The 109,175-nt window shown below is 41.6% G+C and overlaps 1 protein-coding gene across 1 annotated transcript; it reads right to left on the reverse strand.

Moving 5' to 3' along the window:
- Positions 1-12,889: 12,889 nt before the first annotated feature.
- TAF4B (TATA-box binding protein associated factor 4b) lies at positions 12,890-70,655 on the reverse strand. The gene is made up of 15 exons (XM_065752611.1): positions 70,642-70,655; positions 68,766-68,914; positions 67,932-68,039; positions 63,766-63,933; positions 63,536-63,661; positions 61,357-61,446; positions 57,000-57,575; positions 51,799-51,934; positions 51,139-51,244; positions 46,297-46,466; positions 43,541-43,671; positions 36,739-36,864; positions 35,753-35,809; positions 24,262-24,381; positions 12,890-14,526 (listed from the first exon to the last, which is right to left on the reverse strand). Exons 2-15 carry the CDS (start codon positions 68,877-68,879, stop codon positions 14,359-14,361), a joined length of 2,196 nt encoding a protein of 731 aa, XP_065608683.1. The 5' UTR covers positions 68,880-68,914; positions 70,642-70,655; the 3' UTR covers positions 12,890-14,358.
- Positions 70,656-109,175: the final 38,520 nt, after the last annotated feature.

Genomic DNA, 109,175 nt, shown 5'->3' on the forward strand with positions numbered 1-109,175 from the left:
CACAGACTGGTGGCCTTGGTAATGCTGGCAGCACCTAGCTGAGATGCAATATCTTGCTGCTGTCATGGGAGCCTGACGAGGGTCCAAGTACTCCAGAAATCAGGAAAATCGGGTTATCACCTGTTGCACTACGAATGACTGCTCTCGCTTTTGAAACTTCTCGTTTTCTCCTGGAGAGCAGGTAACGATGCCAAGTAATTTAAAAGCAGAAGGGGTAGGAATCAATAACTTCAGCAGCAGTACTGCAGACAGCTTGCCCCATCTCCAGCTCAGTTGACGGCTTTCTAGACATTGGTGGCTGAGTTGGTGTGTGCCCAGCACGGAGCACCTCAGAGCAGTCAGACTGTGAGAACAGATGCTGAATGGTTCCTGAAAACCACAGCTCTTCACGGGTTCTCAAACTGAACATCAAAAACTACAAAATGCTTCACGTTTTTTCTTCTTCCTTGGTGTTGCATGCACTCAGAATGGCAAAAGCTTTATAATCTGAAGTCAAAACAATAGCACTGATGTACTAGCATCTATTTGAGCGGGTGTTTTAACAGCCTGCAGTGCTGGAAGGCGGCTTTTCTGCACCGCTTCCAGCAAGTGTGTGCTGATCTGAGCATTTGGTGGCATGGTTTATTTATCAGAACTTCAGTAAAGTTTTTTTTCACCCCTTTGACATGGGATTAAAATTAAACATCCTTAACTGTGGGAGATGAAAGCACAGCATATCTCATTCAGGTACGTCTGAAGTAGATAAGTGTGTAAGTGACTGCTCTTTGCAAGCTTGATCTCACAGTCCTGTATCAACAAACCCACACCCCATCCCCCCAGAAGACACTCAGCTGTGGATGCTTTGATGGCTACATGTCCAGATGTGGTAGTGGTTGGACTGGACAACGGCAAAGTTATGCAGCCTTTGATTTCTTGAAGGCTTCATCGATAGCTGTCATTGATACAAACAGGGCTTCTCTTTAAGGCTGAAGAGATACATGGGGATTGTGGCTCAATGTACCTGCTGAGCACAATGCTGCTCACACCAGACTTATAGAATGTCCTGAGTTGCAAGAGACCCATGAGGATCATAGCATCATAAAATATGACGCTAATATATCCCCCTCTCTGGAAGCACTCAAAGCCAGGCTGGATGGGGCTGTGAGCAGCCTGGTCTAGAGGGAGGTGTCCCTACCTACAGCAGGGGAGTTGGAACCAAATGATCCTAAAGGTCCCTTCCTATCCAAACAATTCTATAATTCTATGATTCCATATCCCAAATGGGAAGGGACCCATAACGACTGAGTGCTGACTCCATGCAGGGCAACCTGAGAGCAACATCTAAAAGCATTATCCAAATGCTTCTTGAAGCCTCAAATTTGATATCTTGCCTCTTATCTAAAGGAGGGGAGCTGTGCCCCAGCAGTGGAAAGCCCTGGGAACACCAGCCCTTGTCTGGGTAGAAGACATCTGCAGGCGCTCAGCTTCCCCTGTTTCCATCAGAGCCCTCCAGCAGCTCCATAGGTCCCTGCATTGCGTGTCACCATATTCGTGCCAGTAGAAAGGAGCTGACCACCGAGGTCTGGGGCCATCCTCAGATGTCCTCCTGCCTCACACCCAAGGCCTCCCCTCCTCCTGTTCAGGCAGCCTCACCTCCTGCCCGCAAGTCTCTGCGGGTAAGAGCCTCATCTTATTTGCGCTACAAAGCCAGCACCCCTTTGTAAATCTGTAATTAAGAGCAGAAGCAATGTAAGAGCAAAGGAGAGTGACTGCTCATGGGAAGGAGCAGGGTAACAGGGGCTCAGTGGCCAAGCTGGCTTTAGTTGGTCTCCTCACCCTGTCTACTTCAACCAGCTGTGCTGTGGTGGCTGTCACAGCTCAGGCACGCTGAGGGGCAGGGCAGCACCACCATTATGGCATTTATTTCTCATTTCCCAGCAGAGTTTGGGCAAGGCCTAGCCTGGGCTGGTAGCTTCAACAGCACTGAGTTCTGCTGCAGGTGCTGCCCTGGCTCAGTGCCTGCTTCTGTGCTGGGGATGCGCGTTTTGAAGTCAGCTCTCACCACTCCTCAGGAATGGATGCACTGCCAGGGGTTATTTGTGCTGCCTCACGTCAGGAGTTTGCTCATCTGGGCTACCATGTCTCAGGCTGATGGAAGCAATTCACCAAGGGTCCCATCCCTTGGTGCCAACTCACTCAAGTTGCTCACTCAACTCACCCCCTTGCCATGGGCAGGGGCAACCTTCGCTAGGCTAGGTTGCTCAAAGCCCCGTCCAACCAACTTTGAACACTTCCAAAGCTGTTATCTAGAATCTAAATGCCTCTCCAGAAAGGATCATTAAGTATTCTTCCTACTGAAAACCTCATTAAAAGTACAACTTTTAACATGAACATTTTAACATGAGATACTTTGAAACACAGCCTCATAGAATCATAGAATTATGAATCATTTGAATTAGAAGGAACTCTTAAATATCACCTACTCCAATTCCCCTGCAATGAACAGGGGCATATACAGCTACATCAGGTTGCTTGGAGCCCCATCCAACCTGACCTTGAGTATCTCCAGCTACCCACCAACTCACTGGGCAACCTGCTCCAGCACCTCACCACCCTTATTGTAAAAATCTCATCAATTTTTCCCTTCAGAACCCCTTATTTCCCTTCTTTTGCAATAACTAGCAGGTTTATTGCTTTGCCTCTTGCCCTATGTGCATACATGAGTGGTGTGATGACGCTGCCCTGTGCTTGGGCACTCAGGACTTGGGGAGGTGGCCTAACGTGAAGCTAATGTCAGAAGGATGTTCACACACAGTCTGGTTGGGTGGTGATTACAGAATGAAAGGGATGAGCTGAAACTGATGGCAGAGCTTGGGTAATTTTATTACAAACACTGTGGTCAAGATCATGCTGTAGGTGCCGAGATGTCCTGATCCACAAAGCTTAAATCAGAAAATACAGGAAGCAACTATGTTAGCAGTGCTTGCAGAAACATAAGGTGTATGAAAATGCTTCCATCTCCCCAGAAGTAAACAGAAATTAAAACGTGTTCTAAGTTAGCACACAGAGAATCATTAACTTTGAATAGTTAGGGACTAGAGGGAGGGAGAGAAGGGGGATTTTTGGTATTTTTTTACTCTTTTTCTGCCCCGGGCAATATTTTCAACATTAACTAATTAATGTTTATAAAGCACTTTGCATATATAGTGCCTTTCATCAGGGGATCTCCAAGTATTAGATTATATTATCTGGAAGGCCTCAGGCCTGTGCATACTAGCCCTATAAAGTATTAGCCTTATAAACTTTAGTAATTCGCTTTGTACTTTTCTGTTTTTGTTTTTTTCCTCTTTTCTTGGTTGGGTTTTTAACCTTCCCCCTTCTGAAAATGTGCCGAGCACTTTGTCTGTGTGTGTAAAGAGGTGGTAAAAATGACCGTATGAGAAATCAAGGGCCCATCATGCATTTCTCCATACTTCTGATTGCTGGAGCTGGGAAGTAGTAACTGTGCCAGACTCAAATTGGTCTACAAATCCCACACGTCACACAGGGTTCAGCAGGAGGCATTGGCACTAGCTGTGGAAGAAGCCCTGATATTTGCTCTGTGCTACACGGTAATGACAGTGGGGAGAGGTAGAGCATGAGCTGGGAGCTGGGACCCACAGAGGGCCATGGGAATGGAGCATCTCTGGGCAGCGGGTGTCCCTATCCTGGCCAAGGCAGGAGGCATACTACCCTACAGCCACACCAACAGTAGTGAATCCTCCATGTGTCAAATCGAAAGAGCCTGCTTGGGTGTGGGCTAGGCCGATGACTCAAACAATTACTTAACAATAGCCTGTTGCGTGAGCTGGCAGGGATGTAGCCAGGTTCACAATGGAAAAAATTTGTGGGCATTTCTGCTGCAGCGAAACACGTGGGGAGCAGACTTGCTGCTGCATGCAGGAACTGCCAGCAGAGAAAGCAAGGCCTTGGGGAGCAGAAACTTGACAGGGACAAAGCAGAGGAGCAGAGGATGCCTTTGCCCTTACTTGCACGTCTTACAGGTGGAATTCCCCCAGCTGAATTTAGCTGGGTAAGGGCTGCAGCTCCAAAGCCAAGAAGAGAGCAGCAAACTCCATCTTTCAAAGAGTCAGCGGTATTCAGAAACGAAGAACAGAGCCATCCCCTCCAAGGCCATCTGGCCTAGACCAAAGCAGCCCTGTGTGGTGCAGGTTAGCAGCGGAGGGTGGGAAATCCCCGTCCTTCAAAGGAGTTGAGGCTGATGGCACAAGTAGCAAAACCAGACAGGCATTGCTTTGCTTCACATAAACTACTCTTCCAGAGCCTGCACACACTGAAGAACTTGATGGAGAGCTTGATATGAGTAAAGTTATTCACTCACCACTCATCAACTGACATTTTGAGTCCCAAAAGGACCGCCGTGGGTGGGCAACTCCAGGGGAGAAGCAGCTGGGAGAAGTGTGCATGCAAGGGGAGAGGGGAATGGTTTGCCAGCTGGAGCACAGGCAGCAGCAAGAAGAGGAAATCCATATCCAGGAGCTGGGCAGGTGGGGATGGCTTTGCCACGGGGTACGGCGGTCCTCACCCTTGGAGCCAATGCCATGCCCAGAGCCCAGGAGGCTACATGTCCTACAAGGGCCACACTGTGGTAGAAAGCAGCAGAGGGCCAGCTATGGATTGAGCATGAAGAGTAAGCTAAACTTCCCTCTCTGGAGACACCACACCGAAGCCGAAGGTTTCATCACCTTGATTCAACCAAAAGCACAGGCTGAGATACTGTGCACGATCCCAGTGAGCACTGAAAAAGGCTCCGCTGGCCTCTCTCCCCTAAGGTAGGTGTGGCATGTGAGGGACCGGGAGGAGCAGAGGGAGAGCTTCTCTGGGTGTGGTTGGGGCTGCCCCCCAGGGCTGTGGCTGAGCACATTTCCTTGGATCTTTGCACGCCCTAGGCTCACCGTGCAAGCTGCTTCTGTGCTATGCGCACGGTGTGTCTCCTGCTAGGGATTGTGGAAGCAGAGCTGTGTATTCACACGGGTAAATGAGACCATCTACCATATACAGCACGCCGCTCAGCTTTGATGGAGAAAGCCCAGCGAGGTTTTACCCATGGCAGCTCCACCCTCCAGTGCAGCAGGTGCACAGTGGCTGCAGTCAGTCTCAGCAGGGCTGGGAGAGCTGGAACTCTGTGGCTGCTCTGCCCATTTGCATGCAATTCCTTCTAGCAGAATGCTGTCCCAGTGACGGGTAATTTGCCTGCCTGGGGAGCACAGGAGGAGCCGCGTAGCTGGGGATTTCCCCACGCTTCGCACCAGTGAGGCCCTGTGGGGTTTCTCGTGTGCTGGGACATGAGTGACAGGGGAGCAGTGCCGCAGGGTGAGAGTGGCTGAAGCAGAATATGTTGGTGCAGTGCCGGGAGGTAACGCTGGCACGCGTTGACTTGGGAAGAAGGCCCCATGGTGCTGCACAGGGAGTCATTTCCCAAGAGGTCACCCTGTCTGTCCTGCGGTGTGGACAGCTGGAGTTGAGCAGCCAAAGTGTGACCAGAAAACCTGTGAGGACCAACCGTGGACTTGGCAGTGGCTGAGAGACTCCAGAGGGGTGGACAAGAAAGGACCTGCAGCAAAGCTGACTCTGCAAGGCTGAGTTGGGCAACAGCAGTTTAGATCAGCGATAGATCTGGAGGCCCTCAAGTGCAGCAGAGAGAGGAAAGCTGCCGCCTCCTGGCAGCGCAGCCATATTTGGAGGTGTGGGTGAGGGTTGCTTGCCACCTGGGGGCTTGGGCTCCAGCAGATGGGGAGATCCCAGCCTAGCACTAGAGTAGTTTGTAACAGTGCTCCTTTTCAGGATGACTTTAGGGGAAGAGGTGTTAATGTGTTTTCCTAGACAAAATACCTTTAGCAGTGTCTTAAGTTGCACTCTCACAAGAGCAGAAGGCAGCAGGACAGACAAAGCATGTGATTATGGTGGATTTTCGGGAAACCCAAAGGATGGCTGGGGTGAGATGAAACATTTGGCCAAAAGCTGCCATAATCCAGAAACAAGGCTGTGGCGTTCCCTTGTTCTCGAGGAGGAGGAAGAGGCTGTCACAGCCTGCAGCTGGGCACATTAATCTTGGCATAAGGCTTCCCAGGGTGATTTCTGGTCACTGGTGCACTTCCAAAATGTTAGCAGCTCTTCGTACCTTGAGGAGTGCTGCTTTGGTTGTAAGGCCCAACCTGTGCAAGCGTTCGAATTACTCCGAGAGATGGCTCTATCTCATTCAGCTCCATAGGTCTGAACTAGAGACCTGGGTTCCCCATCACTCATCTACTAGGGCTCAGCCTGCAGACAGAGGTAGGACAAGCCAGGGGGCAGGGTGGCCATGCAGGCTGGGGGCACTGGGAGGTGGGGACGAGCATCTGGTGCCAGGGAGGACGGGTTCCTGCGAGCCTTGCCGCCAGCTCCTGGAGCAAGGGCACACACTAACCCCAGAGCACTGAAAACAAGGAGGGAAATACCCTTCAGAAACTGCCCAGATTTCACAGCTGAAATTTAGACCACCAGTCTTGTGATTCCTGGAGATCTGATTCATGCTTTTTGATCGTGTGGGTTTGGCAATCCTGTGCTTGCATTTCGAGCCGTTTCCCAACCCCCCCTTTTTTTTTTTTTCCCACTGGTGTTCTTACTTTTTCCCTTTTTTGCTCCCGCATTCAGGAAACAAACAAACTTACTTTAAGGCTGAAGGATTTGGGGTTGCTCTGGGGAGACTTTAAAGGAATCTTCATAAAGAGGACTCCAGGAAAGATGGGGAGGGAGCTTTTATCAGAGAGTGTAGCGATAGGACAAGGGATAATGCCTTAAAACTACAAGAAGGTGGGTTCAGGTTAAACATGAGGAAGAAATGATTTACTTAGAGGGCAGTGAGGCACTGGCACAGAGAAGCTGTTGCCCCATCTCTGGAGGTGCTCAAGGCCAGCTTGGATGGGGCCCTGGGCAGCTGAGCTGCTGAGGGGCAGCCCTGCCTAGGGCATGGGGTGGGACTGGGTGGGCTTTAAGGTCCCTTCCAATCCAAGCCATTCTGTGATTCCTCTTGAATCTTTTCTCATCCAGTTGTTGGAACTATATATTTATCAGCACAGATATCAATCAGGGAATAAGTGCTACCTTCATGCAGAGAAACAACATTAATTACACAGAGCCTGTGCAGTGTGCCACTTGGCTTCCCATGGGCAGCCTGCCGCAGGCAGAGTGCAAGGAGAGCCCCACGCCCTGGGGAGTGGAGGCTGTTTTCAGTTCCCTGTGAGAGATGTCCCTGCCTGCTTGGAATGAGAAGTGCAGTCAGAGAGCAAAGGGAGCCCCTCTGTGACACCCAGGGCTTGTAGGCAAGGGCAGCACCGAATCAGCACCAGCCCCAAGGGTGTGGGATGTGTTGGAGGGCTTGGGACTCAACTATGTGCCAAGGAGATCCCCAAAGTGTGGCACGGTGGGAGGGGGAATTACCCAAACTACCTGTGGGGAAATCCCAGATGCAAGGATGTAGGTTGTTGGGCTGCTGAGAAGCGCTTCCTTCTGGCGGCGTTCGTTGCAGTGCTGCAGAAGCCTAACGATAGCAAGTTTTTGTTGGCAGTACAGCAAAGCACATCTTGAAGGAGATATCCAAGAGAGAACAGCTTAATAGCTTAAAATAGCTACAGCTGTGTGGGACAGCCCTCCTCCTCCTTTTTGCTTTTGATCCCAAGAGGGGTCTAGGAAAGGAAAAGTGCTCCATAGATGTTGTCCTCTGAGGAAAAGTGGGTCCTTGTCCCTGACGCCTCAGGAGGGCTGAAGGGTGAGGGCACTGCAGACTATGGTAGCCAGCACTCCCAATGCTCTCCAGACATCCCATCTCTGTAAGCTCTCAAGAGAGAAAGTGTGACACTGCCTAACAGTTAACAAAGATCACCAGAAGAGGAAGTAACTGAACCCTGTTTTAGTTGTATTGAACCATTTCAACACACACAGAGGATATCCAAGTGCTCACTATTTCTGTTTGCATGGAGGACAACAGGTCTGCCCCAGGGACCCGTGACCCAGCAATCCAGGCGTGTGACAACTGACGAGTTGTTTGTGCGTGTGTACCCTTCTATGAAAGGAAATCAAGGCATCCAGCCTAGATGTGCCTGTGAAGCTGTGCAAGAGGAGGCTGGGAACACCCACTCTGGCCACTGTGAGGCCATGGGAGCCTCACTCAGGTCACTGCACCCCGACTTCAGATAGACAGATTTAGGGCTCTTAGCTCAAAAAGCTAAGGAGTATTTGTGCCATATCCCCAAGTCCTCAAGTCCTGTGTGTGTGGTACAGTGCCCTCGAGGGAACCTGGAAACCTCAGCATGCATCAACAAGCTCTGGAGAGTGGAGGGGCAGGGCAGTCCCCTGGCCCTGGGCAGGCCTGGCTGTCATCAGAAACTCAGCTTTCACTCAGAACTGCAAAAACTTCAGCAAACTTTACAAAGCCTGAAAGAGCAGTCATGTACCCTGGGAGCTGAAGGAGCCTCACCCATGTATAGCGAGGCCTAGGAGAATTGGATCCAGGCAAACTCTTCTTAAAAGTTTTGTCTTTATCGAGCATATAGAGACATTAAAAAATAAATAAATAAAAGCAGCTTCCTGACTCACTCTCTTCCCAAGACTGCCCTAGCCCAGGGCATTTTCCCTGCCTTGGGAAGTGTTGCAAAATTGGAGCTTGCCCTGGAGGTATCTCTCACTAATTACTGGATATCCTGGTTTTGTGTAAGGACAGAGCCAGAACCTTCCCACAGGTTCTTCTTTATGGCATGGGAAAAAAAACTAGAAACACAGATTTCTGTTTCGGCATCCTACAGCAGACAACTGAGAAGGGCTGATTAAACACTCAAGGGGATCTCTTTCTGGAGCCATCCTCTCCAGCTCCAGGGCATCACTCACCAGCAGTCTCTAAGAAGAGAGGAATTTCAAAGGCAAAACCCACTTCACTTTTAATATTCGCCTTTTGTACCTGAAGCTTGGGTCACTTTCAATTTTTTTTCCTCTCTGTAATAAAGAAGGTCAAAACTTTCAAGTGAGAAGCAAAGGTTCTGAGAGCTCTCTGAGACGAGGGCCCGTTCGAGTTTGCACCACCTTCCAGCCATGTTGCAAAGGGCTAATGAGCCAGCTGGCGAAAGGCAGGGTGCAGAAAATTACAGCCCCAGCCCTGACTTAAGGTAGTGCAACCCGATGACTGCGTCAGCTTGATGCTCAGCAGATGGGCTGTAAGCCTCCTTCCGTGCTTTGCTTTCACATCAGTACAGACAAACTGCTCCAGCTTTGAGATATTGAACAGATCATGCCATATCTGCTCATCCCAGCCTCTCCCTCAGCATCAGCCAGGCCACTGATTCCCATGGAAACAACACTTATCCCTCACTTCTGGCGGCATTCCAGCTGCGTGCCTGGAGTACAGCACTGGGTTGAAGCTGATCACCTTTCGTGCTATTCCTTCAAAATGTAATGATAAAATTTGGAGACATCCCCTGTAAGCCTGAGAAACGTGAAGAGTGAAAACTGCATTGAACGGGAAGTCAAAACTTAAGGATTTCTTGCCAAGTAGTAATTATCCAATAAGTCTGCTTCATTAAAAATACAGCCTGCATATGCCTAACCCACTTACCTCGATGGATCTTTTTTTCTTCTAGAGGGACTATTTTCCATAATTTCTGTTAAAAAAAATCAAAAGAAATAAAAAATCCTCTGCCAGAAAGTATATGGATATATTGACAGAGTTGTTGAGGGAGAAGAGAGCACAGTCCTCAATCACATTCTCCTTTTCCAATCTTCCTTCTTGAGTACTCCAACTCATCAGCTCTTTGAGGGAGTCTATTCTCTGTAGTTTTGCACAGAAGCATCTCATTATTTTAATGCACTGACACTTGCAACTTCTTCAGGAATTTCTCACTCCTTGTTGCTGGAGTTTCACATCCAGAAGCTGTTACAACTCGAACTCTAAAGGAAGCAGCGTATTTCTCTTAAATTTTCACCCCCAAATTGATTTTAGAATAATATTCTCTGTGATCTGTCAGAGAGAATAAATTGTTTACTGATAACTGCAGTTCCTAAGGACAACCTACACTGAGCTGCTGAGTGTGACTTCGTAGTGTTGGCGCTACCCTCCGAGACCAGCTCTGTGGTATGGGAAAAAGAATGGATGAGTGCCAGGTACCCTTGAGTAGGGTCATAGGTGGGACCTTTAGGTGACCCTGAAGAAAGACACCTGCCAAGGAAATGTTTTCTAAAAGGTCAGGAAGACCTCTGAAACAGAGGAACTTGAGATGGGACAGGGTGGCAAAGTTAGCAACTAACTTGCAAGGTTAGAGATAGCAGGAAAGGAGTGATCGGTTCATGCCTATGGTAGAAAAGGCACTAGGAATGACAACTACTCTACCTTGGAAGGAAAATTCTGAGTTGCTTGCCTGTGCCTTCAAAATAAGAGAGAAGCTGCAGATGGGTGCTTGGCTAGCTTGCAAAGGCCTACACCAAGTGAAACACAGGACTTGTGACTTGCAGGCATGCAAGGCAGCCTTCCTGCCAGGTTGGGTGGGACAAACCACTGACTAGTGACAACGAGCCAGTGCTAGCAATGGCAAAAGGTCAGGTGCGATCAGTTTTTTGGGCCCTGTGCTAATTTTGCACCCATCTGAGTGAAGCCTTCACTGTGGATTCCACTTAGCTCCAGAGCTGCAGACTCCAGCCCTGAGTGCACGGATAATGTGCAGACATCAGGTGTAGTACATGCAGAGTAAACATGTACAGCACTTGGCCTCAGAAACTCAGCAGCCCTTGTTTGAAAAGTTACTGAGAGCAAGTCCAATCACTTGGGAAGTCTTACCCCTTTAGGACATCCTCATTTGCTTTTGTCTCTCCTTTTTAATCCCAGTGATCACAAACAAAGAGAACACAGCAAACAGATGAACCTGGAGAGCAGCTGACAGCATTTTTTCCAAGCAAAGTGCACTCACATGGCAGGACACAGGTGCCTACAAGAGAGCAGGCCTAGAACAACTGGATGCAAACACTAGCCTTAAGCTACTTGTGTCAGTGTCCAAGAGAGCACGATGGCTTCGAGGAATCATCTAGCAGTCTCTCGGGCCCCTGCTACCTTCCTCATTAAACCTAGAACAAGGCTGCAGGGTGTGTTTGTGTGCTTCAGCTAGTCCTTCCCAGGGCGAGAGCTGGAGTCAAAGACGGTGCAAAGAGCTGGCAAATGGATTCAGCATTAAGACTCAAAAATGGCAATAAAGGAAAAAGAGCAGCAGCAGGAGAAAGAGTGCAAGGCTCATTTTGTCCCCACGTAACTTTGAAAATCCAGTGTAATACGGTGTTGTTAAAGTGGTATTAATCAAGAGCCAGCAACAACAGCTTTCCTCTATACAACTGGATATACTGTTTGTCTGAAGGCAAAATACTTGAATGCCATGGATAGTTCCCTGGACAGCTCGGTGCATCAGAAAAAGGCACTAGACTAATAGACCATCTGGACAGCAAGAAGTGCCTGGAGTAAGCTTTAGACCCACTGCAGCATCCATGCATAAATGGCTGTGCTGCTAAGTGCTGAGGCTGGAACACAAGCATCCCAGCAACCAAGAAGCACAGGAGAGCTATGCCAGGGTTCGTCTTCATTATCTCGTAACTGAGTGTTTATTATTTGTGTAAAGAACAGTTCACCTTCCCCTAAACGATGGTGAGTCTGGGAAAAAGAGAAAGGTAATTCCACGGTCATCCCTCCTTTAAATCCTGGTTTGGTTGAGCAGAGAGGTCTCCTGCTCTTCTGAGAAGCAAAGGCTGAACCCTTGGGAAGAAGACAAGTAGTTTTAGCCTTTGCACCTTCACCAAGGCCTTGGCTCCTTCTGCCTGAAGTCAGGCCTAAAACTGCTGAAAAACTTTTGGAAAACACCTGCTCTTCCTCCTAAAGTTCTGAGAATGAGAAGGGAAGGTAGAACTACTGAACGGAGACAGCTTGCTGTGACAGCAGTAATGAAAGCACGTAGTCTGCGTTGCAAGCAGGCAATAAAAACATCCAATTATCTGGTAAAGTTTATTATGTATATCTTTTTATCGTGTGATTTATTTTCTCTAATACCTTTTGTTTTAAATGTCTCATTGGTTTAGAGAACAAGGCAGGCCCATATGCAGATGTTCATCTGTGTTCTCCTACCTGCACTTAATTAGTTGTGAGTAGCTTCAAAAACAATTTAGGACAACGCTTCCACTGCACGTTGCTGAGGTCTGAGAAGCTTCCTGTGTTTCTTCTTCCCAGAATATGTGCAAAGTACCTCTGTTCAGCTGATAAAAAAATAAAAAACCCTCTGTGCTGACTGACGGGGAAGTTGGACAAATGAGGGGCTGCTTTGACTCTCTGTCCCCCTCCCCATCTACTTGCCTTCAAGTAATCTTTTGCTCTGTCACTCACTTCTGTTTAAAAACCTTAGAAAACAGATGCTTATCATTAACACTTGAAGTTGGGCAACCGTGCCAGTCACTGTGATGGGCAGATAGCTGGGGCTCGCTCTCAGAACCACGCCATTAGTCATGGTGATGACAGCTCGCTTCAGATGCTGAGTTTTTCATGCTAGGAAATAGACAAAGGTAGCTATTTATTATTTTTAATAAAATAATTGCTTTAATGCAGTATTTAAAATAATTTTAAACATCTGATCAATAAGATACAGTACACAAATATGGAAAATGCTGCACTTTACATAAAAAGTAAAGCTAAGCATTTAATTATACAAAACAATTTTGCCTGATGCTATCAATATCTCACAAACTATAGCTTAGTCAAATTACTGCTTTTCTTATATATATATATATATGCCATATATACATATATAAATAATTTACAGCATTCATTTGCTAGATTTGTCTACTACAGTTTCAACACCAAAAAAAAACTGACTCAAAACTTACTGAATTTGGTAACTATATGCAGTGGTTCTGATGGTAGAGGGCATTTAAGTTATCACTTTAAGTTCTAAAGTAGCATGCCAAATAACCACAGGAAGCTTGTTCCTTGAAAGTAAATAACTTTTAGCAGGAAGCCATTCCATATATCAGTGCCTTTCCCACCGGTCCTGGGAAGCAGCCATGCCATGCAGCACTGTGTCATGGGAGGCAAAGTGTCTGAAGGTTGGGGAGAAGGGTGACCCGGAGCTTTTCCCTTCTACCACAAGGCAAGCTTTACCAGCAGAGCAGAAAATCTTTGAATCTATTCTAGCAGTCTGAATAGTCTGGAGTCATCCTCCTCACTGAATGGAAACGAGGCAACTGACTAACTACTTTCTACTTGAAATGTTTCCCCTCTTATACCACATTAAGGTATGATAAACATTAAGCTGACAACTAAATGAATATCCTCAATAAAGCAGTGAATTCTGTGCTTTGCAAACACTATGCTTCTCCTTAAAAGTTTCTAGCTATAAAGTTTCAGAATATTTACTGTATCTCAAGATTTCCCTTTCTTGCAGTAAGCACAAGTTTTGGTTCATTTCTTCCCTAATTTCTTAATCTATGCTTAAATTCATTGCTATTTTTGTTGTTATCTACGTAAAGAAAAACGTAAGATATCAGCGTGTTCTTTTTACCTTTCTTTTTTAGGCTTTTTCACTCCCTGTATTCAAGTTCAGTAACACCAGATTTTCCCAAACATCAAAGTATGCCCTACCTACACTGCTTGGTGTACCTTAACCACAAGAATGACCGATTAGTTCATCTTCCCTCAATCACTTTTTTCAGCAGAAAGGGGAAGGAGACAGTTGAAGTGATGTGGAGAAGAGGAAGTTTCTTTCCCTCGCTCCTTTTGTTTGCTAATTTGCTCCACAAAGTAGCATTCAGTAGTAATTCTAAGCCCAGAAAATTTAAGGACATCTGATTTAAGGAGATTTGTTGAGTCAAACAGGCAATACATTAGCATGTTGACTGACTGCTGGTTCATGAATAAGTACAGGTGTCATGCTGTGCAGTGCCTTTAAAGTGTTATTTGTCCCCTAGATAAGGTTGGATTAGAAGAAGGCACTACAAACAGATGTTGCAGATTCTGGAGTACTGAAGCAAGTAACATACATAAACTAAGTACACATATCAAGCCCTCAGAGCCTGCAAGACACAAATGCAATGTAGTCAGGGGCCTGTGTGTGCAGCTCAGTGTTTTCACTGGTTTACAGACTTGTTTAAGCCAAACATTATTAAAAACCCTACCGGTGCTAAGTTAGGTATTTAATAAAAATGTTTATCTGTAAACAAGAGTTATCCTTACAACGGATCATCTTCCAGAAATTGGAATTTCAAGACAGTGCAACAACGCTTCAGTGTTTTCTTTGGCAGTAGACAGCAAGTTGAGATGTGAAATTCAAATCACTTCAGAAGAGCACGGTACAAGGTTAGAGAATGCTTCATCTCCCTCTCTTGTTCCATGCAGAATATCAAGTCCCTGAGACAGACACGAGTTATTCTTGGACGAAGAAGCTGTTTTGTAAGGCTAAAATGTGACGATCCAGGAACAATTCCATTGCCATTCAAACCCTAAGAGTGGAAGGAGAGAGAGAAAAACGTTAACATTTCATGTTGATAAAAGTTTTTAAATCAAACTGGTTGGGCTGTACTGCCTACTTGCGTAGAAGTAACCTGCTGATGCTCAGCTTTACTTGCTAGAAAACAGAAATCCAGATGCTCTTGATGCATTAGATTCTTCTAAAGACAAAGCACACATCTGCCAGTTAATGGTTCACACCAGTCAAAGCAATGAAAAACATTCTTACTAAAAATTTCCTTTTTTTTCCATAAACTGTATTACTGTAAGATTAGTAACTGCTGTTTCACTGAAGTAATACTAAACAGTGGTGCTTTCTCACTACAAAGGTGGTGCTACCCATTTCTGTGTAGAGCCCTGTGTTGTGCTCACAGTTCCAGGAGCTCCAGATGTTTACATCTCTTCTGGAAGAAATGTATCACCACAATGGGTACAAGCTGTGAAACATGGCCAGGACAGACTCTTACCCTAGCCATCACCTGTCAAATGTCCTTTACAAAAGCAAGACATACACACAGTCATAGATACATTAGGTTGAAAAGGACCTACAAGATCATCTAGCCCAACCGTTCTCCTATCGCTATCCCTACCCAACTACTAAATCAAATCCCTTAGCACCTCATCTAAACGCTTCTTGAACAGCGCTAGGGATGGTGCCTCAACCACCTCCCTAGGCAGGCCAAAGCATCTGTGCATTCAGGGTGCTGTATCCAAGCCTTTCCATCTCAGACAGAAGCCTCACTTGGTTATGAAAGCACAACTGGTGTGGAGATGATGATGTTTAGTAGTTACAAATTCAGGCTATTGGAATGAGCAACCCCCATGCATTCCAAAATGCCCCAAGATTTATTATTAGGGGTGGAGAAGAAGATTACCATGAGCTGCAGAATAGACTGGCTACTTATCTTGGAGCCAATCTACGCTACGCAGCCAGTCTCTTATCACTACTGGAGGGTTCCTGGTAATGAATGCAATTTGTACAAATACGAGCGCTCAGTCTCTGTAACTTCAGCAAGGCAATGCCTGCCAGCATCAACACCACTTGGAGATGGTGCTGCTTGGATGCTGTGCTAACTATATCAATTCTTACCCTAACACTCTCTGTAAGACTTCAGCAAAATGACTTTGCCCACTTTGCTTAGGGAAATCCAGTTAAAAAACTCATATATTAGATACAAATACCAGTGCTGGACTATCTATAGCAGTGAATGCTACTGCTGTTAGGAGGAAATAACTGAAATTTATTTAAAAAAATAAATAAATAAAGGATTCACCAGAGAGCACACACTAGCCACAGAAAACCCAGGGCACGTTGCAGAAATGGAAGCCGTATTTCTTACTAGCAGCATGCAGGGTATTCAGCACCATTTCATTTGCTTTACAGTCGATACTATTAAACACTATGAAATACCACTGTTTGAAACTTTCAGTTTGTTAAATGGCTCGGAACAAATGCGTGCGTGGGGAAGACTGCTGGCCACACAGCACAGAGAGGGCACCGCTGTCCTGGTAAGACACAAGGGGGTCACAGTTCAAGTTTGTCATATGACAGCCCCGAAGGATCCAGGGAAAAGATAGCTCTGCAATGCAGCTGCCAGCACGGGTTGAAAAGGAGGTCAGTCCAACAGGATGCAGCAGAAGGCCTGAGGCAACGTCATAAATGAAATAAACCCCAAGGGTTTTCAGGAACCCAACAGTAATGTCCTTTGTAATTCAAAGAACTTTACGGAGGGGAAAGTATTTTCTCTCTAAATAGTCATTAGTCGGGGAGACTTACCTTTAGAAAGATGCAAACCAAAGCCACCTCAATCCAGTTTCCCCCTTACAAAAGTAGAAGGCAGACATCACAGATCTCTGAGTCTGCTGTGGAAGCTATCAGAGCAGCACGCTGTTAAAACAGAGAAGCTCAAAGCTGCCCATGCTTGGGACAGAAGTATGCATTTGTTTTTTCTTAAATTCTTACCCATCGTGCCCAATGCAGGGATGTAGAATGATGTTTTCCAAGGCCAAAGCTTACAATGGACTTCTGTTTGCTAAGATAGACAGTTCATACTTTTAAATTTCACAGAGCATCAGACAGGCCTATCAGAGCTGAGTACAGCATTGCAGAGACTCTTCAGCTTGCAACTGAACATATCTAAAGCATTGGCTGCCACATCCAAGTCAAAAGAAAAGGCCCCTCTGTCAAAATTCAAGATGGTTTAAAATCAAAGGAGTCAGGCAGCATAGTCATTCCAGCCCAGACTGGACTGCAGACAGGCTCTGTATGGTCAGGGAACTCACCCTACACAACACCTCCTGCATGCTTCTGAACAGTTTACGTGGGGATCAGCACTAACTGGTTGCCATCCACAGCTGCATGGAAGCACTGGTCTTTCATGGATTTTGAACACTGGAACAAACAACATACGGTGATATAGCACCTGTCTGTAATAAGACATTTAAGGAACCAGAAGTAAAAACACTCCAAGTTACGTTGTCATCTGCATACCACAACGAACCATCACACACATGCCTCAATGTCAAAGAGATTAATGAGTGCCTAACTCTGAGCTCTCTGGCTGACACAGAGGATACTTCATGGAAGGGCCCTCTGTTGCTCCGTTTTCTGAGGAGAACTGAAAAATAAAGCTTTTAATTGTCAGTACCTCAGTGAGCCAACAAGCAGGGGAATTACCCAGCACAGGTACCGCCTGCCCAACAGGGTATCAGCAGCAGTGCTGCAGCTTTAGCATAGCTTACAGACCCCATCTGTAAGTTAAGTAAGGTATTGCAGCAATTGGGCTCTGCACCACTGGAAACCACCTCTCACGGCATGTGGAGCAGCTGCCTTAAAGCCAGCATCACAAGGCTACACAGGCTGCAGTTCTGTGCTTCACATACCCTCAGAGTTTGGTCAAATCAGCAGCACTGTCAGAACAACACGCCTTCGTGATCCTCATAGCATTTTGTACATTCCTAACAGAGATCAGTTACTCTTAGTGACTGTGGCAACAAAAAATACTGTGGAGCTCCTGCAGCAGTTCCATACCTGTTTTGCAGCTACTGTCGTCAGGAGGCTGCTCCTGGAAACACAACTTTAAGATCTCTAGAGCTCTCTCCAGTGGCCAGATGAAGAATTAAATATTGATTCTCTTTTCAAAGGCGAGAGCAAATTTGATACAGAGCCACGACTGTCACAACAGTAAGGCTGCGAGACGAGACCCTTCCTTTACCTGAGCTACCATACTCCTAATTCCTCGTCTCCAGTGTACTTGTGGCACACAGTCTAGAAATCTGCAATCTTAAGCACTGTCAGAAATACCAGAGCAGTTCAGAGCTATTACACGGGACCTGAAATTCAGAGGTCAGCAGAACCCTGCCTTCCACCAACCTGCATCAGGATCAGCGAGCTCACCTGGCACAGAACACATTCCCTTCCCAAATTTATTGGCTTCACATCAACTGCATTCAGACCTTTCAGCTCTCACTGCGGTTTCACAGAGGGGTACTTTAAGGCAGCAAACTTCAGCCAGATCTTTAGAGCAGAGTCAAGAGCTCTAATTTTAATTTTTGGTGAGGCATAAGTACTTGTAAGCCTCAAAGCTAAGATGCTAAGAGAGTAAGCTGCCATTGTAGCTCTGCTGTTCATTACAAAAATATCACCAAAAAAAAAAAAAGGGAAACAGTTTTCAATGCCATTTGTAAACACTGAGAAGTTGCAGCTGTTTGTAGCAGATACGCTGTTGGAAGGTGGTACAAACACCAGTCAGAGCAACTACTCTAATTCAGGTTCAATAATCCCCAGTTCTGTCATCTGTGGCCACACTGAAGTCTGTGACGGCCAGCAGCACATCCTGCGCATCACTCTCCCATCTCACAGAAGGGAAAAGAAGGTTAAAAAAAAAATAATTGTGGAAATGTTGCTTTTGCAAATAAGCACATAATTTAGGCTAGAGAAAACAAAATGAAAGAAGTTAATACTTCAGTGGCAAACCAACGTGCTCATTCTGCCTATTCTGTCAAGCCTCACAATCTACTAGAAATTCTCCCCACACTCACAATGCTAAAATACTACATTACTCAACATTTACAAAAAATACGGTTTCTTTTTTATTTGAGAAGTTGGTTTTGCTGTTGTTTTTCATGTGTTGATGTTTAAATCTCACAGAACATTAGGACAGATCAAGCTGATGTCTGAAAGGCTTAGATCTCCGTTTCCAGACTGTTTCGCATACAGCTGAAAACAAACATGTATATTTATGATGTTATCTGTAGTGTATGAAGTCTCACCAAGCTGTCAGATCTACACAACAGAGAATGCTATCCAACTAAACATTTTCCTCAGATTTCATTGCAACATTTCTACAAGTCCTTTCATATGTAGGCAACAACATGCTTTACATATTGAAACAAATTACTGTGAATGCAACGTCAGTTTATTCACTATTAATGCCCAAGATTCATGTACGCGTGTCACTTCGTGTGGCTCCATCAGATGCTTAATCTGTACCTGGAGGTAACGAATACTATACAAATATGTCATGTTAGTTAATAGACAATTATTAAGCTGAAATTTTCTGGCTCTTTGCCACATCTTTTTAAGCAATGTATTGTCAACTAAATTATAAATCTCTTGACCCTTCACATGTCATCAACATTTCTGCGTTACCAATATGTTCAGCCTAAAGCTACAATGCAATTAGTCATTTAAATTGCAGATATCTTTCACACATAAGAAGAATTAAGTTCCTATCTAGCAGAGAGAAAGCACAATGCGGGCCGATGAACTGCGCTTCTGAAGTGTATGAATGGCAGTCAGGAATATTTTGGCCTATTTACAGGGGGAAAAATTCACATCAAGTGTATGTACAGCCTAGACTGACAGCAGCCAGGAAATTCAGAACTCAAAGTGAAACTCCGTTGCTGACAGGGGCTTGCACACATATCTGCTGCAAGATCTAAGTAAGATGCTGAAGCTACACTTTATAATACCTTCCCCAAAGGTATGACTACTCTGTAGACTCCTCAGTTGTCCAATAGCTTGAATTAAGAACTAGAAACCAAAATCAAAAGTCCACATATGTTATGCATGCGCAAAGTAGAAAAAAAAGAAAAACTCTCCTGTATCACTTTAGACCTAAGTCTCAAACTGGGTTAGGACACAAAGAGACACTCACAGAGAGAAAACAGAGAACTCCTCAAGTGTAGAAAGAGATTTTGTAGCCTGGCTCTGAGGACCAACTTACATGCAAGTAGTCTAATTTAAGGTGATCGATTTTCAATTCATTTTCTGTAGTTTTTAAGAAAATACCTTAGCAGATAATCATGTACCAATACCAAACAGCCAGAAGCCTCCCTGTACCCCCACAGGTACAGACAGGGCAGCAAAACCCATCCTCCTTCACTGCAGAGGAAAGTTTAATTCACATTCAGACACAGTCACATCCTGAACACAAGTACTGAAGTAGATGAGTTACGCTAGTGTGTTCTCTCAGAGGTCAGAAAGGTGGAAGTAATTTCTAAAGCTATCACTTCTAATGGTGTAAAGCCACATGCCCCTCCCCAACTACCGCACATTCCTTTATTAAACACACACACACACAAAAAAAAACCAACACAGTGATTTGATTGCCACACTGTGGGAAAACAAAATCTCTCTTCCTCAATCATCTGCTTTCCGTTCATTTCGCAGGAAAGGACTTGTTGCTCAATGGCTTAGTTCTTCCTAGATCAGCCCAAAGAGTATCTCCAAAGCTTAAACACGCACCATTTACAGAATATGTTTGATCCACATGCATACTGGCATCCTAATCTGTAAAACAAGCAGGGTAAATTTAAGTTCTGCTAACAGTGATCGGATGTGGCACAGAGCTTGCCCTGAAAGAGGAGATGACAAGCTTGCTTTCTCCACACACATTCAATATTAAAAGTGGAACAATGACCAGCACTGAATATATATTTCTTCTGTTTATTTTTGCTAAATTTCTTTCCAGAAAGAAAACGCCAACTTATTTGTGGACTGCAGTACTGAAAGATGTGTATCACCTCCAGAAGTACATTGTTTCATGTTGTTTACGAAAGCTGGGTATTTTACAGTGAATGCATCTGAACAGCTATACATTGACCCCAGGTTTTCAGCTGCACCATTTGCTTCTGCAGCAGTACCCCAGCACTAAGGACCAGAAGGCCTGAAGATTCGCCAAGTGCAGCATTTTGAGCAGTGCCTGCAAATTTGCCCTCCCAGCTATGAACTCCCTGCATCTGGAGGGAGAGCTGGCGTACAGACACAGCTGCCCAATGCTCCTCTGCTTCCCATCCCTTCCCCTGCTTCCCATCCCTTCCCCTGCACCACCAAGCAACTCAGCACATCCATACTTACCCCAAGGAAACCTCTGAGATCCCTCAAGAAGGGCTAAGAGACCATTAGTAAAATTTTACAGCAGCCATCAGATCAGACAGAAAGTAAGGAAATATAGAAGATTCACCTGTGAGTTAGTCAGTGTGACCAGCCCACAGGAGAAGACAACTGAAGGATGTGACAGAACAGCACTCTGGGGCAAGGCAGACCTCAATACTTCCAGAAGATAATCTTGACTATTTCTCAATATTTAAAGCATTACAGAGTGTGTTACTAACCAATAGAAAGCAACGAAACAAAACTTAAAATCAGGAAAATAAATCTGTGGCTTCAAGTTTACTTTTGCTGACTTGGTTTTACAAGAAGTTGTCTCCTTTTCTTCAAGAACAGTTTTATGTCTCAAGTCTTCCTACTCTTTTATTCATTAGCATTCCCCACATGTCCCCAAGATGGGAAAGGATAAAGAGGTGAGTAACAAATACACAAACCTCAAAACACACAAATCTGAATGACTCTCCCACACTTTTGTATCCAAGTGTCCAGAAAGACCAGAACGAGAGATGAAGATATTACCACTTCTGAAATGCAGGCAGCACCAATTACCACAATAGATGGATTTTCTTACCAGGATCTTCTGAAATCGTTATTTCTGAACAATACCATTCAAGTGTCAAGTTGTAATGAAATCAACGTGCAAAATAAAATCAATATGCAAAACTACTCCAACTAGTGTTTAAAACTCTTCCAGTATCCATTGCATTTTGGTACAGGAAAAAGGTATATATATGAAATTTGCTTACAGTATTTTACTTCTTCCAGTAGTATAACTGGTTATTTCTTCCCGGTCTTTCCAAATACCTCAGGGCTTCAGTTTACATCAATAACAGCTTGAAAGAATTCATTTCCTTTAATTATTACAGTAGGTAATGATAAAAAAGCTGAATGCACAACTTTGCTGTAACAGACCTAAGAGATACAGACACCGTACAAAGAACATCAGGCAAGTTGAAGAAGTCTCTGTTAGAAACATCAGTGACTTCATTCAACACTACCAAAGGATCACTCATACTCAGGAATAATTCCTTCCATCATGCCTGTCTGCCAAGATATTAGGCTTAAAAAATGGTCACAGGAGTATTATGCACAGATTTACTTTTTGACATTGCACAGTCGGGAAGTTCTGACATTTAATATTATTTGTGAGTGAAGCTGTCTGTATTTGCAATTTGAAATGAGAAAGTACATCCTGCCTGTTTAAATTATTCTCAGACAGGTTGCCCGAAAAGATGATTTTAAAGATGCCCAAATGTGTATCAGCCTAAGGCCATACTGTACTTGCTTTCAGTTTCAAAGACCTCCTTTCATCTCTGAAGAATGGAATGTTGTTTACGGCTCAGAATGTTTTGCCATGTTATCATGAATGTATTACAAATGTTCTGCTTCTTGAAATATAGCATTCATCTAAACCATTTTTTATTCTACAAGAGAAGTCTTGAGCCTTTTATAAATCTTGTTTGGATATACTGAGACACTTAAATGCTTAAGTATAAAGAGCCTTCACAGGTTTGTCATCCTGCATAATCTCACACACACACACAAAAAGAAAGGTCTGCAGAGAATCAGAGAATGGCTTTCTGATAGCATGAAGCTCAAATGCTATGCACTGGAAATCATGTGAGAACAAAAGTAGCTTCATTAGTGGAATTACTTTCCTCTTCTTCCTTACTCAGTAACTACCTAAGGCAACCTATGAGAGAAACACCTTAAAAATACACAATCAATGTTTGTGGTGAGTTTCAGGCTCAGTCTACACGTTCTTTTTAAAAATGACAACGTAAATAATGGATTACCACCTTATTACCAACACTTTTCCACCTCATTTTGGCACAATTGTGTAAAGCTTTTAATAAAATAGATACATTGCAGGTGATGAGAAATAACTGAAAAGCACCCAATAGGCAGACCTGTTAAATATTCAGAAACAAATCTTGCAATAATTGTAGGAAACCACTATGAAGAAGAATAGTTATTTGATAGAAAAGGAAGGGGAAAAGTTCTCATGTTGAACTCCTCTCTTCAAACTTTTCCAGGAGTATTATAAAAAAAAAAAATCTGTGCTTCCAGCTTCAAGGGAAAGTGCCTTAAAAAACGTGAAAGTGAAGAGTAGCTACTCAAAAGCTTGGCATGCTGCTTTCTATTGCTTGTTTAAATACCAGTTCCTTCACTTTAGTGCAGTAAATAGTGAGCCATTAAAGACTTATGTGTCTGTCTCCATAACAGAACAACATGGAAAAAAAATCAAAGAAAAAAGTTAAGCCCACATCATTCAAGTGGTCTTTTGTCAGGTTGAGAGGAAACCTACAGGTCAGATACCACTACCATCTCAAGTTATGTTGCAAATATTAGTTGAGCTTTATACGAGGTCTTCTCAGATTCCAGCACGCAAAAAAGCGAGAGTATATTTATTCAAGCATGTATTTAAGCTTCTGAGGACACAAGTCAAGTTTTATCAGACAGGAAAAGCACCATTTCCACCATGAGTTACTTCTGGGGCTTCTGCTCATTGCGCTTAGGTCACAGGCCAAGCAGCCATTCTCTCATGCAGCAATGAGGCTTCATGAGAAGGAATGGCAAATCTGTCAACACTTGCATCGCAGCTGGCAATACCCTTCTCCCATTCCCAGCCAAGATGAAGATTTCTAACAGTAGCAGGGTGTCAGTCTTCTTGGAAAGAACTTCAGCAGCCTCATTAACTGTTTCCAGGTTTTGGAAACAGTTAATCTCCAGCAGAACATTAAGAGAGATGTTCAAACCAAGATCTGTTAAAAGCACCTTCAAGGCATTTTTTAAGTGCTAGATGAGACAGAAAAAGAGCTCTGACTCACTGCAGGAAGAGAATGGCCTAGCTTTATGCATTTATTCATTTCTGGTGGCTTTTTTCGGTGATCCAGCCAAGGCAAACTCAAAGAATAGTTAAAAAGAGTGCCTATGCATTGCACAGAGAAAGAAGTGCACAATCAAATGCCAGGTTCGTTTCAAAAAGCCATCCAAAACCACAAGTTCGACTGCTGGGACATGACAACTGGCTGCCATAGCAGAATACTACAGCAGCATTACCCTCCAGAAGCTTCTCTGAGCCACTACTTGATTCAGGCAACACACAGCATCCTTCATAGTTCTTCATATAACGCATAAACATCCCTGTTAAATTTACCAGAAGTAATCCTTGCAAGTATCTAACTCAAGGACTGGTTTTCTTACTGTAGGTAACCATTTTGTAAAAAGAAAACTCTTTTTCCCCATAGGAATTTCTTCCTACAGTGAATAATGAATATGGTTCCATATGAAGATACACCACCACGCAAGCCATTGCAAACCATTTCAGTACCTCCATGCCAGATCCAGCATTTGATGAATCCAATGGTCTCTTCTTTCTTGGTCCAATGGCTGCCAAAGCTGTGAGGTTAGCTTCTCTTTGTTGCATTTGTGCTAATTCCAACTGTTGCATCTAATTAAAAAAGAAGACACTTACATTAAACACAGTACACAGTATCCTAAAAAGCTAGCAGTTTTTTGTTGTTTTCTTTAATCACAGTTTCAGAAAGTTCTGTAATGCTTACTGCAACATCAGATTTGACAGCATAATTTCCTGTCTTTCTGGACACTCTTGACAAATTCCAGAAAAGTTATTCTTGAAATGTTAACAGTCCTACAGGCAGCACTGCATAAATCATGCTTTTTATGGAGACTGCACAGTGGTATCAATGCAGTCACAACAGGAGCCTCTCTGCTTGTTTCTTACATCAGGAACCACTGCTGATTAGCAGAGAACATTTCATCAGAAGTGATATATGTGACTGCAGAAGTATTATGAGCTGAAGTTACTGAGCTCTATGAATTAAGAATAAGCCTAGCTCCCAAGACGCAAACATTCTTCAAGCTGTTTTACCCCAACCATAAACTTGATATAACCACTCTGAAACATCTCATTATCCAGCTAAACAGGATGCTCTCCGTTCACTGTTTTCCCCTGTGCTGCCCTGAACACATCTGAATCTCCAAACATATCTGAAAACAAGTTAGAGATATAGATGTGTTGGCATATATTTGGTTTTCACTCACCTCCAAGATCCTTCAATGCACAGACATTCTTAGACACAACCTCTGCCTGAGTCAGGGAGACTCAGGATGCAGTTGCTTATTTAAAGCCAAATCAAGTAGCCAGCAAATCTCTTCAACAATCTTTTTATGAGTCTCAAGTAGCAAGTTAAGACTTCACTTTCTTTTACATGTTTGGGGATAGGAAAATGCCTCTAGAACAGAGAAGGAAGGAGAGAAGGAAGAAGAAAGGCGTATGTCTGTGCTTTGAGATGCATACTATTTCACTCTGTTCAGTAGATGCCAGCTGCTCTGGAGCTCAACCCAGGCAAGACCGTTGACAGACTTGCTAGTTTGGATTGCCCCCTCACTACACTGCTTCCAGTTGCTTCAGCTGTGTAGCTGGAAGCACAGGCAGAAAGAAGCACTCTCCCTGAAGAAAAAACACAACTTCTCTACTTTATCAGGTTCGTTCAACATAAATCTCTGAGTTTGATGTCAGTCTTCAGATGATCTGATGCAAAACTGCAATAGTTCCTCAGCCAGCACTCTCCCTGCTCTCAGAACTTAGAAAATCTCTTTGGACCAGAGTTCTCTGCATGCATGTGCATGCACATGTTTTTAGACAAGAACACAGAGCCACAGCATGGCAGCAAATTATCCAGTTCTCCTCCCTTCCTCCCCCCAGTCATTAAAAAATTATTTTGAATTCCTCATTCAGTCAGTACAGTTATTTCACTTATTAAGCCTCAAATACACTCATTGCTTTTTATTTTTGTTTGCTTCAGAGCTGAGATTTCACTTAAAGAAAAATCAATCTTGAAAGACCACCTGAGCTTCTCACTCCTACATTACGTCCTCCACTTGCAGCTACTACTTAAATCAGAATCTGTAACAGAGAAGTACTGTTGCTGTTGTTTGTTTGTTGCAGGGGTTAGAGGAGGGCTTTTTTTCCCTTAAAAATTTTGCTAACTTCATTTTTTCTACCATTATACTTCAGATAGGTAGAGTTGTTCTTACTTTACTGATGCTGGCAGCTTCACATCAAGCATTGCATCAGCTAGGCTATTAAAAAGGAAAACTAAAAAGGGAAAAGGTATTTCAGTGAATGTTTCCTAGATGGACATCTTTCAATTCAAGACTCAAAAAACACACATGCTCAAGATTTTTTTTTGACAGAAATCAGGGAATGAAGACTTTGCTATGAGTAGTTGCCTTTTTTCTTTGGTGAGGATGAGACAAATGATTTAGTTATGTGAACAGCGCAGCTTACAAGTCAGCATTGATCACACTATTTAGGTTTTTGCTTACAGAAAAGTAGTGCTACTTCTGCAACACTAGATACCATCATTCACTTACTAGATGCTACTCTTGCTCTTCTGCTTAGTGTAAATATTTACAACTTTATTCATTGGAACTGATGTAGTTCTGTGTGCTTAATATCTTCCCCTCAAAGCCTTTTTTTTCTTCAAGTTATACCGCTCCATTTGCAAGAACGTTTTCAGATACTGTAAGATTTTATGCATCCCTTAAACTTGAGAAGTGTTAGTGCTCCACAGTTGTCCAAGGCTACCTCCAGCTGACCTAATCGTATAAAGTGTTGCAGAGCTAATGGATCTTTCACCAAGCAATTCTCAAAGCGATGCTGGAAACTCCTCATAACTATAATCTACTCCTGCCAGCATCTTCACCCCATACACAGGCAGATTTTTCACATCAGACAATGGCTTCAGAGCAAAAGAAACAAAAAAAGGAAAAGGCAGTCTTGTTGCATTCTAGACATCTTGGGGTTCTTCTTGAGATCATAATTAAGACAAATAAATTTTAACATTCAATTCCATAATGTGCTCAACAGATTCCCATTCAGAGAAGCAGGCAATCATCCAAACTTCAGCAAAGTCATCGTTTCAACAAGTTTTGTTCCCCTTAAAAGCGCAGTATTAATGACCAAGCAAGCAGACAGGGATAAGGAAACAGGGAAGATAACTTGAAGGGACAGCTAAGGATACTGACTGGCTAGCTACTGTTGCATTTTCCTAAACAAAATTAGGGAAAAGCAAGAGGCAACTAGGCTGAGACAAATCTTTTTTTAACCAGCGTATTTTGTAGCATACAAATTAGGGCAGAATGATCATAGCCATATGCAAAAGGCATTAAGACTAGTCTATACAGCGTAATGAAATACAAAGCAGAGAAAATACAGCCAGCATTGTTTCCCATCTTGAGGCTGCTTTTTCAGTATTGGTATCTGAATAAAATAGGATATAAATAGAAACTGTCACATTCAGACTTCCATCTTGAAAACATATATATGTATTCTTTTTTCTTCAAGACAGAAGTGTAATAATGGCAATTCAAGTGTGGCAGGGTGAACCTGTCACACACTGACCCACAACTAGCAAGTTTCCCTCTCAGTCTGACCTACTTCATCTACTGAAAGATGCTGCTGTTCTGCCACGACATGGAGTCAAATGCATGTTCCATCCCAAATTCATTCCTTGGGTTCAGCATGAAGAGGGGACAAGCTCCAGGCAAGAGGCAGATGAGTGCTTCTGCTCCCCCTTTTCCAATTTTTACATACACAAAGAATTACAGTACAAAGAGTTCTAAAAACCTGTGTATAAAGATCAAATTGCTATGAAAACGTCTCAGAACTTGTAAAATAGTCTTTGTTGCTGCTGGCCTTTTTAATAATAAAAATAGGGTTTAAAGTCTGGTCTTGCAGCAAGCAGGAATCTCTAGGGTGACACAATAACCATTTTAGCTAATCTGACCTGCAGCACAAATCAAGAAGTAAGGTATGTTTTAAAGGCCTCCCTTATACCAAAAAGGCATTTGCAGCATGGCTGTAATCACACAGAATGAAAGGTTTTCAAATTGACCTCTCTGTTCTTCACTCAATCCTCTACTGAGGAAAATATTTCTTTTTTCTGCTCACAGAAATTGTAGTCACGATGCCTCATATCCACATTTCAGAAAATATGCAACATCTATTTTTACTGTTTCATCAGTGATATTTTTGGCGGCATTTTAATGTTGACAATTATATTTTAAGGTGACAACAAGAAGCACTTGAGATGAAGCACTGAGGCTTTTTAAAGTACATGTGCTTTTAAGCTTTTTGAGCTAAAGAGTATACAACATGATTGTTTCTGTTACCAAAGCTCCAATAATTCCAGCCATGCAAATCTACCAAAGTTTTCCCTAAACCTTCAAGAAAGAATCCCTTAAGCACAACAGAACAAAGGAGAAGGTATAATCTACTAGAAATAAATTAAACTCATTGACACCAACTAATCCATGAAGCAAATGGCACCAGGTGATCAACATCAAGGAAGAAGGAGAGCTGCCTTGCCAAATGCATCTTCACTTTTGAAAAGGAGTAACAAAAGCGCTCATGTTCAGTCACAAAGCAGAACATGATTCCAGTATTTGGTATAAGCCTTCACAGAAGAAAAAGTGCATGAAACCTTTACTCTCCAGAATGTCAGTAACAGGTCTGAGGTTAAAGAGGAGCCAAACAGCACGCATCCAGCACAATGCTGGCAGATGACGCGCCATCTCAAGAAATTCACACCACTGCCCATGTCTGCAGGAGTTCCAATACACAAAATATCTGGATAAACACAGAGTAAAATCTGAGAAGTGGAGGGAAAAAAAAATCTATGCACTAGGAAGTTATGTGTAGGGGAAAGAAAAAAAGCAGTCTCGGCAATTCAGTAAACAAGTAGAGACATACAGATGGAAATGAGCTCAGAAGAAATGGTGCTAAGACAGATGGGAAGCTGAACACCGCAATTCTGGATTTGATTTTAACTGATATAAAGGGAGAAACTAAAAAGGGCACCCAGAAGATACTGATTTTAATATCAAGAAAAGAGCAGGGATCAGGATGTCTCCACATACAATGTTGTAGGCTGACAGAGTATGGGACAGATTAAATAAAATATTTAAAGTAACAGAAGAACTGGCAGGAAAGGAAAGCAGGGAAGGCTGAAGACAACTTAATGTATGCCTAAGGGTTATGTGTGCTACCCAGCAATAAGTACATCAGGAGTAATAAAAGCACTAAAGCAGATGAACAAGAATTTGTATAAGACTTGCAGGGGGGAAAAAAGGTAAGGGCTACAGGCATACAGAAGAGGTATAAGACCAAATTCTTCCAGCTGTCACAGTCAAGAAATTAAACAATAAGTAGATTAATATTAAAATATTACAGGTAAGTCAAAGCAACTGTCACCAAAAGACAACATTCCTTCTAACTAGCTTGCAGCCTAACACCTGCCTGGGAGTATACACTATTGTCCCTTACTATACATTTCAAGTACCTTAACATTTAGTTCTTTAAAGTGGGGCACATAACACACTGAAATGAATTCTTGTCTTTATATCCATTCTTTTTTCCAACCACCCTTCTCAACTGAAGTTTTGTTGTGTTTCACTTCGTCCTCCATCAAATGTTCTAAAATCTTCCTGTTCTCAGTTGCTTCTCCCCTTCATTGTCTTTGGAAGAAAGCTTTCCAATTTTTTGCACTCCCTTTAAGCATTTTAGGAAACTTGTGACAAAAATGAAAAATAAACCTTAAAAATCTGTTTTTGGTTCTAAGCCTCTCACACTGGTTGTCATAAAGCTCAATGAGCATTACTGCCTCCAGCCTCTACCTTTTCTATACAAAATGTTCTGCCCTACAGGTTGAATGCTGCTGAATAGAGGAGTTCTCATATGGGGGACATTCTCTAAAGAAAACTGACATTTGAAGGCAGCATATTTAAACATTTACCATTCTCTTTTCTTCCAATTTCTCTTCTTGCAATTGCTTCCTTTCAAACTGTTTTAATTAGCCATACAATCAGTTTGTACTGACTTTTCCCTCTGTTGTAATTTAAAAGTAGTGCATGCTATTCTGCCTTTCTGAGTTGGTATGCAGCCCAACTTACAGAGTAGTACCCAATACTATAGATTTCTTTCAAGTTAATATTCCACATAGATGCTTCAGTGGCTAAACAGGCCTGAAAGTGGCTGCATCCTCCTAAACCAGGTGCCTTAAATATTTATACCTTAAGGCTGCAATAAGATGTTTTGGAAAATAACAGCAAATTTTATCAACACAACCATGCAGCAATCTACTATAGGTTAAAAAAAAAAAAAACCTGAAAAGTTTTGTTTTGTTTCTCCTTCAGTTGATACTTGACATTTTCTGATATATAAATAACTAGGTACCTACAGATTTAAATAAAGATCTAAAGAAAAAAATCCAGGAGTCAAGAAGCTACCGGACCCTAATTTTGCCAATTCTTGCTAAGAATTTCTCAGGTTTGGATTACATATTCCATGTTACCAACTTTTTAACAAATACTGATCTATTTCTGTGCTCTCTAGAACAAGTGGAGTATCCCATCAGTTTGCCTTACTTAAGAGGCCCAGAGAAGTTCACGTGTGTCAAGCATCCAGCAACAAGAGAGCATCAAGTTCTCTTTATGCATATTGTTGGACACAGCTGATGATACTTTTATTGTGAGGCCAAGAATAGGTTACAGCACCCTACCCCATAATTTTCATTGTTTCTGATGCTACGTGTGAGAAGACTGCTCATTATTGCCAGTGAGTTGGCATTACCACGAAAGAAGAACTGGACTTGCGGTTGTCGGTCAATGCTCCGCTGAACACAAGCAAGCAGTACGCCCAGGTGACCAAGAAGGCCAATGGCAACACTATTGCTCATACAAGCCAGGATGCCAACAGGAGCAGGAGAATGATCATCCCCATGTACTCAGCCCTGGTGAGGCTGTGCCTTGAGTACTGTGCTCAATTTTGGGCCTTCCCCTCACTACAAGAAAGACATTGAGGCTCTCGAACATGTCCAGAGAAGGGCAGTGAAGCTATGAGGGGTCTGGAGCACGAGCCTTATGGGGAGCAGCTGAGGGAAATGGGATTGTTCAGCCTGAGGGAGGCTCAGGGGAGACCTTATTGCTCTCTACAACTGACTCAAAAAAAACTTTGGCAAGGTGAGAGTCAGCATCTTCTCCTATATAACTAGCAATAGGATGAGAGAGAATGGTCTCAAGTTATGCCAGATGAGATTCATATTGGATATTAGAAAAAATTTCTTCTCCAAAAGAATGGTCAGGCTTTGGAATGGGCTGCCTAGGGAGGTGATAGACTAGGGGAGGTGTTCAAGAAATGGTCAGATGTCATACTAAGGGATGTAGCTTAGGGGGGAAAATACTGGTGGTCAGTGAGCAGCTGGACTGGATGATCTTGGAGGTCTTTTCCAACCTTAGTGATTCTGTGATTCTACAACAGCACTATAGCCAGCCCTTGCAAGACATTAAAACCAATCACAGTCCTTGCAGACCCACAACATCTTGAATGATTTTCAGCCTGTGTAACACTGTGTGTTGGCTCACTCCTGGGGTCTCAAAACTAAAGGATGCCCAAGACATCTTCCATGTACAGATTTCTCTGTCTCACCGTGCACTCCACCAAATGTCTGCCCTTGGCAGAGAAATATCTGTCTCACTGTTACCATATTTTTGTTATTTGTAGTCCTAACATTTCTTCTGTTTCTAAATCTAACCCATACTTGTAGACAATTACATATCCATTACAATCTCTCAAAGAAACTATGAAAAGGATATTTAACTCCAAAACATATTTAATGGAGTGATGGGGTGGGGCTTTTATTTTTCAGAACATAAAAATACTTGCTATTATCTTGCAGACAACTGGTTTTAAAATATTCTTAATAGTACCTCAGCTGCTCTTTTCTTATCCTTCTTCAGAATACTAGGATGACAACCACATAAATAGGGATTTGGTTCACTTTTCAGTTCATTTACTAATCTAACAATCTGAAGGACTTCCATTTCTAACATTCTAGAATTCACACACTCATCACACACTACTTCTCAGATGACGGCCCTTTCTTATTTGTGGGACTACGCTGCAGGGCAGAAGAAAGAACACAAGAAAGAAACACTACAGAAAAAAAAGGCAATATAAATCAGATAATTAAGCAGAAGCTCTCAGGTCACTGAAAACTCACAAGAAGCTTATTTATGGCAATGAGATCTTTAGATCCAGAAGACTAAATATAGAAGAAGCAGAAGAGTTGTGGGTAGGAAACAATTCAATAGTTTGAAAATTGAGAGTTGGAGATGGCAAGGAAAAGAATCAAGTTAGATTTATCTGAGATTGTGAGCAGAAAAAGAGTTGGGATGTACACATGAAATAGAAAAAAAAGTGAGATGATTTTTGAAAAAGATAATAGAGAACAGCAGTATTTCACCCATTAGATAACACCCAGGAATACACTGGAATCATGCTGACTTCAGCATTTTCTGTGGGGTCTACTTTGTCTTTACAGAAAAGTAGTGCTCAATCTTCCCCTCCAGAACAGTTAATGAAAAAGGCATTGAATTTTCTCAGTATCTTAACTGCTGCCATCATTCAAAATCTGCATCAAAGTCATAATAAAACAATCTGTAGGAACAAAGAACTAGAAAGACTTCTGTAGTCACTAGAACACCAAGTTGCCAGAACAGCAAGGAAGAGAGCAGACAAGTTTGCTGTTTATCAGGTACTCCTGTAGGTACTCCACATGCTCTTCCCTTGTTTGAGATGCAGCTGCTCACCTTTTTCACTGCGGGGTGCATCAAGGTAAGAACAGAGGTAATCTCAGAAAAAGAAAGGAGGCTAGAGATAAGCTACAAATACAGCTACAAGAATTGTGTCAATTGAATACTGTTTATAACTAGAAGTATAGTTGGAAATACAACATGAAGTAGCAGAAGGCACCTGAAAAAATTGAAGTTTAAAAGTAAAGGCAGCAGGGACAGCACAAGGACTGAATCCTTCTCATTTTGAAGTGACAGCAAAGGGTGAATGAAAAGCAGGGATAATTTATCCACACTTTGGAAATGTTGTTATACAAAGAGCTGGCCTATGAGGTGAGCAAGAACAAAATTCTTGAGTGGATAAAGGAGCAGCTTCAGGCAAGCCTAGCAGCTGTCTCAGAAAGAATGTGCATTTTCCATAGCTATTAAAATTTGCTGAAACAGGTGAAAGGGGGAAGTCAAAGACTTAATTCATAGCCAGCTACACAGACTAAGAATATAGCAAAACAAATGACTTAGCATAAGGGAAGTTTTAGGTAATAGGTCATGCGAAAAGGGACAAGAAGGTCACTGCAATTATGTATAGTCTTTTAGATAAAAGAATCCAGCGCCAAGTCTCTGGAAAGGCTTCCAGCAATTTCAAGAAGCTGCCCCAAGCAACTGGATGACAGCATATCCTGGATTTAAAGGTATTCTTTGTTACAATATATGCCCTACTTTTGGGGAAATGCTGCTTTAGAAAACACTGGATGTCCAGTACTGTTACCCCACATCCTGTCCCCCTCCTCCCAGCAGGTCACCATTAACATACAGAAGACAGCTTTGAGGAAGGAAGACCCATATTCACTCTTTAAGACCTACAAGGGGACAATTAGATTAGCCTTTCTAGTGGATACTCAACCAGAACTGCCTGGAAGGGATTTCATTCCAGCTGACAAAGGAATTGCAGTTCCCACCTTTGGTTTGCTAGGAGCAGGCTACACTCACAGCTTGACCAGTAAGAATGACAATGGTGAGCCTTTTCAGGCTTTCATCCCAGCACACACTACACCAGTTTCAGCTTTAGGGTGCTCATTAATTTCAATTTTGCTCTTATTCCAGACCTAATTGCGCTTGCATTTTTATACAGAAGTGAGCTGACCACGCATCTCCAAACATCAATAAAGTTTCAAGACTGAACAGCTTCACGTGGGCTCTTTACAACTTAACTTTGAAACAGACAAAAGGAAGCACTTAGGGCACAGGAGGTGGGACTCCTGCACTGCTCATGAAATCTGGTGAAGTTCTGGCTGCCCCACACTCAGGAGAGCAGAGGCAATACCTACAAAATGATCCTCAATGTTCAAAGTGGCATATCTGCCTGCTTTTCTTCTGATTAAACAGTCGAGCAGCAAAGCACAGACCAAAATGCAGGACAAGCATGATTAAGGCTGTGTTAAACTAGCACCAGATAAGATGTAGAAAAGGATATGGACTAGAAAACTTAATACAAACTCAAGCAGTCTTCTCCACTCTGTTGGCTACCTTTTTTGTATACATACAAGAACCAAGTTAGTCTTAAATTCCTTCTATTCTAAATATCTGAGTCATGGAATATTTTTCAAGACCCTCTATGCTATTGTTCAGTGGAAAACAAAAGTTGTTGCATAAACTAATCCCTTAAATGCAGGTTTGCAGTGGTTCAATAAAAAACCTCTAAAAACAATCAGATGATGTTGAAACTAAGGCCACCTACAAGATGAGACAAATCAGCATTTACCCACTGACTGCTGAACCTGGTGGCAGTGAGGCAAACTGGAAAGGGCTTTAAGGCAACTTCTGTACTTGCAGATTATTCTGTGAGCATGAAGAAAGAGTTGTAAGGAAGAAAAAGGAATTAAAAGATGGATAGTAAAAGCAAGTTTTCTCTCCTCTCATTTTACAGACAACTTCTACTTTGGTGCAAATCCAGAGCATTGATTCTAATACTATTTTACTGGATTTCCATTTGTTTTGCCTCAGCTCCTACATTAATCCAAACAGTAAGGGCCTTTAAAGCATTCATAAATAACCTGCTGCTGCTCCTGGCACCTAGGAACCAAGTGCAGCAATGTTAAGCAACAACAAATTTCATAGTTCAAGAGGCACAGTTAAGGAAAAAGGTTGCTCAGAAAATCACACTCATTTAGCACAAAGATCCTTAAAAATTGCATGAAATCAGTCAAGTAACTATAGAAACCAATTTCTTCAGCTCTGTATCACACGTCTCACACCTCAATTGTCTTTATTATCATCTGCTGTCAGATCCTTAATCAGAAATGTGAACAGGCTTGATGATTTATTCAGCAGGGAAAAGAATCTGTAGGTCAAGTGAAAAATTTCACACACACATACACACATCTTCAACCTTAGGTACTTTCATTTCATTCTGTTCCCAGTAGCTCTGGGGGCAACTCCAGTGAGATCCAATATTAAGGCTCAATTAAAATAAGCTCCAATTAGTGGAGCTTTTTTCTCTCAGGCTAGAAAAGTCAGGAAATGGATATTGGGAAATGTAAAAAGTCAGCTACTGAGAGGAGGCTGCAGACATAAATGAACTTATTTGTTGATTTCTACAGTTGCTATGCAGAGGCCTCTGGGAGTAAAAGCTTAACCAGTCTAAGCTATAAACTAAAACCCCTGCAGCTAAACATGAACTGTGTGAAACAAGGGCTCCATTCCAGAACAGAAAACTGCTGGGCCCAGAAAATTAAAAGCCAGAGGCGTTTTCCATTTAAAACTAAATCCCAGTACCGCCTCCCAGCCAAAGAATTATAAGCAGTATCAGATTTACAAAACGAACAATTACCCTGGAAAAATGTAGCCTATTGTACAGTCCCAGATGCTAAATCTCAAAGTTTCTTTTTTTTTTCTAATCCCACATTATATTCCTACCAAGTGTACCGCTGTAGTTTACAAAGAGCCATTTCTAAACAAGACTAGAACTATGAAAATGTTAAAAAGAGAGCTCATAACTCATTGACCTCATTTAAAGCACTGCCCTTGCCTGTAGCAGTTCCTGTCCTTCCCCAAGGCCTCTGCAAATGGTATGCAACAGCAAAATAAACCCTGACCTAATTGCCAGGACAGGGCTGCCAACCTTCTCTCAGCACACAAAAGCAAGCATGGTAACTTGAAAGTCCTACCTCTTTCACTTTCTGCTTTAAACGCAGATGCTCTGGATCTTCTTTATTGGAACGGCTCTACCAAAGGAACAGGAAAGATTGAACAGGAATTACTAGCATCCAAACACCACAGCATACGTTAAATATTTAATAAATGACAATTTTCTCCTGTGATTGAAGATTTTGCTCCAGGGGCGAATGCCTCAATCCAGACTGGTTCCCCTCCCCCTCCGCACACATACACCCCCCTCATCTGGGCTCGCTGCCTCTGCTCTAGCCTGAAGCAAGATTAAACTGAAAATGATGCTAACACTGTCAGTCAGGTCCAGTCTAGGCATGATGCTGTTCATGTCAGCAGCAGACACTTACAAAGGACAGGAAGTGCAGGAAAGAAAAGGAGTCATAATTTTGTACTTCTGCAAGTACAACTCGATTCTTTCCAGTCTGGATTACATTTCCACCCAAGGGGATCCAGAATTCAGATCAAGGGGATCCAGAATTCAGCTTGAAAACAAAACAACAAAACAGGAGAGGATCGAGTCTCATCTGACTGTGAAACATCTACCTATTTGCTGGTTTTGTTTTTTAATTTTTTGCTCTTAAGGGAAGGAGGAAGGATACTTAACTCTGTTCTGATTCTCAGATATAAGGGTACCACATCAAAGATGAACCCACTGATCTGACTACAGAAAAGAAACATATCTGGCAGGGCAGCAGATCTCACCAAACTCCAGATATGAAGAAAGACATGGCAGTTTTTGAACCAGAAACTGAGTCATAAATTAAGTTTACAACTATGTGAATTCTAATTTTATTGCTTTCTGACCGTAAGAACAATCAAAAGAACAGGTCACACCTACCACTTCTATGAAATAACTGCTATGATTTTTAGAACATAAAAGCCTAAAAACCATTTTTGTACGGACTGAGCTATCCTAAACACTAAAAATATCTAGTTATGAGGACACGGTGCTACAGTCCTGAAAAGCAAAAAATGATGTTCTTACCTTGGCTGCTCGTAGTAACATTTCACGTTCCTCTTCATCCTTTCTTTGCTTCTCTAGATGATCAAGCTTTTCAAGAAATTTTAGCTGTGCTCTGGTGTCACTAGATACAATGTATGTATCACTTCCCTGGAAAGAGAATTTTGTTAGACAGGGCTTTTTATACACCACTAGAGCTAATAAATGGAAACAGTCCCAAAAAAACACTGCTTTCTCAAGCTGAGAAATGAAAGATGTTTTAGGAAGACTTCAGGTGGTAGGTAGCCATTTACGTATCTCCTCTCCACTGAAGCATGTTTCTTTGGATCTGTGACTAGCAAGAGATTATGGAGCAATTGACAAAATCAACACCTCATTCTACTGTCTGTAACAATATTAGAATTATAGTATAGTATATCAGAATTACAAAAGATTATTATAAATTTCAAAACCAGTTAAAAACCAAGATTGTCTTCTGAACAGATTACTAAGAGGAAAAAGAACAGAATTGAGAAGTAAGAGATCATCATATCCTTTTTTCCTTTAAAGGCAACAGATGAAGAAAAACACAAGATCCAAAATTTTGAAGTTTTTGCCATTTAATCTAGAATTTGAAATAAGCTTCATCTGGTAAGGAACAGAATAGTTACATGAATTTTGTGGGTAAGGAATGTGAGGTATATCATTGTAGCTCCAGAAATACATACTTCTGCATCAAGGGATGCTTTCAAATCACAGTATAGTTTTTCATAGAAAAGTGATCTGTGGAAGCCATCTGGTCCAACGCCCAGCACAAAGCTGGGCCAGTGAATACTCCTGACTGGTTCTAACACAAACTAGACATGTATGCATTGCATGAAGACTACAGTAATTTTAGAATCTACATAAACAAAAAGGCAGCAATCAGTAGTTTGTTTTTCTTACTTATGCCCTCTTTGAAGAGACTGAGTGACTTATAGTTTTAGTTTGTCAAGATAGGAAAGACTACAAAAGAAAAGATCTAAAACATCAGCTGGCCAAGCAAATCTCGTTTTCACTGCTTCTACTCTTCCACATAGGCTATTGAAATGTACACACTGGACAGAGGGCATCATGCAAAACAAGATACTTATTTGAAGCGCTCTTTCTAGTGTACATCCTGGAGTCTTCTCTTTTCCTGATAAATTTATATTCAGTCTTTTACCAGCCAAACACTGTACATTTTCAATGGCCTTTCCTCATACACCATCCAATCTCACACTCAAATGAAACAACCCTGACACGCAATTATTATGGCACAAGCACAGGATGTTTTACAGCTATATTTTAAGGAAGGGAATATTTCACATATATCACAGTGGCTTCAATTTCCAAATACTTTATTTTCAGACACGGTACACTCTGATCTTTCTTCCCACTCATATACTTTTAAAAGTTGGAAGAAAAGTAAAAGTCACATTGTGAGGCACTGTTGTCTTCCAAGTTTTATTCTCACAATTCAGACAAAGCATGAAATCAATCCCTCTTCTTCTATTCAGTTTAGTCTTTTCAATGAGCCACCACATTGTCACGTATCACCAATTGTAGCTCAGACCACACCATGTGTTGCAACTAAGGAGACTTTGTCCTTCTCAAGAAGAGTTTGTGGTTCTGCAAAACAGTCTGACAAGCCTTTCTCTCCCCCTCTTGTTACTGCTCTCATCTTTTTACTGCTCCCCACAAAACACACACTTCATGAGTCAGCCTCAGCACAAGTACAATTTGTTTTGGAGCAGCAGTTTGTAATCCACCACCACGCTGCAATCCTTTTAACAGGACAAAGAAGAAAGCCATATTACCAGAAGATTATTTTTCAAAGTTTAGAAATGCTTCATTCTGGAATGCTGAAAGTCAGGGTTAGATAATTACATTTTTAAAGTCAAATCAAAGACTGAATGCCAATTAGCAATGCAAGCCACCCAACAAGAAGCACACCAGAGCAGCATCATGAACCAGTACAGGACAAAAACTGGGAGAATTATTATTATGGTGGGTTGTTGTTTCATTTTGTAAACAATTTTCAGGGATGTTTAAGATGCCTGAGCTGAACAACATAAATCATGTTGAAAAGCCTTGCTGAGGATAGAGTACAGATGCAAGAGGTCATAGAGGATCAGCTACTCTGTGCGAGTCTATTGAGCTTAAGCTTTTTATAATCAACTCCTAAACCAAATTAAAAGCAGAAGAGCCTCTTAGCCTCTCAAAAGTTATGTCTGTTCTCTGCAGCTTGATGGTGGGCGGGGGGCAAAGGGAAAGAAGAAAGGGGATGTTGACATTTAACATCTAGGAGCATTTGAAGCAGAGTTTTCATAAGTTCATAAGTTCATAAGTTCATAAGGTTGGAAAGGACCTATAAGATCATCTAGTCCAACCATCCTCCTATCACTATCTCTACCCAACTACTAAATTAAGTCCTTAAGCACCTCATCTAAACGCTTCTTGAACAGCGCTAGGGATGGTGCCTCAACCACCTCCCTAGGCAGGCCATTCCAGTGCCTGACCACTCTTTCAGAAAAGAAATGCTTCCTGAGGTCTAATCTAAATCTTCCCTGGCGCAACTTGTGGCCATTCCCTCTCGTCCTGTCATTACTTATCAGGGAGAAGAGGCCTACCCCCTCCTCACCACAACCCCCCTTCAGGAAGTGGTAGAGTGCTATAAGGTCTCCTCTGAGCCTCCTCTTCTCCAGACTAAACAATCCCAGCTCCCTCAGCCGCTCCTCATAAGACTTGTGCTCCAGGCCCCTCACCAGTTTTGTTGCCCTTCTCTGAACACGCTCCAGGGCCTCAATGTCCTTCTTGTAGTGAGGGGCCCAAAACTGAACACAGTACTCGAGGTGCGGCCGCACCAGAGCTGAGTACAGGGGGATGATCACCTCCCTGCTCCTGCTGGCTACACTATTTCTAATACAGGCCAGGATGCTGTTGGCCTTCTTAGCCACCTGTGCACACTGCCGGCTCATGTTGAGCCGAGCATCAACCAACACCCCCAGGTCCTTTTCCTCTCTACATTCTTCAAGCCATTCTGCCCCAAGCCTATAGCATTGCATGGGGTTATTGTGGCCAAAGTGCAGGACCCGGCACTTGGTCTTATTGAACCTCATCCCATTTTGCTCAGCCCAGCTGTTCAGCCTATCCAAATCCCTCTGAAGGGCCTCCCTACCCTCAGGCAGATTGACACATCCTCCCAACTTGGTGTCATCTGCAAACTTACTGAGGGTACACTCAATTCCCTCATCTAGGTCATCAATAAAGATATTAAACAAGATGGGCCCCAAAACTGACCCTTGGGGGACACCACTCGTTACAGGACGCCAGCTGGACTTAACTCCATTAACCACTACCCTCTGGGCACGGCCCTCCAGCCAGTTCTCCACCCAGAGAAGAGTGAACCTGTCCACACCACGGGCTGCCAGTTTCCTTAGGAGAATACTGTGGGAGACCGTGTCAAAGGCCTTGCTGAAGTCCAGGTAGACTACATCAACAGCCTTTCCCTCATCTACCTGTCTGGTCACCCAGTCATAGAAGGAGATGAGGTTGGACAAGCACGACCTGCCCCTGGTGAACCCGTGCTGGCTGGGTCTGATCCCTTTATTGCCATGCACGTGTCGTGTGATCTCCCTCAATATCATCTGTTCCATAACTTTCCCTGATACCGAGGTCAGGCTGACAGGCCTGTAGTTCCCCGGGTCTTCCTTACGGCCTTTCTTGAAGATGGGAGTCACATCGGCAAGCCTCCAATCTTGTGGGACCTCTCCAGATAACCAGGAATGCTGATAGATGGCAGAAAGTGGCTCGGCAATCACCTCTGCTAGCTCCCTCAGCACCCTTGGGTGGATCCCATCAGGCCCCATGGACTTGTGGCAGTTCAGATGGAGGAGAAGATCTCTGACCGTCTCTGCTTGAATCACAGGGGGTGCATTATGCACCCCGTCCCGGACTTCCAGGTCAGGGCAAGTACCATTTGGATAACTGTCCTGTCTATTAAAGACAGATGTGAAGAAGGCATTGAGAACCTCAGCCTTTTCCTTATCATCTGTGGTTATATTGCCTGCCTCGTTGAGTAAAGGAGGGAAATTTTCCTTAGTTTTTCTCCTGCTGTTAATATATTTGTAAAAGGGTTTCCTGTTCTCCTTTACAGCAGTAGCCAGCCTAATTTCAAGCTGGGCTTTAGCATTTCTAATTTTCTGCCTGCAGATCTTGGCCAGTTCTCTGTAGTCACCCCAAGTAGCCTGACCCATCTTCCAGAGGACATAGACTCTCCTTTTCTCTCGGAGTCTCAACAAAAGATCCCGGTTCATCCACACTGGTCTTTTGCTCCTCCGGCTTGACTTACAGGACTCCGGGACTGCCTGCTCCTGTGCCTTTAAGATTTCCATCTTGAAGAGCATCCAGGCTTCCTGGACCCCTTTACCCTTCAGGAGCAAGTCCCAAGGGACCCTTGCAACAAGTGTCCTGAACAGGTCAAAGTCTGCCCTCCGGAAGTCCAAGGTAAGTCCAAGGTTTCCCTTTTAACTACATCATCATACTGCTGTACTGATAGGACAGTCTAGGCTGCCATACTTCATTGATACTGCACGCTAGGAAAACCACAATGTTGTCATTAAACCATGTTTACAACAGCACACAACTCTCAAAGTCAGGAGTTCAAAACTCAAAATACAGGAAACATAGAACAGTTGACTCATACTGTGCTAAATCCAATCTACAACAAAAACATTTTTTATCACTGCATAGGTTAGCTGTCACTGTTAATTCTGGTCTTAGCTATCACATGACATCACAGGAACACTCACACCTCAGCAGCTCTCCAGATTAGGAGAGAAGCAGCTGAGGAATGGAACCAGTTGGCCGACTGTCTTTATCATCTTACCAGAAAAAGGCACTGCAATAAGAGCTGCAGAACATCAGCTTACAGCAGTTTAAAAGGCTATTCCCTGCTTTGGATAGAGAGATCACCATGACAGTTCAATACTCATTAAATTAGTAACTTCCAATTACATTTGAGTGTGTCACTTTTCTTTTACATCTTTCTTTTTTTTTCTTTTTTTTTTTTTTAAGCAAAAACGTCAAAAGTGGGAAAGTCTACATAGTAGTAAGCTGTGATTCAAAGCTTTTAACCTGCCAAATCCCTTTGAAGGGCTACCCATCAGATGGAAGCTGCTAGGCATGAGCCTAACACAATAGGAAAGGTCTCCTCAGTATTAAACAGTGAGTTACTAACTTTTGCAATGGCATCTACCCTAGTATAGTTACATTGATTTCACCACATCTGTCACGATACTCTCTTTTTCTAAAGAAGATATGCCAATAAAAAGCCTTGTGGGGCAACTATCCAACCCTCACTTAAAGTATCTGGATAATTTTCTGGAGTCCACATCACAGCCTATAGCCTAGGACAAAAGACAGCAATGGCAAGCACTGAGGGAGGTAGAATACAGGCCTATATAAACACAAAGCAGTGCTCTAAGACTCTGAAGTATTCTGCTCTTGAATGTAGATTTCTAAAAGCCTGTCAGCATACTTTGCAATATTATTCACGTGAGAATAATCACAACTGCAATCTTCCAGGGCATTCACCTGTGGTGTAATAACATCTTCCTTCCTATTGAAAAAGGGCACCTGTGTCTCTAAGATTATTATGAGGAGTACAGCTTTTTCTTTTTTCTTCTTTCTTTTCCTCTTTTTGAGAAGAAAAGTTTATTGCAATCTTACAATCATATCTTTGTTTCTGGCAATTCAGTCAGACCAAAACCTACCAGTTTTCCCCATTGTTTTTGTTAAGGAAAGCCAGCTTCCCCCTAAGCCCACTGTCCAAAAACACCCTCTTGCCACCTTTGGCGTTTGCAAGGTGCTGAGTCCTACCAGAGTCCCTCAAGACTTCAGCTTCCACTCACATCAGCTCACAAATCTACTAGATGGCCTGCTTTGGGGACAACACAGAACAAAGTCTTATAAAAACTGTACACATCTTCTGCATTGAGTTTAAAAAAAAACTTCTGACAAGGAATGGTATGCTCCAGCTGCTCTAGACATCACTACAAATACTTTAAAGTTTCCAAATCGTTCCTGCTCTTTAGTATTTCTTCTCCATTTAGAAGCCTATAAAAAGCATTCCATTCAAAAATAGCTCCTACTGCATCAGCTGATTGCTTTTCCTACATTGAAATAAAGTTCCTGGTTGATACTAAAAAAAAGATTCATACCTTTGTTTAGAAAGAAAAGTCGCAAAGTTCTCATTTGGTCACTACTAAGTTATTGCTTCCTATTCATACCACACAAACACCACAAAAACTTGCTCAATTATATCTGACCTCTCCATGAAGCTAATACCATAGAAGGAGGTTTTAAGTAGCACTGGAAGGACAACAATTCTGGAAACTAATATCAAAAGGTCTCTACTTTCATGTGAAACACTGTCTGAAAATAAAATGTTTGATTCAGCTTCTCAAGGCCTTTTGCTGAGACACAGTACCATGGTTCCACCAACAGCAAATACAAGCCCCTAAATCAAACCAATGACCAATACGTTTATGTTTAGCATGCAAAAAGGAGATTTGTACATGACAGACACCATTTCTATGGAATGAGAAATGCATTTACACTGGGTTTTAAGAGTGCTTCTCTAGCAAGTTAAATGGAAAGTGTAAGGAACAGGTAGATGCTCTAAACAGATAAAATAAAATCAGCCTTTGGTAGACACTGAAAAAAAATCGCATATTGCTTACGACATACCTAGGCTTGGAAGAAGTTTAGCTTCAAAGCTGTAAAGCAAACTTTGGCACAAAACTTGCTTAATGATTTCCTTTACCTTATGGGTTGATACTCTGTGCTGTGCAATTACAGTTAGTTTTTCCAAAAGCCCTCGTAATCTCTCCTGTGTAGCACGGGAGATCAAGTTCACAACATCAGAGTTAAGTTCCATAATGTCATGCCTTTTACCTGTGGAAGCAGAGAAAATCCATTACGTGTTTTAGTAGTAGCTGATAATTGAAATAATTAGCACAGCAGGTATTCTGTTCCCCCTGGAAGTCATACCCATTATGAATAAAGGTTTGGAGATTATGATTTCCCTGGTAAAGTCACAACTTCAAAGATCTTAGACACTACATTAATAAAACTTAGCCTGGAGCTTCAGAAAATATAGACATTGTTTCACTTAGCCTCTAGAATCACTCTCCTTGCAAGGTCATTTATAGGACAAAGTTAATAAGAACACAAATCAAGCTTCATGTTCAGGGATGGGGAGATGTGGTAGCTGTAGAAATTAGTGCCATATTCTGTTAATTTCAGTAATTAAAAAAATAGAGAATTACATTTTGCCCTGCTTGACACTGTGCTTGTTAACAACTCATCACATTTATTCAATGAACAGGGGAAGTTTTTGTAGCATTCTCTTAGCATAGGAGACTCAGGTTTCCTCTCCCCTACCTAGACCAACCAGTCCATAGCAGACTGACCCAACTATCCCAAGGTTGGAGTTTTGAAAACAAAGATCTAGTCCAACTGGGGTCATCGTGCCTTTGACCCATTCTCTCTGGCTGCCACCACTCTCCCTGCTTGCTGACAAGTACTCTGTTCCTCTTTATTCCAGCAGCTGCTTTTGAGGCTGCCTGGACCCCATGCTCAGGATAATGTGCCACTTCCACGCCTTCCTGCATTTGCAGACTGCAATGGAGCAGCATGCCTGTGGTTGATACAATGCAGCTCCATCAGGATACCTGGAAAGCACTGCCTTGTGGGTGAGGCTGACACTGGTTTCACACACTTTCTACACAGTACCTACCAGAAAGTCTTTTTCTTGCCCCTCACAGCATTTACAGTAGCTGTAAGACTTTATGATGCAATGCATAGTATGCATTCAAAATCCATTTTGGTATTTATTGCCAAGTAGAGTGTTAAGAATGGATAAACAGTACACTGTAAAAAAAAAAACTGATCACCTATTTCTTCTGTCTCTATTATACATTTTCAGTTAGAGCAGCAATCTCACCAGACAGGGAGAATCTACAACGTTTTCCAGACTATGATCAAAATGTTCTCCCTGTTTGAATTCAGATGGTAAATATTAGACTGCACTTCAGTTGAGTGCAAAGCTCATTTTGCTCAAGCATCTTCAAACACTTCCTCCATAATTTACCACTAGACAATCAGGATACATGAAACATCAATTAAAGGAAAAAATTAAATTCCCCCAAATCTCTAAGCCACCCTCCACACTTAAGGAACAGAAGCATTTATTTTCTAAGTTGTTTAGCTCCCTTAACAGTATTCCTTTCCCCACCACCAAACGTTTTTCATTAATAATAGTTCATGTCATAAACATTAAACAGCTACAAGTTTTGAAAGTCATGATTGTGTTTTCCATCTTTAAATAAGTTGTCTGAACACCACAAAATAGTTGTTGTACGAGTTATTTTTTTTTTTTAGAGCTCTACTTTTCCTTATATGTACTTCATGGATAACTAGCTAACCTTCCACTAAACTATGAGAAAAGTTTCTGTGCTCATTCCAACTCATACTTCCCACTTTTGATTAATAACACAGCACTGCCTTCACTGAACCATACCCTGTATAGTTCAAATGGCATATACTCAACACTATTTAGCCAGATATGAAGGTAGCATACAGAATTTGTAAGATACATGCTTTTCATAGGCTAGTTGCATTGCTTGGACTGGGAATGAGTTGTATGTAGAAAAAGTAAGACTTTATGATTATGCAGCAAGACCAACAGAATTACTGCTGCACATATGAACTGGGGGCTTTATTGATGCTGAACTGCAAAACTCACTGTTAAAGAATGGCAAGCTACCAAGCAGAGAACAGGAGCAAGGCATTACAAAATATCCAGCACACTGTAAACAGCAACGTGGTGCTATACAAATGCATACTCCACTCCCTGCTTTGACATATCTTGCCAAGCAATAGTTAGTTTTGCTGAAACTAACAGCTGAAGTGATAAAAAAATTATTATATTTTAGACATACATTCCACAGTATTATTCACTGACACAGACAGATAATTAACATCTCTCTTTGTATAAAATCAATGAAAGAGTTTTCCATAGAAGAAGTCATAAACAAAGGTCTGCCTGTGCATACTGGCAGCATGAAATTTCTTCCTAACCACAGGGAAAGGATCTGCCACCTTGGTCAACAGAATATATGCACCCCAACAGGCTATGGAACACAAACATTTTTAGAGAAGTCAATGTAATGCATCCAATTAGGAGTTGTGGGAATACAAAAGCATACTTCAGCATTTGAAATGAACATCTGTGTGTTTTTTATGTGCTCCATTACATTTAAGAGTAGTAGTAGCTAGCTTCTTACATGTAAAAGTGGCACCAGTTTCTCTTTCCCCTTGTTGCACTTCAACCTACTTCTACATTAAAAAAAAAAAAAACTGAAGTATTATTTATTTACTAGAAGGGGTCGATATAGTTCAGTAGGAACACATCAATGAAGTTGACAGAGTTCCAACTCCTTCAAAGATGAGAGGCCGGCTAATGAAAGAGGCAAGGACACACAACACCAACACATCAGTTATATGTTTTGTTCTCACCGATGTTCAAAATCTTCTTCTGAAGTGCTTCTGAAAACAGAAAAGGTTCATCTGCACAAGAGTGGATCACAGTACCAACGAGCTCTGAATTTGTTGCTAGAATGCATGCACTCTCTTCATTAATGTTGACTCCAGCCATGGAAGCCACATCATTTATGTCATCTTCATCTCTACTAGAGAAAAACAACATTTTATGCTTCATTCAAAATGGATACAAAGAAAAGGCCTCTTCTAACAACAAATACGTTCACATATCTTGAAGGCTACCTCTATACTGTAAGTTTCTGGTGTGGGATTGAACAGGTAAAGAAGCCTCCACAATTCAAGTATCTCAAACATTAGTTTGACTAGTGACTCAGTTGCTAGGTATTCAAATTCTTTAGAAGAAACTCAAATTTTAAACAATCTTGAAAACAAAGGGCTGAGATAAACCAGTGTTTAAAATTCCCATGACCCTCCCCTAACTCCCCCCCTGATCTTACAGCAGTAGCATTTATTAGCAGTGGTATGCAGAAGTCAACGTTCCTCTTGGAGTTACGAAGTCACAAGTTAATTGAAACTTGTTATAAAAATACAATTCACTGGACAGCAACAACTGTAGAATAAAGCTAAATTCTTCAAACTCCCTACCAAAAGCTCACATTAAAACTATTTGCTTAAGATTGATCTTTAAAGCTAAAATACTTAATAAATCTCATACATGAAGTCTTTGGAGAAGTTTTGCAATGAAACAATCCAGATTATTTTCAGAAAGCTTTAGATCACAGAGAGAAAGCCTTTTTGCTTCATAAAGTGACAAAGGCTGTAATGTTGGCTTCAAGGGTTTAGGACCAACCCAGAATAGAAGCCTGCAGTATTAATTCAGATAAGGAAACACAATTTGAAAGCCTTTTGATCTGGGAAAATGGGGTCTTCGCAAAGGTGCTCTCTGACAAAGCTCACCTTCAGAAAGCACTGTATGGGCTAAAATAACTCTTGAACAAGGAAGCAGGTCAGAAACTTCCTATTCCTGGATGAAATGGGGACTCTTGGAGGCTGTACTCCAATTAGCAATAGGTAGAAGTTGAATTTACAGGAAAATGGATTGTGTTTGAGTGATGCTCAAAAAATATAAGGAAAAATAAACAGCAGCACTTCCTTGAACTATAGATTTCTCTTTTTCGGGCTTTAATACAGTTCTATGGTTCAAGACTTCTCCCATAATGTTATGAAAAGGAGCCTGGCTAGGAAAGGAATCCAGCCTTCTCCTATTCTTCCTGCCTTTCCTCTGTGTACTCTCATGCTTCTATATATTTTGATTAGGAAAAAGGAGACCAACAGATTCTCAAATCAGTTTTATTCATTAAGTCTTAACTAGACATAGCTTCCTGACTAGGCTTGTGCCTCAGATTCATCACACTGTGAAAAGGATCCCTGTTTATGTAATCTAAGTTAAGATGCTTGTAGTGCAGGTAAACTATCATACCATCTCAGCTTTCAATCTGTCTACACATTCCAAATACTTAAGAAAGCAACAGGTAAACTCTAGGCTATGCATCTAGCCACAATTCTATGTTTCAGCTCACATTATCAAGTTAATATTTTCTTCTGTTTCCAATCACAGTCCCTCTTATGAGTGCACACATTTGAGAACTCATGCACAAGTAGCCATCTCTACCTGTATTGGTTTTGAAGATCAGATCTGCTTTCTTCACTGCCAGACATAAGACTGCACAAAATCACTAACTTTGATAAAAGATTATTCTGCATTAAAAAAAAACAAAAAAACTGCTGCTCTTGCTTTACTTCAAAGTATCACAACATTTCCCTAGCAACAGTGCTCACTAGCAAGTTTCAGAAGCCAAGTGAAGTCTGCACTCTTCACTGTTCATTACTCCTTGTTATTTAAACAAACCTCAATCATTTTAAGCATAGTATCATGTATTTAGCATAAATTATTAAAATCGTTTTGTTAAAGTCATAAAAGAAAAATATTCTGGAACATACATGGAGGTGTTTGGTTAGATGCTGACCTGCTTTCATTTTCAGCAAACCCTCCACGAAGTCCCTTATCTTCACTACAGCCATTAATGCTTTTTTGTATTTGATTATATCACATCCAAAAATGAACATGAAACACTATTCTAGCTGTTACAAATCTCCAGTGATTAAAGTCATCAGGACAAACAGTAAAACTGAATGCACTGTTCCCAATATTACCCTGTATGGGATCATATTTGACATTCAAATTGAATACTCAACTGGAAAAAGATGCTCAAGCAATGCAGATGTACCTCCTTGTTTACAAATTTGGCCGTAGTGGCTGAAAAATGAGTCTGTGGCCCCCTCTGGTGTTTGAACAATGCAACTGTTTTCTTTACAACCCATCTTCTGTTTACTCTTTTTTTTTAAATAGTAAAAATGAAAACTACAGAAGTATACTTAACCCACGTTTCCATGCACTACCACAGACAGCTACAAGGGACAGAACAATTCCAGCAAAACAAAAATCACCAGTGCTCCTGATCACCCATGATGCAGGAGGAACAGCTGCCCAGATTTTTCCACTCCACTGTTTCTCACTCCTGTTTGGCAAGCAGTTCTGATTTCTGGAACCTCCCAGTTTAAATGCTTAAATCAGCTGTATCCGTTTTTGAAAATAACAAATACAACAGATGCAGGAAATACGCACTTTAAGAAGTGAGTATGCGCCTTATTCTTTTCTCCAAGGTGTTCTGGTACATATATGCTTTGTTAAACAACTAAGTAAAGTACAAGGCTTTGCACTTGGGTTGATGTAATCCCAGATATGCTTACAAACTGGGATTAAAGATGCTTGGGAGTAGCCCTGATGAGGATTTAGGTGTTCAGGTTGACAAAAACTTAACATGAGTCAGCAGTGTGCGCTTGCAGCCTGGATGTCCAATGCTATCATCCTGGATTCTACCAGAAGGGTGGCTGGAAGGATGAAGAAGGGGACTGGTGCCCTCTATTCTGCCCTCATGAAGCCCCAGTTGGAGTACTGTGTCCAATTCTGGGGCCTCCAATACAGGAGAGATATGAAGCTTTTGAAGAGTGTCCATAAAGAGGGCTATGAAGGTGATCAAAGTGCTGGAGCACCTTTCCACCTTTCTATGAAGATAGGCTGCAGTATTTAAAGGGAGTTTATAAGCATGCAGGAAATCCACTTTTTACATGGTTAGATAGTGATAAGACATGGGGAAATGTTTTTAAAATAAGAGAGGGGAGATTTAGATGAGATGTCAGGGGGAAGTTTTTGTTTGTTTGTTTTACTGAGAGTGGTAAGGTGCTAGAACAGGTTGCCCAGGGAGGATGTGGATGCCCCATCCCTGGAGGTGTTTAAGGCCAGGTTGAATGGGGCCCTGCACAATCTGATCTAATACTTCATTGAGCAGTTGGCAACCCAGTGTGTGGCAAAAGGGTTGGAACTTGATGTCCCTTGAGGCTCCTTCCAACCCAAGCCATTCCACGATTCTGTGATACTTTACTGGAGAAAGTAAAACAGTTTACAAAAACTTTGCAAGGAATACTAAAAGACGGGACAGAAGAAAGAAAACTACTTCAGGGCTTAATGGTGAAAGTCTATTGCCAAGGCTAGAATAACACCATGTGGTACTACACCTGCCTAGTTGCACTGGTGGGTACAAGCATCAGGAATGTACCCAAAGAGATAAATTCTTCAGTGAATAGAAATCTACTAGAAAAGAGTAAGGTAAGCTAGACATTTCAGATCTGAGCTTTCATGGACTTCAGCTACTTAAAAAGTCCAGCAGAGCAGAAATCCATCTTGAATCACACTGTAGAAGCACAATCTTTCCTAAATAAATACTCTAAAAACCTGACAAGTCAAGGAAAGAACTTCAAGAAACTCAGTTCAAACTTTTTCATCCCAGAAAATTAATGTATTTTCACTGGAAGAGCACAGAAAAATCTAATTCCTAGAGAAGTCTGGTTTTGTTTTTTGAAATATTTATTAAGTGTTTTGTTTGGTTTTGTTTTTATTTCTTTTTGTTTGAGTTTGCATCAGCACACACAAAGCCATAGCTTTCAAACAATGAGAAGTCATCTGGTCAAAAGCACGAAGGTATCATATCTGCTTTTACTTCTGGAAGACTAACTTCAAGTTTGCCTTAAGGTCTTAAAACTAATAATGCATAATTACGGCAGCCTGCACTTCTACTTCAACATTAGATTATAGAGCTACAAAAAAAAAATCATCTCTCCTTTTTAAAAGTTAATCAGTTATCAGAACTAGAAGCTTTAAGTATTCTTCAAATCTGAAAGCCTAGAGAACATGCCAGAAGCCACAATTAGAGGTGTAGTCAAAGAGTTTCACCTCTACATATAGGAACAAGCTTGTAAGAGGAGCTAATAAAAGATATTGTAATATCAGCACACAGCTTTAAACAGGTTGCAAGCCACACCAAATTACAGCTCAATGCTACCTGGCTGCCTGTAAAATGTAGTGGTTATATTTGACTTAATACTATAGAGAGCTTTTAATACAGAGTAACTTTAGATTACTTAGGAGTACTCACAGGATCAAGATCAATATGCCTCCTCTACAAATGAAAAACTGGTACATATGCACATCGTTTGTGTAATTACATTCTTGAAGTAACAATGAAAAACCTAACTCATTGAGACAGTTTTCCTATATTAGAAATAAGATCTACTATGAAGTCTGAGTTTTTATATTCCTCTTTGGCAATTTTATTATAAGATAAAAACACCAATCATAAGTCTCTAAAGAAAGCTGCTTCAATCTGGGCTCTGTTCCTTCCTCTATACGTGCTGTTTCTTTTGTTCCTTCCTATAGTAAACTATACTGTTTATTTTTACCTGAAGGATGTTGTTCCATTCTCTTTTATTTTAGTTTTCTGAACAGGAGATGCTTGAAGCGACAGAATTTTATTTCCTGGTAGGGTAACTTGCTTCAGAACAGAGCCTAAAACAAAACAAAGAACACACCACAGTAGTAACCAAAATGCTTTTTAATGCTGTTTAATCAGTTAATACTTCTAAAAAAGGCTACTGCAGACTCAGTAACAATTAGGAAACCGGATACTCTAAAGTGCCACATTCTGCATGTTCTGTAAGGCCAAAAATCCTACACACTCAAACACCCTCCTCTGCGCTGATTAGTGAGGTTTAAGAGAAAACTGGTTGGCTGGGAGAAAAACTTGTATTATGCATCAACCTGGATGTGCTGAAGGAAATAAAAGTCCTCTCGAAGCGATTCTCAAAATTATGACAGTTCAAAGAAAGTTTACTTCAAGGACTTTACTGACAGTATTTTAAGAATTAAATTACTATTGAGTGACATGTTCTTAACAGGAGACAGAAGCGGACATGGTGCCAAGCTTCTCATCAGGATTCCTAAAACAGAACCTATTGCTCCAACAGACATTTTCTTACTTCCCTGTAACCTACCAACAGCCTATACTTATTTTTACACCTCAGCAGTGTTCTCCCTTCTCCATTACAGAGGTTTCTCCATACCGGCAGGAAATTGGTTTGTTTGAACAAGCGTATTCAGTGGCATCCTCTTCTCAGCAGGTGTCTGAAGAGTCAGCGTTGAGGACTGTGGAAGTGTGGATACCTGCTTTACAATGGCTCCTGATGGCTGCTGGACAACCTGCAAGTGGAACATCCAATATGAAGAGTGAGAAGAGTGACATAAACATACAGAGAACTAGATAGTATCAACATGTTCATTCAGCCAGAAGTGCTGCCGGGCATGCACACATGTCTAACTTTCAGTTTATAACAAACAGCATGCTCAAAGAAAAACTACTTTCAACTTAATGTCAAGAAACAAAACCTTAATGACTGGTATTAAGCTTAAAGCTTACTCAGCAAGCTCTAACAGGTGTTTCACCCCTACTCTCCATAGCTATATCAGGAAAATTTCACAGAATTCTACACAATCAGCTACACTAAAAGGCCTTCCTAGGTCTTTCTTAACAGACAACTGAATATCGAGACTCTGCCAACAAGTTCAAAATGGCAGGTAGCACATACATCCAGTTTAAGAAAAAATAAAACTCATCAAAACAAACAGAAGCTTTGCATGAAATTCTTTTCCTTTAGTGAAGAGTACTAGTGAAGTTATTAATGCATTTTTCGAGCTGCAAGGTCAACTGTAAATTGAGATGCAAGTTTTGAAGTGTTAAAAGTACATGGAACATACCAGTTGGATGGAACATGAAGTACTAACTAGCAACTCCTGTACTGAGTAGAGCCTCTGCATAAAAACAACAGTACATTGCTGAAGGGTAGAAAGGGCTGACAGTGTTGTTTAAACAGGCTCTTGAAAGAAACAACTAGACAGCAGGATGTCATCACAACACAGACCTAAAGGTGCAGCCTGAAAATACTAATTCTTCCTTTTCAGGGGTAACCATTAAAATGCAAGAAAGTAATAGCAATATTGCCAAGGCTTTATTTCTAAGCCTCCTAGCTAGCTGAATGTGCACTGCAGCTTTTGATGCATCTTCTGCAAAAGTTCTTAATTACAAGTTGCAGAAATACCCTTTTACCAAGGACTAAAAGTTATCAAAATTCCCAACATCTTCAGATTGAATCCTAGCTGGTTAGAGGAAAGAGGCCAATAGAAAGGAATTTTAAATGGTTGAGAAAATATATTCTCTGCTTTTTAATTCTAACTTCTGAAAGTCTAAAGAATGCTAGAATAGTGCTCGTATTTAAATAAACTATACAAGATTAGAGTTAAATGTAAAGAATTGACATTTATTCCACTTAGAAATTAGGCTGTCTCCTTGTGCCATCTAACTTCAAATTAAATCAGTGAACATCATCAGCACAAGAACCACAGGTTCACAAGAAGATGTGCTCTGCATCTGAAGACATCAAGGTACACTCCCCCCTACTCCTCCAATTACTGTGCTGCTTACAGCATCATGGTTTGACAAAACAGTAGCAATGTTGAACAGCTGAGTTGAAGGTGGTGAAAAAACACTCTTCTCTAGGGAAAAATACAAGATGCATAACTCTATGTTTTTACGCAGATGAAACAACCATAGGAATACAGGCAATGATTGTGGACAAAGTCTCACACACAGAGCACTTCACCACAAACAAATACAGACACTGACGTTTGCTTCTACTTGTTTTAACCAAGACACAATCTGATCTTTTCAAAAAGATCCAGCTTCCATATGCTGGAAGTCAAAAACGTTAAGAGCACAATTTATATGTTCAGGTAATTACTGAACAACCAAGCAGCTTGGACAGACTACTCACAGGATCTGCCAGCATCCATACTGACAGGCACCTAGAGATCTTCCCCTACCATCAGTGAGCATGGTGCTTCATCTTCAGCATACAAAAAACTGAAACAGCGCAGGAGGAAGCATAAGCATTCGAGATTAAGGTGTGGCAGACAAAAGAACGGATGGGCAACGTTAAATCAATAGCCTAGGTGAAGATTGGAAAAATAAATCAAGTAACTGAGGAGACTAGATCAACCAGAAAGGATGTACTGGCAGTAAAGCTGCTTTTGTCTGCCATTCTAGCTACTAGCCTAGCAAAAGCTGAAAGTCCTTGGAACCAGCAAAAGGCAACAACCCTAGAAATTTCAATAAGGATCTAATGCCGGAAAATAAAATTCTACAAAAAGAAGCATCTCTAAGAAAAGTATTTACTGTCTCCTTTCTTCAGGTTAGTATCTCTTAAATTGACAGAGACACCAGAATAAAGAGCAGCAACACAAAGTGCAATGCAACATCCATCTGACAGCCCACAAACAGCTGCCTGAGACCTAAGAAACTTCAGCCACCAGCACAGCGCAGCGAGCACACCTCACTGGTGGCTGCAGGGACCATATCACAAAGCTCTTGCTCTGGATGCTTTAAGTTGTAGTTTCATAGGAGCATTCTTATTAGAAGACAGCAGCTGGTAACAAACTTTGATTTATCATGTTTTACCAAGACAAAGCAATGCTACAGCAAGACAGGTTTTATTTCTAAGGTGAACATCTTTGCAAGCAAATGCTCTTAAATGAATTCACATTAAGGAAGTCACAGGGATGGCATCCTGCAGAGTGTGCAGCTGCTGGGAAGCCAGAAGCAACGCTTGCAGCTCAGACACACAATCTGGTCCCAGCAGCATCCTGTAAGAGCAGAACCCTCGGTGTCCACCATACACACACCGAGTTGTGATCCTCCTCCTCCAGAAAAGAAACAGCTGCATGCTGCATCACTCCCATCACAGTTTTTATAGGAAAACACTGCAGTGTTGAAGCATCAATGATGTTGCAATAGAGCTGGTACATGAAAACACAGTAGATGCTTCCTTAACATTCCTTGAGCACAAAAAAGACAAATTAGAAATGGACATGCAGAGAGAAGGTATGGCATCAGACAACCCCAAGGGCCAGAAAGAGAAAACTGCTGGCAGTATTGTATAGACAGATTTGCACAGCTGGCACGTGCTTCCTTTCAGTTGGTGGCAGGATCTTTCTCTTTAGGGAGGCAAGATCCTCATTTTTTTTCTTGTGGGAGTAGGCAGGCCCTCTGTCCTTTTAAAAGAGAATGCATCAGGGAAGCCCTAGAACATGCAGCTACTTCCACCAACTTGCCCCTTGTGCTAACTGGTTGCCTGAACAAACACCAACATCCTGATATGGCTGAGCTGCCAGTGGTCAACTAAGCCCTTCAACTACATTTAAGACCAAAATTAAACAGCAATTTTGAAGAGGTAGTATTTCAATTCCTATGCTTAAGATCTACCCAAGTTAGAATAGAATACGTTTTGTATGTAAGTCAATGTTAGTAACACAGAATAAAGAAAAACAATTGCATTAAGGATGCCACACTGCAGTACTGAAGGAGGCAAAAGTCACTTCATGAGTTCAACAAAATCACATTTACAAAGCACCTCGACTCCCCAGTGTAGAGTTATGTTTCCTCATCTATTTGTACAGATGGTCAGTCTTTCCCCTGAATTACATGGCTTGCCATGGAGCCAACAAATGCTCTCCAGCATTTGTACAGCTGAAGAAGCCCTCATTTTCTTCTGGCTGGAATTTCAAATTTAGTCCTTGAAGACAATAAAGGTACCAATCCTTTTTCCAATTTGGCTCTAACTACTACTATCCAAATCTGTTAGTGCATACATCATAAAAAGGATCCTCCCCTATATAGTTCAATGCTCTGTTCTTAGGTCTGAAGAGGTGAAAAACCTGGTAGAATAAGCTCTTTACTTAGATTGATTCCTGTATTATATTCACCTTACACACTTGTAAAGTAAGAAAACATACAAAACACTTTAGTGAATCTAAATACTGTTAAATAAATATATACAATAACCAAGCTACAGTGGAAATTCACACACTACTGTACTACTACACCTGTGGTAAGGTAAACCTAGCTTCAGAGGAAGCATATTTTCCCTTTGTTTGAAGAAACATTTTTACAAGAAACATTTTTGCACTCTACCACTTCCTGAAGGGGGGTTGTGGTGAGGAGGGGGTGGGCCTCTTCTCCCTGATAAATAATGACAGGACGAGAGGGAATGGCCACAAGTTGCACCGGGGAAGATTTAGATTAGACCTGAGGAAGCATTTCTTTTCTGAAAGAGTGGTCAGGCACTGGAATGGCCTGCCTAGGGAGGTGGTCGAGGCACCATCCCTAGCGCTGTTCAAGAAGCATTTAGATGAGGTGCTAAGGGATTTGATTTAGTAGTTGGGTAGGGATAGTGATAGGAGGATGGTTGGACTAGATGATCTTGTAGGTCCTTTCCAACCTTATGAACCTATGAACAAGGAAGTCCTAGACACTAGTTATTTATCTTTCAAAAGAAGACAATTCTGATATTACATGCAGGTAGACCACTTATACAACACATTCCTCATTATCTCAAATATTCATAAACCAAACCTAACATTTCACAACATTGCTCTGTTGGATATATACTGGTGGATCCACATTTTCTGGTATTTAATATTAGCATTCATTAGAAGTTAATCCATGCTAACACTGCTTTACAGAGTATCGTTTTAATACCATATTTATTCCTCCTGGAATTTGTTACCTATTGAGGCCTAATAGAAAAAAAAACAAATTCAGATGACTTCATGATTAACATATCTTAATAAATCGAGGTCAAAATTCTCGTCCAAGAAGCTCCCTGAGATAGTTGGTAGCTTTCAGTTAGTATATCACTACATATCATCAAGTCACCTATTCCTGCAAAATGCACAGAGCAGGGTCTGTAAAAGTAGGGAGACGAAATCCTTGGGGTTAGCTGAGACACAGCTCACACAGGGCATCTGACAGGAATTAATGTAAGGACCCCATCATCAATTTCTTTTTCTGACACAAGCATTTCCTGCCTTTTCCTTCAGATACCAAGCTAGCACAGCTGCAAGCACACTAGGAGTCTGAACACATGTTCTCTCACATTTCAATCTGGATGTTCATTCTGGTGGAACAGTGGTCAGTATGTATCTTGCAAAAGAACTCGCTTACAGTCTGGTTTTAGACTGACCTTTCAGCAACTGCACAACATCCCCAACTATCACAGAACTGGTTAACTCAGGACAGGCTAGCTTCGTATGACAGAAGAACACCTCTAAGATGCAAACTGGTATCACCAGTTGATTGAATGTATCACCACTTGACCAAATGTTAAGAGTCAAAGCAAAGAAGCCCGGCTACAATGAGAGAAATTAATCTTACCAACTGTTTCACTTTAACCACTTGCTGAGTACCCACTGGCTGTGCAACAATGGAGTTGGGCTGTGAGATTTTAATACTGATGGGGGTGCCAATAACAGGTTTCAAAGGCTGGAGAGGGGTTGTTGCTGAGGATGCCACTGTAGAGACGAGCACTGGCTTCACAGACTGGAGAGATGATGTTGCTACTGCAGAGGTGAAGACTGGCTTTACAGTTTGAATAGCAGTGAGCCCCGATGTTGATATTGTTGTGGTAAGGACAGAGGGTGAAGGCCTAAGAGAAGCTGTCACCACTGCAGAGGCAGAAACAGTCTTCACAGCCTGCACAGAGGCTGTCACTGATGCACTGGAAAGGACTGGTTTTATAACAGGAGTGGCTGTGACTGTTGTGGTGGCAGCCACTGGCTTTATAACTGGAAGAGAATTGGTTGCTACAGCTGAGGTTGCCACTGCTGTGGGAGGAGTTAGTGCAGAGGTACAAGTTGAAACAGCTTCTTGGGTCGGAGCAGGCTGCTGCATACACTGCTGGATAAAGCTCTGAGCATTTGGCATTAGCTGCCGTAAGGCAAGCATGCTTTTCTAGAAGAAAAACAGAAAAAAAAACAGTAATAACAACAGAAGAGTCTTCAACAGTGCTAAACAGTACACTAGCAATGGAGCCCTCTCCATCACATTTCAATTTAATTTTTAACCATCAGGAAATAATCTGGTTATTCCAAGCAAAATATTTTGCTAGAATTCATAGAAGAAATGCTAGTGCTTTTAAAATGATGGAGATTTAAGCCACGAATCACCAACATAGGCTGAACAAAGGCAGCAGTCACTGTGTCTTCAGTACCTGGAGCAAACAGTACCTATGGAGCCATTTGTCCCTATGTTCCATTCATTTATAATGCTTCAATGTGGAATTTAAGCTTCAGAATAAGACCAGCTGAACTGTGCTACTACCTCAACATTTCTCGTTTTGACAAAAAAAAAAGGCTGCTATATCATAACAGCTGTGTTTATTGCATTTAGTTTCTCCAACAGAGAGCTACAAATTATCCAAGAAGATCAGAAGCAAGCCCTGAAGATGCAAGCACTTCTATACCAATACAGCTGTATCTACACTAGGGGGGGATACCACTTTACTAATGTCTGAATAGCTGCAGCAGCACAGCTTAAGCCAGCTAAGCTTTCTGCAACAGGAGAACATTAGTAAAGATATCTGGCAACATCTCATTTTTAGTACAGCTATGTTTGAGAAGGTTAATGGACAGAATAATCTTCATGCCCTCCATAGATTCTCTCCTTGACTATTTACAATCTGTTATGGCTCAGAATCAGGGGAAATCATTTCTGCAGCTACCAGTATATTCTCACAAAAACTTTTTTTCCCCTGACAGTTTTTGAAGTTTCTATGTCTCCAGCATAGTGCTGTTGCTCTGGGCTTCATACAACAGGAACGTGATGTCTTGCTAATATACTGTGTGAGCACACTGTTTGTACATCTGGGCTTTCTCCAACACTTCTATCTTTAACACTTGCTTCCTCATCTTTTAAAGAACTGCTTATCTGTCCTTGTGTTCCTGATACAGCTTATTCACCAAAAGCATTCAGCACAGATATGAACATCGAGGCAGCTTCACAGCCAAAGTCAGTGCATTTTTCAACCTACTGCAACAAGCAAAACAAAATACATGCAACAACTGCATCAAAAGGTGCAGCTCAAAAGTTAAGGGACAACTCTACAGAAAACCTTCCCTATAATTCCACTTTGCTAGCTAAAGTGAGTTGGCAACAACCCTTATCAAATTTCTCCCCAGACTTGAGACACAAGTGTTTCCCCCCAAACAAGGCCAGCAGTGAAGTGCCTGTGAAGTCAGCTGCCATTTGGCACTCAGCCCCGTAGCAGCTGCCCACAGTATGTGCCAAGCAAGCCTGGTCTGTGCTGGCTACACAGCCTTAAGGTGTATCAGAAAAAAGCAACCAACGTGCAAGATGCTTTAAGGGATGGGTAATGCTATGAAGCCAGATAAATTCAAACTCAATAGTGCTGTTCAAGTCATAGTATTTCATTGTTAACATTGTATACAACTGGGAGAGGGTACCTCATTAAGGATTACAGGAGTGTGGATAAGGCCCAAAGCAGAAAAGCCTATGTGATACCTGACAGCACGCAGCAGCTCTGCATGACACCAGCCTAGGCCTGACACAGGCCAATCTAAGTCCCATGGAACTACCCTGAGGTCCTTACACAAAACTGAACTGCTCCCCACATGGTGAAACAGCTTATTAACACAGGATAAGCATTTACATCAACACATGAAGACAGGGCTATGCATAAACTAACAAAATCCTGAGGAACTTAAAGGGTTGTAGAAGTGTTAGCAAATGTTAACCAGTAATTCCCTGGTTCCCAGGCATGAGCTAGTCAAGGGAGCCTGCCACCTCCAGGTTGAGTTCTGGCTGTGCCAGATGCAGGCTGGAGTTGCACAGTGATACTGAGATTCCTCCACATTGCTCTAGGAACACAGCTAGTGTCCAGCAGGGATTCTTCGCCAGGTCCCTGCAGAAGGCAGACACATTACTTATGAAGCCAGACTTGTCCTGGCAGCTACCAGAGCCCAAAGAAAAGCTTTGTCAGTTGTGCTGACCCTGCATGCGCAGTCTGGTCATTCTGCAGCCAGGATAAAGCTGTCCAAAAGTAACAGAGCGCCCTGTGCTGCAGTTGTTGCACACGTTATCTACAAAGTAACATGGAAAAACTCTGAAACACACATATCATAATAATGCAAACAGGGTGCAGGAATACCTGCCTTCCCCCCATCTAGATTTATTTGAAAGGGCATTTGAAAAACACCAGCAATTTAAACAAAATTGAAAAAAAAAGCCAAATAGCAATGATTTGTATCAAATCTAGCAGAGAATCAAGATTGACTTAGGTTGGAAGGGACTTTAAAGCCCAACCAGTTCCCCCACCTTGCTGTGGGCAGGGCTGCCACACAGCAGCTCAGCTGCCCAGTGCCCCATCCAACCTGGCCATGAGTACCTCCAGGGATAGGGGCACCACAGCTTCTCTGGGCAGCTGTGCCAGCACCTCTCTGCTCTCTGAGAAAAGCATTTCTGTCTAAAATCTAATCTGAATGTCCCCTCTTTTAATTAAAGCAATCCCCCCCTTTTCCTGTCACCATCTACCTATATAATAAGTCAGTCTTCTTCCTGTTCATAAACTCTCTTTCAGTACTGGAAGGCCATAAAGAGGCCTTCCAGGAGCCCTCTCTTCTCCAGAATGAACAAACCCAGCTCCATCAGCCTTTCTTCCAAGGAGTGGTGCTCCAGCTCTGATAATATTCACAGCCTTTTTCTGAACTCCTTCCAACAGCTCTACTAGCTTCCACAGCTCCTACTTGGAGACTGTAGTCTTATAGTCTAGCAAACTTACTAGCAAAGCATTTGAAGGCTGCCATTGTAACAGAAACATTCATCCCATATCTGAACAGATCAGCACTAGATACCTGAAGCAACATTACCTGATCATTGTTTAATGTACTGTCAAATATAAAGAAAGGAGGCAAAGTTCAGCAAACCTCTCTCCCATCTTTACTACCAAACTATTCTTCCTTGATTCTCCATTGTGTCTACACTGAATGTCAAGGAAGTACAGATCTGGCAGTTCTGAGAATACTGTGTACACTGCCATTAAGTAAATATAAACAAGTTTTTCAAGTTTGCTGGGAATTAGTGGTTATTATATGACAAAGATGTTCATTTTTGTTTTGTCAATAAATTCTACCATATGATTAAAAGTACAGTAGGCACATAGTAGTAGAAAGCATTTTCTTATTTATGCAATTATTTGCTTGAATGGAGACAGAGAAATGAACTGGGGATAACCTAAGTTGCAGCAGCCCTATCTGAAACTTTCTGGAGAAAGGAGAACTTTTTTTGTTAAAAACAAAAACAAAACCTGCCTGCAGTCAAACACAAGCCAGCAGACAAGAAGTGTTATGCAGGTTGTTTAAGCTTGTTACTACAAAACAACTTCTGTTGTCACTCTTCTATATTAGAATTCAAAACAGCTACAGCTTTGCTGAGAAAGTAAAAGGTTATCTTAGTGTAACTGCTCTACTGTAGCTGTAGCAGCTTCCAAAAGATTTGTCTCCAGTAGTTACTGGAGAGTAATTACTCTCCAGTCTGAGAATACAGCCGAACTCTGAAATCCCCCACACAAACCTCTGTCTTTCCAAATGCAGCAGTCACACAGCATTAGCCAGGCTAAACACCATTTCCTCAATTGATTGGAGGAAATAATGAAAACTATCTTTTCTGCTCTTCCCCTCCCCCCCAGTAAATACCTTATCCACAATCATGCACTTACCTTGAGAAAAGGTACTAAATACGGCTGTGGAGAAGACTTGAGCTCTATGTACAGTTTCTTTGTAAATTCTTCTGGTTCAATTTTTGCTTCCTAGAAGGAAAATATAATTACAACAGTAATTCACACATATGAATCTTTTTTTTTCCTTTTCAGGTGTATTACATTATCATGATGTTGTTCAATTTCAGTACTCAAATGCTTTTTTCCTTCTGTATGTTTAAAGGACATATAATTTAGAATAGAATGACATTACAATCTAGATACAAGTATTAAGTTGTATAATTACAAGAAAATTAAGTTCTCTTGTTCACCTACAGACACTGTATCTGTTAATACACATGAGGATATCTGTTCAAACATTCACTAAAGTGAACAAAAAGAAACAAACTTATAAGTAACATCAATCCTTTTGAGTGCATCTTTTATGCAGAAATATGTAAAACCCATCAGGGGTACTTATTACTATTAAGGGAGTTTATCTGCATAAGGATCAAAATTTATATAGAACGGAGACAAAAGACAACTCAATAGCTTCTGTAAAATGATTCCAGTCTAATGCTCACTAAAGCAGAATGCTTAATGCTTTCTTTCTGAAGAAAGAGAAACATCAGAACATCACTTCTGCATTCTGTTAGGGCAATAGTCCTCTGGCTCAGTGTTCTTGGCTACTCCCCACCATGAACACCTATTTCAGTGGCTTCAGAAGGTTAGGAAGCTGCAGCAGACACCTGAGATCCCCTTATACATCAGTGCCCCAGCAACCCAGACGAAGTGGTATGCAGCCTCAGACAGGTGGCTACTGCTCACCCTGCCAGGTGAGACCCTTCCCTCCTTTCAGGAGGGTACAGAAGACAGAGAGGCCCTTGTGCCAACCTCTTGATCAGCACATAAGTTATGCCTTTCACCTCTATCCTCCCACAGAACAACTTTTTCAAGGAGCTATGTGATCAGAGCAGAGGGCTTAAGGACCACATATTCAAAGAACAGAACTTCAAGCACCTCACTTTTTGCCACTGGATCTGCTGCCTGTCTGGCTGTGGATACAGGTCACTGAGGTCCCATTGATACAATTTCAAGGATCTGGTACACCATGTCTCACTGTATATTAAGGTGCTTGACACTCATTCCATGAAATGCTGCCTTAAGGACCACTTTACTTCACAGCTGCTGCTTATGTGTTTCCCTCATGCATATGAAACATTAATTTATTTTGCATTCACACCATATACGTCCTGAGTAACAGAAAAACAGCATTTAAAAATACTGCAAAAAGCAAACAAATGCACAGTTGAACAATTTATTAATGGCTGGTAATTACTGTTCTTTTAAAAAAGCACTGTAAGCACAACAAGGATTAATTCTGGTACGCTCCAATGGAAACATAGTGTACAGTCCAGCAGGGACAAAAAAAATGCAGCGGGAGAAGGGAAACCAAAGATTTTTGCAAGGCTGCATCTTAAAGCAATCTGTTCTTTGAAATTGCATCTCTTTCTACACCATGTTTTTCTAGACTAAGAAATTCCTTCTGTGTGACTAGTAAAGCCATCTCACTCTACCAGCACGTATCCTTCTGCTAAAGTGGAACAACAAAACAGCAGCAGCAAGAAACAGAAGACAAGAAAAGGAGTAGGAAAAGAAACCATTACCAAGAAAGTCCAGTTATGCTGGAGTACAGCACAAGACAAGGAGATAGGCTGGCAAGCCATCAGATTATTTTCTCCATCTCACTATCTTAAAGACATAGGTAATTTCACTCATTTCAATAGAGCTTCACCATCAACGTGCAACTCAGTTCAGTCCCAGAGTAAAACAGGAATACAGACTCAGCATTGCACTACAACCACCATAGTATAACTCATGCTACCAAGGACTTAAAACTACACTAACATAGAACAGCTCTGACACAAAAACTACATAAAAACAAACTTCCTGTTGTCACAGTTACCTACGTGCATAAAATGAAACAGGAATGAGAGGAGAAATTACCATATGGAATCCAATTAAAATGCATTTATAATGTAATACTTTGAAGGATATGATATATTCTGATGCAAATCCAACTCTTGATCTGTTTAAAAAACAACACACCAATACAAGTAGAAAGAGAAGGAACAAAAGTATAAAGTCAACATTAAAATCAATATACAAATGACAGACTTTGCTTAAAAAATAGTCCTACCAATAGATTTTGCACCAGATTCTTCACATTCTGCCCCATCTCAGTGGCTTGAGGTCCACTACTAGATGCCAATTTTATTAGCGTAGCAAGGAAATTCTTGCATTTCTTCACATTCTCTAGCATCTCCTATGGTGGAAATAAAGAGAAGACTGTTAGATGTCAAGTTGGCTCTCCAACCTCTGCTGAATGTAGAGAATGTTAATTTTTAATTAAAAACTTTTTTTCCTTACTGAAGAAGTGCTGGTCTGTGCTACTGTTGTGCCCTCTGCTTTCACAGAGACTGCCTTTTGGGAGATGGATTGTGCAGGTGGTCCTGTAACTGGAAGTTTTACAGGTGTTCCAGTACTCAAAGGCTTTACAGCAGTAACTGCTGTAACACTAGCTGCTGCAGCTGCTGGCTGAAAAGAAAAAAAATTAACACTTTTTAAACCAAAGACTAACACAACAAACACTAGCTATACTCTGCTAGCATATTAAGTAGTATCCTTCCTCCTCGACTCAAGATTACTATTTAAAACATAAATGAACAAAACCTATCTTTGTTTTTACAAGTTTGGATTTTTTTCCTTTCAGAATCTATTTAAGTCACAGAACCTTCATAGCTATCCTGTCTTTAAGTCAGCGGGGTGGTAGAGAAGCACAAAAGCTTACCAATATTAAAGGAACTGCCTGTAACTTCAAGTGAAAGAAAAGGTAAAGCAGTCGTGAAAAAACACGTAGTTCAAAACCAAAATTCAATCTTTGCCAGGCTCCTACAGTCTAAGACTAATAAATGTAATACTAAGCTAAGTGATAAGACTGTGAATATAAAGAAGACTTCAGTTGATAATTTGTATTCCTCTCATCCTAGGCAGCTCCTCCCCATTTGGGACATCCCTTAGGTTTCATATCACACAGGCACCAGATGAAAAATGGCCGTTTTGAAAGGATGCACCAGCAAAAAGCAGCTGCACAAAAGCACCTAAGAAGTTCTTCCTGTTTTTTCCTCATGGACACCCATGTCAATCTGTCTCAAGTTCATCCAGACACACAAAGCCCTGTCAAAACTCATGTATGAGACTTCGATCTCTTTTTCAAATCTCCTTATCTATCAACAGATTCAGAAGCTCCATCAGCATGAGAGTTATGAAGGTTTAGGAAACAAAACACAAATGCCTTTCTCCTTTGCAAACTAGGCTGAAAAATAGTGTTGCCAAAGAAAACCTAGTAAACAAGAACATTTCTATTTCGGGTTTAATTTGAAAAATAAAAATAAAAACAAACAACCACATTGTTCTGATACAACAGAGCACAAGTAACATTTTGTCCATAAAAACCCACGCTGTCCAACACAATTGCTTTCACTGACTCTTAACACATTTAAGCATCAATTTCATTCAGCAATTATATTGCTAATTAACAGTAAGTCATAAAATGGTAATGCAAGAGCCCAACTTACCTCATCACCAATTTAAAAAAAACCTAAAGAAACTGACAGAACTAGACAGAGCACGTGTAGAATATCAAAATGTTTTTAAATCTTTCAGGATGGGAAGATTAGTGAGCAAATGCTAAAAGCTAGAGCAAAACACTGGCACTTTTGTTAAATTTTCCCCACAAAATGCTGCCAGCTTGATATGAAAGAAACAGGCAGCTACCAGAAAGCTTTCCAGCCTCTGCTCCCACCGTTGGTAACACTTTAATAGCTCTCTGCAGGATCTTTGCCACCACCACTGCCTCTTCCAAGGATGAAGCTCAACAGCTCTAAGACCACAGGGAGGCAAACTGGGCATGAGAATCCCACAAACAGATGGAAGGGAGGAAGACAGAAGGGGACAAAGTACAGAACTGTCAAGCTGCAATGCCCTGGGCTTTTAAAAACTGAAAACATGAGGTTTGCTGGAGCTGCTCTCTTGCAAATTCCAGTGTGTTTACACATCAGGTTCAGAACAGTATTTTATCAGCTGAGGGAGGGAACAACAGGAAATCTGCTGGACCCTTTTCCCAGGAAGACAAGTACATGGGAATTCTGTCATCTGCCCTCAACCTTTTTTCACTACTGACAATTCTCATTCTCACTTTGAGCAACAGAGAAACAATCTCACACACACATACACAAAAAAAATGGCATTAATCCTGCATATTTTGAAGTCATTTCAAGAGAAGTGCTCTGCATGTAAATGAAAGTGCCCCAGCATGATGCTAATTAGATACTTTGCAACTATGTTATTCCATCTGGGAAGAAGGGGAAAAAAATGTTTAAAAGTGCAGGTATTTTGTACAACCTCTGAGCTCAAACATTCAGGAGTCAAAACAAAGTATTATCTTTGTAGATGAGGAGAATAGTCCTGGAGTCAGCAACCAAGAGTTTTGTGAACAGCAGTGTATACCAGGTTATACTTAGCACAGGATAAGAGACACAATGAAGCCAAGTATCATGTCATCTCCACTGTCACCCACTTTTTGTGAGGGTATACTTGTACACCAACGTTCACCTTTCTGCAACTCAAAAATCATTCAATGCTAACACCAGCAAGTTCTTTTAGGACTGCTGAACAACACTGCCACCAAGGAAGCCAGACTCAAGGGCTCTTCATCTTTCCTTCCCCAAGGCAGTTCCTGCAAACTTATATACAGGCTCCTGTGTCAGACCTTTACCTTTGGGCAAACACTGAAGTAGCCCCATGACAGCGTTTATCCATACTGCACTTATTTACAGTACTGTAAAAGGGACTCATATTGAGGTTTTTCCAACACTCCACAAAACAGACTCTGAGAAAGCTATTCCAAACAAAACAGCAATATTAGCTTTTTCTAGTCATCCCTCCTGCTGCCTAAATCAAGTCCTATGCTCACTAGTTTCTAGAAATTCAAGTTCCTAGAAACTTTCTTGCCAAAAATACTGTCTACCTCTATAAACACTTCACAAGACCTGAAGTTGAACTGATTACACTAAAGATGAACCAAGAAAGTACAGAAGAATCTTTTCAAAGACAAATGCAAATGAAAATTAGTTAATAGCGTGATGACCTTCAACATTTATTCACATTAAATGGTGAGGATGTATGCAACTTCACCCATCTAATGGAAGAAATCTTTTACCTCTCTTTCTTCCCTGCAGTGTAAGGGTAGTACAGCACATGACTGCTGCTTTTACATTCTAAAGACCTCCATATAGAGATCACAAACACATGGTTTGCAAGCAAGTATTACAAAATAAAAATGGGTCAGGAATACCCACTATTATTCTTGACAGACACAAAGCATACGTTGGTTCCATTCTAAGTAAAACAGAAAATGTATTACAGGAGGTCTCTGGGTTTCACCTCCAATTCCAATATTATCCACCTGTGGTGAGAAGGAAGAGAGAAAAGATCACAGACAGAGCTGTGGGTAGTTTTCAGCTGCTAATACAGAAGAACAGCAGGAGGACAAATCTGTAAGTCAGACTGTTAGCTACTGCTGTCAGCAAACTTATCACTCCATCTTTCACACACTCAAGGTCAAGAACATATATCCAGCTTAGATTTCTTTTCCTTGTTTTCTGAACGCCTGGTCAACTACCACAGTTCAGTCAGCTCAAAGCTCTTGGTCACGAAAATAAAATTCCAAAAAAAGAGCCAAGTAAAAGCAAAATCTCTCTGATTTCTGCTCCAGCCTACAGGAAGAACAGAACAGAAAGAAGCAGCTTTCTTTTCATCATACATGCACACACGCAGATCCAGAGCCATGGTCCCCTGGAATAGAGGAAGAACTGGATCTGTAAGTCTCATACTCTAAAAGTACCAATGGTCTCATCAGAGCAGTCCTACAGCATTTCTCTCCACTGAAGAGAAACAAGACAAAAAACACTGTATAAAAACAGTAAAACATTCCCCAATGATTGTATATCTACAGTCATATCTTTGAAATCTGTCTACTAAATTCACTTATTTCCCTCAGAGAACAGAGGTCTTCGGCTATGACCTTTGGTCAGCCTATAATGAGAAAAAGGAAAAAAAAACCTTAAACTTGAAAAAAAAAAACTTGACTGGTACAGACAGCTCATTTTCCCCTCACCATCATCTTAAGTATACTTTTTCCCCCTTAAGTAATCAGAGAACCCAAGCATAAAAGCATTAGGAAGTCTCCATTCCCCGTAAAAGCTTCAGCTGGAGCTTGGAGGAGCTCAGCCACAGCACACTGGAAATGGTCCTTCAGACTATTTATTTTACACATTGTTCACTGCCATTGTGCAAGTGCTTTCTACTGCAGTGAGGGAAGATGATCTGACACATGCTGGCAGAAACATAATTAAATTAACAGCAAAAGTTATCAGGTTAGGGAAAACCAGATTGGAGTTAGAAATAACAAGAATGCACCTACAGTTTCTTCAGTTATCTCCATCTTTCATTGTACAGTGAAGCTTGCCACCTACCTGTATAACAGCAGGTGACTGAACAGTAGAAGTCACAGCATTTGTCGTTTGAGACAGTGTTTTCAAGGGAGTAGGTACTGCTTTCTTTATTAACTGGGTGCCAGAGTTCTTAAGAAAAAAAAAATAGTATTCATACATATGCAGAGAACAGTTGTCAGACAAGCCAGTGACAAAACAGATCCTGAAGTCGGTATTTATTCTTATTTGATATAAACCAACATATCTGCTCATAAAATAGCAAGACAAGTAATATTCACACAGCCCATATTCTTGGAACACTTTTCAACAAAGCAATCAGCCTACCAGCTTTGTATGTGAGAACATATTCAGGGACAGTTGGCCACAATACCTAATCAAAATAAAATGGTTAAAGGATGAAGATGTTGGGAGTATTAAGTAATGTCACTTCTTTAGATCAACTCTCACTTTCCATTTCAAAAATTGTAAGCAAAATGTCAACAGGGTTTAGGGAATGTGAAAGAACATATCCTGGGAACAAGAGAAAGGTTCTCAGTTCCCTTTTGTTTCAGAGAAGTATCCCATCAGAAGACCAAAAAGTTGCAGTTATACTAGCAGTAACCATTTAGGTAGCAGCTGGTTTAAAAAATAAGAAAAACACCACAAAACATCTTTCTTGTCAGAGAGTTTAGTTGTACTACACCAAATGTAACAACTAGCAGCTAGAAAAAGATAGGGACAGTGATGTTTATGTACAAAACACACCAACCATGCTGCTCAGAAAACATTCACATGCTTAGTTAACCCTTAACAGCTTATTAGCAAACACTGTTATGACCACATTAACATACAAATTAAACCTGTGAGGGAAGTTACCTGTACAGCACATATTCTGACTGCAGGTGTGCTGGTAGGTACGGACAGTTGTACACTTGTGTTATTTTGTGGTTGAGGCTGTGCTCGTGCTATTGCTTGTTGAGATACTAGCATCAGTTGGCCATTACTGCTTCTGATAAGAACAGTTCCTGTTGGAAAAAAACATCCAGGCTGTTAGAAATTAAAGGATATTGTAACTTTGCTATGCTTCTGTGTAAGAAATAGCTAGACAGCACTGATAAGAAAATGTAATATTTTTTTTACTCCAAGGAGCAGCTGCCCAATAAGTAAGAGCTGAAAGCTTTTAGTAGTTTTACTCTTTGTTTTATGACAGAAAACAACTCCTAAAGTCAAGTGACAAACTTGACTGGATGGTCATATCAAAATTTTACATGACAAATTGCAAATCAATCCATCATTAGAGTCACAAGACATTTGGGATTAAAAAAAAGACGACATTCCTCCACCCCCACAGCACAGACACTTTTTAATAGTAAACACCCTTCGAACAGTTTTTCAGCCTGCAAAACACATCATCACTATCAGAATTCACTGCTTCTACACATTTTGACTTTCTGAACGCTTAGGTGAACGCTTACAGGTAAAGACACACATTAGAGGAAGCCTGTACTGGAAACTGGAGCATGAATAATACCTGTTCACCTGCCTACATCAAGACCATCCCCTTAAACAGAAGGCAGTGGTCCCCACTGAAAGCTAAGGCTATTTGAAGATGTCCCTCTGACAAGGATCTGTCCAAAAACGTTCAGATTTATGGATTCAGTCAAGGTTGCTTACAGCCAAAAAGGAAGATTCCAGTGAAAAAGTAGACTTTCCTACTTTTTTTTTGGTGTTTACTCTTCCTTTTAAGTCTACAGCAACGTCAGCAGAGCATGACTGAGTCTACCACCTTTCTCTCAGCCTGTCAGCAATAATGACCAACAATTAAACAAACAGAAGTATTTTTTACTAAAGCTTTCAATTATAAGTACTCTAGGGAGAATCATACACCATAACACAGTGCCATCCACTCTGCATTTGGAAGCCATTCAGCTACCAATGCCTCCCCTTCTCCCTGTCAGTCCTTACCAGGGTTGGACTCTTGAAAATCCAAACCTCCTGTCAGGGTCACAACTACAAAAAGCCAGATGGACTCCTGACCTCGACTGCTGCAGATCCTTCATAGGAGCTACAGAGCAGCTTGTTTTTGCTGGCACATCAATTCCTTCTACCATCAACAGCAGCTACCACCATTGCCCCACAGTAGTTGCTCACACACCCCAGCACATGAGGGCATTTCACGTAAAAGGAGGAAATGGAGACATGAATGCTAGATAAACAAATAAGAGTATTTAAACTTCTTTTTTTTTAATTTGAGGATTACATAGAACTCCAGGGAACCTGCTTTAGCAGGGTGGAGGTTGATCCCATCCCTTCCATCTCCCACAGCTCTGTAATTCTGAGAATTTTCTTGCAGGTTGGCCAATATCTAAAGAATCCCATATATTCTATCGCACTTATATTTCCTGGTTTATAGTAATCCTGTATCATTATAGAATGGTCTTTTCACTACCTGTTGAAAGAAGTCAAAATACACCATGCAATACAACCTAAAACATTGCTTTTGTCTGAGTTAAAATAAACAGCACGGTTAAAGCAGCAAGCACAAAAACAAAAAGCCAATAAACATGAAGCTACAACCACATGCTTGGAAACAGCTTTTCATCCTCCATATCCAAATGCATAGGATGAAACTGCGAGGCAACAAAAAACTTTGCATCTAATTCTGTAAAGTCAATATATTGCTACTTAAATGGCACATAAACTAAGACTGCAAGAGCAGCATCTAGAACGATTCCCCCCATTCTCAACCAACCTTGCCAGGGCAGGTTCACAAGACAGTTGCATATCCAGACAAACACTTGCTTCATCTGACAACTCAGCTTTCTCCCGCTCCACTGAAATCTTGACTATAGTTACATTTCGGTACAGATGGATGTTTTAATTTAATCCATGAATGCCTGGAATCACAGAAGACATACCTGATTTTCAATTTTCTTTTCACACTATCTTATTTAAACAGTGATTCATAGCATGCAATTTCTCATCAGTTAGAAAAGTGCATTTCTCCTTGTTCACATCACATGTTTACGCAGATTCCAGGGGAAGAGAGAAAGCTGATGATGCACACATTTTGACAGCAAGAGCATTTCTCTCTGCACTAGGTCAGAAGTATTATTTCTATTAGTTTTAGGTTCTCCCTTTCTCAGCTTACTTAATAACATGAGTGCTAGCTCTCCTTTTCGAGATTTTGAACGTATTATGATCTTTGTTTTGATGTATTTTATCATTTTGTTTTTTTAAGCAAAACTGACAAGACGCACAGATCCTACATCTCTGAATCATACTACATACACTAGAATAATTACCAGTTAGCTCAGTTATTTGGGTGTTTCTGACACAACTGTTGTGAAGCTTCAGTTAAGCTCCACCAGAAATGAAAATCATGCCTGAAGAGTATTCCTTCCTCCAGTCACCTCAATGGGGAGTGCTCCCAGCAGCACTTGACAAGAAATTAACACAAAAGCAATGACAGCAAGCTTATGCAAATATAATACAGTTTATAAGCAAATTCTTGAGCAATTAAAAAAAAGAGCACACAAAAAGCAATACCAACACTCCGCACCGTAAATACTGACAGCTCCTAGTAACTTATTTCATCATGACAATCAAGTATTCCAACAGGATCATGCACTGAAACACAAGGCAGCTTTCTACCTAGTAGCAGAATTAGTATAAAAAAAGGATATCTGTGTTTCATCAAAACAATTAAAAACACCTTTAAGCTCATTCTGGGTGAGAGCATCCATAGAAGCAGTTACCCAAGGCCACTACAGTGTAGTCACTTAGGCCTCTGTGGCATAACAGGAACCTCTGCACTTAAAACAAACTTAAATTCTGCTCTATTTGTACAATTCAGCAGAATTTCTATATACTGGACAAATTCACACTGTAGTTTTTTGCAACAACAACTATCAAAATTAGAACCCTAAAACCAGTACAGCAAACATGATGATAACCTGCTACAACTGTTCTTACAGGTGTAGTACCATAAATGGTTTGCACAAGAAAATAAATGAAGACAAATTTGAAACTGCCATTACTACAATCTGTGTTATGAAAAGTAACAAGACATCACTTTAAAGCCTCAAACACACTGTTCAGACAATTACAACCCAATGTTGAGAAGTGACAGCAAACCAATGAATGGATCATCTGAAACAATTTGAAAGCCGTTGAGAAGAGTTTCCATTTGTGGCTGTGGCAAATTATGCTTTTCCATGGCTTCAAACGAACACACAAAAGAGACCCACAACCTTTGGATACTTCCCTTCCACCTTGAAACAGAAGAATCAACCTAATGCTGAAGTTAACAACAAAGGTTCCAAGAAGTGACTGAAGACATATCTTCTCCCAGAGGAAAACTGCACAGAACTCAAAGTCTCACGCACTGCATGTAGCTGTAGAAACAGAAAGCTCACTATAGACCTATGCAGACACCAAGGTGTTAACTATCAGAACTAGCAAAGAGATAAGTGCATGAATCCAGTCTTCGCACTCAAGAAATAAAAGCAGAGAGAGAGAAAAAGAACACTGCTTAATCAGGAGCTTTTTTCACATTCACAAGTAACCAATTTTTGCTAAACCACACAGACCAGGTCTTGCAGTCACTCAGTACACTGCAACCCCACATGAACAACAGGGAATAAATCTCTTAAGAGTTGAAAACAAAGTTTCAGACAACAGCACTCAGCACATTCAACATTTTTTTAAAAGTTAGACATAACCTCTCAGCAAAATATCAAACATAGTTACAGAACCCTGCCAGGTATCCTCCTAACACCAAAGGTGCCCTCTTTTGGGCAGCACTCACATGTTTACAGGACACATACACTGATACTTTTACAGAAGTAGCTTCAGAGAAGAGGGAAGGAAGACATTCTTCTCATGCATTTTGATGACCAGCCCAAGGCACAATCCCTTCAGGGTTGCAAGCCTGTTCCTATTTTCAGAACACAGGCAGAACAGGTAAGTGAGCAGTTACCAGAGTTGTTTGTGCGTTTTATGGGAAGGCTCTGATGTCTCCCAAATTAGCAGACCGTTTTACAATTAATTATAACTGTTTCAATAGGAATTCACCAGTAACATCATTTGAAATACTACTTATTTACCCTGATTGTGAGGCCATTTAAAATAAAACTAGTTACTTTAAGTAATTCTTTTTCTCCCTACATACACACTTCCAGCTGCAGTACAGAAGGAAATCCAAGTGGGAAGGAACTGACAATCAAGACCCAGCTCAGCTTCCTTTGAAGCTAACCAGAAGGAGCCATGCTATAGGTTCTCAAATTGAATTCTGAGTGCTCTGCCCGGTCTCCTCAGTGACCTGTATACTCCTATAGATACTTTAGGAGCTCAGCCTTCAGAAAGGGTGCACAGCTCCACTCAACCCAGGCTGGGCAGTCACTACCCACAGCACCTCTTACCTGGGCACAAGTGCAGTCTGTGCCATGGAAAACCAAAGATCATCTGTTAAATTCCCATTGTTGCTTCAAATATGAGACAATTCAGCTGTAAGTTTATGCTTTCCCAATTCTACCAGCCAAGGAAATCTAAACTGCTTTAGAATCCAATTCAAGTTTTCTAAGCCATGTCTGTGCTTATCATCCAAGCTGGGAATCAGAAAAAACACAGGTTAGTGGAAAGAGCAGCTTCCAGATACTGAGGGAGTTACGAGACAAGTATCTCTTCATTATAACCAGAGATATCAGAGGCAAAACACTACCAAAGATGTAAACAACACAGTGTGAAGACTAAGGCAGAAATCTGTTTATATCACTAATACTGTCTGCACAGGCTTCACTGTGTTCAGGGAACAATGCCAAAAAAAATGCACTACTTTAAGTAAATGTTAAGTTGTGCCACCAAGCAAAGCTCAGTGCTTCCACAACAGTACTGCACAGCAATGAATGCTAAAAGCATCCCTCCACAAGGGCAACTTTCACCATTAAATTTCTGTGAAGGCCACTTCGGAAGGAGAACAGCCAAAAGGAGTTTGCACATACCTGAGATGCACTAGCTAGCAAGTGTGCTCCTGTGGAGATGCACCATATGTTGTTACATTTGAAGCTTGAACTGTCATGTTGAATTGCCACTTGGATTACATGATTTCCAACAGAATTGCTTAGCACAACAGCTCTTTAGAACTGCTTTGCAACAGTAGACTACAGCGCAAGGTAAGAAAGTGAAAAACAGTCTCCTACTTAGGAAATCATACCTTTCACACCTGCTTCCTAAACAAAACACACTTGAGAACAAACCAAATCCTGCCCTAGTGGTTTAAGAGAATACAAGGTACCATAGCTGCTTTCAAACAATGGTTGTTTATTTTGAAACAAGGGGTTTGGGCACCAGATATGCTCACAATTCTAATAAAATTTACTTTAGGGATGCATTGAAATACAGGTAAAATAACAATAATTATAAATACAGCGTTAAATGAGACCTCCATATCCCAAAACAATGAGTGAACACTTTAAAAATTACTGTAGTAACATTTTTGTTAAGTGCTTTCAATTCCTAAAAAAAAAAAAACAAATGAAACCTCCTATTTTTACCAAACTACTCAAAACAAAGGAACAGTTTTTAAAACATTACAAGGTAAGAGCAAGTTTTAAAGAGAACGTTTTAGTAGGAACTGAATGTCAACTTGAAAGGAACACTGGTTTTAAGTTTCTTAGCCTGGCTACTTAGGATGAATTGAAATTCAAAAAACAAAGGGCTAAATACCATTCATCCACACAACAGATTTGAAGACAATTTTTCTCTCTGAAGGCACTCTTAAAAAAAAAAAGCAATTTTTTTTGAGTCATTTAAAAGTTAAATATTTCAGGAATTAGACAGATCTAAAACACTCATTCTTCAAGATTGACTACTTAAACAGCGACCACAGCAAGGTGTATTGTGTTGTAGAACAGGCTGTAAAAGGTCACCAGAGATGAAGAAAGTTCTTCTAAAATATCATGAAAGACAGGATATGTAAAGTTGGATACTGATGTGACCCAACTTTGCCTTGACTAATATGCTGGGCCCTATTTTTTCTGATTAAGTATGGACTCTATGGCATGCATGGTAACTACTTGTTTCTCACAGCCCCACGAGTTAGTACTTGAGTCTTCCTAGACGTCTACTACTGTACTGAATATGAAGAAAGAAAGACAGCCCAATCTGGAGCCACCAATGACAAATGCAACTTCTCACCGTCCTAAAACGATGCAACCCCAGAGGTTTTGCTGCTAGGTTTAACACCTAGCCTCCTGAGATGAGTGCTGTCTCTACTCTAAATTGAATACAACTGTACTTGGACATCTGATCTTCTGGAGGAGCCACAGATGTTTCTCGCTTGGGGATTTCTTGTGATATGTCTTAAGGGTTTCCATACAAGCAGGACAGAGGGCTTGTGTACACTACATGGTCCAAAACTGACTTGCTCAGCTTGCAGTAGACTGCATTCATAAAGCACTTCACTGCATATGACAATCATTACCAACCCGTGGAAGATGATGTTAGCAGATGCAAGAGGAATTCAACCATGATCAACTCATAATCAGCACCTGTATGGCAGCAACCAGAATCACCACATACACAAACCCTAAAGAAGTTGAATCTCTTTATGCATCATTTCACAAATTCAATAATTATATATCTCAAAAGATATCCTTTGCATGGTTTCCCTGTTACAGGGATGTTTGTATACTAACGGATCTTTGTGCCACTGACTCAGAAACTGTGATTAGAGTGCCTGGATTCTGCAGTACCACCATCAGATGCTCAACTTTTACTTCTAATTCGAGGCACCTTGTCTTGCACAGAGGTGCATGAATCTCCATGTCAAGAAAAGCATTCAAAGGGAATAATCCTAATTTGCGCTTATGCTACAAGACAACAGAGATAGGCTTGATAAAACACAAGCGTGCAGGGAAATACCATACATATACCACATAAAGGGTACTTTAAATGAACTGATTGCACCTTTGCAAATTGTACAACCACAGTGTGAACTTGTGAGCTGTGTCTTCATTACAGCTGTGACAGAATTGGTTTCTTCAGAGTGACTGATACAATACTGTTTTTGTTCTAGGAGAAAAACAACATTGATAACACAGATGTTTACAATTGCCTGCTAAACAGTGTTGTAAGGCACAGTGAAGGGCCCAAGGAGTTGGGAGGGAACAGAATTGGGCCAGCTGACTTAAACTGGCCAAAAGGATATTCCACATGCCACTGAGCAGAAAAAGCTTTGAAGGGGGTGGGAGTTCATCTTTCTTGCTTCCACAGCTCGGGGGCTAGCTGAGCAACAGCTGGGAGAAGGTGAGGAGTTTCTTGTGTATCACTTGTACACATTCACATATATATATATATATAGTCATAAAACTATTTACTAAGTTAGAGAAAAGGAAAAGTTATCTCAGTCCATGAGTTCTACTTCGGTGTTTGTCTTTTTTTCATTCTCTCCCTTGTTCCTCTGGGAAGGAGGGGGGAATGAGCAAACGAACACATGTTGCTGAGCCACCTGCTGGGTTAAACCACAACACTCTGGCCTATAACTTCTAACATAACAAAAGGCTAAAAACTCAAATATCTGAAGCCAAGTTTCAGACACAGCTTAATCAGTAAGTCTTAACCAACCGATGGATGCTAGCTGCTCACTAATGCATTTTTTGTGCCTAGACAGATATCTCTCTCTCACAGACTAGCAGTCCAGCCCTCTCCCCTGCCAGCATTTATGCCTCTTCACAGAGTACAGGCCCATGCTCCCATTAAGAGTTTTCCTACACTGCTCACACAGTTAAAACTTCATTATTTGAAAATATATGAATACCCATGCAACTTTCCAGAGTTACAGTAAAACTCCTATATAAAAACATTACCACCCCATCTGCAATGTAGAACGCCTTTTATTTAAAGCAAACAAGAGATGTCCAAACATTGAAGGAAACCTGGACACTGTGTTGAATCTTGGAGGGACTGTAAATAATTGACAGATCATAGATGTTTTCTGGGCCTAGTTCCAAGATGGCACTACTGTTTCTATTCAAAATTCAAAGTGTATTTATTACACTAGAATCCCAAGAGTTTCTGGTTTTATTACGGGCAAGCATATGAGATTCCAAGCCAGCTCTGCATTATATGAGGCACAGGCTTATCTGATATCGTGAGAACATTTAGCTCGTGTCCTTGAGCCATGTCTTTCAGCTCCTGGGATTGTTCTACAGTTCTGTGATTTCCCATCAGCATTTCTCCATCTTATCTTCGTGGCTTGCAACTTTACTACACGAGGCTTGGTTTCTTGCCTGTCTAAGGAATCAAACAGTTCTAGGATTGTCTATAGATAAAATAATCTGACTCTGAGTCCTAATGGACCCAAGTTACTTCATGAAGGAGTTTTGTGTATTTGCAGAGGACTCAGCTGACAGCAATGAAATAATACCTCAAAGGAGACCAAGTGGTACCTCCTTGCTTTCAAGAGAACTGCTGCTGCAAAAAAGTACTGAATCCATACACCACACTCTCTTCTAGCTTACCCTGAAGTCTTAGTATTTACTGAAGTTAAATTATTTAAATACTGAGTTTGAAGTCTGACACGTTGCAGCACATGCTTCATAAGAACCAGTACCCTGCACTTAGCATTTCCAGAGCACTCTTATAGAGAAGCTGTAACAAAGAACCAAGAAACTTATACAGCATTTAATTAAAAAGAATTTTATATCACGAGATAGTATAAAAAAATAAAACAAACCTGGCACCGTGACAGAGTTCTAATGCAAGGCAGTATCATCCCCCTTTAGATCTCTGTCTCCTTTAACTAAGAGGAGAATTAACTCAATCCAGATTAGTTCCACAATGAGATGCTTGTTTTCTTGGAGTTCACACAGAGAACAGCAGCAGCAGGTTGAATTCCACTTGATTTCCTCTCCGAGTACAAATTCACCCTTCTTTAGAATGGGTTCTCATATATTTCAATAAGGCAACCAAGGGGCTTAACACTGAGTTTTAACACTGATTATCCCCCTTCTCCTAAACAGTAGCAAACAAAAATTCATGTAGAAGACAGCAAAATTTTCATAGAAGTATTAACTCCTCTCTACATAGATACTGTTGAAACTGTAACCATCAGCATGATATTCCAACAGTGATGAGAAGTTATAAAATTGTGTTCTGAAGAAGGGCAATGGAGATGTGAAGGGTCTGGAGCACCAATCTTACAGGGAGCAACTGAGGAAACTAGGGTGGTTCAGTCTGGAGAAGAGGAGGAGGCACAGGGGAGATGTTATTGCTACAACTTCCTGAAAAGAAGTTCTATAGTGAGGTGGGAGTCTGCTCAGCTATAGGATGAGAAGTAATGGCTTTAAGTTGTGCCAGGGGAGGTTCAGATTGGACATTAAGACAAATTTCTTCCCAGAAAGAGTGGTGAGGTATTGGCACAGACTGCCCAGGGAGGTGGTGGTGTCACCGTCCCTGTAGTTTTCAAGAAAAACATAGATGTTGCAATAAGTGACATGGGCTAGAGCAGTAACAGACATGAGTTGATGGTTGGATGAGATGATCTTGATGGTCTTTTCCAACCTTCATGATTCCGTGAGTACATTTAACTCCTGCAGCACAGAGTCCCTTGCAGTACACCAGCAGTCAGATGGATCTGGCTTCCTGAGGACTCCAACTATCTGTCATCTGCCACTTGGCAAGCTGCAGGCAAAAGCCTTCAGGTGGTGTGCAAACCAGAGGATAGTGCATCACCCACTTTCCAATTCTTCCTGAAACACAAGAAACTTTCCTAGGAGCAGCTAATACTAACAAACCCATCTCTTCTGCCTCTGACAAACTGGGACTGTGCACTAAAGACACCTGCAAACATGAGCTATGAAAACCAAGTGCCAGCATAACATCCATCTGCTCCACTGAGTTACCTAGCAAGAACACTGAGCTTCATGAGTTCTTCAAGCTTAAAAGAAACTAGGCTTGCTCATTAGTAACAAGGATTTTCTATCTACTATCATGTTTTCCCTACTTCAGTCTTGATTGAAGAGTATTTTCCAGAGATACTGGTAGAAAAGATCTGCCAGAGGACTCCATTCTTAAGGCGACAGTAATGGCAGGACAGACCTTAACCATCACAATTTGAGTAACAATTAGATTACCTGCCTCTATTATGGTACTTCCTTCTTTGCAAATTAAACACCTTTTTCTTGTGAAATGCCCACAATTATCAGAGAAGTAGCTTTAAGCAAAAAACTTCAGATGACAAAAGACAAACCGTAGGACAACAGAAAATATTTGTTCTTTACACTCCTCAAAAGCTTTGCAACTTATAGCAAGACTTGTGTAAGTAACTGTAAGACGAAGTTCTACTCAATAAACATACCAGATTTCCACCACGTGGCACAGCAAGTATTTGGTTCTGTAAGAGAACTTAAAGAACGCTGTTATTTCAAACTGCTCAATATAAACAACTCAAAAAATCAAAAATCAAAACTCAAAACTGCTCATATAAACAACTATCAGTCTTTGAGAAAACAACACTGAAATATCTTCAGTATTTTTTCCTGCATTTGTGCATGAATGATGCTATTTTTACTGCTGTAACCTAAAGGGTCCTTTAAATACCGCAAAAGCAATAGAGGTCAGGCTCATATTTTCTAAGGATTAAAAAAAGTTAAACATTCACCAATCAGCAGGTGTAATTCTGTGCAATACAGCCCCAACTGACTGTGAGACTGGAACAGCCTAAAACACTAATTTTACTGAGCATCGTACTTCAGTGCTTCAGTATTCAGAGTGCATCTGCTATTATGTGAAAACCATAAATCTAGAAATTAGTTTTATAGATACTGCCAAGATTTAAATCATAATTCCCATAGGGCAGTGTGTTAAATGATATGAAGGCATTGTTTTGCTAAACACATTCAGTTGTGAAAGTCAAATCAAATCCTACAGAGCAGCTGAAATTTCTACTGGTTGCAGCGGAAGACTTTTACTCACTATCTGGTAAATCTGAATTGGTTCCTCAGGTCTGCCACAACTTTGCTGATCCCTCCTCAGGAAGAGTTGACTGGCATTGGCTCTTTTGAAGAGAGAAGTTTCCAATCAACCCAGGTAAGCCTGCTAAACAGAGGGCACTATTGGGATATTTAAGATGGAAAGAATGCATCACTAAGCACATAGTTTTATGCTCAGACTTCAAGAAATTGTCCACAGCCAGAAACTACAGACTCTGAAGCACAGTCTTTAGTTTCCCAATGTGTTTTATGAACACTGTGGGTAACTACCTCCTAAACAATCAAAACGTAAAATAAGTTAAAAATAAGCCCTTTCTTTCATTCCAAAACAAAGGACTGATGAACTATGAAAACACTGAATCCCTCATGCAGCTTTACAATCGAGAAACAATGAAAAGGAGAGACTGAGTGCACTTCTGGAAAGCCACTACTCCGGCTGCAGAGGTGCAGATGCCGATGTTTGCCTGCCTTCACCTGCAGAAACAACCTTAGAGCCCACACAATTAGGAGAAAGGGACATCATTCAGCTCCCTCCTCCTTTGCGCAGGTGCCTGCTGCTCACTGTCCTCCCGCCTCCAGCCACCTGCTACAACACTCAGTTGTGCCTTCTCAACAGCTACCCACTATCAGCCCAGATAAGCTGCAGGCAGCAGAAAGCTCGCCAAGGACAGGCCAAAATACACAAGTGAAGACAACTGAGCTGCAAATAGGAGCCAAGGACCTGTACCTGTCGCTGTTTTGCCTCCAAGGAAGATGGAGAGGAGCCTTGGTGCAGCAGCCGAGCCTCACACCAGCATGCTAGCCTAAAGGCAGAGACGGAACACAAGCCCAGATGCGTGAAGTACACACCTCCAGCAGTACTGGCTCATCAGCAACACAAACCACAGCCAGCCAGATCAGCTCTCTCCCAGAGAAAGTCTGCCACAGTAAGCAGATCCAAAGGTAACAACAGCCAGATGAGCTTTGCAATTTGTTGTCCCTTCAGGAGAGAAGCAGATATGTCTGACTGTCCCTTCCAACACCTGCATGCAATTTGAGGGACAGGGACAGTGTAAAATCTACACAGAGATCTGTATTTAAGAAAAGATAAAAGAAAATCAAAGGATGATGCCCTCCTCATTTTCACACTACTCTGCTTTCCAAAGGCCCAAAGACACTAAGCTAAGCTAGGAACATTTCCCATGGCCTCTTCAAAATATTCATATCGCTTAGAACAACGTATCTGCACAACTCAACAATAATGAAAGAGAATCAGAAATGCATTACTAGAAACCTCACTATTCCTTCTCCTCCCCACGCCTTTACCCATTTCCTCCTTTTAACAGCACAGCCCAACAATTTCCTCCTGTAGTAGGAAGCTTAAGTTAACCAAGGGTGCAATTCCCTGTTAAGAATGTGGTCTATGACATAACACACTTGCAGTTTTGGGAGGAGTAGCACAGACCACAAAGACCCCAGACCTGAGGTCAGAGGCAATGCTTGCCTAGTCTCCTCCAGACATACAGACTAGTTCATCAAGTACAAGATGTTCAAATGCTGCAAACATGTTTTGTTTTTGTGCTTTTTTTTTTTAACAAAAGAGGGTACTGATGATCACAGAAATTCCCTCAGTTTGGGAAGAGACAGACCCACCATCCACTCAGCTAGCAGTATTTAGGGGAAAAACACAACAACCAAAGCTTCAGAGTAGAATCTGTCCTGTTGAAGGTGTGTGAAAGAGTCCCCAGCAGATGTGGTCTCCCACCTCACGGCTGCTGGTACAGGAGATACTCTTAACGACAAAAAAGGAACACAGCACTAGCCTGGCTATTCAGCCTCAAACTTGCATTTTGTAGAACAAAACAATGAAAAACTCTTTTTAGTCACAAACAAGTCTGGTTTCTGTGTGCACTGCAGAACTTGTGAAGCTCAGAAGTCTCCCATGGGACACTTAGTGAAGTAGCACTTGGTAGAAGCACAATCCAAGTTCAGAGCAGTAAAGTACCTGGTCATCAGACATTAACTTCCTTTACCACTTGACTTTACTCTGTGCACCGGAAGAAAAAGAAGCTGAAAAAGAAAAAGTCTAAATCCACAACTTTCAAGGAGATTTTCTGCCTCCCAAACAACGGAGTTCTACTGTCCTGGATGCCCTTCTTTTCCACAGACAGCAACTATCTATAGGAGCAAAACCTGCTCTGTACTGCAAGTTCACAAGTACTGCAAAATTACTGATAAGAGTGCTGCTGTCATCCACCTTTTCTTAAAAGGAGCCATTCCCAACACCTCCAACTGGAGCTCAAAGAGAGCATACTTTCTGCATGTACTTTTCTTACCAGCTTTCACAGGTTCTGCAGGTTGAATGCCACAGTTCTAAAGCCAGGTGCACCGTCCCCAGCTCATTTCAGTCCATATGGCTAGATTTTATCTTTTCTTTGGAATAAACTCTGCAAGCTTAAGGATTCAGTATTTTATTCCACAGTCCTTTCTAAGTAGTCCAACACTTGTAGCTTTAATGCTATACCACTGAGCAGTTAAGCACCTGGATTAATTTTATATGGATTCAATTTTTAATGAGTAATAAAGGCAGAGGTAGAATATTAGCACTTTATCAAGCAAGGATTAATTTTTAAAATTGTCCTTATGATGAAACATTTCCTGGAGACACTCACTGATTCATGTGAAATCCAACATCTTCAGTGCTCTTTTTGAAGCATTATATTCCAGTTAAAATGCTGTAGGAGTACTGGCACCTCTGAACTTCCAACACTAAGTCATCTTTCTTAGTTTTGTCCCAAGAGTAAGGAAATCAAGATGATGCAACAGAAGGGTAACACCACTTTTGTTACAACTGCCTACAGCCACAGCACGCATCAGTTTACATCCAGCTCTATGCCTTCCCATATCCAAACCAAGCTATAATAGAGAAAAAAATAATATAAAGTATAACTAAGTTGCACTTCCCAAAATATAGGATATTCATACATGCCTCCACTGGCATGGAAAGATGTTTAACTGAATGTTAGTACACTCCAGAGAGTCAAAATATTAGATAAAAAGCCTGGAAGATTTGGGGGCCTCCACTATTAAATAATAAAGAAACAAAAAACGATTTTCACTGTATTTCCTTTCAGAGGAAAGTTAGCAAGGAGTTAGACTCATTCCTCACTTCTGACTACCCAGACATTACAGCACGATGCGAGTGCTGGGAAACCCAAAGCAAAACTTAAATATTAAACACATTCTTTCCCCTTATATTAAGAATTCCCAAAGAGGTGTGTGTCTTTGAAAAGGAAGCGGATAAAATAAAGAAAATGAAAGAGAAACAAAAAAAGAGGAAATGCAAACATGCAGCAGCAGCACGGGACTGAACACGCAACCAGACCTCCTTTTAGGCAGCATCCTACCTGCAAGTAGGTAAGAAAGACGCTCCAACAAGGAGCTGTCCTGGCAAAAAATAATTACAGCATCAACAGCACTGAGGCGAATGAATCAGGAGAGGTAAGAGTAGTGGCATCAGTCACTGTAGTGCAGGTAGGAACACCTGGGCAGCCCCTGGTAACATCCCAAGCACTAAGTCACTGCTACCATTGGTGTACGGGTACTGCAACAGCACTCTCCTTGCTGCTCCATGAAGTACATCCACAGATTTCCCACGTAGATGTTACAGAAAGAAACGAACTTCAAGCGTTCTCACTGCACACCTTACGCCGTGATGCTTTGCTCCACGAAGGGCTCGCAGGGGCCTGCTTAGCCAGCACAGCAAAAAGAACTCCTCCGTAACAGCTCGCGGGGAACGCGAAAAGTTGCTTCCACACCCACCCTGCGCCCACCACAGGTGGATGCGAGCACCATTACTCAAGCCGCCTGTGATCTCCACGTCTCGCCCCAGAGGCAGAAAATCAACCCTCTCTCAACTGCTGGGGCGCTCCGTTGCCAACTTTCCCCATCTCACCCGCGGAGGACACGCGTGGGGCCCCGCGGCACGGACTCACCCGGGGGCAGCTGGAAGTTGGCCGGCAGCTGGATGGTGGCGGTGGGCGGCCCCTTGGGGACCACCAGCGGCCGCGGGCCCCCCGCAGCGACCGCCCGCACCGCCGCGGGCCCCGCGGAGGGAGCGGAGGACGCCGTACAGCCGGGCACCTTGGCGGCGGGGCTGCCGCACGCAGGAGCCGGGCCCCCGGCGGGAGAGCCGGCGGGAGGCTGCTCCGGGTGCCCGCCGGGCATCAGCCTGACGGGGGCCGCCGCCGGAGCGCTCATGGAGAAGGAGAAAGGGAAGGCGATGGGGGCGGCCGGCTCGCGTAGGGCCCCGCACCGCCCCGCAGCATCGCTCGGCGCTCAGGCGCTGCCCCGGCCGGCGGCACACATGGTCACCCCGCCGCTCAGCGGCCCCACGTGGGCCCGGCCTCCCTTGCCGGCGGGAGGGAGAGAGGGCGGGCGGAAGGCGGGCCCGGGCCGCCGGCTCGTCCTACTGCGGCGGCGCCCAGCCCAGCCCAGCTCAGCCCTGCCCCGCGCCTCGCAGGGCCCGCGCCCGGCCGCCGCCCGCCGTGTTTATAGCGCCATGCGGAGGACGCGCAGGCGCCCGGGATCCGCGCCGGGCCGCGTCACGGGGCGGGGCTGGAGGCGCCCCGCGGCGCTGCGGGCGTTTGGGGCGCTGCTGAGAGTGCTACTGCGTGGGGGTCCCGGAGCGAGCTGGGAGGCGGCGGGGGACCGGCGCACGGCTGCACTTGGGAAACAAGAGCGGCCCTTACTGGCACTTCCCGCCACACGCTGAAAGTTGTTTCAGAAAGGCGGGTTGTGCTGCTCTGCTAGGGATGGCGGCGCGACCTTCAGCTATTTTGGGGCTGCGGCTCGCTGGGTTCTGAAGCTGAAGGAACGCTGCTCTCCTGCCCAAGGTGAGCGCAGCGCGACTGCAAAAGTCAGAGCTCAGTGTGCCATTCGTTGCGGTGGTACAAAAAGCGCAACGTGCAGCAGAGAGCGAGGAAGGTGAAAAGAAAGTTTCATTTCAACCCACTTAGATTACTCTTCAACATTTCTCAGGTACAAACGTACAGAAGAAATACAACCCTTCACAGAATCACAGTGGATGGAAATCACCTAGTCCAACTCCTCTGCTAGAGAGTGTTGTCCGGATGTATTCCTTGAGAATGCAACGAAAATCATGCAAAATGTAAATAGGATGCAAAAAATAAAAATACAACTGTCCTCTGTGCCCTCTCCATGCACAGCTGCTTGCGGTTCATCCCGCTGCAGGAAGGAGACAAACCTCAACCATTTCTGCTCACAACTTAGTTCAGTTTCACAGTGTAACTGCTTTAAAACGCTGCCAGCAGAAACAAACAGAACAGAGCACTGCAGAGTGCTCAGAAAACTGTAAGCACGTGGCCACAGCTTCACATTTAGCAAGGTCAAGCCATACTCTCCCAAACTGCTACAGGCAGCAGCAGCACAAAGACACACTACAGGGACTCGGGGAGGAAATGCCTCAGTATTTACACACTCAAGCTCATCCTACCCTACTTGCACCGCAGTTATACTGGTAGCTGTAACAGATTGCAGAAAGCTCTGCTGTCCCACCTTCATTTGCAACGTTCCTGGTCAGGCAGACATTGCCAGAGATATATATTCCTACATGCAGGATCATAACTAGGATCTAAGCACAGTGCTTGCTCTCTTGCACAGCATCTCCTTGCCCTCACCACCACAGCTCTCCTTCCCCTTGTCTCAGCCATTCTCCTGCTCTTCAAGAAGAAACTCAATGCCAAAATCCCACAGAGGGAGCAGAAACAGAGCAGCTTCTGGAGAAGGCTCAGGGAATATCTTATTGCTCTCTACAACCGCCTGAAATGAGGTTGTAGCAAGGCAGGGGTCAGCCTCTTCTCCCAGGTAACAGCAAGAGAATGAGAGCTAATGCCAACCTTATGAACTTATGAACTTACAGTATGCCAGAAAAGGTACAGGTTGAATATTAGGAAAAATTTCTTCTCAGAAAGAGTGGTGTGTTATTGAAACAGGATGCCCAGGGTGGTGGAGTCACTGTCCCTGGAAGCATTCAGGAATGGGATAGATGTGGCACTGAGAGAGATGGGTTAGTGGGCATGGTGGTGGTGGGTTCATGGTTAGACTAGATGATCTTGGTGGTCTTTTCCAACCTTAATGATTCTATGAATGGTCACAGTTTCAAAGCACAAGAGTGGATGAAGAAGACCCTGGAAGAGGAGATGTGGTACAGCAGGGAGGAGGCAGTCTCCACACCCCTTACAGATCTGCCAAGTCTGAGCAAATTAAAATCACATTTACTTATGTGTATGAGCCTATGTTCCATGCCTAAGGTAACAACCAGGGCATGAGTTACCTCCCACATGCTGAAGGATGCTCAGAGAAGATGGAGAAATTTCTGTTCCAGTAATCAAAACCAGTAGTAACTGGTGACAGAAGGAATATGATGCACAGAAAGGTGTGCTTTGCACGGAACAAATTAGATAGTGGTATGGCAGTATAGATTGAAACTTCCTTCCAGTATTCCATCACATGTTGTTGCTGTGTCACAGATGGCAGCAGAGGGGCAGTCTGACAGAATGGCATCTGACATGCAAGTGTGTATGAAGCAAAGATGTCACTGAATTCCTCCATACAGAAAAAATTGCTCCCACTGACATTCATTGACGCTGAACATTTATGAAGACCAAACAGTGGATGCGAACACAGTGAAGGGTGGATGGTGCATTTCAGCAGAAGTGACAGTGGGTCACCTCTACTGCTGTAGATTTTTACAAGTGTGGCATGCAGGCTCTTTTTCATCACTGGCAAAAACACATAGCTAATGGTGGTAACAATGTTTAAAAACAGTGTTATATAGCTAAGAATTTGCTCTATCCAACAGTGTTACTGTGCTCTTTGTATCTGGTGTAGTTTCTATGAAAATAAATACGAGGCATTACATACAGCTCTTAAAAATGATAAAAAATATTGGGCTAAGTTGAAATGCCGTAAGTACCTTCTCCAAACCAAACAGATGCATCTATTATTCTATGAAACTGCACATGAAATAAAAGGAAGTGTTCTTTCTCTACAATGGAAAAATGTGCTGTGATAAAGGACTGAATACCACAAAATTCCTGTCCAGACAGCAGGCTTTAACTCTTCAAACAGACTTTTATAAACTCCTTAAACTGGAAGGCAGTTTTGCATCAAACACCTTGTTATAGTTTCATAAAATTCATAGTATTGCTCAGGTTGGAAAAGACCTTCAAGATCAAGTCCCACCACAACCAAACCCTACTACCCTACTTCTAACAACCCACCACTAAATCATATCCCTGAGCACCACATCCAGATGGATTTTAAACGCACTCAGGGATGGTGACTCAACCACCTCCCTGTGGAGCCTATTTCAGTGCTTAACAACTCTTTCTGTAAAGAAGTTTTTCCTTACATCTGACCCAAACCTTCTGTGGTGCAACTTGAGGCCATTTCCCCTTGTTCTGTCACCTGTCACCAGCAAGAAGAGACCAACCCTGCTTTCACTGCAATCACCTTTCCAGTATTTGAAGAGAGCAATAAGGTCTCCCTCAGCCTCCTCTTCCCCAGACTAAACAGCCCCAGTTCCTTCAGTCTCTCCTCATAGGGCATATTCTCCAAGCACTTCACAAGCCTTGCTGCCCTTCTGTGGACCTGCTTCAGCACCTCATGTCCTTTCTGTACTGAGGTGCCCAAAACTGAACACAGTTCTCAAGGTGGGACCTCATCAGTGCCAAGTACAGGGACAGGATTACTTCCCTAGTCCTTCACACCACACCATTCCTGATACAGGCCAGGATGCCATTGGCCTTCTTGGCCACTTGTGCACACTGCTGACTCATACTCAGCTGACTGTCCCTCATCACACCAAGGTCTCTTTCCATCAGGCAGCTTTCCAGACACTTCCCCATGCCTGTAGTGTTGTCTGGGATTGTTGTGACCAAAGTGCAGGACCCAACACTTAGCCCTGTTGAAACTCATACCGTATACCTTGGCCCATCAATCCAATCTATCCAGATCCTACTGGAGCCTTCCTACCCTCCAGCAGGTCAATACTCCCTTCCAACTTGATGTCATATGCAAGCTTACTGAGGGTGCACTTGATCCCTTCATCACGTTCATTGATGAAGATGTTGAATAGGAGTGGCCCCAGCACTGAGCCCTGGGGGACATCACTTGAGACCAGCTGCCAACTGGATTTAGTTCCATTCACCACCACTCTTTGGGCCCGGCCATCCAGCCAGTGTTTCACCCAGCAGGGCGTTTGCCCATCCAAACCATGGGCAGCCAGCTTCTCCTCAAAGAAAGCTTCACGTAGTTTCCTACAACCCTATAAAATCCAACTAACATGCTTCAGTGTTTTTAATCTGTCAGTAATCCTCTTTACAAAAGTTTTATTTTTTCTCTGATTGATAAATCATCAATTACGTACAAGCAGTGAATTAGCTGGAATAAGAAACTTCTAATATTTGCCTTAAGCTTTTCTAAAATGATGGACTCGGCAGCATTACAGAATTAACTTAAGCATGTAAATGCAAAACGAAGGAAAGAAATACTTGTGACCATTTAATCTTATTTGTTAAAGTAGATGATTTTAATGGGAAAAAATGAAAAGGTCACATCTAGGTTTACCATGAAACATGTTTAATATTAACAAAGAAGATGAGCTCTTCAGGAAAAGATGCAGAAAGAAATGAAATACTGCAGATAAGACTAATAAAAATCAGAGAAGAGAAGATTTCACACCAAATAAAAAAAGGGAAAGAATGAGAATGAGTTAGCTGGAAATTAATGAGTAGAAGGTAGGACTATAAAGGTTAAGTAATGGAATAACAAATGTTAATTTATTTACTAATGAAAATGGCCAAGTAAAGCTATGACTAGCTGTTTGATAGTCTCAAATAACCATGACTTTACATTAGTGATTTGAGTGGATTTTTTTAAATTTATAGTGGTGCCACAATCTGTCCTATTTTTTCTTGACTGATAATCTTTTACAGAGATGTCTTTTTCTTTCTGAACCTCCAGGCTGACAGATGCCAAAGCAAATATTGCAATTACATAAGTCAAACTCTTTGTTCCGTGAGGTACTGTGCGCTGCAGCTTTAAATCTCATGAAACATTCAAAAGTACAGCAGGAAGGTAGAATAAAAGAATTAGAACAATATACAAGTATATGCCTAATATATGCTGTGTTATAAAGTGTTGCTGTCTAATAAAGTTTGTTTGGCTATACTAGCAGTCAGTGAGCTTACTGAACACAGAGCTTAGGCACAAGATGAGCTACATGAAACAGAAGTAAGCCTTACCTGCACACTTGTTGGCTGATCTGGGGAACCCAAAGCAGGGTCAGGGAAGCACATGCATCTCACAAGCTCAGTTTCAAACAGGAAAACAGATGAGGAAACTGAAGAAACAGAGGGGTGGAATAAACACAAGCAGTTGCAATAGGTACCTGAAAATATGCAGTTGCAAGAAATAGGAACTATTAAAATGCCTCTGAAAAAGATTCACAGTATTCAGGGCATAGTTATAGGCAGAAGTACATACTTAATGGAAGACTGAGATAAATCAATGTTACTTTTCTTTTACCTTAGATTTAACATTTTAAGTATTATATAGCTGTATTAAAAGGTCATAAAGGGTACCACTTGCTTTCTGCTGGAATTCACTAAAGGAAAGTGATTTCCATTAGCTCCTGGAAAGCACGTTAATAAATTTTTGAGACAAATAATACGTGCAAGAAAAAAAAAAAGCCTCTTCACAGCACAGGGTGAACAAGCGTGTCAGGTTTAGCATAACTGCAGCTCCCCTAGGTTTCAGGAAAACTACGCAGCTCAGCTTAGGAAAAAAACAGTTCATTTAGCAACTATATACACTGCAGGCAATTACTGCCCGTTAAAATTTCAAAAACATTATAACAGCCATCACAATTGTTTTGGGACTCAGGTATTTTTTTTTCCTCTTCAGATTCTTTTTCCCTCTACTTCTGAAACTCGCATTTCAACATCTCTTACATGAAAAATAGGGGTAAGAGAAAAAAAAATCCTGATTTCCATATGCAGAGCTGTAATCTATTTACGTTCCTTCGCAAAAACAATGTATTTGTGAAGTATTTCAAAATGATACCAACCGTCAGAATCACATTTTCTCGTTTCTGATATGAGAATCAGTTGATGGTACATTAAGATACTGCCTGCAACCAACAGAAGAGTTACCAGAGGGACTAAATGGGACAACATCTCCTTCCCATCATTAACACCGTGCAGCAAGCATAGTCTTGTGCAAACCAGTAGCTATTTCACTGAGGAGCATGCTAGCACTGATAAGTTTGAACAAAAGCTAATATGACTCTGCTACTATCTGAACTCCAGGCGCAGAGAAGTCAAAATTGCATTGGTGTTCTCCTAAATACTTAAGCAGAGATGGAATTCTGTTGCTGAAGATGAAAACAGCATGAACATTCCTAAGTTCAGGTGTCAGTTGGTACTATGTGCCCATTCCAAAATTTATCTACATCTGTTTATCTGCACTTAATTGTGTCAATAATCATTTTATTCTTTTTTACATAGGTAGTTATGCCAGGTATTAGAAATTTTATTCTTAAAAATAAAAAGAATTTTAAGAATTAATATTCTGGTGAGTGTTCCAGCTTTGCTGGGAAAATAAACCTACAGCAAAATGTTATTTTCTCCATGTGAAAAAAAAGGAAACAAAGCAAACAAACAAACAAAAAACCCAAAGAATAATAATAAAAAAAACTTCAAAATCCACTACTGATTAGGAACATAGCAAATCAGTTTTATCAGGGTAAATGATGAATTCTTCAAAAAGCAAGTTTATGTCTGTATTTTCCTCAGAAGCATTATGCTGCAGGAGACTGTTGGTGGTGTGGTGCACTCATTTAACTTCCACTTTCCTGTGTTTGTATGTTGGCTTGCATTAAGCAGATACATGTTTTTTGGCTGAACTGCTGGCAATTCAGAATATGTTTCACCCTTAATGCATAATGAATAAAACCATGGAAATATCCAATTTCTGAATCTGAACTGTGATCTTGTTTCCTCCTTTTAGACTCATGGATGTTTAACATAAGCAAAATTATTTGATAAAATAAAAAAGAACACCTGGTCTTAATTTTTTATTCTTTTCGTGAGGAAGAAAAAAATCTATTATGTCTCTTCACCTAATCCTTCACCATTTTTCATACTTGAAGGAACAGAGGTCTCATTTTAAACCTCAGGCAAATGAGAAAAGTAAAAAATCAGTCTAATGTCAAAAAACTCAAGGTGAAAGTAGAGGCAGTTAATAGGAAGCCCCGTGTATCTGTATTTAAGCTGGTTAGATTCAGATGTACCCCTTCTCTCCTGGGAGCTGCTAATCCACACCTAAGACTTGCTGGAGAAAGAAGTGTGATGAACTGGAACAATTAATACAGTTTTGAAGAGGTTCTTACTTCTTCCACTACTATCACAGAATCTCAGGCTGAATTTGGAAGGGCTCTTTGGAGATCCTGTTCAAGCAGAGCCACTCAGAGCAGTGTGCCCAGGTCCATGTCCAGGCAGCTTCCAAAGATCTTCGAGGAGGAGACTCCACAGCCTCTGCACAACCTTTGCCAGTGCTCCATCATCCCCACAAAAGTGCTTTCAGGTGTTCAGAACAAACCTACTGCATTCCAGTTTGTAACTACTGATTCTTGTTCTGTCACTGGGCATGAATAGTGGCTCTGTCCCCATTAGATCCTTTCTTCATGCGTCTAGACACACTGATGAGAATCCCCCTCTGAACACCCTCAGCTTTCTAAGCCTCTCATCACAGGATAGATGCTCCAGATCCTTCAGGACTTCTGTGGCATACATACATGACCATCTCTCTCTTGTGGGGAGCCCAGAACTGGATCCAGCAGTCCACATATGGCCTCACCAATGCTGTTAGCAGTACTTGGCCCGAGGTACCATTAGGTTTCTTTGCTGCAAGGACACATTACTAGCCATTATGCATTTCTCTTAAACAGTCAAAATATTTTGTTTATCATGTCTTATGTCTAGAGTGGGACTTCTTCAAGACACAGCAGAAATAATCACAAGCTAAAACAACTTTCTTGTGATTATTTATTATATTATTATTGCCATGATGTGGATTATTACAGGATAAAACATTCCTAGTACTTCCATCATTTTCAAAAGTAATGAAAATGTCTTCTTATAACCAATGCAAATGTGTGCCTACACCTTCCTACACTGCTTCCTGTGTGAAACGTTCCCAACAGTGTCTTACCCTATTATAAATTAGCAGCAAACACTATAGCTCCTAGCACTATCAATCTGCAGAGACGCTGTAAAAGTCACCTAACATTGTACCACCAGATGTTAGGAAAGATTTCATATTTCAGACTGAATGCACAGGTGTCACCTGGAATAACTGCCAAGATAAGGTTTTGTATAAAGTTTTATACGTGTTTCCTATAAAGTCATTAACACATACCTGTATGTGGCTGGTTTCTCCTTATTATAGGAAGCTCAATGTCATTTTCTGCCAGATTTCACAGCACAGTACAATGAAATCATTAAACCAAGTTATGTTTACCAAGCGTTTCACATTTTCGTAATGGAAATAAAACCAAGCGTTTCTTCAAGCATTTACCACGTGCGCTGTACTACATTACTTACACTCCTTATTTCTACCTTTGGTGGTGTCCTTCTGAGCTTTTCTCTTCCAAAAACTTTGTACCATTTAGCATCACTGTCCTTTCTGTATTCCACAGGCCAATGTATCTCACCACGAACAAAATTTACCTGCTGTAATCAATCTCAGAAAGACTTCTATACATTTCACAATGGAATTCTCCCAACATCATCATGCAATATGTAGTTCAGAAATTGCCTCTGCCTGATATTTCCCCTCTCTACTACTACTTTCACGATTTCATCTTATATTTATGTTCCCAGATAATCTATCAGAACAACAGTTCTCTACTTTTTATGCCACACACATTTTTATTTTTTTAATAGACTACACAAGCTATTCTGTGTTTGCTGAAACTTCTGATATAGATCTAGGAGAAGGACAGACATTTTGAAACTCTTTAACACAGTCCCATGAACAACAGTTGAAGAAACTCAAATTCTGTTTATGAGAGAAGCATTCTGAGTAAGCAGGATCTAGAATACTTTACTAACCAATGCAGACCTACATTCAGGATTTTACAAATGCCATGGTTGATTTCTTTACATCTGGTTTTAAAAGTGTTAATTAGGTTTTCCTCAAAATGAATTCAAAACTTGTTTCAGTTTCACCAACATCTAAATTATTATTGGAGCTCTTGCTGAATTGGAGTGTCTGTGCAGTTTGATGTGCAAAGCTGGTTTCTAATGTTCAAACCATTATCTTTTCTTGCAATACCTCATAAATAATTATTTGTAGTGATTCAAGGATTACTTTCCCTTCTCTAAAGTTTAATAAAACCAAATAATTAAAATAAAATAGCATAAGAACAGTAAAAAACTAGTATTGATTCTTTTGCAAGGAAATCAAATAGTAGGCAGAAGTTTCATCTGAGTTTACAGAGGAGCTGATTACAGACATCTCCACCCATACCATTACTTCATTGATCGACTTTTGCTCAACTGCCAACACACCACTACCAGTCCTGTGGTCAAGGTTCCATCAACATTTTTGCAAGTCACAAGGAGATGGCAGGAATGGTGCCTTGAACTGTTTACAGTGAAACAAGTGCATGGATCGTTTTCATATTTACAACACTGTGATTAGTAAAACGGTTGTCAGATTCTGTAAATCCTCAGCTTTTCTGGGGCTCATTCCTTGATCTATTTAATGTCTGTCTCTATGTCCCAAAATTCTTGTCCAGCCAGCTCAAATACTCCTTTGAAGTATTATGGTAGCTCATGAGAGCAGTGCTCCGTGTTTTAGTCTGAGTTCATTAGAGATGAAAGAAATCCACAGGACAGGGGAGAAGCAGATGGTGGCTAGAACTTCCCTACTCTCTTGCTCCTGGGAATCAAGCAGAGAACATGAACTGTAATCCAATTAACTACACCCCTGATGCAAAAAATAGAGAATAAAAAGAAACTACAGGCTGCTCCCAGCAGGATAGAATACCAAAAACAAGGCACGATGGGCACATCACTGTATAAGACAATAGAAGATTATAAAACAAAAATGCTACCACTCGCATCAGTAAGTTAGCTCTGCTACTCTACACTTACTTTGGGGAAAAAAAATAAATAAAAACAACCACGCAATAAGTAAGAAAGGAAGAAAGGAGTTAGTACTTCTGCTTACCTTTTGTCTGTATCTGCCAAGAAGATAACAATAACGTCAAGAATAGCTGCTACCTGACCTGTGAAAGCTATTGATGTAAAAGCTAACTTCTTCCACAGTTTCATCAGTGAAGACAACTTGAAGTACCTATTTACTTGCCAACACTAGCAGCTATGTTAAAGCCATCAGCGGCTTTAAGATGTGTTGGAAAAGGATAAAAAAAATCACACTGAAAAACTAATATCAAGGAGAAAAACTTATGGATTAAAACCATCCACTTGGAAACAAAGACAGGCCAATACAGATGTGAGAGTCACTGTTTAACTTTCTGTTTTGATTTTTTATTTCACTGGTGGCCAAAGATAGCAAGAAATTCACAAAGTACATAGAAACAAAAATACAACTTGTATAAGACTTTAAAGGATTGTTATGCCCTTCAGTCCTTTGCCTCAAAGTGTATGTGACCTTTGATTTTGCACATACGCTTTTAGGTTTGGAGAGTTTTAATCCATTTTACAGAATTTTTTTCCTGATTTACACATAACAAAGGACAGACAATATTAAAATATGTTGGCTTACTGTCTTTCTCCCATCTCCTACTAAGAGCAAAAGATACCTGTATCATACTGTTAAAGACAATTAAGGCAAGATATTCTGAATGGGTGGACACTGCTTATGTCTGTGGTTGAGAGATCAACCTGCTGCAGCAGCTTTCAGTCACCTCTGCCAGAAAAGAAAAGTTTTAAGTGTATGAGTCCAAACAGTAAGGCTGAATTATCTCTGTTGCTACAGTAGTCAGTGGCATCCTCTCATTCAGCATAAGTAGTCTTCCCCCAGATAATGCTTCAGCCATAGTCAGACAGAATACAGATGGTCTGTTCCAGAGACGAGGAGAGCCTGGTACAAAAGCATGGTCTTGAGTTCAGAAATTGACCTTTGGCAGTCTTTTTTGCTAATGAAGACGATCCCCACGAGCTCATTGCATGAACCTTCAGCAGCCAGTAGACACAAAGCCAGCTATGAAGTTACTCTAGTAAATTAAAGTGGTAAATAATCTGAGCACAAGATACAGACTGTAGCCAGGTGTGACCACTTCTTCAGACAGAGTACTTCCTTAACCCAATCTCAGTCTGCCTGCCTTTAATAATAAATAAAATACACACTATTAGACCTTACTACCATGAGTAGTCAACACACGTAAGAATTTCCCTGTAGTTGGTCTAGAAGCCTAAGTATAGTCACCCATATTCGTTTTCTCACTGTTCTTTCCAGTGGCACAGCTGCACCTCACCCAAAGGGAGATCTTTTAGTTCACTCTCTGTACACAAGGGAGCCTGCAACACGTGTCCCAGCCCTGCTCGAGTCAGTTGTGATGAAACCCATGATCCAAGGTATGACTCAAAATCCACTAGCACAAAACCTCTTGCAGCCTTAATTAGCATTCACGTCTTTTCAGATGCAGTTTGCATACAAATTTTCAGTATCCAAAAGAGAAGTTTCTATAAAAAGCAACAAGTGAACAAAAGAGACACAAAGAAACAAATTTCAGATGGAATCTACTTATTGTTTGCTGTATGAAAGGCCGCCATTTCTTGAGGAAAGAATCAAGCTTTGTGAAGCCTTTACAACTATTCATGCATCTTCGCTGTAGCTTATTATAAAATTATTTCCAAACCCAAATGCACTTCCCTAGCTCACTTTAATTTTCTAATCCTGCTGGTATTTCATTCAGAATTCAACACCCACCTTTTGAGAAATGCATTGACTATCCAAACACTTTCATTGCACAAAAGAGATTGTCTATACAGTCCATATATGCATGTACACACACACACAAACGAATATATAATTGACACTTACCTTCCAAAACTGTTAGGTACTGGATAAATCTGTCCAGTACAGTCCAGGACTCCCACTACTATCAAAACCCACAATCAAGACAGACATACTAAAAAGTCTACAGCCAGTTCGCCGTGAAGAGTTTGACCAGTATTGGCACCCCATAAAATTAAGATGCTGTCCTAATATATAAGAAAAACTCAGAATTTAAAAGGCTAGATATGGATGTTCACCACAGAACTATTAATTTCCCATATATCAACAGATTATTTTTGATAATCAGAAGCCAGATCGTAGTTAGAATCCCAGTTGTGCAAATCTGCTCAAGTCACACAGAAATAACAGGTAGAATTGGTAAGCATTCCCTGTTAAAATCACAGAGGCTACAGAAATTCAGGCTTAATCAGGTTGTCCTTTAGCAGGACCTGCAGTGCAGGTGTGAACAGATTCAAAGGAGTATCTCAGATGGCTGCAATCAATCAGCCCACAACAGGTGTTGCAGTGGTCTTCAACATTAGAAATTAAGAATGTATCTACTGGTTTTCCTTTCAGTTTGGCTGTTCACGCTATTCTCTTCTGAAAGAGATTTTATTGTTGTTTTTAAGTTTACAGTTTCAGCTCAACTTTTTTATATAGTAATATTTTTTGGTCCCTCTCTCTGCATTACCATTTCCAAATTACAAAGGAAGGCTCTCCACTAGATCTATACACAAGGAAATATGTTTGCTGATGCTCTTTAAAATAAAAAAGCTGATAACAGCTGGTATTTTCTTGTGAAAAACAGTTTTATTCTTGAAGGATACTCACATTTTTTAAAGAAGTCATGTAAAGACAATTTAACCTGACTTCCTCTTTTTTTGATGAATCAGTGAATTTTCATGAATGAGTTTTCTTCAGTAGCAGTTTGCGTGTACGGTATTAAAATTTGCTCTGCAGTCTCAGTGAGTGATACTAATGGTTTCACCACCAAAAATGAGTGTTCCAAATTTCTTCCTTCACTCTCACTGACCCTCACTCACAGAGTTAGGAGGATTTCAGTCAACTCACAAGCAATCAGTGAAGCATTAGAGGCAGTACCAGGGAAGAAATGTAAGTACCTAGCTTGGAGCTGACACAGGAGGAAAAAGTGGCACCCAAGAACACACTGGGTGTGCAAGAGTTTAGGCTGACCTAAGTCAGTCCTAGTTAAGTTCCCTTTGTCTGACCTGTCTCTTGCCCAGCCTGGGTGAGACCCTGCTGGAAACCTTTCCTTCCTGGCTTATCTTTCTACCAGTCTGGCTTCCAGCCTGATTTACCATGCCTCATCCAGGAAGCAAAGCCACCTCAATTATGACAGTGGAAGAGCATAACCTTTGTCTTGCAATGGCAACTAGCCACAACCAGGCAGTTTAGAGGTCCCACAAAGCTGTTCATTAAGATGAGATGCACGCTCCAGGCAGCTTTGCTAAATCAATTTACTGAGGTTCCGTGCAGTCTTCCCTTCATTCAGTCCTCATCTGAAGGAAGCTAATATCCGGGGAAGCAAATGTTCACAAGAGTTACTTCATGTATTGTGCAGGTGTCTAATTTATAAATGACAGTGACATACCAAGAAGTAGTTCCAAGGGCAGAGGAGGAGGAAGACAACCACACAGATTCAAGCCCAAACTTATCTTCAGATTCTCAAGGGATATTTCCAGTATCATCCCAATTTGCTCCACTGAATTCATTCTCTGGGTTTGCCTTTCTCCACCCCTCCAGTCTGCTTATTGCAGTTGCAGCCAGTCCAGAGCTGCTTCTGTTCTTTACAGGCTTGTTCCTGCTGATGAGATGCAAGCACACCTGTCTAAGATGGTTTAAAATAATAACAAAGGATCAACAAGTTTTAAAAATCAAAATATTTTTGCACATAAGAATTCTTCTGCTATATTTAGATCGCTTATGTAGGAACTGAAGCACTCATCTCCGAGTGCCAAGCTCCCAAACCACTGTGTCCATCTCCACAATGCTTTTCACAAGAGCAGTCTTTAAAGGCATTTTTCATACTCCAAACCTGCAACAGAACATACAGTAATAAAACTAGGAAAAATACCTGCAGAGGCCAAACAGATGTTCATCAAGTGTATGCATTTTCCTTATAATTCTTTCCTCCTGAAGGATCACAGAATCACAGAATCATAGGGGTTTGAAGGGACCTCAAGAGATCATTGAGTCCAACCCCCCTGCCAAAGCAGGTTCCCTACACCAGGTCGCACAGATAGGCGTCCAGGTGGGTCTTGCATATCTCCAGAGAAGGAGACCCCACAACCCCCCTGTGCAGCCTGTGCCAGTGCTCCGTCACCCTCACCGTAAAGAAGTTCTGATGCACATTCGTGCGGAACCTCCTGTGCTGCAGTTTCTGTCCGTTCCCCCTTGTCCTGTCTCCACACACCGCTGAAAAGACTCTAGCCTCGCCACTTTGTCCCCCACTCCTCAGTTATTTATAAGCCTGGATCAGGTCCCCTCTCAGTCTTCTTTTCTCAAGGCCAGACCAGTTCACTTAGCCTTTCTTCATAGGGGAGATCCTCCAGGCCCTTCACCATCTTTGCGGCCCTCCGCTGGACTCTTTCCAGGAGATGCCTGTCTTTTTTATACTGGGGAGCCCAGAACTGGACATAGTACTACAGGTGAGGCCTCACCAGGGCACAGGAGAGGGGGAGGATCATCTCCCTTGAGCTGCTGGCCACACTCTTTTTAATGCATCCCAGAATGCCATTGGCCCTCTTGGCCATGAGAGCACACTGCTGGCTCGTGGTCAACCTGTCATCCACCAGGACACCCAGGTCCCTCTCTACAGAGCTCCTCTCCAGCAGCTCATCCCCCAGCCTGTACTGGTGCATGCAATTATTCCTCCCTAGGTGCAAGACTCTACACTTGCTTTTATTAAATTTCATCCTGTTTCTGACTGCCCAGCTCTCCAGCCTGTCCAGGTCTTGCTGAATGGCAGCACAGCCTTCAGGCGTGTCAGCCAATCCTCCCAAATTTGTATCATCAGCAAACTTGATGAGGGTGGCCACTATCCCCTAATCAAGGTCACTGATGAAGACGTTGAACAGGACTGGACCCAGCATGGACCCCTGGGGGACACTGCTGGTTACAGGCCTCCAACCGGATTCTACACCACCAATGACAACCCTCTGCACTCTGCCAGTCAGCCAGTTCTCAGCCCACTTCACTGTCCTCTCATCTATTCTGTACTTCCTCAACTTTATTATAAGAACAATGTGGCAGACAGTATCAAATGCCTTGCTGAAATCAAGGCAGACTACATTCACCACCCTACCCCTATCCACCCAGCCAGTGACAAAATCATAGAAGGCCACCAGGTTGGTCGAGCATGACCTCCCCTTGGTGAACCCATGCTGGCTACAGATGGATGTTGATAGATAATGTGTGCATCCAACACAGCTGTATCCAGCAGTAAAATTCCAAACTATTATATATCAGAATAAAGACATTGGTCTTAATTTCAATATTAACTTTACTTATATTATGCTGAAATGTTATAATACTAAGCCTTTTCGCAATGATCTAGACATATAGTTCTTGTGAAAGCCATGTCATCCTCACCAAGCAATAAATAATAATGTCTAGCATCTGTTAGGAAGGAAAAAAGATACACTGTGATAAACACCACAGCAAAATATTGCAAAGTTGCAAAAGCTGCAGTTTACAAAGTCAATACAGATGCAGTCCCTGAACAAAACACTTAAAAACAAAGCAGAAGATAAAGGAAATAAGGTGGTTACAGACACACAGGTGCAGAGAGATAGCAAGACAACACAGATCAATGTGATAACCAGTATTTGTGGTATACTAGGTGTTTATAGATAGAATCACAGCTAAGCTGATCTAAAAGTTAATTGCTGACAAAGAAGGGCAATTCTGCTCAACTCTTCTGCCCCAGTAGTAGTCTACCCTTGCTTTGACACTGAAACTTATCTGCTCCCAGTTCATGGAATAGAGTAGGCATAAAACTACTCATATAAAAATGTAATTGTTTATCTTTTAGCTTCTTTAACCATCTCACTACAAGATCAGATGAGTAACAGTGATGATGCAGGATGCAAAGTGGGAACGTGTGGCAACAAGTGAGTGTAGAATGGCTGCAGGAAAAAGAATGGCTTTTGAGAATGGCTAGCTGTGAGATTTACTTTGCTATAGAATAATACCAAATGGCGACTTAAGTGCTATCCCTGGTTTCATAGGTATTTCAGAGGGGAAAAGTTTTGCGGGTAGACAGTGATGCACTGCAGGCATTTATGAGAAGCGCCTTGCACACATGTTGGTAGAAAAAAAAACAACATGTACTGCAGCTTTGAAAACTTCTAAGAAGGACTAAAGGAGAGGATGCTAGAGTCAACATCTCAACAGCCGATAAGAAGATAAAGTTGATAAAGAACATAAAGCTTTTTTTGGTGGTTAATTTGAACCATGGTATTTCCCCTCATAAAAGACTTTTCTTAGAAGATATAAATCTATAAATTTTGGAAAGGAAATTGAGCGGTGCTTTGCCAGATCTGACAATGGGCTGAAAAAAATAAACGAATGACATCAGTGATCAGTGGTTAACTAGGATTTTGAGCTGCTAGTCTCAAGCATGATTGAAATAGCGTAAGTGCCCCTTCCGTTGCTTTCTCTAAATCTATTTATGTGTGCTACCTGCTTTTCATAGAGCTGACCCTTCCCAGCACTTTTTGGTGGGCCTGCTCCTGTGAGCACACAAGCATGCAGGAGGATGCACACCAGGGCAATACTAAAATGTTTTTTTCTCACTGGGATGTGAGGAAACGGCCTCAAGTTGCCCCAGGGAGGTTTAGATTAGACTAGAAATAACCATTTGTACCTGCACAGTCTGTGTTAACAATTTAGACTAGGTAAAGGAAACATTTCAAAATATCTTAGCCTTTTTTGATTCTTGAAAATGCATACCTGCTTTGTTTCCACTGGAACTACTCAGGACAGAAAGGTATAAATGAGTAAGCTTTCAAAGGAAACAAGTTTTGGCCTTCAGTGAGTCTTGTGCCTTACACAGTCCTAAACTGTGTGACTAAATCACCTAACAGGTGACTAAATTACTATGCACATATGAAATACAGAAATGGGGCCAAAGGGAAATGGAGCCCCTTCTGGAAAGATAAATACCATGGTACAAACAATGACGCAATATATCTTCAACATCATTATATCTTGGTTTCTTCTAAAATACTACAAAATCTGAATATTCTGTATCTCTTATTTCAAGCTAAGAGTGAAATATATATGCAGTGTGTGTAAGAAGTGTTAAAGACCTTCACCTTGCAACTGGATCAACAGTCATAATAATTTTATCCTTGTAAATACTTGGAAAATGGAAAAAAGCAAGCAGCAAGAATACCAGACGTTAAGAATAGAGAACAATAAATGTACATTCAATACAACAAGATTTCTGTTAGTGTATATTTTCCCAAATTGGTTTCAAGCACAGTAATACAAATATTATTTACAGGAATCTAAGTATATTGTTTCTTTGCTGTGTTTTGTTGTCACTGAGGTGCTGTATAAGAGAAATTACATTGTTGGTTATTAAAAGTGACAAGATTTTCTCTGTAATCTATTTTTGGACAAATAGAACTGTATTCCCTGATTTGTATTACATTGTATAATTTATTGTTTTTTATTTACCAGAAGAATTAATCTTGAAGAGTTTCTGATAAAAAAATACGGTGACTTTGAGAAATCTTAAATATAGAAAGTTAAAAGAACACAGCTTCAAATGGCAATGTTATTTTTCGTCCAGAATTTAAAGAGAGATACGGAGTATATAAAAAATGAACAGAAAGAACAAAAACAAATGCTGTTTACGTGAGGCCGCAGCAGAAATGGAGTATGGAGCTCTGCCTTGGGATGGATTAGGAGTCAACTCAATTATATTTGTCCAAAACTAGATTAGAGACAGTCTTGTCACTGTTAATAAACAGTGGTGCCATTTCTCTTATACAGCACCTCAGTGACAACAAGAGGTGCAGTGCAACACTGGTGAACTTGTTCTGGGTGTCTGTAGTTGATCAGGGAGAAGAACAACCAGTGCTCTACTACGCACCAGCGCAGCCTCACCTTGAACACTGTGTGAAGTTTTAGACATCACAATATAGGAAAGATATAAAACTATCAGTATCCAAAGGAGGGCTACACAGATGGTGAAGGGTTTAGAGGGCAAGGTGCATAAGGAGCAGCTGAAGTCCCTGCATTTGTTTGACCCCAAGCAGAGGAGGCTGAGGGCAGGCCACACAGTGGCCCCGCCTCCCCACTCACCATGCCTTCATCCTCATGGAGGACTTTAACCCCTTCTGCTATCTGTGGTGCAACACAGCAAGGCACAAACCATGCAAAAGGCTTGGGGAGTGCACTGACAACAAATCTCTAAAGAAGATGATTAAAGAGCCAACAAGGAGAGGTGCTTAGCTGAACCTCACATGTAAAAACAAGGAAGGATTTGTCAGGAATGGGAAGATTTTGGACACCTTCGGCTGCATTGACCATGAGATATTGGAACTCTGGGAGAATAGAACAAAGCAAAAAGGAGGATTACACCTGAGATTTCAGGAGTGCAGTATCTGGGCTGATCAGGGACCTGCTTGAAAGAGTCCCTTGGGATATGGCCCTTGAGAGAGGAAGGATCCATGAGAGATGGCCAGTTTTCAAAGGTCAGCTCCTCCAAACTCAATAATGACCCACCTTGACAAGCAGGAAACTGAGCAAGGAGACCTGCAGAAATAAACAAGGAATTCCTAACAGAACCCGAATATAAAAATATTTGAAGCAAGAACAGAGAAGGAATCCTGGAGGAATATACACACTGTCTGAGTATGCAGGGAATGAGTTAGGAAAGCCAAAGTCAATCTGGAGTTGAACCTGGTGAGGGATGTGAAACATAAGAAAGACTTCATGGGTTTATCAGCAGCAAAAGGATGACTCGGGAAAATGTGTGCCCAGTGATGAATGGGGCAGGGGCCTTGTGACAATGGACACCATAAAAACTGAAGTATTCAATATGTTCTCTGTCTCCATCTTTAAGACCAGCTTTCAGAAACCACCACTCCTAGAGACACATGGAATATTCTGGAGCAAGGACAACTTGGTGGAAGAAGATTAGATTAGGGAATATGTAAACGAAATGAACTTACATAGGTCCATGGGACCTGATGGGATACACCCATCATCAAGACTGGAAAGAAGGAGGATCCAGGGGACTACAGGCAGTTCAGCCTCACCTCGATCCCTGCGGAAATGATTGAACAAATAACACTGGAAAGCATTTCTAAGTATATTATGGTCAGTAAGGTGATGGGGAATAGTCAGCATGGATTTATGAAGAGTAAATTGCACAATAACCTACACAATAGCCTTCTGTGAAAAGACAACAGGTTTGGTGGAAGAGGGAAGAGTACTGTATTTTTTAATCCCAAACTTTATGACACTTCAGACAGTATCTCCCATAATGTTCTCATAGACAAATGGATAAAATACAGATTAGGTAAGTGTAGAGTGTCATGTACTGAAAACAAACTGAACAATTGTGCTCATAAGGTTGTTATCAGTGGTATGTCAGTAGTGATATACCTCCGGGGTCAGTAATGAGGGCCAATACTGTTTAACTGGGATGAGTGATTGCTGCCATTCAGAGGGATTTCAACAGGTTGAAGAATTGGGCAGATACAAACCTCATTAAGTTCAGTAAAAAGAAGTGCAAAGTGCTGCACCCCAGAAAGAATAACCACACGTATCAGTACGTGCTAGGGGCCAACCAGCTAGAAAGCAGCCCAGCAGAAAAGGATGTGGGGATCCAGGCGGACAAAGTGAATGTGAGTCAAAGAACAAAAGCATCCTGGGCAATATTGGAAAAACACCGACAGAGGAATGAGGGAGGTCTTAATTAGGTAACAGAATCAGTCTTTCCTCAGAGAAAAAAACTACACATGATATCTTTCTGTATTCCTTCATGTTGACTAAAATTCCGATGACAAGGCAGAAGTACTATCCTGTAGCTCCTCAGTCACTTCCTCTGTCCTTTATGTTAATGAGACTTCAAAAGGCTGAGGATGATGCAGACGTTAAAGTTCCCAGAAGCATCTCCAGAAAAGCACACATATTCATTGCAAACTGTCAAAATTGCCTTAAAGAGACAAGAAAATTATTAAGTTATATTCAAGAACACTGATATCCTTTCTTCAGCACAGCTTGGCAGTGCTTTCTCAGGTTTTATCATTTCTGCTTTGCTTTTGACATTAGAAAAATAAAGAAAGCAGGAACTACAGTACTTTGCTTCTATGTTCTAAAATAAAATATTAACCTCTAAGAATTCTTGAAGAATTTTCAGCTCCAATGAGGCTTAGATTAGATGTTCTGCTATTCTTTATTCCTACTAGCTAGAGATTCCCTTTTGAAGAATAAAATCAGGACACAAAAAGATTTTCTCTATTGAGCTGCTGCACTTAGTCCCATTAGTGCAAACTGCTGAACATGATGTGAGTGCCCTTAATCTAAATATTTATATTTTCAGGCTAAAATGACAGATACTAGAATAAAAATTTAGCATCACATTGATTTTTTTCTGGTTTTGTTACTGCCCCACTGCAATGCTGTTAGAGTACTTCACTTTATATCAAAAGGTAGAGGCTTGCACTTCAGGTGCTACTTCTTATTAATATTTTATACAATAGCCAGTGAAAAACATAAATGGCAAAATTGAAAGTATCAGAAAAGCTGAAAGAATAAATTCAAGACAAATTTATCCTGTTAGTGCAATCCCTTTTAGAAAGCAAGAAAACCATAATTTACCCTCACATTAATACTGCTGTGTATTTTGATAACAAATTACTGCTTATCAAATAGAATCTAAATCATTTTTGAGACTCGGCCATTTAAACAGCCAGATGCTAGCTCCATTTTGCAGAAACGTAAATGCCCTTGGATACTCAGTGTATGGGAACTGTTGAATGATGGCCTGAACCACTGATTGATCACCTGAGGTGAGCACTGAGTCAGCCATGGGAGCACAGGTGAAAGCAATTCACCTGTGTGACCAGAAGGGGTGGAGTCTGACTTCACCTCTCCCAGACCCCATTTAAGGGCTGACCACCACTGAGGAAGGATGCTTCTGGAGATTGCTCCTTTGGAATTTTCTATTGTGAGCCTAGGACATAGGTGAGTGTTTTTTCCCCCATTGTTTCTTTTCTGTCACAGTAATCTGTCTAGCTATATCATCTACAAAATATCTTGGTTATAATACCATTTGGTATTATTCATTCTGTTAACCTTACACTCAGCATGCAGGAAATCCCACCAAAGTAATGAGGTGACACCAAGTTCAGTTGGTAAAGAAATACTAAACCAACCACAGTAATTCTTCCTTTTGCTGTCTTTCATCTTCATCTATCAAAGCAAGGTGATTACTTGGGATTTGCTGTAACTATTACCTGATTTTATTGCTGATGTTATAAAACATTGGCAGAAACATCCTGATGTGCACTAGAAAAAAAGGTATAATTCAGTCTATTATCTTTCTAGCAAACAGTCCAGAGCTCTTACCTACTAGAGTAAGGAAAGTTGTTTATTTATTGGCAATTAGAATTGAATGCACTAAGTAAGTCCTGTTATTGCCAATGTGTTAAAGCTTTTCTTTGAGAAAAGCTAATTCTCAGCCTGAAATGTTCTTAACTGAGACCTTTAGTGAAGCACATGTAAGCAGATGAAGCTACCATAACGTTTTTTGATGTCCTTTGTCTTGTGAATAACTCAGTAAATCTCAATTATGAATTCTGAAATTTTAAAATAATGATGCAGCATTCTGTACTGGCCTGCTTGTGGAAAGGAACGTCTGCTGATTCCTTCTGTCACATTTCTCTTCTATTGCAGAGAATTTATGGAAACGGGCAATATTGGCAGAAAGCATAGGTAGAAACTGGAAATAGCTTGCTTGTTTTTTTTTCTCAGGAGTGGATCATTGCAAATTCAGTTAGTTTCTGTGAAACATGCAGTTACATTGCCCTGTTATGATGAGGAATTTCAACTCAATCCTGAGATGACTAAACCCATTCTACTTTTATTCCCTTCACTTTCTTTCTCAGAGAATGAAACATTAATACTTTCTAGTCTCCTTTCTAGTCTCCAGACTCAGGGCCTGTATCTTTACCTACTACTTGCCACTAAAAAGCATGAGTTGCAAGCATGAGTGTAAAGAATCTTTCAGAAAAGGTCCCATCCTTCTGCATTCTTCTGTCTCAAAACAACAAAACTCATATGCACGTAAATAAAAAGGATAATATATTTGTAAGAGACTAATATTTTATACCATTGCCTCAAAGTTTGCTGATGAACATGTAGCAAATCCTGGGCAAGGGTTTTTAAATCCTTTGTCTGCGGGACAAGCAGATGGGCATGTCCTGGGGCAACGAAAGAGCGATAAGCTGTAGCTCAATGGCCGCTGAACACTCTTTTGTGTGGTACTCATCTCTGTGGGGAGATAGCCATCTCAGGAGATGCTTGCCTGGCAGGCTAGCACGGGATTTGCCATGTCCACCGTGAGATTGTGGTTGTTGTTGTTGTGTGGTGGTGGTCGTGGTGTTCTTCCATCGGAAACCTCATGAGCTGATCCCTGCTGCTGAACTCCCTCCTGGGCCTGCTGCCTGAGATGCTGCTTTCTCCTGGACCTCGCCGCTCCTTCGAGGTGTTCTACCATCTGAACCCTCACGAGCTGATCACTGTTCACTGCTTCTCCGGTGCTGACTGACGCTGTTCCTGGACTTTCCCCTCGCTGCTTCTCCTGTGCTGACCCGGTGCCGCTTCTCCAGGACAGCTGCTTGCTGCTCAGGGCTGCCCGTCGCTGCTGCTGTTCTCCCCGCTTCTGCCGCCCCTGCTCTTCTCCCTCGGACCGTCGGAGGCGCTTGCAACCGGACCGCCCCTAGGATCCTGGCTGCTGACTTTCCCCGCGTTGTACAAATCCTTGCTTCTTTCCTACCTTTGCTATCTCTCGTCTTCCCTTCCCCATCACCCTTAACAGTGTCCGCCTTCCCCATCTCCCTGGTTTATAGTGGTAATAAACTGGTCGGACCAACATTTGAACTGCTGCTTCTTAATCTCACGCTGGGTATATACATAATTTAAGAACCTCGTCTCCCTCCTTTATATTGGAGCGTGACAATGTTGAAAGTTGGAACAGAAGAAACGTACTTGTATTTGAAGCTCTTGGTGATGATCTAGATTTATGCACCTAAGTTATAATTAAATAATGTGAAGTTGTGAGTAACTCAGAAGAGCAAATAAATATGCAATTAAAGAGAAAATATACCATATGTCCTTTGATATCTAGGCATATTGTAGTGCATTAAGAAAGCCATAAAAAAGACACCCTGTTGTGGTTATACGGTCTGAGACATGTGGCAGTTCTCCACACAGCATCTATTTCCTTACTTGTATGCATCTGTGCTGTTACTTGCATGTTGTTTTTAAAATAGTGCTGTGGAGTCTTTCCTGTGTTTTTTTTAACTGTTGCTGTTTATGAATATAGAAGTCCAACATTTTAAAAGTTGGAATGGAAAATCGTCACAGAGGGAAGAAAACTGATTTAATTGTCAGACAAAACTAGGAAAAAGATATTGTTTTAATTACTAGGAATAGATGTTCATATACATGTATATCATTCTGTACAGATAGTTGAGTTCTATACACTGTTCTCCTATATCTTGTGTGGAAATAGGCAGGTATAAGTTTCTCATTGAATTTGGACTATTTTTGCAAAGTAGTTACTCTGTTCATTTTATGGTTTCTCATAAGCCTATATTTCCTCCTTATCAAGATGAAAATGGGGAAGAATATGGAGTAACATTTACATCTTTAAAGCAGTACTTCTATGGCTGACATGCAAACATTATTTTCTCCAATGCTGTGATCACCAAGGTACCCCTATGCAAAATGTTCAACAGGCAGCAGCTGGGTAAGCAGAGGATAAGAGCAAGGTAAGTTATACTTGTGGGAAAACATTTTGCTGAGTTCTTGGTGTTTAGTGTATTTCATGAGAACACTTACCGTCCAGTTAATGAAGGGGCCTGCTGCCTTGGGACACATTCACACACCTCAGCAGTTCCTAGGAGCCCTGTGTATACTTCTGTTAAAGAGCTAAGTCCTTGTTTTTCTATTTGCAGCTAAGAGGTAGCACTTTGCACAGCTGTCTTGCATTCTTCATTGCTAATGGGCTGAAGGACCAACCTCTCCTATGAAGACAGGTTAAGGGAGCTGGGCTTGTTTGGCTTGGAGGAGGCTCCAAGGAAACCTCATCGTGGCCTTCCAGTGCTGAAAGGGAGCTTAGAAAGCAGGAGGAAGACTGACATCTCCTATGGTCTGATAACAATAGGACAAGGGAGAATGGCTTTAAACTAAAAGAGAGAAGATATGGGTTAGATGTCAGAGGGAAGGTTTTTCACTGAAACAGAGCTGTGGTGCCCCATCCCTGGAGGCACTCAAGGCCAGGTTGGATGGGGCCCTGGGCAGCTGAGCTGTTGGGGGGGCATCCCTGCCCACGGCACGGGGTGGGACTGGGGGGCTTTAAGGTCTCTTCCAACCTAACCGTTCTGCGATTAATCCAAAGGATTCCTCACTGTCTGTGGTATTTAGAAAAGCCATCAGCTTAAGTGGAGCTGTTGTGATGAAGTTCACTCAAAGAGCACACAGAGGTAACCACGAGTCACTGCAATGGCTGTGAGCTTGAGCAAAGCAGGTTTCTTCCGTTTTGCTGTGCTACAAGTATGATATAGCCGTAGACGGCAAAAAGCGTGGGAGAAAGAGGAAAAAGCCTCGTTAGTACAAACAGGGCTGGGAAAGCAGCCGGCCGGAGGAGCCGACCCAGCTGCTCCCCCTACAACTTTTCCCTGTATTTTGTCGGTCCACCTGTCAGTTCTGCAGCGCTCCGAGGAACCCCGCCCCGCCGGCAGCGCGGGCTTCTCGGGCGCGACCAACTGCCGCCACGCGGGGGGGGGAGAGCAGCCCCGTGTCGCGCGAGAGCTGCCGCTCTTCCATCTCCCCCTCTGCCGACCGTACCAGTTTTCCGCCCGTCCGGTGCTGAGCGGAGTCGGGTCGGACTGTACCAACGCTGCGACAAAGAGAGGGGCGACCGACAAGG

This window comes from Cyrtonyx montezumae, unplaced genomic scaffold (assembly GCF_038088225.1).
Source record: "Cyrtonyx montezumae isolate F1298 unplaced genomic scaffold, pur_monq_1.0 scaffold_8, whole genome shotgun sequence".
Taxonomy (NCBI): domain Eukaryota; kingdom Metazoa; phylum Chordata; class Aves; order Galliformes; family Odontophoridae; genus Cyrtonyx; species Cyrtonyx montezumae.

Coding starts and splice junctions, on each gene's coding strand:
- TAF4B (XM_065752611.1), bottom strand. CDS start 68,879: ATGCTAGTATCTCAACAAGCAATAGCACGAGCACAGCCTCAACCACAA. Junction 51,935..56,999: donor TGGTTAAAGTGAAACAGTTG/GTAAGATTAATT, acceptor TTCCACTTGCAG/GTTGTCCAGCAGCCATCAGG. Junction 36,865..43,540: donor ACAGAGTATCAACCCATAAG/GTAAAGGAAATC, acceptor TTCTCTTTCCAG/GGAAGTGATACATACATTGT.